Source organism: Rhinatrema bivittatum, chromosome 14 (genome assembly GCF_901001135.1).
Source record: "Rhinatrema bivittatum chromosome 14, aRhiBiv1.1, whole genome shotgun sequence".
NCBI classification, from domain to species: Eukaryota; Metazoa; Chordata; class Amphibia; order Gymnophiona; family Rhinatrematidae; genus Rhinatrema; species Rhinatrema bivittatum.
Window position 1 is genome coordinate 18,860,470 of NC_042628.1, and position 144,179 is coordinate 19,004,648.

The 144,179-nt window shown below is 42.0% G+C and overlaps 4 protein-coding genes across 8 annotated transcripts; all 4 read left to right on the forward strand.

Annotated features, from left to right (window-relative positions):
- The first annotated feature begins 2,025 nt into the window (after window positions 1–2,025).
- Window positions 2,026–48,171, forward strand: TMC7 (transmembrane channel like 7). Of its 3 annotated transcripts, XR_003852643.1 has the most exons (17): window positions 2,028–2,221; window positions 9,734–9,965; window positions 10,652–10,800; window positions 13,369–13,536; window positions 14,120–14,202; window positions 14,788–14,933; window positions 15,996–16,143; window positions 19,687–19,860; window positions 22,191–22,348; window positions 24,454–24,571; window positions 25,660–25,757; window positions 26,490–26,673; window positions 29,391–29,521; window positions 30,181–30,336; window positions 41,466–41,544; window positions 41,835–42,170; window positions 47,478–48,171. XR_003852643.1 is itself a non-coding variant. In XM_029576886.1 (16 exons), exons 1-16 carry the CDS (start codon window positions 2,158–2,160, stop codon window positions 41,970–41,972), a joined length of 2,151 nt encoding a protein of 716 aa, XP_029432746.1. In that variant the 5' UTR covers window positions 2,026–2,157; the 3' UTR covers window positions 41,973–43,571. The 3 variants fall into 3 exon arrangements, 2 of the variants coding, with proteins under 2 accessions (XP_029432746.1, XP_029432745.1); XM_029576886.1 differs by lacking the exon at window positions 47,478–48,171 and having other exon boundaries at window positions 2,026–2,221; window positions 26,490–26,598; window positions 41,835–43,571; XM_029576885.1 differs by lacking the exon at window positions 47,478–48,171 and having other exon boundaries at window positions 41,835–43,571.
- A 2,678-nt stretch (window positions 48,172–50,849) lies between these two features.
- COQ7 (coenzyme Q7, hydroxylase) lies at window positions 50,850–63,990 on the forward strand. Of its 3 annotated transcripts, none has more exons than XM_029576893.1 (6): window positions 50,850–51,006; window positions 56,130–56,323; window positions 58,846–58,960; window positions 59,895–60,034; window positions 61,720–61,788; window positions 63,754–63,990. In XM_029576893.1, exons 1-6 carry the CDS (start codon window positions 50,931–50,933, stop codon window positions 63,829–63,831), a joined length of 672 nt encoding a protein of 223 aa, XP_029432753.1. In that variant the 5' UTR covers window positions 50,850–50,930; the 3' UTR covers window positions 63,832–63,990. The 3 variants fall into 3 exon arrangements, with proteins under 3 accessions (XP_029432753.1, XP_029432754.1, XP_029432755.1); XM_029576894.1 differs by lacking the exon at window positions 63,754–63,990 and adding an exon at window positions 61,918–62,064; XM_029576895.1 differs by lacking the exon at window positions 50,850–51,006 and adding an exon at window positions 51,036–52,690.
- A 39,967-nt stretch (window positions 63,991–103,957) lies between these two features.
- LOC115075923 (palmitoleoyl-protein carboxylesterase notum2-like) lies at window positions 103,958–113,816 on the forward strand. Its single transcript, XM_029576888.1, has 12 exons — window positions 103,958–104,062; window positions 104,523–104,850; window positions 104,924–104,976; window positions 105,058–105,153; window positions 105,256–105,316; window positions 105,804–105,862; window positions 105,953–106,052; window positions 107,298–107,492; window positions 109,325–109,431; window positions 109,535–109,682; window positions 111,105–111,152; window positions 112,464–113,816. The coding sequence occupies exons 2-12, from the start codon at window positions 104,543–104,545 to the stop codon at window positions 112,759–112,761; spliced, it is 1,473 nt and encodes a 490-aa protein (XP_029432748.1). The 5' UTR covers window positions 103,958–104,062; window positions 104,523–104,542; the 3' UTR covers window positions 112,762–113,816.
- A 16,411-nt stretch (window positions 113,817–130,227) lies between these two features.
- ITPRIPL2 (ITPRIP like 2) lies at window positions 130,228–137,692 on the forward strand. The gene has a single exon (XM_029576887.1). It carries the CDS (start codon window positions 130,448–130,450, stop codon window positions 131,978–131,980), a length of 1,533 nt encoding a protein of 510 aa, XP_029432747.1. The 5' UTR covers window positions 130,228–130,447; the 3' UTR covers window positions 131,981–137,692.
- Window positions 137,693–144,179: the final 6,487 nt, after the last annotated feature.

Below are 144,179 nucleotides of genomic sequence, written 5' to 3' on the forward strand. Positions count from 1 at the left end.
TCCCGAGCAAAATAGGTCCTCCGCCCGGGCTTAAAATGCTGATAGCTCGGGCGGAACGCGGCAGGGCAGCTGGAGTCAGCGGCACCGGCATGCTCTCCTCTTTCCGTCCCCCCTCCCGCGGCCCGGAAGAGGAACTGGTGAGCAGCGGATGCGTGCGCAGGAAGAAGAGACCATGCTAGTGCAGGAAGCATGGGCCAGAAGAAAAGAAGAGGCGCAGCCTGAGGAATGAGTTGTGAGGCTCAGAGAAAAACAAAGAACATCGTCCAACCCCGCGGCCGATGGGACTCCTTTCTCCGTGAGGGCTGAAAATGAAGTAGGTTGCTGCTGCCTTTAGGGTTAGAAGTGGAGGAGGCTGCTGCTGCTGCTAGTTTGGGGGAGAGTGAGTGAATGAGCAACAAGTGTGTTTGAGATCCTATTTGCATGTGTGAGTGAGAGCATTATGTGAATGATTGAAAGCCTGTACATGTGAAAGAGAGCATGTGTGTGATTGAGAGCTGGTTTAGGTGAGGGAGCATGTGACTATGTGATTGAGAGCCTGTGAATAAATTAGAGAAAGAGAGAGCATGTTTGTAAGCATGGGAATGATAGTCTGTGAGTGAGAGAAAAAGACAGAATGTATGTGTGTGATTGTAAATGTGTAATTAAGAGCCTAATATAAGTGAGAGAAAAAGCACGTGTATATGTGAGCGATTGAGAGCCAGTGTGTGTGTGTGTGAGAGAGAGAGAGGAGAAAGTTGCAAGCAAATCATCCCTCCTCCTGCTAATTCAAAACAATCTCAGGGCACCTGGATATCAAACGTTCCCAGGTATGCAGAGCTAAAAATTGTTTGTATCCTTATTATTTTTCATTATTGGGTCTTTGTGTCTGCTATTTTGAAATATTTTATTGGTATCTAGAAATTTTGTATATGAGTATTTAATTATTGGATATTCCATTCATCAGCTGTTTTGAAATAATATGTTCTTTTTGTTAGTATAGTTTTACTGCTACTGATTTTATATTTCTTGATTTGTTTTATAAGGATGGGTGATGTTTCTTTTTTTCCTTTGTTGCACTGCATACAGAGACTCTGGCTTGCTGCAGTTTCCAATTCAGTTTTTGTCTGCATGCTTCTAGTTATGTGTTTTGGTCTCTTTATTCTTTGTTAGGTGAGGGTCAGCACATGTGATTCAGGTGAGGTTTTCTGCTGGTGGGTAGCTTCTGTGTAGGGCTCCATAACAGCCTGACTTGGTCCGTTTTCCTAATAGGAGATATATTGGTGTCTTAAGGCCTGGTGTAATATTTTCAGTGTTGCCTTTTCTTAGGTAAGGTGGTTACTGTTAAGTGCTGGAAATTGGTGCTGTTTTGGTGTGGGATGTTTACTGTTTATGAAATTTCTGTTCAGACAGAATACGTATCTTTTTCTTGTATAATTCTTAACAATAAAAATAATACTGGACCTTTAGTTTTTATTTCCGTCGTAAACTGTAATGAACAGTGTGTCACACATGTGAGCGTGGTCTATCAGATGTGTCAGGATGGGAAAAAGGTTGAGAACCACTCACCTCATTGCCTTGAGCTATCCCTGAGTTCCCACTCAGGGATAGCTCAAGGCAAATTACCTCTCCTTCTGGAGCAAATAAATGCAATAGGGAAGTCAGAATTACAAGTCCCTGCATGCAGTGTGGTTAAAATACCAGGACTGTATCAACTTGTCCTGAAAATATGGAGCTAGTTGGCAACCTTATTTACCTACTGCCCCTATGCTATATATCACCTTGAACACTATAGTGGATAAAATCTGACATAAATTAAACATGTTATATTATGCTACCACCTGCCAAGCAGTCCGTTTTCAATTTAAATGCTAATTATTTGCAGAACCCATGGTTCAATGCAACGGGAAAGGCCCACTGGCCAGGCCCCGCCCCCAGCCCCCCGCGCGGCGGGCGCGGACCGTGCGGGGCGCGGCGGGCGCGGACCGTGCGGGGCACACCGGGCGCGCGCCTCGGAAGGTGGGCGGGGAGCGCGCGTGCCGGCCCAGCCGTTACCCCCCCCCCTGCCGGCCCTGTGACGTCAGAGCCGGAAGCTGGGACGCCGCCTCAGTGGCTCTCGCTTGGTTACCTGGGCGGGGGAAGCGGCTGCCAGAGGGAGAGGGCGCCGCTCGCTCTGCCATTATGTACCCCCGAAGCGGCTCCCAGCGCCCCAGGTTGCCCAGCCTGGACAGCGAGGAGGATAACGGTGAGGGGGGCCGAGCAGGTGTCTTCTCTCTGCCGGAGAGCTGAAGTCACCTGCGGGGGGGGGGGGGATGGTGCTGGTTTCTGGTTTCTGGCACAGCACGAAAATGTGCTTCCTCTTGCATATTGATGATGGGTAATGGTATCGGCGCATAATCTGGATAGTTCCTGTCATTAGTGAGTGCTACAGGCTTAAACGCTATTGGGTAGCTTTCTGGTTCATTCAAAAGGGAAACGATCTTTGTTGGAGCTTGGGGGAAAAAAAAGTAGCATGCGCCAATGTAGAAGGTAAGCAGAGACGACCTCTTAATATTTCTCTAGGATTATTAAAGTACCGCCTGCTGATAGGAAATATTGCCCTTTCTGAGTCCTCCTAAGGACAAATTACTAAGCCATTAAAAGGTAAACGCCCAGGTATATCTCACCGTCTACTTCCGTTCCAGATGTGTAACGTTTCTATAGGATGTTCCTCCGATGAAGATTAAATATACAGCCCTAGAAAGCAAATAAACCGTTCCTACTCCCTCTAGTCCCCACAGAATGTACCACCTTTTTTTTTTCAGTTGTTTCAGGCTGATTGACAGCTGTGGAATGATGTACAGTGTTTAATTTTGGTATACTTTATTATGCTGTAAGGATAACTAACACATAGGCAGGCAGTATAGATTCTTCACAGCTCTAAGTACCTCTGTACAATTTAACAGGCTAATATATATGTGGTGGGGGAAGGGGAGCCATATTAAGCCTAGCACTCAAAGGCAATGTACTGAGGGGATCGTAGAAAATAATCTCACCCCTTGAAATTTTATCAAACATTTACACAGATAATTCAGCATAATCAAAAAATGTAGCGAGGTGCGCTGGCTTAACTTGTGTTTTCTTACTGCTGGAACCGTGACTCCTGGTCAGGTGGAGTCACGTTTCTAGGGCTACTGTTAGTCTAAGTGAGAAGCTTGAATTTTGGTGCCAGAACTTGCTTTTGGGGATTTATGCACACACAAGATATAATTCCCCCCAAGTAGGGTGGGACAAACCGGTTTTTATTCAAATGCATTCCAGAGCTTATCATGATGTGAAAGTGCAGGGCATTACATTTCAGTCATCCTGGAGTCCAGGCACCCCCAGATTCACAGCAAATATTGTTATAATAGTGAAGTTGATGTGAATTGATTTGAAAGTATATAGATACTGAATATATTTAAACAATACTGTTAAATATACAGTGTTACACAGCAGCCCAAACAATTAGCACACACTGGAATGCACATTTTACTTACTCTAGCTTTTGCTAAGCAAGTATTAATTTACACATGGAATGTTATAATTGTTTTGAATTGCAGATGGCCATGAACACCATCCTGATTTTTATTTATTTACTTTTTGCTCAGGATGTATATTCAGTTTTTCAGATCTTCTCCATGTTTACATTATACACACAAAAAAGTGAAAACAAACGAGTTAAAAAACCAAACAATACTTTGCATACATAAAGTATGTTTAAGCCAATGCACCTCTCTGCATTGAGGGATAATAGCAAATGCATTGGCATGGGATTTCCATGCAAGGGTGCTAAGTAATAGGTACAGTTTTATGTGCACATTTTTTTGCACATAAAACTCCTTGTAGCAATGGGAGTACAGTTTGTGCATAACTGCAGGTTAAATTGTTGCTCTGCTGAGCTCACCTTATTACATCTGGCACAAAATGAGTGATGTGATCAGAAGATTATTTCAGGGGGAGGGAGGAGAAAATGAAGTAGAAATAATTATCAGTTGCATTGTTATATATGCTAGGGACGTATAGAACTGCAGAAGATGTATGTGGCATTCTGTTTTTCAAGGCCAAACATTTTAGACCTTGCCTAAGGTCACAGTTTCTTTAATTCTGTCCTAATGCTATGGACTGATGCAATACTGTGTGCTGCAGGCAGTGCACAGCTCAAGGTGTGACTGGATGAACGTTTTGGACATGTGTCCATAACGCCCCATGCAAAATGGAGATATGCACATCCAATTGCGTGGGTAGCTAATTGTACTCATTGCAAGTAAATTCATGTTTATGAGGCTATTAGCTACCACCACCCCCCCCCCCCCCACCCCAATGGAAAAAAAAATGTTTGCCTGACGTGCACATTTTCAGTCTCCAAAATTAACGCCTGTCTTGGAGCAGGCATTAATTTTTTAGGAGCCCAAAGAGTGTATAGAAAAATAGAAAATTCTGCTTTTCTATACTTCTCTGACTTAATATTATGGCTATATTAAGTCAGAGGAACTAAAAAAAACCAAAAAACTGTCCAAAAATTTTTTTTTAAGAACATAAGAAATTGCCATGCTGGATCAGACCAAGGGCCCATCAAGCCCAACATCCTGTTTTCAACAGAGGTCAATCCAGGTCACAAGAACCTGACAAGTACCCAAAACCTAAGTCTATTTCATGTTACCCTTACTAGTAATAGCAGTGGCTATTTTTTAAGTCAACTTCATTAATAGCAGGTAATGGACTTCTCCTCCAAGAACTTAGTCTCCTTTTTTAAACACAGCTACACTAAGGGGTAGATTTTATAAATCTACGCCCACGCGTACTTTTGTTCGCACACCAGGTGCGAACAAAAGTACGCGGGATTTTATAAGATACGCGCGTAGCCGCGCGTATCTTATAAAATCTGGGGTTGGCGAGTGCAAGGGGGTGCACCTTGTGCGCGCCGAGCCCTGCTCGTTCCCTCCCCCCGGCCCTATCTAAACCCCCCCCCACCTGTGTTTTAAAAGTTACGCTGCCAGAGGGCTGCTGGCACGTGATTCCCCTGCCAGAGACCCGTTTGGAGGCCTTGGCCACACCCCCGACATGCCCCTGGAACGCCCTGAATGACACGTCTGCCCCAACACGCCCCCCGGCACACCCCCGGACATTCCCCCTAGCGAAGCTCCAGGGCTTACGCGCGTCCCGGGGCTTGTGCGTGCCACCGAGCCTATGCAAAATAGGCTTGGCGCGTGCAGGGGTTTTTTAAAAGGGTTACGCGCATAACTTATGTGCGTAAACCTTTTAAAATCCGGCCGTAACTGCACTAACCACATCCTCTGGCAACAAATTCCAGAGTTTAATTGTGCGTTGAGTAAAAAAGAACTTTCTTCGATTAATTTTAAATGTGCCCCATGCTAACTTCATGGAGTGCCCCCTAGTCTTTCTATTATCTGAAAGAGTAAATAACCGATTCACATCTACCCATTCTAGACCTCTCATGATTTTAAACACCTCTATCATATCCCCCCTCAGCCGTCTCTTCTCCAAGCTGAACAGCCTTAACCTCTTCAGCCTTTCCTCATAGGGAGCTGTTCCATTTCCCTTATCATTTTGGTTGCCCTTCTCTGTACCTTCTCCATCGCAACTATACCTTTTTTGAGATGCGGTGACCAGAACTGTACACAGTATTCAAGGTGCAGTCTCACCATGGAGCGATACAGAGGCATTATGACATTTTCCGTTTTATTCACCATTCCCTTTCTAATAATTCCCAACATTCTATTTGCTTTTTTGACTGCCGCAGCACACTGAACCGACAATTTCAATGTGTTATCCACTATGAAGCCTAGATCTCTTTTCCTGGGTTGTAGCACCTAATATGGAACCCAACATCGTGTAATTATAGCATGGTTTATTTTTCCCTATATGCATCACCTTGCATTTATCCACATTAAATTTCATCTGCCATTTGGATGCCCAATTTTCCAGTCTCACAAGGTCTTCCTGCAATTTATCACAATCTGCTTGTGATCTAACTACTCTGAACAATTTTGTATCATCTGCAAATTTGATTCCCTCACTCGTCGTATTTCTTTCCAGATCATTTATAAATATATTGAAAAGTAAGGGTCCCAATACAGATCCCTGAGGCACTCCACTGCCCATTCTCTTCCACTGAGAAAAATTTTAAAGCATGCCATGGTTAGGATAGGAAAAGGGACGCTCAGTTAACAAGCATCCATTTTCCTAATTTGTGACTGTGTAGATGGTTAGGAAAACATACTTTGTAAATCTGAGTGCCCATTTTTCATGTGCCTATATTGCATTGGCCTGTTAGAGATTTAGGACAGTTTCATTTGCTGTTGCTGACAGCCTGTTTGTACAAACATGTCTGACTGCATAAAACAGTACAAGTTGTAGCATGTCTCTTTGTAATTGTCGATCTATAGTATTCATTTGGGTTGTACTGGTTTTCAGAGATGTGACATTTACTATGCAACTGTTAGCAGCTATGCTTTTTTAGTGGGCATTTATTTTTTTACAGCAACTAAAAAAATTCATATTAATACATAGTCCTGTATGCATTTCATTTTCTCTCTGGCTTTGAGAAAAAAAGATAAAGGACACAGTACTCTACAGTACTGTAAGGAGTTGAAGAATAATAAGTGTGTAGTCAACTCCAGTACCCAAAATGATTGGGGTTAATTCATAATTTTGGACATATCAAATTGAGAGAGTTGTTTTTCCTTTACTGCCTGAGGGAGAAATGCAGCTAGAACTGCATATTCTATATGGGACTCTTACAGTGAGGTTTTTAATTGACATTTGTAGGTGGCGTACGCATGGAAAGATTCACCCTTTTGTTCACTTTTCCTACTTCCCCTGTTAGGTTAACACCTTCAAGAAAATTATCTTATGTAAACATTTCTTCTCTCTGACATCATGAACACCTGGATCCTCAGCCTGAGGAACTTTTAACTCTTGCTCCTTGTCACGCATATGCTTCAGTGCCTGCTGACATTACTACTTGGGTCGTCTTTCATGCTTCCTCTCTCTCTCTCTCTCTCACAGACATACAGAGTCTAAATAAAGCAATAGTTTCAACCAACTGGATTCCTTAATGTCACTTCAACATTTCTTTCTTTCTTGTTGTTTTTTATTCTTTCAGGGTTTTTCTGTCTGTGACGATTCTTTGGCCAAGAGTCACAGATCATGATTTCTTTTGGAACCTGGTGTCCAGTAAGCATTTATATTGTGTAGTGGTTGAGACTCCCTTCCTTTTGGGGGCTGGTCACTGCTTCCTCTCTACCACTACTAGCAGCTGCTGGGTCTGGGGAATAAAGCCCAACTTTCCAACACCACAGTGCTCCTGCTGAGCCATCAGATTATCCTAATTGGGGGGGGGGGGGGGGGTTTGTTTCAAAACTTGTTTGGGGGAAATTCTACAACCAGAGGTCCATGAACAGCCCAACTTTTTTATTGTTATAGATGATAATTCTGTTCCCTGGATTGGATATTACCATAGGACTTGTTTTCATATGAAAAAGAAAGCTTGATAGATGACCATTCTGCATTCTTTGTCATTGCATGTCTGCAACTATAGGAAAATCCTTCTACAGGGTGACATATGTTACTCTGTAGCAGCAAAAGTGACATAAAGGCACCTTTTATGGCCTAACTGATTTATTGAGACTTGAGTTTTTGAGGGTGAGTCCACTTTATCAGAAAACTCTTGTTTATCATTTGGGCAACAATAACTGCATTGTGCTTCACTTCTTTGTTTGCAGCAGTTGTAAGTCTTAGTTCTGAAATGGTCTTGCACAGTTTGTTCTCTTAATAATGAAGGCATTGGACTTTCCGTGACATTTAGGTCTTGGTAATATGACAGTGCTGCAAAATACAGACTTAGGCCCTTTGTCTTTGGAACAGTTTGGCGCTTGTGTTTTGACTGTGGGCCATGTTGCATGTATTGGAGTGCTCCTTAGGCTGATATGTTTTCCATCAGAAAACAAGTTTTCTTTATTTATCGTTGTGCACCTTTCCTAAGCTTAATAAATAATGTTGTTAAATTGTGAGATTATAAAGAAGTCTATGGTAAAACTTCAGGGACCCTTTTTATAGTATGTTTTTCTGTCCTACCCTGTGTATGGGGGGAGGTGGGAGCCTTAGTGATTAGTATTTTCCTTTGTAGGTATTCCATGTTCAATTTTGTAAATGTTTTCTCCCTGACTGTCACCCTGTATAGCACAAGATTTATTTTATTTTTATTTATGTGCTTTTATATACAGTTGTGTGGAGCTGGCCTTCACAATGGTTTACAGTTGAAACAATGATACATATAACTTTATGTAGGTGAAGCAATAATACATATAGTGTTTAACAGATAAGATATAACGTTTAACATAAAATTTAATGTTTAACATAAAGAATTTAGTGAAAAAATATAGGGGTACATTTTAAAACATAGTACGCAGGCTTTTATAAGAAACGCGCGTATCTTATAAAATCTGGGGTCGGCGCACGCAAGGGGGTGCACATTTGTGCAACTTGCGCGCGCCGAGCCCTGATCATGCTGCCTGTTCCCTCCGCCTTCCCCTATCTAACCCCCCCAACCTTTGTCGCACAAGTTACGCCTGCTCGAAGCAGGCTTAACTTTGCGCGTGCTGGGCTGGCTACCGCGCGCCATGTTCCGGTCCGAGGGCTGGTCCGGAGGCCGAAACCACGCCCGCAGTACCGCCCCCGGATGACGCACCAACTGCATCATGCCCCCGATGACACACCGACCGCATCACGACCCCCGACACGCCCACCCCAAGAAAGCCCCGGGACTTACGCGCGTCCCGGGGCTTTGCACGCACCGGAAGCCTGTGCAATATAGGCTCGGCGCACGCAGGGGCGTTTTTAAAAGGGTTACGCGCGTACCCCTTTTAAAATCCGGCCCATAACGATTAACAAAGGGGTGGCATAGAAGAATAAATGATTACAGATTATGGTCTTTGTAATGGGTTGCGTATGAGAAGTAAGGGAGATTAGAGGGTTGAGGTGGTGGTAAGTTCGATAGTTGGTAGTTGATCGAATAATGTTCGTTGGTTTTCTATTAGCAGTGTAGTTTTGGTGTGGTTCTGTTATTGGTGGTTGTGTGTGAGTTGGGCGCAGACTGTGCTCATTTTTTGCTTATTCAATGCCCTCTCTGTAGGCTTGTTGCAATAGCCATGTTTTGAGGAGTTTTCTGAAGACTTTTGTATCGCTCTGTAGTCATACGTTTTCTGGGAGTTTATTCCAGAGGGTTGGGCCTGCCACTGAGAGTGCTCTTTCACGAATTATGGTGAGTTCGGCTGCTGTAACTGGGGGAATTTCTAGTAGTGCTTTGTTTGCTGATCTAGTGTTTCGTCGTGGTATGTGTGTGTGTATTACGTCGTTTAGATTGATTGAACCATTGTTCCTCTGAGGCAGCTATCATATATATTCATTCTAGAACCCAAGGATTTTGTCAAGTGTTAAACACAGCGCTGTCCATGCAGTGGAATTTTATTTGGAGTCACACGTTATTTTGAGTGCAGGCAGTTCTCATATGCTACTATAGTTCTATCTATCTAATCTAACCATTCTAGCTGCGCCTGACAAAACATCTGGTTTTCAGAAAGTTAAGGGTTTACTGTCATCTGGAAAGCAACCATGAAAATTAATTTTTGAAGTATAGCTTTTCAAAACTTATTTCTTTGTCATGGTGACGATTCTACCACAGTACAGCTTTATCTTTTTGTGTGTTTATGTTAAGATGTTTTTCTTCCGGAGGGAATCGGCCCACAGCCACAGACAAGTTCCTTCTTGAATGAACTGCCCAGTTATCGGACCATTCTGAGGAGGAAAAGCTCAGTTGGAGGAATCGGAGCAAGACGCCAAAGGAACCATGACAGCAAACAAAATTTCCTGGATGAAAAGAACAGTGACTTTACTTCTCGACCACTGAAAGAATATGCAATCAGCATTCAACAGAAAAGAAAAATAAGGTGTGCTCATTAGATTCACAGCCCAAGAAATTGTCAAAATTAGCTTTGAATACTCGAGTTCTTTCTCATCCCAAACTGAAGGTTTCAAAAGTTTTTTTTAAGTTTTAATATCTTTTATTTAAAAGAGAGAAAAGAATATTTGTGTACTAAATCATATCAAAGTTAAATTTTGCATTGGATGTTTTGTAAGGTTATAAACTTTTATGTGCTAAGAGTATTTTTATTTATGCATACTTTCTTTGTGCCTGGTTGCTTACCTTGGAAGTATCTTCTTGCTTGCTGTGTGGGATTTCAGCTCAATCGGAACCTGCCTCAGCTCAAGCTACGGTGCCATGAGCCCTCATTATAGTGACCACAGTGAGAGTGAGGAAATAAAAAGGGGAGCGTGGGAGGCTGTGATCCTGGGTATCTGCAAATGAAGTCTCATGGTGCTGTGGCCTAGTTGGGTCTGGTTCAGATAGGGGGAAGCCCCTTTGGGTTTCCAGTTCATTCACTTCCTCCCAATAAAGAAGAAAAAACTGAAGTACACTCCCTAAATATTCATGAGAAATGTCACTATATCCTTTTTCTTCATCAGGTACGAGGAAAACACAATAGCTGTGTAAAAAATGTGCATACTAACAACTTTAAATCATACTTTTGTGGGGTGTTTTTTTTTAATAATAATAATTTATGTGTCAAACTAGGGACATTCAGAAAGCCCAAGCAAAACCTACAACAAAATGGGATCATTGGAAAGACAGCAGATGGAAGTCATGGAAAAAAATAACAGATGAAACTAAGGAGGTGTTATTCGGCATGCAGCTTTGGAGACAAGATATCCGCAGTATAGAGGGTAGGAAAAGCTAGAAGGCTGCAATAGATGCAGAAAATAAGGTTTCTTTTGTTTTGAAATGGCCTGGCCACAAATGACATTTTAGATGCAATTATGAGTTTGTTTCTTATGCCTAATGAATATTCTTTTCACTGACGTTTTACACTAGTTTTCAACTGTGATCACTGGTTATTTAAAATTATATGATTATACTGATTTTTTTTTTTGTTTGTTTTACATTTTGTCTTGAAATGCTAGAGCAAGGCACATTCTTTGTTTACAACAAAGTCCCTGGGCCATTTGCTGACAGGTGACTCTTCCCAGAACTTATAGAAGATGGATAATTGCAGGCAGAATGCTGAATTTCACTATTTGTTGCTTGGTTGTCAGGGATCTGAAATTGAGTCCTGGAGAACCAAAATAAGCAAATTAAATAGATTATTGGGGTAAATGTATGCCAGAATATTTTGTGAATAGTCTGGAAACCAGACCTGTTGAGGACACTCACACCGAGCTTGGAAACCACAGATTGGGGTCATCAGCTTCCTACTGCTGGCGTTCTGACTAACATTGCACTATCCCTGCTTATAAGTATTTCATGTTTAAATGCTAAGTTTCAATTGCATTCTTCTGGGGTTTTTTTTCACTCTTGTATAGTTTTATAGATGAAAAGCTTATATTGAACCCTATGAAGTTAATGACTTTCCAGCAGTGTTCATAGAAACATAACAACCATCCTAATGACTATCCCTTCTTTTGCCTTTCTTCCAATACTCTACACAGCTTTAACTGTGTAGAGTATTGGAAACCTAATGAATTTTTTGCATAGTAGAAATGTTATTACTGTTTTTAATTACAAGTTTTCATACTAAGGTATCTGTGAATTTAAGTACATAAGAATTGCCATTTCCAACAATAGCCAATATAACCTGGCAAGATCCCAAATAGACTGCATGCCTAGGAGTAAGCAGTGGCTTTTCCAATTTTACCTGGTTAATAACAGTTTATGGACTTATCAAAACTTTATTTAAACCCAGCTACATTAACTGCCTTTACCACATTCTTTGGTTACGAAGTCCAGAGCTTAATTGTATGTGGAGTGAAAAAGCATTTTCTCCAATTGTTTTAAATGTGCTACTTAGAAACTTCATGGAGTGTACTTTTTGAAAGAGTAAACAAGTGAAAGAGTAAACAAGTGATTTGTATTTACTATTCATGGCACTCATGACTTTATAGTATTTTCCCCATAGACACAAATTGGGAAAAACCCTTTAGTACATCTGGCTCTAAAACTTCTTTAAACCATTCCCTACATTGAATTGCAGCACTAGTTTATTGTGTCTATTTTGATTTTTTGCAAGAGTTTACCTTCACTTTGCTTAGTTGATGTTGAACACAGAATGAACAGAAAAGCAGAGTTCAAGAAAATACCTCTATTTATTCCCCCCCCCCCTGTCAGTTTCCTCCTTCTCCTCCTAGTTCAGTTAGAACATAGTTGCAATGATGATAATGTAGTATAATCACTTTTCGTACAGTTAGGGTAGCTGAATTGCTTCTGTTGATGATTATTCTCTCTCACTCTGTCCCTTTGCTGCTTGCTTCCTCTGCCTCCAGTTAATTATACTCTTTCCATCTGTATATCTGAAACCGTATTTTGAGAAACTCATGCGATTTTTCCAAAGCACAGTCCAGGCTTTCTCTTACAAATTTTGCTCCCTTACCTCAGATCCTGCATATCTGATGTTTTGTTTCTTATGTTCTCTTATTTGCTACAATCTTGTGATGTATGAGAACCCTGAGTCCATAAGGCCTAGCTTCTGATTACATCCTTGGCCAGAGAAATCAGACTCAGGCTAATCAGTTCCATTACAGCTCCATGAGCCTTCATTTGCAACTATCTTGGGTTTTTTTTCTCCTATTTTTATATCCCTATCCCAACTTTGCCCTACCAATTGCAGAGAGAGTCCTCAGCTAGTGCCACATGCTGCAGCTATCTCTGGAGCTTGGCTAATGTAGACCCTAAGTTTTCCTTCTGGGTGTTGCTGTTGAGAGTTGGTAAGACTCTGGTGCTATGCATGCAGCATCTCCAGCCCTGGCTGGCCCTGGCAATAGAACCTGGTCCGGAAATCAAACAGTTCTTTGACACAGCAATGCACTGAGCCACTGGGCCAGCTGTATATATAACTCTTTTTAATGCTGACCTTGGCTGGGAAGTTGCAAGGAATAGACGGGATGCATAGCTCGGACTAGAAACAGCTAGGGTATTTAATGATGTTCATGATAGATGCAAGCATATTAATCTCATTTTATGAAATATGAAATCCATGCTTTTATTATTTTAATACACACAAACACTGAGTAGAATTTTTTTGCTCTGGCTTTAATTTTTAAGTAAGCCATATACTGTAAAGAATTCATGATATTTTGGATAAACAATTGAATTGGTTTAGACTCTTACTACTTTATAATGTGGGTAAAACAATGCATATTGGCTTAAAAGGCAAAAAAAAATCCTCAAAAAAAATTAAGCTGATATTTATTCAGCATTTGAAACAGATTTTCTTATATATATATATTTTTTTTTGGCAGGCAAGTTTGGCAGTGGAGTCCAGTCCTATTTCTCATTTCTGCGTTTCCTAGTTCTACTCAACTTTGTAATGTTTGTTATGATGTTTGTTTTTGTTACACTACCTATTGCCATTTCAAGATACAATATTTTCAACAGCTCTCATGTTGTCTCCTTTGCATATGATACAGGTAAAAAACATTTTTTTTTAATTAATTTGTAAATTGTTACGTATTTAACCTATTTTTTTAATGTTGTAAAAAAGTGCTATAATTAGTCTAAACGTTACTATCCCGATGGGCTGAGATGATTTTCTAATTCTAAATACAAAATCTTGGGTCAGCCTTGCAGTGCTGCCATGTGGGCGACCAGAGCTTGATTCTTGTGCTCAGCTTTCATCGTGCCAGCAGAGAGCGAGAGAGCAATTCGGCCATTGCACAACAGCAACACCTTTCAGTCACATTCCATGCACTCTTGTACTGGTTTCATAAAAGCCATGAGTTTTGGCTTTTAGGAAACCAGTACAGAAGACTGTCACTACAATGGCTGGGCTAAGAGGGAGGACCAAACATTGAGGCCTAATTGGGGGGAGCCCCCTAGCCTGGGGCACCTCTGCTTTGTATTTTCATACGCAACCCCTATGCCCACGCCCCCACCAAAAATATTTTTGAAGAGGAAAAAGATGTTCATGAAAATGACCTCTAATAGCACTATGGTTAACTGAAAACCTTTGACTGTATATGCTAGGAAAATATATAATTTCTTTTTCCACAGTGCCTGAATGCACATTGTACAGAGTTGCCAAGCAAGGGCTTCTATACTTCCATAAGTACCTCATTGATCTTCTCTCAGGCACTGTAAGTACAGTCTTCACAATTATTTTTAGTTACTTTTGATACAGTTGACTATGAAATTTTAACTCAGAGACTGATTTGAACTCTTACACTTTCCCAGGTCACTCAAACTTATTTGTTTGAACAGGCGTTCAGGGAACTGTTATAATGGCAATAGAATTTGGGTAGATGAGTTGAGGAAGCAGAATGTTTAATTTTGTTTAACTTATTGATGTGTTTTATATAGGTCTTCTTTTTTTTTTTTTAATATATATTATAGATGTTTTTCTATCTGCCTAGAAAAGTAGATAGAGAAGGTCATATATTTTTAAAATAGTGTGTGGCTTTAATATTCCTGGGCAATGTGAATGACTATCTGAGCATGAATCAAATTCTGGGAAATAAAGTATATGCCCCAGATACACTGGATTTTGTTCAAATAATTCCATGCCTTTTACATTACAGCATTTTTGAAAGCTAAGTTCCTTTTTCAGTTATAGTACAACTAAAGCTAGTCAAGTGAATGTATACTGAAATGAGTGGTGTGGGGGTTTTTTTGGTTTTTTTTTAAAGATATTTTGACTGTTTTTCTGTGTTATCTTGTTGCAGGGCTTCCTTGAACTGACCTATTTATTTTATGGATATTATACAGTAGAAGAAATACATTTCAAAACTCATACATACAGTGTACCTCTTGCATATTTGTTAGTCACAATAGCCTACATTCTATTAAGTCTTCTATGGATAGTGAAAAGGTAAGGTCTGATCCTTCTTATTCAAAGACGTTTTACTTGTTTGCATATATAGACTACATTGAACTGCAGTGCAAATTTCTGCATGTGACACAGCTCTTCAAGACTTCCAGAAAATTCCTTTTCTATAGCTCATAAAATATTCTGTGACCTCTGCATGCTGTCTCTTATGTAATGTCCTTAGTCACCTTTTTACCAAGAGAGAACTAAATTGATGTACCTAGCTAACTGGAGCTAAGTACCCTTTCTCTGTTTCTGTTTTATGCATGTTTTTGTTTTATGCTATAGAAGAGAACACTTGGAAATGCAGATTAATAACTCAAATCATCCTGCATAGTTTTTATTTATTTTTTAAATTTTAATTTAACCCTTTGTTGCAATGTGGACTTGTTGCCACTGTAGAGACACTTCTACTACTACTACTAATTTTCTATGCTGTTAAACTCTATGCTGCTTTTTCGTAAAAAAATAATAATAGTGATCCAATGTTTCTTCTTAAATTTATGAGCTCTGTATTTGCCCTACTTCAGCCTGCCAAGTGGCAAGGCATGCATCATTACTGTGGTATTGACTTTGGCCTAGACCTTGTAAGGCCAGAGATGTGAAATGGACATCAGAAGGATGAGCTGCTTTTGGATTTAATGAACAAAGATTAAAGGGGACATCCCACACTCAATATTTGTCAGTCTGTTATCTATGGGTACTTGCCAGGTTCTTGTGGCCTGGTTTGGCCTCTGTTGGAAACAGGATGCTGGACTTGATGGACCCGTGATCTGACCCACCATGGCAATTTCTTATGTTCTTATGTATGTTTGATTTTTGCTGATTGTGCAGAAGCTAGAACAATGGATACTTCCAGCAGCTGAAAAGTTGTTGGGGTTTTTTTTTTTTTTTGGTCTAAAATATTTTATGCAACTGGGAGGATATTTTCACTTGGCCTTGCAGTTGGACAAGTTATATTTTGAGCATGGAATCTTTATTTTTTCCAGTGGTTGCATCAGCAATGACAATAGTATATTTGCATTTATATCCAACTATATTGTATTGTCACTTTTCTGTCCATAGATCTGTAGAAGGCTTTAAGCAAAGCTTGGTAAGCAGTGAAGATCGGTTCCAGAGTTACTGTAACAAAATATTTGCAGGCTGGGACTTCTGCATCACAGATCAGAATGCAGCGGAATTAAAACATAGTAGTTTACTTTATGAATTAAAAGTGAGTACTTGCTGGTTTTGTGTTTTTTTTTGCTGTTGATGCTTAACATTCTTTTCCCAGGGTTTTCCCATATTTTATATTTAAAGTAGCATTTCAAAGCATGGCATATACATTTCATACCAGAATACATGTGCCCAAAAAGTTTTATTTACAGCTTATTTGCAAGCCTTGTTCTTCTACCTAGGGTCCCTGATGATCTGCAGTGCCTCTGGTCTAGCAGTGAGAGAACAAATAGTGCATAATACACACTAACCCTGGAAAGTTAGAGGAGAACTATTTTTCAGGATTTTATTTTAGTATTAGAGAATGGCTAATGCCACTTGTAACTCCCTACAGACATATGAAAGCTTTTCATTTATTCCAGTTTCATTACCATTTATTGCTCTGTATTCAGAAGTATACATTCTACTTGCCTTTTATGCACCAATCATTACAAATCTTTAACAAAGCTAATTTTAGAAATTTGAAAAGCCTTTAAGTTACAACATACTGTACAACAATCTGTTGCAGCAGGAAGTTAAGACTTACCATAGTCATAGGTTTGTATAAGAATTTTTTGTACTCTCTCTTTTACACTTTGAAGGGCAGAGAAGTAAATAGGTAGCCAAGAGAGGGCAAATTGCTTTTGAATGCTATAACCTAGTGACCTCTGCTGTGCCACACTTGGCAGATGCAGTGACATGTAAAGGTACAGTTGATATAAATACAATATTTGATACCCCGAGCAGACAAAGAGAAAAGCATATTGAGGGTTTGTTGCCCAGTTTTTACTAAGAATAAGTTCTTTACTTATATTACTTTCATACTCTGATCCTCCTGCAGAGACTGTCCTGTGTTCTCTGAATGCCTTCCACTACTGCACAGATATTTCATCTCTTCTGCCATATGCCTGACTTCTGTGGAGGGTGGGATTTTTTTTTTTTTTTGGAGGAGGAGGGGAGGGGAATTGGCATGACAGTTTTTTTTTTCTTGCTCCTCTGGGTATTAAGCTCAAAGCAGAACTGGCATCCATTGGGCTACACCACCATGAGCTTTTATTCATGCCTAGCCATAGTCTTGCCCACTATTTTTTTTTTTTTTTTTTACTTTTCTCTCAACAAAGCCCAACTATGGCAGCTTTCCTTGGCCAGCGTTCACATGCTGCAGCTTCCTCAAGAACCCAGTTGTGTCTGTGTCAATAGATGTCACTCTTATGCAAAGGCAGATATTCCCTTTACCTAGGGCTGTGAACGCTGCCTCTGCAGAGCCCCTAGCCCAGGGAGGGAAAATCTAGTCAGGGTTTCAAAGGTTCTCCCAACAATGTTCAGTCTGTAGATTGTGTCCGTATACTAAAGTTCAGTGATAATTGTGGGTCTTAAGTGCCATATTACATTTGACCTATGGTAAATGTTTATTGTATTTTCTTTACTTGATATTGTTTTTAATCCATGTTTCAAGTCCTTTTTGTATACCACCTTTTCCACCAAAACATGGGACTCATGGTTTACAGAAACTCACAGTTCTGAGATTTTTATTTTAATAAATTAATTAGATCTACATACTAAAATGTAGATGAACAAGAAAGATAGACTATGTGTAAAAACAATTTGTAGCTACCACAGGTCAAAGTTAAGCAGGTAGAAACATGCATTATTTAGTTTCTGTAGTAATTCTCAACTGCTGATCTTATTACTTGCAAAGAAAATGCAGGAAGATACTGAGAGATTCTTTTCCCTCTTTTGAAGTAGCTGGTTATGCCATTGAGTAATGTGTTTGACTGTTTTTATTTTAATTTTGTTTTAAAGATAACTTATTCTGCAATTTTGCCCTTGGATTCAAAGATAACCGATCATACAGTTGTTAGTTTTGAATGTGTGACTCTGATAATGTTGTGCATGCTCCTGAAGTCTTCTCTCTTACCCTTTTATATTATGCATGAATGCAATTTAGAAGAAATAGAACAGAATACTTAAGTGGTTTATAGGATTCCAATGGTTCTTAGTAATTGAATTTGTAGCATGCTTCCTGTTGTTCTTTCAGGGTAGTCTGGCAAGGTCTAGCTGTTCTTTATCCAGGCAGCAGAGATAAGACACATTTTGATTCTTTGAACCATATAAAGGCTACAAATTGTGACTTTTTTTTTTTTTTTTTTTTAATATTCCTCTACCTTCTAATAGTCCTCTGCCTTCTAGGATGATTGGCTGAGAGAGTAAATGCCTTGTTCCCTGATGAGGGTGAGCAAAGAGTGCTGGATTAGTGTAATTTCTGCCCTTACATGACTTTGTCTTTGCTTTAGAAAAGAAATGGCAGAGATGGGTAAAGAAAGCACATTCAGGCTGATACAGAAAAACGTGTGGGAGAGCTGGCGAGTGCCTGCTCTTCCGGCGCGCGCACAGGCCACTCTCCTGGGCGCGCGATTCAGGAGGGTGGCCTATGCAAATTAGGGCCTGCGGTAAAAGGAGCGGCGGCTGTCAGCGGGTTTGACAGCCAACGCTCAATTTTGCCAGCGTCTGTTCTCAAACCCACTGATAGCCACGGGTTTGGAAAATGGACGCCAGCCCGGGCCACGGGCCGATTTTTAATTTTTTTTAAAATTTTTACTTTTTTTTTTTTACTTTTGGGGCCTCCGACTTAATATCGCTATGATATTAAGTCGGAGGGTGTACAGAAAAGCAGTTTTTTCTGCTTTTCTATACACTTCCCTGGTGCCGGCAGAAATTAACGCCAGCCTTTGGGTAGGCGTTAATTTCTGAAAGTAAAATGTGCGGCTTGGCTGCACACTTTACTTTCTGTATCGAGCTGGAATAATTAATAGGGCCATCAACATGCATTTGCATGTTCGGGCGCTATTAGTTTCGGGCGGGGGGGGGGGGGGGCGCGTTTTCGACGCGCTATTACCCCTTACTGTATAAGGAGTAAAGCTAGCGCGTCAAAAACGCGCGTCCAAACCTGGGCTAACAATGCGCTTCACACGCATGTTATAAAATCGGGGCCAATTTAGGATCAGCCTGGGAGGGGGAACTTCCCTACCCCCTAATCTATCCTTCCTACCTTTTCCCGCCCCTTAGTCCTATCCTAACCCCCCCCCCCCCCAAAAGTTGTCTCACCTTTTGCACTTGCTCGAAGCAGGCGCAGGTTGTGCGCGCCGGCAGCCTGCCAGCATGTGATCCTCCAACACAGCGGCAAATGGCCTCTGTGCCAGGAGCCTCTAGCCCCATCCCCTCCCTGCCCCTTTCTCGAAGCTCGGGACTTACATGCGCGTGTGGCTGGGCCTTTTAAAATAGGCCCGGCACACGTAAGGCCCGTGGGTTTACACGTGTAGGGCCTTTGAAATCCGGTCCTAAATTTCAAAATAGGAAATGCTGAATGTTTATTGCATGTTTCAATTTTAGCACATGCAAAATGGAAAAATGAAAGAAGAAATAAACAATCTTCTCCTTGTACATCCCTAATAAATAATTATAACAACCAAAGTATAGACACTGTCATTCTAACTTCAAAATAAAAGAAGAAAGCAAACAAAAATGCCCCCAAATCAAAAATGTGGTTTGGTTTTCTTTGCAGACAGACTTGGAAGAAGAAAGAATACGACAGAAAATAGCTGAAAGGACAAGAGCTGAACTATTTCGCATCTATTTGTTAAGGATATTTTTAAATGTCATTGTTCTTGCAGTTTTAGCAACCTGCTTTTATTGTATTTATAAAGCAAGTGCTTTCTCTCAAGAGTACCAGAAAATTGTAAGTATTTCCTGAAGTAGATAAAACCAAAATCTTTACCTGTTGCTGATGCTTAATATTTTCATTTTCATTTTTAATTTATGATTTATTACCCACTTTTTATGATAGATTCACCCAAGTTGTGGTATACAACAAATTAAACTGGCAATTAGCCAACAGGAATGTAATATTAAGATGGTCCATGCATTTGATAAGAAATACAAATACACAATCAGTGGCAGAAAATTATACTGGCAGTAAGCATATAATAGTATAACAATTAGATGGCCCATGACACTTTGGCCTTATAGGTGATATTAATGATATAAATAACATAAATGCAGAGTAGAAGTGTGTAGGCCTTTTACCTCCTCCCTGAAATAGACATAGCCCAACAAAGCTTTTTTTGGGAGAGAGTTCCAGAGGATGGGGGCTGCTCCTGTGACACTGTTGGACTACATTTCTTTCAATGAGGGCATACTCAAAGATGCTCCTTTTGGAGAACTGTAGAGGCCTCAAAGGTGCATAAAAAGATATTCTGTCCTTCAGGTAACTTCATTCATTTCCTCTTATAGCCTTGAAAATCAAAATTGAGGTTTTAAATGTGAGCTTTGAGTACTGGTAGCCAGTGTAATGTGATCCTGATGCTTGCAAACCTCTAGTGTTAGCTGAAACTGGCTTAAACCCTTTGTCAGCCTGTTATATAATGCATTAAAGTCATCCAGCTGTAAGATTATCACAGCATGGACCACTGTTATCAAGTTTGTCTTCTCAATGAACAGGCAGAATCTGTCGTTACCACAAATGGTAGAAGTAGCTTTTGAAAGTTGCCTGAATTTGAGGATGCATACCTATTGCCAAATTCAGCAGGATCCCAAGGCTCCTAACCTGTAATTTTTAGCAGGAGTTCACAGTTCCTTCCTGAATGGGATTTTAAAATTGGGAACCTGACCACTTGCATTTTGAACTCACAGAAACTGTTTTACTTAGGTTCATATTACTTTTGCCCATTCTTAAATAGCTATGAGACATGCAGTCAGCTTTCTCATAGCTGCTGGCCGGTCCAGTGCCATGAGCAGAAGAGGCTGTACGTCGTCTACATAAATATAGAATTTTACCTCAAAAGACCAAATTGGCTGAGCTTGTGGCTTCTGATAAATGTTGAATAGCTACATATGGGACCCTACAGGATGAAGATGATACCAACAAACTGTATAGGTATAGACTGTTGCCTGTCTGATAAAAAGGATCTGAATCATGCTAATGCTTTGCAACTCAAACCTGCCTCTGCCAGTCTAGATAGCACAACAGCGTGATCCATACTATTGCATGCTGCTGAAATATCCAGTAGAACCAGCAGCAAAGCAAATCTCCTGTCATGGTTCCTGTGGAGATCATCCAGCAGTGAGATGAGAACTCTCTGTTCCATATCGAGGTCTGAAACCAGACTGACACATATCGAGACAGTTTCTTCCAGCCATGCATTGAATTGAGTATATTTTCCAGTTCTACAAGTTTCCCCAAAAATGGGATATTAGATTCTGTATGAGAAGGAAGAGTTCACAATCTCCATGGCTTGTTCTATGAGGCCCCTAACTAACAGGCAAGGATCAAGGGTGCAGTACTTTGGCTGCAAGCCATCTGTGATCTTTCCAAGACCCTCTTTTGTGGATGGACTAAATGAATCCAAACAGCACAGTACTGGTCAGCTAGTGGAGGGCTCGTAAGGTTTAATTTTGACAGCAAAAAGGCAAAATCATTTAAGGGTCAGTTTTGAGTGAATAGTCTGATTCTGTTGTGGAGGAGGATGTAGTTAGTAGGCCATTGACTATTTTAAATAACCTCTTGGTTGATTTTGAGGCCTGTTCAATATATTGTGAATAAAATAGTGTGGTTGCTGTGCTCATCCATTTGAATAAATGGAAATAAAGATTAACAAGCAACTTATTATATCTTGATACCTTTTTATTGAACTAACCTAATACATTTCTTAATTAGCTTTTAGGAGCTGTACTCCATTAGGTGAAAATAAAATGAGCATGTCTGAATGAAAGATAAAGGTTATGTTGTTTCTTGCTCTGATATGTTCATTTTGTTTCGACTTGATGAAGAGTACATTGCTCTTGAAAGCTAATCAAGAAATGTATTAGTCCAATAAAAAGGTATCACCTTTATTTCTGTGCAGTGCATTGTTATAGCTCAGTGATAGGTCGCCATGTGTGATCTATACTTTAGCCTGTTCTCCTCCAGGCAAGCTTAATGCTATCTGCTTTACAATTGTTGCCTGAGGCACTGGACTCCATATTAATTCCTCTAAATAGATCAATATATCTTGTTTTTGTTCAACCCAGGGACTCTCTCAGGAAACTACCATGGTAAATCTTTTGGTGGAATACTTGCCCTCTATAGTGATCACCATTGCCAATTTCATAACACCTAATATTTTTCAAGTCATAGTCGGTTTTGAGGAATATACACCTGCCTTTGAAATAAGATTTACACTTATGAGGTCAGTCTATTCATCCCCTTGCATGGTTTTGCTTTTGGGGGTTTTTTTTTGTTTACAAACTGCTGCTGTTTTTGAGATATTAAAAAAAAAAGAGGCTAAAAGGACTGACATGCCAATGTAGAGAAGTCAATTTCAATGTTTTTTTTTTCTATTGTGTATAAACTATGCAAATAATCAATTAATGTAGATGTGATTTCATGAAACTGTTTTAAATCTCATACATCGTGTGCTCATACATTTTGACAAATATCACACTAGACATGTGGCATTACACATTGCATTAAAGGCCAGATCTTTTAAATCCTAGTGCATCAATTTTTGTCCATTACCCAGAATATATTAAGGAAAGTGCGCCTTTTTTTTTTTTTTTGTGTGTGTGTAAGTATAATATATATATTATAATTATGACTTCCATGCCTAATGAACTGGGCCATCCATCTTTTCAATTGACTCATCAGGCATGAAAGAAGAATCCACTATAGATATGTTATACAGTTTTTATATGTGTTTGTTTGAACATACACGTCATAGTTGTAAGGGGAGACATCAAAGTTTCTCTTGCTATATGCATCAGCATCTTCAGATACCGGATTCATGATGCCAGAAAGAGTAGGAGTGTGTAGTGTTCCCTGACATTCCCCAGTCAAAGGTGTCTTGTAAGGGAGTGCGTGTTTAACAAACGTCACAAGCCCACTTATAACATCCAGCCTTCCATCCTAGTAAGATGGTTAAGGCTCAGGGTTGGAGCCCTTAGGCCTTCCAAGAGAGAGAGAGAGAGAGTTTCTTGTGGTCCAAGGAAGATCTTGAGATTGAAAGAATTAAAGGAAGTGAAGAATAGTGAAATTTTATTTATAATTACAAAAACATTTAAAATAAAACCAAAACAAATACAATAAGCATTTAAAATAGAACAATACCAAAAATCATAAGTTTAAGAAACACAGACACTTAACATTTCCTAATTGGATATTTAGAGGCGTTGGTCCCATACTCCTTGCATGTCATTGAAAATTTGCCTTAAGGTTTACAGAGTTGATTTCTGGAGAGTGTTCCAGCTCATCTTACTGGACTAAGAGATCTGCACACCAAAAATAACTTTCCCTGGGCTTTCCCATCCCCTCCAAGTACCTCATAGGTAGTGGGTGGTGGAAGAAGAAATTCCTAGTATAGTGAAGATTTGCAGTGACTATGACTTCTGAACTGTTCTGTTTTAGACTTAGCACTCACTTGTTTTCTGTATAGATTGTATTATTCCTCTTTGCACGTCTGTAATTTTAATCACCTGCATCAGTTATTCCAGGAAAGAATCTATTTTTGAATCATACCAGACTGTGTGGCAGTGTGTTATTTTAGTGGGAAATGTCAGAAGACCTTCAAGCAACCTAAGGGCCTTGAATGATTAACTGTCCCCCCATCAGGAAAGAACACTGAGGAGCAAGGGTTTTTTTTCCTGAATATGTTCCAGACTTTAGTAGCCGTGAGACAGGGGTTGCATAGTATATATTCTGGGTAGTGGACAAAAATCATTTATGCACTATAATTGGGAAGATCTGACTTTTCACGCAGTGTGTAATGCCAGACGTGGTGTCTAGTATGATTTGACCAAACGTATGAGCGTATCTGATATATATGAGACTTAAAATAGTTTTGTGAGTTCATCTCTACATTCATATTATGTTTGGTTTATGCACAGTGGAAGACTTTCTGGTGATTTACTCCTTTTGCATTAATGAAAACTTATAGAAAATGCATATTTGTGGATATGTTAAATTTATTTTAAAACTGACCATAATATTGTAATATTTTAAATTGTTCCTTGAAAAACAAATACTAGTTTGACTGTGGTGAAAATGTGAGACAATCTGCAGGGAGCAAGGAAGCAGAATTTAGAAGCAGTATGACTGCCATAGTTAGTTTTTGTGTTTTGAGTGGTTTATTCCCATTTTTATTTTTTTTTATTATTGACTTTCATGTTTTAGCTGAGGGTAGTTGTGAGGAAAAACAGAAACATAGTCCATTAGCTTTGGAAATGGGGTTAAATAATGCTGTGCCCTGTGCTACACCAGTTTGTGTGTATATACCGTGAGACATCTCTTCTCTCACAGATGTGTCTTTGTGCGTCTGGCCAGCATTGGGGTTCTCTTGATTACGCTGTGGACTCGGATAACCTCCTGCAGTACTGAGAATTGCAGTCCCTGTGGCTACAACCATGAACGCTATCCTGTAAGAACATCTCATTTCTACCAGAGATTTGTTTTGCCTTTAGCAATTTGAATGAAATAATTTTTGGGATAAGTGCAATGCAAATATGTTAGCTAACTCTGTTTATGCTCTCTATCCCTCGACTTTTTGAAATAACAAAACAAAAATGTAGTAAAAAACCTTGCTTCCTAGCATAAATCCCTCTACCCCTTGCCTAGTGCATACATTGTTGGTTTTTTTTCTTCTTTTCCATTTTATATGCTCATGAGCATATCTGCTGAGTATTGACCTAACAATTGTATGCAGAAGTATGTATAAATAGTTCTTTGGCTATAATCTGTGTTTTTATACAACAGCGGAAGGTACTTGTGTGATTCTCTTCTGGGTGCCAATATAGAATTGTGCCTTTCTGCAAATCAGTTTCCAAAGTATTCTATACAATTTAGAAAAACAAGTGGGAAGGGGAAGACTCAGGGCTAGCACTTTTTTTTTTTTTTTAAAGGGAAATACTTTAATATTAAACACTGCTAGTTGCAAGGCTTTTTCTGTGGACAAGCAGGTCAAGGATCAGCCACACAAGTGGGCAATGTCATGTAATGGTGCCAATAAGGGAAAAGCTGAAGAGCTCAAAGACCAAGAAGGAGTTTCTGAGCATGCGTTGACCTTCCCATGCAGCTGCTGTGACGCAGGTTATTATTATTTATTTTTTTTTGATAGCACAAAAATATTTTTTCACTCTTTTTTTTTAAAAGCCACTCACCAAAAGTTTTTCCATAGGGTTTTTTTCCTCATTTTAATTTTATTTTCTGTAGACAGCAGAACAAATTAGCCACACAATCCCACCCTCTTCCTCTTTAGATTTGAAGGTCAGCTTTCTATGAAGACTGTGGAGTGCGTGGCAGCAATTGTGCAGGAAGGTCTGCACATGCTCAGAAAAACTGTCTTGAGCTTAGAGTGCTGTCCTATCTTGGCCCAATTGCATGCCATCACTTATTTGTGCTGCTGTCTACAGAGAACACACCTGTTACAGGTGAGCAACTTTTACTGTATTTGAATTGAGTGATTATTCTGATGGCTTTGTGATCTTATTGTGGTCTTTTTATTTGTAGTGCTGGGAGTCACGAGTTGGCCAAGAAATGTATAAATTAATGATATTTGACTTCATCATCGTTTGTGCTGTCACAGTTTTTGTGGAATTTCCTAGAAAGTATGTATCTTTTTGTTTGACATTGTTCTAAGCATCTTCTTCAGATGCTCTCTTTTTTTTTTCAAATTTGTCTTCTGTAAAAATGTGAATGTTTCCTCCCCTCCCTTTTCCAAAGAATGTAGGAAACCAATAATAACATCTCAAATAGTGGTGCAGGTAACAACATGTAAGCTTAGCAGCTTTCCCTATTACAGCCAATGTGATTAAATATTCATAGTCTTAAGAATCCCTGACCACATCCCAGCATTGCTGCTCAGGGCCCAGATGTAGGGAAGCCTGAGAAAACAGAGGAAATGGCGCTGTGTCGCTGGTTATTGCCATGGCAAGTGGAAGGTCTTCAGAGCTTCACAAGAAAAAAAAGCCAAATCAGAAAAAATGTTAAGCCTCAATTATGCTGTTAAACCTTCCCTGTTTGTTTGTGTAGACATGTCTGATCAGTGAAAAGTTTTGGATCCTGTGTCTGTTCATCCTTCTGCATACATGTATCAGGATCTCTTACTGACGTTCCAGTTCTACCAAATTTCATTCAAATGATCCACAAAGAGTGCCCCTGATAGATGTATTGGAAGAGCATGTTTCCACTCTGGCCTGAATTTGCAGGAGCAGAAACATACCATGCTACAAATGTGCATTTTTCCAGCTACTTGTGACTTTAGATATTGTTCTTCAAACAATGTTAGCAGACTTTTCATTTGAATCTAAAATATTTTGCTTTTTTCCCCCTATTGCCAGGATGTTAGTTACGTACTGCTCTTATAAGCTAATACAGTTGTGGGGACAACAAACATTTGAGATTCCTCAAAATGTTCTGGGAATTGTTTATGGACAGACAATCTGCTGGGTAGGGACTTTTTATTCTCCACTTCTTCCTGCGATAGCAACTGTGAAATATGTTATCATCTTTTACATCAAAAAGGTAAGAATGAATAAGGACATGGGGCACCACTTAATGTCTTTGAAATTTCTGTAAAACATTTAGAGGATAAAATCAAGAGGTGTTTTTTTTTGGGGGGGGTTGGGGGGGGGGTTAAGACTTTGCATCAGTAACCTATAGTAGTGGTTCCCAACCTGTCACCCCCAGACCTTTAGGGCTCTGCCAGACCATAACAGCTGCTTAGAAAAAGTAAGCTCTGTATTAAGATTGCCCAAGGAGAGAAGTTCAGGGAATCCCCTCACATCAAAAGCCCAGACCATCCCATGGCAGTGGCAAAAGCAAAGGCCTACTAGGCTGCCACGGACCGGGAGCCTGTGTTTGAGGGAGACTGGGAGAAGGGAGCCTGTAGGGTTGAGAGCATGTATATGTGTGAGAGTTTTTGTATAAGTGAGCCTTTGGGAGTGAGAGCCTGTATGTAGTGAGAGCATGTGTGAGAGAGAGAGAGGGAATGTGTGTGAGGGAGTTTTTGTGTTACAGAATGTGTGTATATGACAGAGTGGGTAAGGGTTTGTATGCCCCTACCCCATCAATCCAAGATCTCAGGGTGACTGGAAATCAAAAGTTCCCAGGTATGGGGAGAAGTGCATTTTTTTTGTCCCTATTGGTTTTAATTATTGTCATTTGATGTGACTGCTGTTTTAAAATATTTTATTGATGTTTGGTAAATTTTTAAACATTCTTATGATTTTTTAATTATTGGATGTTCTATTCATCAGCTGTTTTGAAATATTTGTTCTTTTTTATTAGTGTGGTTTTCTATTATGATTTGTTTTCTATTTCTTGAATGTATTGCCTGATGTTTTATGAGGAATGTTTGTTTTTCCATTGTTGAACTGCACACAGAGTCTTGCTTCTTGCGGTTTCCAGTTCAATTTTTGTTTGCATGTGTGTATATTTATTTTGTCTCTGTATTCTGTATTTGGTGACGGTCTGTCTGTGATCTGCATGTGTAACTGAGGTGTGATATTCTGCTAGTGTGTAGTTTCTGTATAAGGATCTACGGCAGCCTGACTTCTGTTTTCTTAATAGGAGGTATATTGGTGTGTTAGGGCCCGGTGTAATATTTGCAGTGTTGCTTTTTCATAGGTAGGATTTTTATTGTTAGGGCGTTATGGTATAGCAGGTTGTCTGTAGATTCTGAGTACATTTTTTTTGCAGGATTTCTTATTATACAGTGTTCCTGGTAGTGGAGGGAGTTTGTGTTTACTATTACTGAGGCGACAGCAGAATTTGAATATTTTTCTATGGTGAGTGGTAAGGGGACATTTCCTTATTCTGCTCTGCAGAATTTCATAGAACATGAGGTGCAAGTTTTATATTGGGATTATGCCCTATCCTGTGTAGACCTTGGACTTCATTCCCATATAGAATAGTTTTTATTGATTGATCTTGAATAATTGTAGTGGTAGTTTTACTAGATGATTGAAACTGCCAGCACCTTGCGACAATGATGCAAAATGTTGGTTGTGGTGCCTCCTGCTTTATGAGTGGGGTTGACCAGTCTCTGCATGTATGGAATTTGGTAAGAGGCAAGTGTGGAGAAAGCCATTGGACCCCTGCTAAGATTACACTAACAGGTGATTTTCTTTAAAAAACAAACAACAAAAAACCCCCAACCAAAACAAAACTGTGTGTGGTTGTGATGGGGTTTGGGAGGGGAATGTGTAGACCATATCTCTCTGCATCTCTCCCTTTTAGCGATGTGGGCCTTTTTCAAGCATCCCTCCTTCCCTCTTCCTCACTAGTCTGCCATTTTCTCTTAGGGCCGCAGTCCATCCCAAACAGTCTCCCTCTACCAAAACTGGTTTATCCCTGCACATCTCTTTCTCCCTCGACCAGTCCAGCCCCACCGGTTGCGCACCATCTCCCTCCTTCCACTAGTTCATCCCCGCCTGCCTGTCTCCCTCTCCTTCTCCACCAGTTTTTTCCCCCAAGTTGCCCCACTTCCAGAGAGATTCAGCTGCGTGGCTGCACACATTCTTGCAGCTTTGATGAGATTTACAATTGTATGAATTCCTTTTATACCAGTAAGCATTATTTAATAAGTTTTATATATTATGACTGAGTCTGGTGTGCATATATTTTCTTCATTATTACATTAATAGCTTTTCTATATATGGTACATAACTGCAGGTAAAAATTAGAGAAGCATATGAGGAAGGGCAACTATAGCTTTCAACCCTTGGCCCAAAGGATTATAACTGCAGTGGCTGAGCTAGATAAGAGCAAGGGAAGGAGGTTTAAAAATTGGAAACTGGGCATCATATCCTTCAGGCATTTTCAAATGAAGGCTCATGGTGCTGAAGCCGCTGTAGAGACCAGTTGCAGCTGAACTGGAAGTCCAAAAAGGGGTAGAAAGAAGCTGGGCCAAATTTAAAACAAAACAAAAAAAAAAGTAGAAGCTGAAACTGTACAATATTCATGTGAAAATAATTCTAGTGGAGAGCAGTAACATTCACATGAATATAGAGGGCTTCCCAAACTTGACTTTCAGGATATCCACAATTAATATGCATCACATAAATCAACACATACTGATTTCCAGTGGATGCAAACTTCTCATGCAAAATTAAAACATTTTGAAACAAAAAAGTGACTTCCAGAAATTGGTTTGAATCTTTACATTTTATGACTCTGAACACAGCCTAATTGATAAAGGAAACAGTCTGATTTATCTTTTTCTTCTTTATTCTTTACAGATGTGTCTGATGCAGAACTGTAGACCTTCCCAAAAACCTTTCCGAGCCTCGAGTTCCAACTTTTTCTTTCTGCTGGTGCTGTTGATTGGGCTGATTCTGGCCTGTGGTCCTGTGGCAATTGGCATCGCACAGTAAGCCACCATTGCAGCATCTATCAAATTTTATGAGCATATTTATTAGGAGGCTGTTCATGAGTGGGGGAAGGGGAGGATTTCAGTGTAGCAAGTATCTCAATAGTTGGGTTATAAACACAGCAGCACTACCCCTCCTACTGGTGACAAAAAGGGTGTAAGAGTGAAAATGTGAATTATTTTCATTTTAAAAGATGATCTTGAATAGTGAATTTAAGTGTAAATAGTTACCCCATTTCTATATTAGTTGCAAGTTCTTGTATACATAGTTATTGTTCCCTGTAAAGGCATTGCCGGAAAGTTGAGTTACTTGTAAACCGATACGATGTGCAAACGGTTGTCTGTATATAAAAAGTTCTAAATAAATAAATAAATAAAATAAATAAGTGGTGCTCTGTTCTCTGCAGGGGCACATTGCCTTCCAATGTGCTCATTTGCTTCGCTAGAAGTAGCGGTAATGCTGCATTTGTACATGATTAAAATGAGTAACTTATCTATAATTTTTTTTGTTGAAAATGGAAGGATTTAAAGAATATACCTTGATTAATTTTTTGTATTATTAGTGTTCTTTATAGTACTTGTGCAGAGAAGAAATCATAGCTGTTGTGTGTGATGTTTGTTGCATTCACATGTATAGCGTAACTATATTTGTCTTACAGCATTCGTGCCTCTAAAGCATGTGGCCCGTTTGTTACTTTTAACACCTCATGGGAGATTATTCCATATACAGTGAACAGTTTTCCAGTTGGTATCCGGAACGTTTTGTATGGTATAACATCAGAAGCTTTTGCAGTTCCCTTTTTTGTGCTCATCTGGTGAGTGTTGATTTTGTGCGTGGCTTTCTACATTTTACATTTAGGTCTAAAGTTTGCTGCTTTATGATGAACTATATTATCTAGCTCAATAAATAACATACTTTAGTGTACAAGGTGGTGAGAAGCCTCAGGGATTTGTACTTTTATTTATTTTAAAAGACTTGTTATCCGCGCCCTCCAAAGTTCAGGGTGGGTTTCAATTAATGACATTCACAATAAAATCAGAGAATACATATAAAAAGAAACAAAATATCACACTAGACATGTCAGATCTTTCTAATCATAGTGCATCAATTTTTGTCCACTACCCAGAATATACTAAGGAAAGTGTGCTTTTTGTATGTGTGTGTATTTATATACATACTTTATAATATGACTTCCATGCCTAATGAGATGGGTCATCCATCTTTTCAATTGACTCATCAGGCATGAAAAAAGTATCCACTATAGACATGTTATAGTTTTTGTGTGTAAACACCCTTCATAGTTATAAGGAGAGACATCAAGGTGTCTCTTACTATGTGCATCAGCATCTTCAGATACTGGATTTATGATGTTAAACATACACTCCCTTTCAAGTCAAAGATGTCTTGTAAGGCGGTGCATGTTTAACAAAAGTCACAAGCCTACTTTGTCTTGTGTTATAACATCCAGCCTATACGTGGTCTAGGCCATTGAGATTGAACTAATCAAAGCCTGTAGAGCTGAGATAACGACAATAGACTGGAAAGAGCTAGTTAGGCCTGAGAAAAATTAGGATTTGCTGATATCTGTATATGCCTGGTTGAATAGTCTGTATTTCAATGCTTTCTTAGCATTGGGTAAAGAAGTGATCTGTGGTGGGATGGAGTTCCAAAAAGGACCTGCAATAGAGATTCTCCGATCACGGGTTACTGCCAATTTAGGGAGTCTGGGAGAGGGCACTTCAAGCAGGTATTGGTTTGTTGATCTTAAGGTTCATGAGGGAACATAGAAATGAAGAACTGAGTGTAACCAGGGACTGCTGGTATTGTGGATATTATTTTATATATTATCTGCCATTGGACTGGTAGCCAGTGCAGGAAGTACAAGATTGGAGTGATATGGTCACGTGGCTTTGTGTTTGTGGGCAGTCGAGCTGTGGAATTTTGAACCAGCTGAAGGGACCTAATTGTGATCTGTGGGAGGCCAACATATAAGGAGTTACAGTAGTTAATTACAGTTAGGACTAAAGATTGGAGAACAGTCCTAAAGTCATCGAATTCAATTAAAGATTTGAAAAGTCTAAGAAGACTGAGTTTATTGTAAGATGTTTGTAAGACTGACTTGACATGCGATGTCATGTCAAGCTTGGTGTCAAAAATGACTCCAAGGTTCTGGGCAGTATGTGAAATTTGAAGTGTGGTATTACCAAAGGAAAATGTATTGGACATATCAGGAAAGGCAGGATTACCTAGAATTATTCTGTCTTTGATAGATTCAGGTAAAGTTTATTTTGAGATAACCAAGAATTAATATATTTTCCCTGTTTTATTGTAACTGCTATTTCTTCTTATATCACATGTTAATGTTCTAAGTTTTTCTCCTCTTGTCACACCCTGTTAATTGTAAACCGACATGATGCGACTCCCATCGCGAATGCCGGTATATAAAAAATTAAAATAAATAAATAAATAAATATAGGATAAACAGAACATAATGAATTGAATGGTGGATTTCCAATTCTGCTGAATCGGGAAATAAAAGTGAATATCATCGGCGTAAAGACCTGAAGTGGAAAGAAGCGTGTAAATGGATGCAAGATATATATTAAACAATGCAGCAGAGAGTGCATTGGAGCAGAGAATGCATTTCTGACAAATGGTTGGCATAGTCATTGCAGGCATTCTTAGAGAAGCAGTTGTTGCTTGAGATCGAGGACGATGGGTCTTTGATTAGGTGTTTAACTACATCAAAGAGTAATTTAGAGTTAAAAATCACTCCATGAATCTGTTTAGCATAGTGTTCTTTCTTCACTTTATTGATAGAAGCCTGGTATTGAGAGAGTAGTGATCTGTATTTTCTAAGTGATTCTGCGGTCTGGTTTTTCCGCCAAGGTTTCTCAGATTTTCTCAGTACTTGGTACAATGAAGTTTTAAGATGCGAAAAACAAGGTTTCTTTTGTTTCAAGGAGCATTGATATGGCTAGATTAATTTTGTTTGGATTGGGCATAGGTTGTCTGCTATTTCATTAACTATGATATCCCATAGGTCAAATGATGCAGAGACATTAAGAAAGTTGGTCGATTAGTTTTATCTTTTATAGTGTCAGCAAGTAGCTCTGTCTCTGTCTTTTTTTCTGAAGGTGAATGTCTGGTTGATGTTTGGGTTTGTATTGTGTTGAGGATGGTTATATCTGCTTTTAGTAATTGGTAGTCAGACCAAAGCAGAATTGTTTTGAGGTATTTATCATGAAATTGTTGTGGTTGGCAAATATGAGATGGAGTATGCCCAGCTTTGTGTTGGATCAGATACAAATAGTGACCATCCCATTGCTTCCATAGTTTCTAAGAAGGTTTCACATGCAGAGAATTTTGGATGTTCTATCAACAAGTAGATTAAAGCCACCTACTATAAGGGTTGATTCAGGTGAAGGGAATGCTTCAATAAGAGGTGAACAGTCTTTTTGAAGTATTCCAGGTGGACAATAGACGATACAGATGTTTAACTGTGGTGACTCAAGTATTGCCACTTCATAAGGAGGGTTAACCTCCAACTTGTATGGCATAAGTTTGAGCTCTTTTTTTGTAATAATTAGTAATCCCCCGTCTCTATGTTTAGTCCTGGGGAAATGAAAAATGTCAAAAATAGAATGTTCGATTTGATTTAAGAGAACATTTATCATTTTTGTTCAGCCAGGTTTCTGTGATGCAAAAAAGGCTGGGTTTAGTTCCTTAAGTAGATTGTTTTAGAGGGATTTTTTTTTTTTTTACATAGACTGTATTTAGAAGAAGCAGTGAGAGCATTAGGTAGGGATTAGCTGATGAGGAGTTAGATGAGGTTAGCGCTTATATACTGTTTGGATTTATAGAATTGCTTAAGGTTTCTATGTGAGTCATGTTCTACCATAGTTGTGAGGTGTTCTTGCACCATTTTTCTTGTATTGTCAGGGCAAAGGAGCAGAAAAGAGAGGTATCTGCAGGCTTCACATCAGGTGCACACAAAGGGGCATGCTCCTTTGTCGCGCTCCTTCGTGAGCACACCTCTCGGCACAAGCACCTCTGGCGTTCGCGCCGAGCTGTTGAGCTGTGCCGGGCTGCAATGGGTGGTCTCAGGGGCAGGCAGAGGGTGGGAACAGTCCCGCAGGTGCCAGTGAGTGACTTCGTCCTTCCGGTAGGGGGAGGGGCACACCTCTGGTGTTTGGCCAGCCTCCTCCTACCGCCTCCTACTTGCTCCTGCCAGTCTTGGAGCTGCCCTCTGCTCCCACCAGTCACGTCTGGCAGGCTGCGAGCATGCTATGCTCACTGCGGTCTCTCCTCCAGTGTCTCTCTTCTTGTGTTCACGCCACGCTGTTGAGCGAGAAATTTCACAGTGTTAAATAGAGTATCTGTGGATTGCTATTAAAAGCTCAGATACGTTTTGAATAGTAATCTTTCTTTGCTGAATTGACAGCTGTTCTGTATTGGGTGAGCTTGTGAGTAAAGAGTTCTTGATTCCTGGAGGTTCTACATTTCCTCCAAATTGTTTCAGATCTGCGCAGTTCTTTTCTTTCTTTTGCTTTTTACATATCCTAGGCTGTCTTGTCTTTGTCCCTCAAACCATATTGATTCAGAAGGAAGCTGCACTTCTTGCAGGTAACATAGTAAATGATGGCAGATAAACACCAATTGGCCCATCCAGTCTGCCCAGTTGAGATTTTTCTTTTCTGGTTGGCTACCACTTTGGATAGAGGACTATATAACTAATCATACTTAACCTAACACCAGCTCCCTCCCATGTCTTTTACCTGACCTCCTACCTCTCCCTACCCCTGTATTCCATTATTCAATCTCTAGTCTCCACCACCTCTGCTGGGAAACTTTCAGTCCTTGTCATTTTCCTATTTTGATTCTTACAATACCAATACATAATACAATTCACCGGTCTCCTTCCATGGCCTTCCACCAGGTTTTGCAATAATCTACACAGTTACCAACATTTATGAGGCTGTTATCCAGATCATCTGGCTTCCCCATACTCATTGATGATTGGGTTTTAATCATATTTGCTATGTGCAGATTACACCAGAAGAATCTTCTTGGAATCCCAATGTGGCAGTAGCACTGCTATTAGGGTGCTAACTCCCTTTTCATTGGCTCAATGTGCAAGAATAATCTAGAAATGATTAGGTACATGAACTTTTGAGTCCAGGGAGCTCTTTTCAAACTGAAGGAGGAACCTATGTGGTCTTAAAACTTCATATACTTGCATAATCTTTGGTTCATTCTTCATTGGTCTAATAAAGAACCCAGCTTCTTTTCAGATACCCCTTATAGCTGGCATCCATTCTAGTGCCTTATATCTTTTAGAGATAACTAGTAAGTACTCTAAAAACAGTGGAACTAATAGACATTGCTTTAATGCACATCACCCCTGTAATATGCTTGGTCTTCATTAGCCTGAAGCCTCTGTGTGTTGCATGAAGCCTAATACATTTTTTTTTTTTGATTTATCAGTTTCCTCCTGCTCCTTTGGGCTTCTAGCTCAGTTAGAACCAGGGTGGGAATCTGGGCCACGAGCTTTCATTTGCAAGTACCTGGGATTTTTTTCCCCCTATTTTCCATCTCCTCCCAACTTGCTTTAGTCCAGTCATTGTAGTAACAGTCCTTGGCCAGGATGGCTACTTCCCTGAAATAAGGGGCCCTATATCAAGACACTAGATGTCACCATTGTACTATGACTGCCTCCCCACCAGGATTATGAACTGAAGCATCTCCAGTCCCAGTCACTTCAGCAAGCAGAAGACCTGAGCTGCCACTGACCGACCTAACTTTTTAAAACTTGAAGCAATGTGCTGAACAGCTTGCTTTCCTGGAGAGATCTGTTTACTGAATGTCTAGACTCCATTTTGAAAAGAATATTGAAAATTGTTATAAAATGAAAACTGTACGTTTATTTCAAGTTGTGAACCAAAATTCAATGGACTTTATTTTCGAAAGGTTTCTGCTCATTATCAGTCTGTGGAAGAACTCTTCAATATAAAATCCAATTCTATTTAATTCCCTACACTTTTAAACTAACTGCTACCACATATGGGATTGAAGTCCACCTCCAGTCCAAGTCAGAGGGGCAGAAAGCAAGAACAAGCTTCAGAAATATGATCATAAGTCTGTAGTATGAGAGGAAACGGTTGGTACGTCCGCCGTCCGGGAGGCGGGTAGTGGTTGAGTAAATGGGTCCCATAGAGCTGCAAATCGAAGCTGTTGTTTGCGGGACGTCGTCACTAGTGATTTCTTTTCCAGTAGATACAAAGTAAGCATAGCCTCAGTCCATTCACGGATAGTAGGCGCAGAATCAGATAGCCAATGACGTAGGATGAGGCGTAAGGCAAGCAGTCGACTTTTATGAAGCAGAAGGGAAGACATGCTAAGAGTAGATCCTTTTCCACTCTTGATGCCCAGCAAACAAAACTGGGCAGTCCATTCATGGTGCAACATGGTCTCACTGGAATAGTGTTGGAAAACCTGGAGCCAAAAAGCCTGAATACATGTACAGTCCCACAGGCAATGTAATAAAGTAGCATTAGGGAAAAAGCATTTAATACAATCACCACAACTAGCTATGCCTGCTAGAAATGCTTTACGAGGCCAAAACACCAGCTTATGGAGAACCTTCCAGTGTGTTTCCCTAAGAGGTATACTAATGGCTGCTTTATGGGTTGCTTGCCCGCTCATTCGTAAGGCTTTCACCGAAATGTCACATGCCAGATCCAAGGACCACACACTGGCACAGGTGCGATGTAAGTGGTAATGAGAGGTATCATGCAAAAATTTATAGTACATAGATAATCTCACCGATTTCAGTGAACTAACATGTAACAGTCTCTGGAAAGGACCGTTGGTCATCCCCCATTTACAACCCGCTATACAGGTCTGGATATAGCTACGAATCTGTAAATAAGTAAGAAAGTCTGAAGGGAGAAAATTAAGGTTTTGGCAGCAGTAATCAAAAGATCGAGGCATGTGGGACTGCAAATCAACAAAAGGTAAAATGTTATCAATACCCCTCTCTTGTATTCTCTGCAACAAACGGTTAGGCATCCCAGCAGGAAGCATCGGGTTATGTAGTAACGGAAGACAATAAGACACCTTCCAATCCAAATGTAGAAATACCCGGATATACTTCCAGCAATTACGCATACCGCTAGCCAGTAAGCTATTAGTGATGTAAAGCGGCAGCATTCCAGCAGGGGAATGCAGTACAAATGTCAAATGATATGGAGAGAAGGCTGCCCTTTCAAGTTGCAGGACCTCAGACTCACCCCCATATCCCAACCATTCTCGCAAGGTAGATAACAAACAGGCAATATTATAAAATCGCAGATTAGCAACTCCCAAGCCACCTGCCGATTTGGGTACCATTAATTTGGGAAAGGACATCCTAGCTCTCCTAGGACTCCAAAAAAAGGTACCCAGGATCCGATGCAGTACCCGTACATCCTTAGGTTTCAAATAAAAGGGAGTCATTTGCAAAACATAAAGCAATTTGGGAAGCAAAATCATATTAACTAAAGCTATGCGGCCTGAAATAGATAAAGGTAAGGATATCCAACTATTGACTTTCTGTTGAAATAATTTAATTAAGGGGGTAATATTGTGAAAATACCAGCTCTGGGGGTTCACATGAATTCGAATCCCAAGGTACTTGATCGTATCCGTTGCCCATAACAACGGAAAATCCGGCCAAAGAGCCCGAAGAGATCCCGTAATATCTAGAGCTTCGGATTTAGTGAGATTCAACTTTAGTCCTGAAAAGGTGCCAAAGGTCTGAATAAGCCTCAAAAGCTCTGGTAGGGAGCGACGAGCATGAGAAATGGTCATCAGCATGTCATCTGCAAAGAGCATCATTTTTTGCTCAATGCCCCTGGAAGTAATGCCAGAAATTAAAGGGGATTGCTTAATTTTTTGGGTTAACGGCTCCAATGAAAGAATATACAGAAGGGGAGATAGGGGGCAACCCTGTCTAGTTCCCCTGCCCAACGTAAATAAAGGAGAAGTGGAACCATTTATACAAATAAACGCTTTGGGATCTCCATATAGTATCTTAATGGCTGAAAGGAAGGGTCCATTGAAACCAAAATAGTTCAGGGCATCAAACAAATAGGCCCATGCTACTCTATCGAACGCTTTTTCAGCGTCGAAGCTTACTAGCAGGGGATCGGTGGTGTTATCCCGATGACATGTTTCCAGGGCCACCAGCAAACGTCGAATATTGGCAACCGGCTTTCTACCATAAACGAAACCAGTCTGTTCCTGGGATATGAGATGAGGGAGAATTAACTTTAAACGATTAGCTAAAATTTTTGCATAAATCTTGACATCCTGATTTAGGAGTGAAATTGGGCGATAGGAACCTGGTTGTGCTGGGTCTTTCCCAGGTTTTGGTAGGATAGTAATGGCCGCTACTTTCATCGTGTCCGGCAAAACGGCACTAGTGATCATGTGATTGAAAAGCATAGTTAAGGGTAGGGTCACATTTTCTTTCAGCAACTTATAAAACAAGGATGTCATTCCATCTGGCCCTGGAGATTTGTGTAATTTAAGGTCCGAAATTACATTGGAAATTTCAATAGCAGAAATGGGCCTATTTAATCCCTCACGCTGCGAGTCATTCAATGAGGGAAGTTGCAAGTTCTGAAAAAAAGCCTGTTGATTAGTCTCATGTGGTGGTTCAGAGGCATATAGAGTTTCATAAAACTGTTGGAATACCATCCCTATCTCAGAGGTGGACACAGCCCTGGAGCCATCAGCTTTATTAATATGAGAGATAAATTTAGTCGGATTAGCCGATTTAGAAAGCCGAGCTAAAAGCTTGCCCGGCTTGTCACCATGAAGAAAAAGCTTATGCCGATAGGAAAACATACTCCCAGTGGCTTTACGGTGGAGGAGATCGTTCAACAAAACCTGAGTCTGTTGGAACCTGTCCTTCCACAGGGTGGAGTTCTGTCTGTTCCACTGGGCCTTATAATATTTCAATTTACGTTCCAGATCCAATATTTGAGCACTCTGCTGTTTCTTTTTTCGGATTGTGTATTGAAGGATATCTCCCCTTATGACCGCTTTGGCAGTTTCCCAGTATAAGACTGGCGTGTCTGCATGTTGGCCATTGAACTCCTCATACTGTGACCACCTCTGCTCTAAATATTTCCCAAATTCAGTATCAGTAGCTAGCCACTCCGGCATCCGCCATTGAAACAATGAAGGAAGCCTAGCTGCCTCCCCAATGACACAAGAAACAGAACAGTGATCGGAGATGACCAGGGCACCAATGTCTGCCCGCTCCACTTCTGTAAAAAGAGATTCAGAGATTAATATATAATCGATTCTGGATTTAGCTGGGTGAGCCCTAGCATAATGAGAGTAGTCTCTCTCCAACGGGTGTAACACCCTCCAGACATCAATAAGTTGCAGGGCATGACAAAGGAAGGCAATACCTTTCCCCTTTCCCAATGAAGGAGTACGAACTGTAGAACATTTGTCCAGAACATTATCAGCTAGGCAGTTAAAGTCTCCAGCCAAAATGACTGAATCAGTTCCCACCGCCGAAATCTGGGACACCAATTTGGAAAAGAAGGAGTGGGAATAATGGTTAGGGCCATATATGGAGGCCAGCACAATAGGTTTACCATACAGTTGGCCCTTAATAATAATGCTCCTGCCTTCGGTATCAGACCACTGAGAGTGCACTTGAAAAGGAGTGGAACCTTGAATCAAAATAGCCACACCATTACGTTTACTGGTGCCAGAGGAAAAGAAAACCTGTGAGTACCCCTTTTTGTTTTTCAGCTTAAGATGTTCCTTGTCACGCATATGTGTTTCTTGGAGAAACACAATGTCCCCTTTGGATCTGCGACAATGAGCCAGAACCTTCTCCCGCTTGATAGGAGTCCCCAACCCCGCCACATTCCAACTCATATAATTAACTTTAGGAATCATGGTAATTAACAATAACAAGAATCATGACCAGTACAAGCAAGGCATACAATACAGACTTTGATACAGGCAGAACCCTTCGGTTCACCCCCAATCCAACAAGATGCCCAATACCTCCAATGATAAGATTGTTACATGCTAGGTGTCGTCCCCCCCCCCCCTCCCCACCCCTCACCCCCATCACACAACCCCAAACCCCATACATCCATTCTTCTAACAAATCTCTCAATAACGAGAGCTGGAGCCAAATTCTGTGGTCAGGAGCTAGTCCCCAGTAGATCAGTACAAAAAATGTAACATCAAGTGCCCGGTAGAAAAGCACCGAGGAGCACCAAGTAAAGTACAAGAAGCTAAAGATGTAGATCTGAACACGTCGAGATCCCTTATTACTGCAAACACCTTCCGCAGTAGCTGCGAACGCTCAGAGTAGGCCCCTCAGCCATCCGCCGCATTTTCAAATGTTTGCTGCATATATTTCAGGGCTTCAGGAGCCGAATCAAAAGCCTGCGATTGCCCCTCATGCCACACGCGCAACTTAGCAGGAAATTGGAGTGCGAATCGCACCTGTTTATTGGCGAGCTGGGAACACACTGATCCAAATTCCTTCCTTTTGGCCGCCACTCGGGCAGAAAAATCCTGAAAGATACGAACCTGCTCATTTTTATATTTAAGAGCCGGGACCTTCCGGGAGGCACTCCAAATCCGTTGCCGGTCCGCATAATCAAGAATACGAGCAATAACCACACGAGCCCGCTGGTTTGGCCCCGCACGATTTCCCAGTCGATGTGCGCGCTCGATTTTTAAGGCGCCAAGTTGCTCCGGAATGCCCAAGGCCGATGGCAGCCATTGAAACAATTGCTCACTAAGTTCATTGTCCGGGATGGATTCAGGTAGGCCAACGAAACGCAAGTTGTTGCGCCGTGATCTATTCTCCAGATCGTCGATACGATCATCTTGCGCTTGAATCAGTTTTTCCATTTTGCGAAGTTTGCCCTCATTCGCTAAGGCCTCATCTTCTGCCGCTGAGACTCGGAGTTCCAAGGCATCAATCCGCGGAGGAAGCTCTGCAAACGCCGCTTGCATCGAGGTGAGCTGTTCCACATTTTAAACAGGAGTTCAACCAAAGATCTGGACACTAAATGCTACCTTAATAGTCTTCTACCTTAATAGTCTTCTACCTTGAAAGTGTCAACGCCCCAGATTTAATAGCTGATATAGTTCCAAACTTTAATCAGTCAATAGGTACTAAGTATACCATAAACAGGATTCTTTACAGGGCATCATACCTTTTTTAATGTATGACCTTAAAAATTAGTAAGAGGATATTTTACACTAGCTTTCAAGACCACTTGGATTCCTTCTTCATATGCAACTACAAAGCTAAAAGAAGCAATCACATATACCTTGTTGCAGAGCTGAGATTCCCACTGTAAGGATCTGAAGGTGTCAAGTGGTGATTGTATTGGCATTAATTAGGAGAAATTATTTAATTTTTAATTAATTTCTATGCCTCAATGCCATCAGCACAAAGTAGCATTATATAAAACAAATAGTGTAAAATATCTGCACTACAAAGTATCCTGAAACATACTAGTTTTAGTACTACTACTCTGCAGTTCAGAATATAGTACAGTCAGTTATTTGAGATGGAGGAGGATGGGTCTTTGGTTAGGTTTTTTACAGTTTCAAAGATAGTTTTGAATGAAATATTAAATGTGAATCTGTTTTGCATAGTGCTTCTTTTTGCATAGTTGTTGCAGTACAGTGTCCCCTTTCTTCTTTCTGCTTGTTTTTATGATTTCTCTTTTATGGTCACTGATGCTAAAAGCTATTTGTAGTGTGGTGTGACAGTTTCAATATTTGTTTTCTTCTTACAAACAATAAGATCCTTCAGTTTTCTGCCACCAAAATCATTTGAGTCATTTTAAGAGAGATTGTTGTCATTGTGTGAGTACTTAACAGCTGTTTTTCTTCTTGTAGCCTCATTATGTTCTATTTCATTGCTTTGGCTGGTGCGCATAAACGAGTTGTAATACAACTCCGAGAACAATTGGCTGTGGTAAGCTTTGAACCTTGCTTTTTTTTTTTTCTTCTTGTTGAAATTGTATTTTCCCTGTTTTGTGGCGTATTAGTAATCAAATGTGTGTATTGAGCACTCTTAGCTAAAAAAGCCTGAATAGCATTTTGATATGCAGATGTTGATAATGTTTAGAATCATGCTTGAATCCTAAATTTGCTTTAATTGTGTAATAATGTAGTGCAGTTGAAAAGCTGTGTAAAACATTTTAGTCCAAGCATTGAACATTATGAGGTGTGCAAAAGATGCTGATGTTAAATCTTTCATTTTAGGAGGGCAGAGACAAACTCTTCCTAATCAGAAAACTATCAGAAGCTCAGACTTCCATGCCAAAAGTCCCCTCAAATCCATCAAAGAGCCAATTGTTTCAACCACAATCACAGAGGCTGCAGGCAGATGTTCATGTGTAACAGCTGGACAGATGATGGAACCTTCTTAAGGGCTAGCAGTGGAATAGAGACTGCTATTGAAATCAGCTGATCTTGTTCTGAAATGAAACGCATAGACTTTATACTGTTTGAAGTCATGCTCTAGAATCTTAATTGGTTAATATTTTTTGGAATTACAAAGTCCAGAAAACTGCTGAAAAAAAGACTGCATGACACCAGGTATTTTTTAGTATAACATTTTATCCTTTTAAAGTATTTTGAATTTTGCAGTTCCTTTTGAAGTTCAAAATGCACTTTCTTAAATTCATATTCTTTCTGCTATTACTTTGGAAAGCAAAGGCAATACTTTTTGGAATGCATGATGCATAACAGATTTATTAAACTATTTCTATGAAATGTAATTGTACAAAAATATCAAATGGAGAGAAATTTATATGAAACATCTTTGCCAGAGAACAAAGCATTTGCTGTCCATTTCTCCTCTCTTTTGAGTTGGCTGTTGATGTAAAACTTTTCTTGCTCTATTTAAGAAAATGTACTTTTATCAGGGTAATCCAAAAAGGCTGAAAAAATTACAGTTCATTTACAGGCATTTGCACATGAGAGCAGAGAGATAAATGGAGAAACCTAAGTCTTTTTGTAAAATGAAACATCACAGTAATTGGAATGGGCTAAAGAAAAAAGAGGCCATCCCATCTGCTCTGTATTAACCTTTCTACATTGATAAGTGAAACTTGAGAAGGGCATACGGTTTGTCTATACAAATCCCATTAGTAAAAAAGATTTAGTTCTATTTGTACAAGTGTACAGTACCTCCGTTACATGCAACGTAGAGAGTATTACTCTTGTCTACTGTGAAACAAACTAATGTTGAGTGACTCTGATGAGTGAAAATGAGAACCCTTTTTTAAATAGATGGCTTATTCCTCCTGTTTTGACCATTGTCATAATGTTTACATGTCTCCAATGAGGTTGGTCTGCAAAGTGTTAAGCCTCTATTCCAACACTCCCATATTGGGCAGGTTCTCAGTTTCTGCCAAAAGGCTAAGAAGTAGTTATCCTAAGCTTGGGGCTTAGATATACTACATCTTAAACAAAAGGACATGAAATTCTCCATTTCTTACAGTATGTGGGAAAACTGATAGACTCCGAGAGGGTTTAGCAGTGATGATTTTGTGATCATTATATATCAGCTGGAACAATATCGCACATGTAAATTATTTTTTTATAATGTTCTGCTAAAATTTGTGGAACTGATTTTCTTCACTGACATGAACATAGTTATAGAGTGTTTTTGTTTGCTTTTTTAAAAGTTTTAAGACAAGATTCTATCATCTATAAGGGGAGAATGTTACACAATATTTATATAAATGGGGCGAAGCAGAAAGTAAATAGTATATTGATTTAGCATTAAAGTGGAAAGGGCAGTAGATATGGGACTGTTGGAAGAGAACTGCAGTCTTTTTAAATAGAATGTGTTTACTTGTTTATGGCAGAAAACTTCAATTTCTCTTTTTAGACCATTCTCATTTGGGACTTACAAACAAACTGGTTCATGCACACACTGCTTATGTGTCCTATTTTAAAGAGATTTTTGTCTGGCTAGATGGCAGATGCTCAGATTTCAGGGAGCATTCTGCTAGTATAACAAAAGAAGTAGCGAGATAAAATACATAGAATTGAAGAGGCTCTCCATGAAAATTCTGAGTTTTCTGTGGTCAGTCCTGAATCTTACATTTGGTTGCTTTTACTAAAGTGACTATATTCTTTTTACAAAAATGTATGCATTTTTTTTTTAATGTGGTTTGAAGCCATTGTTTGTAATTTTTTTTATGTTTGGTGCTTGTGGTACAAAATGTATTTCTCTTAATTACCAGGCGGCGGTGGCGGGTGGACGCGCGTTAGTTCGAGGCGGGTGGTCGCGTGTTAAATCTAGGCCGGGTCGCTCAAGGCAATCTAGGCCGGGTCGCTCAAGGCAGTCACATGCCGTGACGTCACGGCATGTGACTGCCTTGAGCATCGAATCGCAGGGGTCGCATCATTCATCCAGGCGGAGGAGCCGGCTGCTTTCGCCGCTACTGCCTTGAGCGCCGAAAGCAGCCGGCAGCGGCAGCTGAAAGCAGCCGGCTCCTCCGCCTGGATGAATGAATTCATTCACTGCCGGTGGGGGCTGCCCCAGCCCCCACCGGCAGTGAATGAATGCGACCCCTGCGATTCGATGCTCAAGGCAGTCACATGCCGTGACGTCACGGCATGTGACTGCCTTGAGCGACCCGGCCTAGATTGCCTTGAGCGACCCGGCCTAGATTTAACACGCGACCACCCGCCTCGAACTAACGCGCGTCCACCCGCCACCGCCGCCTGGAACAAGTCTGTTTCCAAAGAGCATTTGCATTTATTTGAATACTGTGTTCTGTAGGTAGGACATGTTGGACAAAGGAACTGATAACTATGGGGGAGATAGTCCATGTATATTTGTAGGATATGTACTTTGTAGCAGAGTAAGCTAGCATGCATCTGCTATGTGTGCAAGTGGCTGCATTGAGGTTAACAGATATTTTGGAAATCGAATGTACGCATGGTGTTTCCTTCCCCTACTTAAAGTAACCTCCCAGTGTGCTTATTTAAACTGCCTACACATAGGTAGTGGCTTTTAGATCAACTTTTAGATGAGAAGTTTTCAGCTAGGCTAAGTAAATTGCCTTGAAAATTGTCCTAAGTGTACCAGGGTAATACCATTAGTTATCAGTCATTCTTGCTAAAATAGAAGAATCCTTGTGGGTAATGTTGCCTTCCCCGTTGCTGTCAATGCTAAATGTTCTAGCTTGAGGGCAGTTTTCATACTCCCTCCAGGCCCTTCCTACCTGTGAGCCTGCCTGTTAGCGGGGGGGGCGTTTTCCTTTTCTAAATTTAGCAATGAGCTGGCATCGCAGGGATTCTTTACTGCAGAAATTTCAAAACTAAATTTCCATATGTGCTTGAGGGGGCTGGCCCTTTCCTTGTTTATGGCACCACCCTTTTTCTTCCTGGAGCAAAGTGCACATGAGCTGAGGACTGTGCGCAGGGAGGGGCAGTTTTTACAGGGCCATTTGCCTATGGAAATCCCTTTGGAAACTGTTCCCTTTTATGTAGAAATGACTTTTTAATGATACTCTTCCTGCTCAGGGTAGAGAAATTTTCAGTCCTGTTTGCAAGACTAAGTAGCTGAACGAAATAGTTTATATAATGAGAAGTGGTGTCACATCCAGTTTAACATATTACTTTATACCAGCTTGAAATACTCTTAGTTATAGGAGTTTAGTGAAAAAGATGGCATGATTTTAAAAATATTTCATGACACAGAACTTTGACAGGGGTAGCATCTGTATAAATGCATCACGATATGCGCCTTACCATCCAAAGGCTATTAGATAAACCGATAAATACATTGGTGGACACAGAATGGGCCAGCAGGTTTACACCTTATTTGTTTGCACTTGGTCTTTTTGTAAAGATACAGTTGCATCTTGCCTGCATGTCCTACAGGACTGACTCACTGGGAAATGTTGCATGAAGAAAAAGAGAATAGAGAGCTGACCCAATGCCTTTGTGGCAGTGCTGAATCCTGCCATGTGGAGGACTTGGATTTAATTCCCGAGTCAGACCTTCTGCTCCATTGGTTGGCCAGGGCTGGGGATGCTGTGGAGTTGGCATTCATAGTCCCTGGGGTGAGGGACTCCCAACCATTCTACAATGGTTCTCATCTTGTAGTCAAGGTCCACAATTGCGAGGTTCCAGAGCTAGTGCAGGTGCTTGGTCCCTAGCCAAGGACTGTTGCTTCAATGACTGGGTTAAGTGTGTATGGAAGGGGGGGGGGGGTATAGGACTGAACACTAAGGAACATATTGTCGAATGCATTATTAACCATAATTTTTCATTGTATTTTAATATCTTCAAGACCTGTGCAAATAACTTTGTTTTTCTTTTTTAACCACATGTATTAAAATCACACAGACCATCAGTAGTGGCATCACTGATGTGAAGATGGACATTGTCTATATTAACAGTATGGGAATTGCTAATGCATTCAGCATCTCTGGGATAGAAGGGAAATATATGTAAATTAACTGTATGGGTATGGTCAATCCTGCTAAGATCCATTAATGCTATAAACCTTTAAATACGTGACAAATTACAATTGACACACGGGCTGAACAGATTGAGTCAAAGACAATAATATGCAAGTTATCACTAAAATGATATGTTAGAATATCGAGGTCTTTTAGAAAAAAATGTCTGTCCTGTTTAACCAGCCAGGATGATTTTTCCTTCAAAGCATGCATGGCTGCTACTTGAAGTAAAACTGAAAATGTGCCATGAGTAAGGGAACGAGGAGACACCAAAATGTTTTCTGATTAGTGACCCCCCACTTTAGAGGAAATCATGGTTCTCATTCAGCTAGTAATCAAGAAAACAGCCTATGAAGAATGAACTGATGCTTTCTTGCTATACTTTCTCTCCTCATCACTCCCCCCCCCCCCGGTCACTGTGTTCTCGAAGCAGTGACTAAATGGTGGAGACGGACTGATGAGAAACACTCCACATCGAAGCCGACAGCAGATAGACATCACAAGGAATGTCTAATCTGCTTCTTTTCACTTCCAGTTGCAATGTTTTTCAGTTTCCAGTTATGTTAAATTTATTTGATTTTTTTTTTTTTACAGCCAGATTACTAGAAAAGTTATTCCCTCTATTTCTTCTGTTTACTGCTGGACATTGGGGACCACTTCTCTTATAAACTGCAACGATACTATAGTAAATAGTAAGACAAAACTAAATAGACTCCATTTTGAGGGTTATAAAAATGTGAACAAAATACAATTCTGGAGATTTTGAAGAAACAAAAGGAAATGTATGGTAGCATTTTTTTTTTTTAATACTAAGACAACAGGATTTTGTCTAACTGGGATTTAAGATTGGGTTAATGGTTTTAAGTGTTGCTGTAATTGGGTTTTTTTTTTAATGTGATGTAGTAAAAACACTACTTTTGTTTATAAGCTATCTTAGGTAACTATAGGTCACTTAATTTTATCCCTATAACTGCTGCCATATTACAAAAATTCTTGTCTTGTTTGTAATTCAGTATTTGAGTCCTAACAGTTTCACTGTAAAATGACTTTTTTGTAACAACAAAGCAAATGTCTTATATTGGTTTTTCAAGTATTGCTCATGTTAAAATGCTGTCTGTTGCTCATATTGGAAATTCTGTGTTTTTTGTTTTGGTATTTTTAATATTTGTAAGGCTGTACCACATTTTAAGTTGGCCTTATTGCTGCCAAATGTTCTATTTTAAAATTAAAAGCTTCATATTTTGTGCTTTTATTTTTTGGTGCATTTTTCTTTAAAAAGTTATCTACAACTTGTTGATTGACCCTTAATTCTTTGAAAAATCAAATGTTAGCTTAGTTGCTCCTTGTATTCTTTGTTTTTGTTTTATTTTCATTGAGGCTAGGCTTGATTTTTCAATCATAATTTATGTATTCTCAGATACTGGGATCCAACTAGGCGGACTTGTGTTTTTATAAAAGGGCAGGAGCTGAAGTCCTTTCTTTTTGGGATTGTTAAAATTCAATTGTGATGCAAAAATTGTCCAGAATCTAATATGTATCTAGACTTTTTGGACTGTAATGAAAAAATAGGCCTCTCCACTCTTGTATTAAAAATTATTTTTTTTAATGCTTGTACTGGATGAAAGAACGTGTGCTGCTAAATGGACTTCAGGGATCTACTACTAGAATGTTATCAAGTCTTTAACAGCAAGCTAACTCCAAAACTTGAACAAATCTATCAGATTTAATTTCTTAGAACAAAAGCTGAGAATGCTTCTTGCTGAGGCCAATTATAGTATTGAAGCCAGGAGACTCACTGCTTTCTCAAAATTGCAGGCTTAACTAGGACTGGCTTTATATCTTATGTGCCCCTTGGCAATCCATTTTATTTTATTTTAAAAGCTAAAATGATTTTCATTGTATTTGTTACTGAGCATGTATTTTGATTTCTTGACAAAAACAAGCAGGAGAAATTCAACTTGATCTGTCTAAAGAAATGCCTTTAATCAGTTCCCGGAGTAAACTGTAATCAGACAGTTCATGTACATGAGCAGTGAATGGGCAAGTATCCAAGATGTCCTTGCCTGTATACTATATGCACGGAATTGTTGTTTTACCAATAAATATTTTTGAGGACCTTAAGCTCTTCTGTGTTTACATCCCTCACGGCTTTGCTAGACCAACTTCCTTCTTGTTTTTTGGGCCTGTTTACTATATATGCAACATGCACAGATTAAAAAAAAAAAAAGTTCCATGTGAGAGCAGAGCTTGAAATCTCTAGACAGCTTTGAGTTCCTGAGTTCTCAACCCAAGAATTAGTATGGGCGATTTATTTATTTGCAATTTCTAGCCTGCAGGCTTCAGTATTTACAGCCTAATAATGACTCCCAAAATTAACATGCTATTTTATCCTGTGATAAATTATCCCGTCACATTAACACGGGCTAATTAGCACATGATAAAATAGCACAGGATACGTCATCAAGGCCAAGGTTGGAGGCTGCAGCTTTTCACTCTCTTAAAATATGATTCAGTAAGAAACTGGTTGTACTTGTGAAAGCCTCCAGTGTCCTGAATAATGGGACAGCTGCACATTATTAGGAGAGCAATTTGGATTTGGGTTTTCTTTTAAGTAATGTAGAGCTTGTGGTTTTGCTAGGTCTCATTAAAAGAGGTGATGCTTAGGGATAACATTCCCCAGGTTTAAAGATCTTCCCCAAATCACAGTAACAATCAGAACACCATCAGAGCCGACATTCCCTTTTCCCTTCATTTCTATCTTACTGGCTCTAAAAAGGAGAGCCCATGGGAATGGAGCTTTAAGAGGGTCCAAGAACTCAGATCCAAATCCCCTGTCAGCGTTTGTGATTCTTCAGCCTAGTGCCTGTCTTTTTTGCTATTTCAGTCTAAGGAGCCAAGGCTCGTGAGGCTAAGAAGGTGGGCACTGTCTGAACTGTTCCACCTATATGATCTCACACCTTGGGGAAGAAAGACTGTCCTGCTAGCCAGGGTTCCTAACCCGAACAGACAAAATTATTTTATGGTCCTACTGGAGCATAGCCTGGTCATGAAGGGGGGGGGGGGTTACATATATAATACCAGACACCAGACTCTTTAAAAAGGCCCTGAAACCAGGGCTGTTCAAACAGGATTTTGAAGGAGGACTTGGTACTTAGAGGAATATCATTAGTGTTTTACTGTTACCTTTTTCTGAAACTTTTTTTTTAAGATGCCATTGTTTCTCTTTGCAGCTGCAGTATTGCTTTTATGTGAGTCATTGATATGTAAAGTATGACTGTTTGATTGTTTTTATTGTAAATCAGTGGATTGTCCCAAGTGCTATAAAAATGTTTTAAAATAAAGGTGGGGGGGTGCAATAGTGTGCACATAGCTTCAGATTGACTGTTGCTTCTGTAAGTCCTCTAAATCTATCTAAAAAAAACATTCCCCCTGAATCCTTTTTCTTAGTAGTGCCATACACTGTAACTGAAAAGACAGTTGCTTGCTCTATACTGTAGATGCTGGTATTGAATAAAGCAAGCACCATCCGCTTTGGGTCTAAGGCGGAGGAAAGCAGTATCCAGGTACAGATAACCCTCCCTTTCCTTGAGTTGAGGAAAGAAAAATCTACCTCACCCTGCAGCCATTAAATTCCCAAATGCTTACCTATCCACCTTGCCCCTTTTGTCTCTATTAAATAGACATTACAAGATTGATTTATCCACGGCTTAATTCGTAGACAGAAAGGAAGAGGAACTGGGGAAGGGGTGAGATGGGTGGATCCAGGGCTAAGTGTGACTTGCGTAAGGGGACAGCATTAGAGAGGTTGCTCGCTCTCTCCCCCTCTTCCACACCTATCCAACTCTGCCCTTGCCTTAGGATAAACAGCTCTAAGGCTGTGTTCTCTGGCTCCTCCAAGGGCTAGAGCGTCATAAGTGATCCATATAACTTCTGCATCTGTTCGATCAGGGGTGCCAGAACTGATCCACACTGCCCACTAAATTCTGCTTTTCTTGAGACCCAGAAAAAAAGTGGCAGAACAACATTCTGGGTTGTTCTGCCAGAGCTTAAGCCCTCTCGAACTGACACAAAAGTGGTTAAATAGACAAGTTTGAAAATTAAACAGTAGTGCCATCCATAAGAGCATGACTGAAGCTTTGATACTTAGATTTACTGCTCATAACTTTCAAATTTGTGCAAATTAAATTTTGAGCTTTTTTTTTTTGTACCTGTTCTTTGCTCTGCACTGTATAAACTCACTATATTACCCCTTCCCCTTCTGTTCCCTCTAATACGGGAGGGAAGGGAGTAGAGTAGCCATTCTCTTCTCGCCTGCTTTAACCCCCCCCCATTTCTTGCGTGCAGGGTCCCTGCCGAAAAAGGGCTGGAGCAGAAAGCCCCTGCTGCTCTGCCTCTTGAGCCTGAAACAAAATGCAGGAACTGCGTGCCATTCCTTCCCCTCCAAATTAAGCCCTGGATTTATCCAGCTTTGGGCCTTTGAAAAACGTGCAGCGACTCAATCTTTGCCTCTGGCTTAGTGGTGAAAAACCAAAAAGTCCATCCTTCTTTAAATAAAGCCGCGCTTGAGAATGGGGGCGTATACCGAGACAGCAGCGCTGCAAGCCCCTTCTGCCTGAGCCTATAACGCACACCATCCGCGCGCCGCAGGAAGGTGAATGAAAGCCGCTTTAGAGCTGGGGTGTGCAGATTTACGGACGTTATCGCCATGTTTATGGGCACACTCCCCGCCCATAAGCGACTCGTTTTTCATGTCAGTTTCCGGAAAAAAAAAAAAAGGGGGCGGGCGGGAGAGCCGCCCCCGCTGACGTCACAAACGCGCGACGAGCTCCGGACAGCCCGGGAAGGTCGGTGAGGCCTCGGGCACCGCAGCATGGCGCGAGCGGCACTGGCGGCTCTCAGGAGGGCGTCGTGCGCGTGCTCCCGGCGGTGCCTGATAGGAGCGCCAGGTAAGGGGACGGAGGTGGGACCCATCGGCTTCTCCCTGTCGCCGAGGGAAAGGAGCAGGCTTGGCTTCCTGTACCGGTTACCACCGAGAGTCCTGCGCCCATGGGCATGGAATGAAAGGGACTGTAGATGTAATAAGCCCTCGCTGTCGGGACTGGGCTTTATTTATATCTTTTGAGAAATTTGACATTCTTCCCTGGACACAATGTGATAGAAATGAAATTATATATATATATATTTTACTTTATTTTTATTAAGACATATAAACTTTTTAACAAAGCATCCACTTTCCAACAGCAACTTGTACATTACGATATTAAGAAAAAAGAAACAAAAAAAATACTATTGTAACTGAACCAGTTAGACCCCAAGCATGGTCAGCCCAATAATGGAGAAATTACAAGAAAACAAAATATGTAGAAAAGGCTTAGCTTAATACAAAAAAAAAAAAAGGCTCACCTCTATACAATATGAATGATTCAGATCTTACAGATACAGGTAATATCTTTTTAGAATCTAGAAAAGCTTTAAGTTGCTCTGGTATAAAAAAAATACAAAGTTATCATTATTGAACTTAACTATTCATTTGCATGGGTATCTCAGAAAGAAGGAAGCTCCTATAGCATGGGTATCCTGGCTTTAACCTCTTCTTCTTTCTTGGATTGACTTTGCCAAATCCGGAAATATCCACACTTTCTGGCCCATGAATAAACGGTAGATTTCTTAAAGTAACTTTTCATAATGGAGCTTAAATCATTTTCAGAAAAAAAAAATTAGAAGTGTAGCTCTTTCTGATATTTCATAATTTAAATGGCTCTAAACAATTGGTCAAGTTAGCCATATCCACAGCAGGAGTTTGAGCTTGAGTAGATGAACAGGATGGTAGAAAAGAACAGGATGGTAGAAAATATACTTTACCCAGCAGGGAAGCTGAATCTGAAGTAAACTCCCAAGACTTCAAGGAAATATATTTTCAGTGTCAGAAGAGGAAATTCTCCCACTACCCTTGGAAAATTTAGTAGACATAGATTTTAAATGTCTCAACCTGTTTTTTTCAATAAATTCCACCTTTCTGTTTAAAGAACCGCAGTCCTGAATTATCAAAGCCTGAGCTCCTTTTACAATATGAATTTCTTCTTGGAGTTCTTTAAATTTTGTAGAAATTTCCTGCTGTTGAGAAATATTATTTCTATAGAGATTATCCATTTGTTGAGACGTGGAATTTAATTTTTGAAGTGCAGTCTGAAAACGTTTTACCAAGATCCCATAAAGATTCTAACGTTAGCAGCGCTGGCTTCTCTGTTGGGGGAAACAAAGTCCATCAGAAGGCAAAACCTCAGCAGCAGACTCCTGCCTTCCGCCTATCCCACAAGGAGTCTGACCGGATTGGAGCAAATTAATTCCACCTTCTGGACTCAACGGGAGCTCTTGCACTGGAGCATCCAAAGCTGCGGCTCCCTCTGCCTCAGCAGAGTGGGCAACCACCTCGGGGGGGCCCCTCAGTGAAGGCAGCGGCAAGGTTTCGCATGCAGCTGGCGGCAAACGATCATCCAGGGGACTAAGCAACACTTCCTCCGAAGCCGGGGCGAGCCCCCCCCCCCCCCACTCACCGCCACAATCGGATCCAAAGACCCAAAGGGGCGGAGCCATCGCCAGACATTGTTGGATCTTTCTGCCCGGTTGAAGGTAAGGGTTCCGAGGGAAAGGATCGCACCTTCCCCTCCCTTTTCGACAGCATGAGAGGAAACAAAACGCAGGCAATTAGAATGAAGAGACCGAGCAGAGCAGTGTTGGGGTTAAGCCGCCATCTTGGTTCTCCCCCCCCCCCCCCTCTCCCGCAAATAATAATTTATAATTATCCAAGTCTGAAGCGATAAATAAGCCAGTGATGTTTGTCTGGAATAGATCTAATAACATTTTATTGTGAATAGCAAACATACACTTGCATTTTCAGAGCAATTCAAATTTTATATGGTATCTTCAATGTCTGAAAGAATCTGTATAGTGGGAATGTTTTCTGGTAGGTGGACGAGAATACCTTTGTCCAGAAAGCAGCAGCAGCCAAGAAAGCAAATGGAATGCTAGTAATTATTATTAAAGGAATGGAGAATAAAACAGAGAATATCATAATGTCTCTGTATCGCTCCATGGTGTGACCTCATCTTGAGTATCCTGTGCAGTTCTGGTCGCCACATCTCAAAAAGTATACAGCAGAATTAGAAAAGATACAGGGAAGGGTGACCAAAATGATAAAGGGGATGGAACGATTCTCCTGTGAAGAAAGACTAACGAGGTTAGGACTCTTCAACTTGGAGAAGAGACAGCTGAGGGGGAGATATGTTAGAGGTTTATAAAATAATGAGTGGTGTGGAATAAGTATACAATTGGTTGATTTACTTTTTCATAGAGTTCAAAGACCAGGGGGCACACAATGAAGTTACTGGGTAATACATTTAAAACTAATAAGATAAAATATTTTTTAAATCAATGCATAATTAAGCTCTGGAATTCATTGCCAGATGATGTGGTGAAAGCTATTAGTGTAGCTGTGTTTGAAAGGTTTTGGACACATTCCTGGAGGAAACGTCCATAAACCATTGTGAAGGTGGAGTTACACAAATCCACTTCTTATCCCTGGGAGAAGCAGCATGGAATCTGTCTACCCCTTGGTATCCTGCCAGCTATTTGGATTGACCACTGTTGGAAACAGGATACTGGGCTTATTGGACCTTTCTTCTGACCCAGTATGGCAAGTCTTATGTACTTAAGATGATTTACAGACAGCATAGAACAAAATGGACAAATGTAGGTTCTGTAGCATAGAGCGAGAAATGGTTACACATCGTGTGGCTGGGCACAACATGCTAATATAAGGTCTGTATACAGGAAAGCACAATAAAGCAGCATGGCTTATGCACCGGAAAAAAATGTCTAACCATTTATTTATTTATTTAAGACTTTTATATACCGATGTTCCTGTACTAGTACATATCACGTCGGTTTACATAGAACCAAAGTTGGAAATTACATCAAACAAGAGGGTACAGATAACAGGGCTAACTTCATATGAACTTATAGATACCCATCATTGTACCAGACTGAGCTCACAACTCCGACAGAATTATAGTGAATGAAGATGGTGTGATCACCAGGGACATTCCCATTTCAACCAATAAAAAGCTCGATGTTAGAAAACTGGGTGTTGTAGTAAAGGAGAAAAACACAAGAATGGCGTTGCTAACAGAAGTGTCGTTTCCAAGCGACTATTCGGTACAACATGTGGAAAAAGAGAAGAGGCTCAAATACCAAGAGATGCTATCGGAGACCTGGAAAATGTGGTAGAAAGACGCAGAAATTGTCCCAATTGTATTGAATGCCACTTGCCTGACTAGAAAGAACTTCCAAGGTCACCTTGATGTTTTGCCTGTACATATGAATGCCAGAAGGAAGCTGTCTTTGGCATAGTGCAAGTAGTGAGAAGCGCACTAGCAATACATTTGGGGCTTGTGAATTGCTGTGATCGTTGCAGCAGTTGATTTTTTAAATAGAATAAATAAATACCCAGTATACCCTGATTTACAAGTGAGATTCATGGTACTATTATTATAATAATATTAAGGTATGCGCAAAATAAATCCATTTGGAGACATTACCCAGAGAAAATAAGATAGTGACATTGGGGTACATTTTCAAAACGTTATGCCTGCAAATAGCCTCTACTCGCGTATTCTGTATTTTATAAAAGTCCAAAATATGCGCATATTTTCACTTTTACGTGCACATATAAGGGGGCGGTCAAGGGCATTCCGGGCTCAGGGCCAATACTTATGCGTGCAAATTGCTATTTTAAAATCCATGCACGAGGATTTGCCAAATTATGTAATTTTAGACCTGCTAATTATCTGGCGTAAGTGATATTAAACGTGTTTATTGCATAGTACTGACTGGGTGTGAGGTTTGGGGGGGGTGGGTTTCAGGCTGGGTTTCAATGATCCAGAGAAGAGCTGGTGGAGTAACTGGTAAAACTGGTAACTTCCTTGCTGCACACACATTTTAAAGTACGCCGGTTTATGCAAGTAAGTCCTATTTTATTTTCCCCTGTAAAATATGCGCGCGCATGTTTTTAAAATGGGTAGGAAAAGCATGCATATTCAGCGCATTAATATGCGACCTTTGCGCATAAGACGACATACGTGCGCATATGTTGCAGGGTAGAGATATGCGTATCTTATAAAACACGCGTATGCCGTATGGCCGGATTTATAAAATACTTAGCACAGTTCTGCTTGCAGTCGTAAACAGGTGTATATGCCGCCGCGCACATTTGTTTGAAAATTATCCTTACTGACTTTGGGGTGAATTTTAAAAGCCCGGTGTGCGCAGAAATCGGGTTGGCGCATGCTGCCCGGATTTTAAAAGGCACCCGTGTACGCGCATATCTCCCGGTACGCAGACAGTTTTTTGTTTTTTTTTACGAAAAAGAGGCAGGATGTGGGCTTTCCAGAACCTATGAATGAAACCAGCGCGTAAATACTTAAACACACAAGTCCACGCCCGGGTCCCCTACTACGTAACGTTACGTCTGCTATGGATGGCGTGTTAGTCCTAAAACAAACAAATCTAGGCCAGTCGGTGGGGTTTTAAGGATCGGGCCTAGCGATAAAAAGGAGGCTAATTAACTGAAGAGGGGGTGGCGGGGTTAGGAAGTCCTGTCCTTTACCTGGGCGAGCTGAGAACGAAAACTGGAAATTGTGTCATTGCACGTTTACTAAAATCCCCCCCTCCACTTGCGTGATAGAGGGGGCGTTTGCATGCGCGCGTCCATATAAAACTGCGCGTTCAGCCTCTTTTATACCATGTGCACATATGCGTGCGTACTTTATAATATGGCCGCGTCCTTTGGCACGAGCTGACTTAAGTGAGTAGGTGAGCGCCCGCGCGCTGGTGTCATAGTTACCGTCCTCGTGTGCGTCTTTCATGGTGGACTATTTCTACCTCATGTTTCGTATTCACGTTGTTGTGTATTTTGCCACGTTACCCTGGTCATTCCATTCTTTGTTGAAGTAATGTGCCTTTTAATATTGCTTTAAATTGCAATGCCGTTTCACGTCTTTTTGTTTGATAGGATTTGGATGTTGCGCACCAGCAGACAGGACATCTGTCAGGTCCTTCAGTATAGGAATGACCTTGGACAATGTGGACAAAGCTGTTGTACATCCCATAATCAGAGTAGATCATGCAGGGGAGTATGGGGCAGATCGCATTTATGCAGGGCAAATGGCTGTCCTGGGCAGAACAACAGTGGGACTAGTCATTCAGGTAGGTATTTATGAGTTGAGTTACTGTTAATAATCAACTTTTTTTTTCTTTCTCTGAAAATTAATTAATGGAAACGGCAACACAACAGGGAGCTCATAAAACCAAATTACTGCACGCCATGCAGATGTTAGGATCTTTTCATGCACAGATGGTCCATAAGCTTAATGGACATCCGGGAATACTTTATTGTACTTCTACAATGTCCTAAATAGCCTTACTAATGGTTAGGGTCTTCACACGTATGCGAATTCACCTATGTTGTGTCAGCTCAGATCTGTGCACATTTAGTCAACTGGTTATTATCAGGCATTGCTCCCTCTTTCCCTCCTAAAATTATAAGTGGTACGTGCTTGAGCATAATTATTTTATGCTGTACTACAAAATCCATCTTATGCTAACATTTTGCGTTCTGCAATGTTTAGGATAAATAATGTTGGATCGTTCTTAGATTTTTACATAATCTGTCAAAGGATTAACTGCTTTCAGTGCCTATGGGTTGCAGAACCCTTTCAGGATCTCACCTGATCAGACTGCTTGTTGTTTTACTGGTAAATGACCTTAACAAGAGCTCCTCAGTATTATGAACATTGACAGGTCTTAATGGATTATAATAGTGATTATGGGAGCAGCAACAATTTTGCAAAGCTGTTCCAGCACAGGAAGAACAAGAAAATAAATTTTCTCTCTCGAAAGTAAAATATGCTTGAGAGAAACATTTTTTTTTCCCCTTAAGCAACTTTAGTGTTTAGCTTTCTACCAAGCACTTTTCACATAGGAGATTGAAAAACCACTGATAGAGGACTTCTATCCAGTCCTCAGGATCTGCTCAGGTAGTCTGGTTTTCAGGATTCCACAATGAATATGTATGAGATATAGTTGCATACAGTGGAGACAGTGCATGCAATATATTTATCATGCATATTCATTGTGGATAGCTTGAGAACCAGACCAGCCGAGTGGGTCATGAGGACCAGGTTGAAAAACATCGATCTTAAAGGTACGGCACTTGGCAGCTTCCTTCTTTCCACTGCATAAGCCAATGGGCCTCAGCCTGTTTCTGGAAGTATGAGTGTGCTCTATGCCCATTTGCTGTTTGATCTCTCTGCTGCAGCTTCCAACAAGGTTGCCAGTTAGTGCCAGTTGTGTTGATAGTTTATCGTCCTTTGTATTGAAAATATTGATTTTTCCCATTTTCTTGTAGTTTTAAGACAAAGAACCTTCTCATCCATTGTGCCTGTATGACGTATTTTGGCCAGTTACTATATGCCTGTATTGATCTATTTACTTTCACTTGCATTGTTGCTGCTGTTTTAAAATGATGATGATGGTTTACGCAAAAATAGTCCTCGAGGGTTTTTATGAATAGGACACTAAGGCAGGACGTAGTTTTGCCATTTATGCTGCTCTGATACATAGATTTATCTTAACTGATAACAGTAAAGGCCTTTCTGATACCGGTATCATACATGAACAGGGTACTTTGGAAAGATGTGTTGCAAAATGGGGATCTTTGTCTGTTGAGAGATATTATTTTACACTGATACCTTTTTTGTTTCCCTTGCAATGCTTGAACTGATAAGTAGGCAGCATCTAACTCCTGCTGTACTATGCAGTTTCTGGCAGCAAGGACTAAACAGGTTAATCTTCTGTATGGCCCAAAGTGAGGCTTGGAATGCAGAGTCCCTCAGTCTCCCGAAGAAGGTGAAGTGTTACAACATTCCATATTGCTATTGGTCAGGAAGCAAGTATCTTGGCCTGTCATTGGTTGTAGAATACCAGCTCTAGAGGGAACCAGCCCAGAATTCACTAGTTCTCAGTTGTAGTATAGAGGAACCAGACGTGTGCCAAGATCCTGCCCCAGGCACTAGTGGCTATGTATAGTGATATTTGTCTACATAGTGCTAATCATATGAAACCTTGTTATTTTACCTGTTGACTGTTTGAAAATTACATCCTTTTTTTTTTTTTCCAGTTCACTGTTTTTACGTTTTTAAAATTTATTTTTTTAGTTTTATTAGCTTTTTCCCTGTGACAGATTGTAGATTCTAGTATTTTTTTGTATTCGTCTGTACATGCATTTCTAGAAAAGTTAAGACACCCCCTTCCCCCTCCTCCAGGGTTTGTGTCCCTAGAACCCACCGGAGGATAGCTTGCAGGGCTAGGTACTTGCCTAGAGGAAAGCCGGGTTCCGTTCGGTAGATGGGAGGTTGCCAGTTTAGAGGTACTTGTGCAGGCGGGGCTGGGCAGTGCTTGGCAGGACTCTTGTACCCACAAGATTAGCACTGAGTGGGTGTTTAGGGGTAGCGCTAAACTGTTAATGTGGCAATAAGATTTTAAAATTCCTGTATTTGTTGCCATGTGTTTTCATGGCTCTGCTGATTGACTTAACTTAAATAATCTTGGAAGCCCACAGCAAAAGAGCAAATTCCTGGGTATGCAGAATTTGGAGCTTTATACGATGGGTTGGTTTTTTTTGCATGTGTGTGGTGTGAGGTTTCTCAGCCAATTTATTTCTATTGCAGAAAATGTGGGATCAAGAAAAAGAACACTTGAAAACATTCAATGAATTAATGATTGCTCATAGAGTTCGACCTACCATTTTGCTGCCTTTTTGGAATGTAGTAGGCTTTGCTTTAGGTGAGTGGATGTTGTAGTTCTCATTAAGGGCTTGATTCTCCCAAATTTGGGAATATGAACAGTCAAGATATTTGCCAATGTAGGTGAATATAATTAAAGCCCATCTCGTTTATTAAAAATGTAGTTGAAAGGCCATGCATTTTGGTAAAAACACTACAAATCTCCCCACACACACACTTAATGTTTGGACTTTTAGATAGGACCCCACGCTGCACATAATATATTATCAGTTTCATTATAATATGCATGAATTATAGTATCCCTCTCTGATATGCAGAGTTGCTCTTTTGATGTTACCAGCTTTTGTGATTGGGCATACTGAGAATGGTGTGCCCCTTAACTTCTCCGGTATTTATCAGTACAGGAGATGTTGCTGCGACAACATGGGTTTGCATTCATGTAGAAAGTGTGTATAATGCAAGGGTGAGGTGTGAGAGAGATGGGGAGTAAGAACATAGAGCAGGATAAGAGAGATCCTGTGCATGTTTATGATAATTTTAAAAGATGAGGGCCGCTGGCCCTTTCCAAGCAACTTTTTTCCTGTGAAATTTTAGCCATTGTTTAAAATATTTTGTCCAGTTTTATCTGATAAACAGAGGGCTTCTGTTCCAGCTAGATTTCCTATTTTTATCCCCAGCCTAAGCATTTTTTCAAGTGCCAAAATTGCTCGGATGGTAAGTAATTGGAGGTGCACAACTGATGGTGGTTCTTCCTGCCCACTCGGAATATCTTTTCTGTGGTGGTTGTGAAATCCTTTTTCTTTCTATTGCCAGATATGTTTTTATGGCAACTGCTATTTGGTGAATCCATTAGCTTTTCTCCTTCCAGAGGTGAAAATGGTTTTGGGTACACTGAGACCTAACTCGTTAGTAAAAGATGTGTAGGTTAGCCCATATACAATATTCCTTGTATTCTTTTTTTATGAAAATTACAGGCGCTGGTACAGCTTTGCTAGGAAAAGAAGGTGCAATGGCCTGCACTGTGGCGGTGGAAGAGAGCATTTCAGAGCATTATAACAATCAGATTAGAACGCTCATGGAGCTGGACCCTGAGAAATATAAAGAATTATTACAGGTACTGTAAAGCGTATGTGCTATCCATACAATTTTGCAAGATCAAATTATTTGTTCTTACTAATTTTTGTTTTGTATATTAGATATTTATTTTATTTATTTATTTATTTAACAGTTTTTTTTATACCGACCTTCATAGTAATAACCATATCGGATCGGTTTACATTTAACAGGGAATAACTGGAGTAACAATTCAAGTAAACGAGAGCTAAACAATAGGTGGGAATAAGTCAAAGTTACAATCAACAGGGAAAGAGAACTTGGAAGCTTGCGACAAGCTGGAAGGAAGATAAAGGCAGGAGAAATATAAAGTGTTACCGTAGAGTGTACGGTTAAAAGCTTAATAGGTGCTTTAACCTGGAAGAGTCAGATATATTTATTTATACCCCAATATGCACATTGGGGCTTTTTTTTTTGTTGAGTATTCTGACTTTATCAGAGTTTAACCTCTATGGAACCGATAACAACAAAGCTTTTTCTATTCTAACTCCTGGCTTGTGGAAAACATTATCCAGTGAGGCCCATGCATGTAAAGATCAAGTGTACTTTAGAGAGAGAGGAGAGTTAAGATGTGGCTTTTAATGACAGCCAGTCAGTTTAAGGCTCACGTTCAGGGGCCATCAACTATTTATGCAGATCTGCAGGGAATAGTCGGCAGATGGTAGCTGACACAAAGAATGATAGTGCTGGGTGCAAAGGGAATCTTCTCCCCAGTTATGCTCTTATCTTTGGATAGGGTTTTGGGGTTCTTTTTTTCAGGGATCCGATAAGCCCAGTCTCCTGTCTCTAATAGTAGCCATTCTGGGTCACTTGGGACTACCCTGTAAATACCAACGGGGAGATCCATTCCCTGCTGCTTACTCCTCCCAGAAGTAAGAGGTGGCAAGCCCCAGGTCTCCCTGGCTGCTAATTGTCAGTGGTCCTGTCTTCCAGAAACTTGTCCGAAACTTTTTTTTTTTTTTTTTTAAATCCAGCTATACTGCTGGCCTTGACCACATCCTCTGGTCTCACGCATTCACATTCTCATGATCAAAAGGTCATATGTGTTTATTTGACATTTTATTGTAACATTAACAAACAGTGCCCTAGGCCATGTCCAACAAAATAAATTACCACAAATAATGTATATAAAAATATGATCAAAAACATCATATGGTCTGACTCTGCATGGCTCTTATGATCTTGTATATGTATTCTCATGACCAATAGGGCCATCCTTGAAGGTAGTAAAATACGTTCTGCAGAGCTGGTTATTATAAATACATTACACACGTACATAGAGCTTTGCTTTGCATGATAAATAATTAGGACTTTCTAAGCAGTATGATTGACTATGGCAATAAAGGAGTCTGCTTTTATGTAAAGCCACAGTCCCTCCTGCTTAAGGAATATACATTTCTAGGAGGTGGAGAGGCATAGAGGCTGAAAATATTTTAGGACAGACATTTATTTATTTAAGTGAATCGGGAAAGCTGGAAAAAAAACAAAGCTTTAGTTCCTGAATTATGTGGACTCCCAAATAAAGGTGACAGAGTAGCCATGGCATGTGCCCTGGTCCTTCTTACTCCTCTGGAGTTTATTGTGCTTCTGACCTAAGATTGGGTACTGCTTCTGTTTTCTATTCTTAATTTTGAATTATGACAACGTGCTTATAATTAGAATTGTTTTACATTTTTTCCTTTTAAGATAATAAAGAAGTTCCGGGATGATGAACTAGAACATCATGACACAGGACTTGAATTCGACGCTGAACTGGTACGTAGATAACTTTGTGGAAGGTTGTATTGTACTGTGCGATGATGTAGCATTATAGGTGGTTGTCCTAAAATAAACCATAAATCAGTGAGTATTGAATTGAAATCTTCTCTCATTTTATGTCCCTAGAAAATGGCCTTATAGAAGGAGTCCACTGTGGGCCATTCCTGTGGCCCAGGCTGTAGCTCTCTGTGCTACTGCACAGGAGACTCGAGCTTGGCTTTGTTGTTGGAGAGTGCGAGAGAGGGTCGGGGGTGGCGTGGAGGTGAAGTGCTGCTACTGCGGTGACCTCTGCTGGCCACAGAGAGGCGCTGCGGGTAAGTGTTTTGTAGGAGATTCCCCACCAGTTTTTGAGATTTGGCAGTGGTACCTTTGTCACCTCGATGTACTGCATGGGACGAGGGGAGGGGAAGGGCGAAGGGGCAGGAAGTGATAGAAGAAATATATGGCGTACTCGCCATACCCTAGAGCCGTTGCTACCAGTAAAAACATACTTGGCCTTTGGATTTGGCTGAGGCCCGGCATTGGGTTTAAGTTCAGTGATATACCTCAGGGACCTTGGTCCTAAAGTTTTACACCTGGTTATATGGTGTATCGTAATCCTTTTTTTTTTGCTTTCAATGTTATAAATATTTAGTTAAAAGAAAGAAATCAGGTCTGCATGGGTTCAGTGCCAGAACCGCAGTTTGTCCTCCTGGCTTAGCGGATAAGGATATGTCTTGTCTTTGGGAGGCCGATGTAACTGCTGCTGGCTTAGTTTAACAAATCATGGTCCGTCCCCCCGGCTCCCACCCAGAGTGGGTTTGCTGTCGTCTGTTTTATAAAGCCATCCTGAGGACCTGTGGCAGTGGAAGGAGCTATGCGAGTGCAAATTCTCTCTCAGGAACAGACACTCTGCCGAAAAGAATATCTCGTTTCAACAAAAATAGCATTATGAAGGGATGGAATAAAATGCAATTCTTATATCCTCCCCTGTTCAAGAAACAATTCTTCTGTGTGTTTAAATGGCAATTTAAGATAGTGTGCTAAGGCAATTACTACATTGTATCCCTTCATAGTATTTTTACTAGGACTGTAGTTATCTAACTTCATTAAGCTCCTCCCCCCCCCCCCCCCCAACCCTTGCTCTTAAACAGTGTGGGACCCGTTTTATTCTTGTTTAAAATTCACATAAAGCATCTTTGGTCCGGAACAGGATAGCGCTGGTCAGGCGTTTTTGATTTGAGAACGTGTGACGCATGTGATTTAGATGCTTCTCCCCCCAGATGGACCCAGAAGCCTGGGTCCTGGGGGGGGAAGGCTAGATGGGACCGACGTCTGCCCAGGCTAATTGGAGGTGTCCTGTAGGTGCAATAAGAATTGGAGTCCGAATCCCCGCATAGTAAACGCAGACACAGCTTTTGTAGTTTGAAGTTGGCCAGCGTATTTTTAGCAGAGCCTCATCTCAGCTGCTAGATACTTTATCGACCCTCCTAACTCAAGACCGTGTTGCTGGGAGCATTTCCCCTCATTCCTCTGGGGTTGTAGGCCGAGCAGTCCCAGAGAATGTGGTGCGGACGCCAACCGTATCTGTAATGCAGTCGAGTGCTCACAGTGGTAAGCCAGAATCAGGTCTGAAAAAAAGGGACATGATGATTTCCCCGGAGTGCAGAGTTTCTTTGCTCTCTGCCCAGAGAATAGTCCTGCAGGGAACGCTGCCGGTGGGCAGAGCTCAGTATGGTCACTTTCACTTTCTGCAGCCCAGTGTTTGCTTAGCCTGAGGCTCAAGAGAGAGATGGCGTATTCAGTAAAACTCTCATGCCACAGGATTTTAACTCGCCTTTGTGCTCAGCTTGCTCGTTGAGTAGCAAAGGTAGAATGCTAGTGCAATAGTTCATTTTTAAATAAATGCATTTGATAGCATTTGGTACTGTAAAAGCTGCATCTCATGCATTGCTATGGTTTTGTTTTGTTTTTTCATTGCAGGCACCAGCTTATTCTCTGTTGAAGAATGTTATACAGATTGGATGCAGAGCTGCAGTCTTCCTATCTCAGCGCATTTAAAAAAAATGTTTTTGAATTTGGCAATTGCAGAAGTGAGAGTGAAAGATCATTCTTCATACAGCTTTGCTATTTTTGGCCCTTGTTAAATTTTGTGAATTTGACATTTTATTATATATATTATCCACCGAGTGCCAGGAATAAACTTTATTCTGAATCCTTTTGAGCTTTCTTTGAGCTGCTATATTCGCAAAAGCCCACAGGGTGACAGCAAAGGCCCAGCTTGCAGCGTCCGTCTCTTGTGCATTTTTTTCTCCCTAAAACTTTTAAGATGATGTCAGGCCTGGGCAGTGAGTATTGGTTGTTCAGCCTCTTCTGTCCAGTTCTCTAGCAGCCCAAGTACGCAGTTACAAGTGTTTTTTTGCATTTGAATTTGTTGTGATCCAACATCTGACAAATTTCACAGCACAACAACTGCAAATGCAGAAGCACATGCAACTGCCCCTTTGGCTTGCTAGAGACATTTCTGAGAGGCACAGCTGGGCAGCACTAAAAGGATTTATAGGCAGGGGCATGATGAAATAATGCAGACTTGATGAAATTCAAAATTCACTGCTCCTGCACAATTTCAGACTGCAATTTTCCTGTACCAGCTGAATCCATGTGGGGGCGGCAGCAGCTTTGTGGTATGTCAGTATTTGCGGTGTAGTCAGTAGTTTCTCTCCAGCCTTTTTATGGATGTTCATGATGATGTCATGGGGAAAGCCTATATGCTTTTATAATGAAGACCATTGACCAGTTTAGCAGCCACCCTCTGGACCAACGCCATCCTGTTTATATCCCTTTGAAGGTGCTGTCTCCAGAGCTGTACACAGTATTCAAAATCAGTTCTCACCTGGGGCAATCTAATCTCCTCTTTTTTTTTTCTTTTTTTTTCTGCTGACCATTCCTCTCCCTATGCACTCAAGCATCTTTCTGGCTTTCACCATTGCCTTAACCACCAGATATGATTGCTCCCTAATCTCACTCTTGTTTTGTGATTAAAAGAACTTCACCCCCCTATACTGTGCCACTCCTTTGTGTTTTTGTAGCTCAAATGTGTGACTCTGCATTTTTTAGCGTTAAACTTGAGCTGCCAGACATTAGACCATTCCTTAAGTTTTGCTAGATCCCTCATGTTTGTCACATCTTCCTGGCTGTCTACCCAGTTGCAAATTTTGGTAGCATTTACAAACAGACAAACCCTTCCCAATAATCTTTCTGCAATATTACTTTAAAAAAATGTTCCCTGTATGTACTCGGATCAGTCCAGACCGTGGGTTGAGCCTCCTGTCCAGCAGATGGAGACAGACCAAAACTGAAAGGGTATCCTATATCAGGACAGAGCCTACCCTGCAGCCCTTCAGTATTTGTCCGTCTCCAGCAGATGGATCAGCTCATCCTGCGGTTCCCTGATCTTGGCTAGTCAGCCCCTTTTTCCTGTTGGGTACTTTTGTCTGTAAAAGGTCAAGCAAGTAGTAATTTATTTCCAGTGTTAAAAAAAAAAAAAAGATTTAATTTGTTTGTGTCGGACTCTGCCTGTCTTTTCTTTCATCAGGAGACAGTTCTGGCTCTTGCGGGACATAGGGGGGCTTGGCCCCTTGTGTATTGCATAGCCTAAGCCCTATTTTGCTTCCCCGGTGATTATTGGGGGGTGAAACGTGGTCCAGTCCCTCCCCCCCCCCCCTCCTTCCCTGGCTGCCTTGGGGGCTCAGAGCTCCCCTTTTTCTTCCCCTGCGCTGGGAAGGTTTTCACTGTCCATCTCGGTTGAAAAAAAAAAGGGGGGAAAATATCTAAAAAAATAAATCCACAAGCCGGCAGCCAGGGTGTTTGGTGCAGAGCAGCGTGCCTCTGCCTCCGCTCCTGCCGGCAGCTAATTTTTTTTCAAATCAGCTGATTTTTGCTGAAGATCGCGGTTCCTCTTCAGTGAGTAGGCCGCGTCCACATTCCTGCACAGCTTGTGGTGAGCCCTCGATGCGCCTATTGCACGAGGGGCTCTGTTCTGTGTGTCTGCTGGGTGAGGAGGGTCCCTCCTTGGCAGCGCTTGCAAATTCAGCCCAGAGTCGCATTCCTCACCGCATGGCAAGGCCGTTCCCGGGTCGGCAAACCGTGGGAACAGCGGCCATTTTGGGTGTTACAGCAGCTCCCAATTCGGGGCTGCTCGGCACTGAGGAATCAAATTTTGCTGAGTTTTGTCCCCGAATTCCCCTCCCCCCCCCCCCCCTGTTTTTCCTCTCAATTTGTGCTCATGCACAAATCTTACTTGGCCAGCTTGCTGGAGAAGAAACCTTCCCCAGAACCCCTGCCGGCAAAACTCCCACGGTCAACTCTACTGCCCGCTCCTCTGACTCCGGAGCCGCAGAGGTCAGTGCGGGTGGTCCCGGGGGTACCTCCCATTCCTGATCCTCCTCCGCCTCTGGTCACGCTGGATCCGGATCCAAGTATGGATTTGGCGGGGGCGCTTCCCCCCCCCCCCCCGGAGGGGATGACCCCCGGGTCCTCCGTATGTTTCAGAGGGAGGAATTGGAACCCCTCATTCCCTTTGTACTCCAGGAGCTAGGGATTGAGGGGCCCCCTGCGGATACTCTGACTGCTTCGCTGCCCAAGCATATGGACCCGGTCCTGGCGGGACTCAGGGCTCCGGCATGTGCTTTTCCTTTCCATCCTATGCATAAGTTGCTGCACCTACGGGAATTGGAAGTTCCCGAAGCGGGGCTCCGTGTGGGGAGGGCTACGAACAAGCTCTACCCCCTCCTGGCGGACTGCTTGGACATGCTGAGAATTCCCACAGTAGATTCTTCCGTCTTTGCGATCACCAAGCACACCACTATTCCAGTAGTGGGGATGACGGCCCTGAAGGATGTACAGGATCGTAAGCTCGAATTCCATCTAAAATGAATCTTCAAGGTTCTGGCCCTGGGTGTTCGGGCGACTATCTGCAGCAGTCTCATGCAGCGGGCAGGTCTTAGGTGGGTTCAATAATTGCTTGGCACCCAGGACCTCCCGTCTGCAGAGGTGGAGCAGGCTGAATGGTTGGAAGGCGTCATCGCGTATGGAGCAGATGCGCTGTACGACCTCCTCTGCGTCCAGGCGAAAGCAATGGTTTCGGCGGTATCCGCCCAAAGGCTCCTCTGGTTGCGCAATTGGTTGGTGGACCCGTCATCCAAGGCGCGGTTGGGCACGTTGCCTTTCAAGGGTAAGTTGCTCTTTGGAGAGGATCTTGAGCAGCTTATTAACTCCTTGGGGTAAACAAGGTTCATAGGCTGCCTGAGGACCGTCCGAAACAATCTCGGTCATTTGTGCATTCCCGTCCTCGTTTCCGGGGTCAACTGAGATATACGCCTCGCGGGCGTGGTGGCTCCTCTACAGGTTATTCTTCCCAGTCTCAATCTTGGGCACAGGCCTTTTGTGGGCACAGGCCCTTCCGCGAGGGGGCTTCTCAGCACCCCACCCCAAAGCCCGCCCCACAATGAAATTCAATCGACCCATTCCTCGGTCCCCTTTCTGGGTGGTCATCTCTCCCTGTTTCTCGAGGAGTGGGTCAAAATCTCATTGGACCAGTGGATTCTCGAGATTGTCCGAGACGGTTACGCTTTAGAATTTGCTCGAGATCTACCGGACCTCTTCGTAGACTCTCCTTGTGGTCGTCTGAAGCGGAAGGTGGTGGACCAAACACTCACCAGGCTCCTGAGTCTAGGCGCCATTGTCCTAATTCCGAAGGAGGAACTCTGCGCAGGCCAGTATTCCATCTACTTTGTGGTGCCAAAGAAAGACGGTGCTTTTCTTCCGATCTTGGACCTCAAGAGGGTCAACCGGGCCCTCAAGATCCCGCATTTTCGCATGGAGACCCTGAGAGCGGTCATCGCAGTGGTTCATCCCGGTGAATACCTTGCCTCTCTCCATCTGACAGAGGCCTCCTTACACATTCCGATTCACCACGATCACCAGAAGTATTTTTGCTTCCACATCCTGAACCAGGATTTTCAGTTCTGGATGTTACCCTTCGGTCTGGCCGCCGCGCACCTTCCAACGTCATGGTGGTGGTGGTGGTGGCGGCGGCTGCCCTCCACCGAGAAGGAGTCCTGGTCCACCCCTATCTCGGTGACTGGCTCGTGCGGGCCAAGTTGGAGATTCGCAGCCGGTAGATCGGGTGACTTACAACACCAATGAAAACAATTGGTTACACAATTTCTTCATGAATAACAGGAAAACATCCATATAAATCAATTAGCCTTGCTGAATAATATTCATTAGGCAGGTTTTTAAAGCTTTCTGGAATTTTAATAAATCCACCTCCTCTCCATCTGTTTCTTCTGCCTGCAGTGCAGGTCTGTATATATTATGCCAGTACAAGTTCCATGCTCTCTTTCCAGATTAATTCTCAGTGCTTCCTCCTTACCGCATAATCCTTACAGTTCCGTTGCTTTAATATAAGAACATAAGAAATTGCCATGCTGGGTCAGACCAAGGGTCCATCAAGCCCAGCATCCTGTTTCCAACAGAGGCCAAAACCAGGCCACAAGAACCTGGCAATTACCCAAACACTAAGAAGAACCCATGCTACTGATGCAATTAATAGCAGTGGCTATTCCCTAATTATAATTGATTAATAGCCATTAATGGACTTCTCCTCCAAGAACTTATCCAAACCTTTTTTTGAACCCAGCTACACTAACTGCACTAACCACATCATCTGGCAACAAATTCCAGAGTTTTATTGTGCGTTTATATATTATTTTTTATATATAGTGCCGCCACTCGTCCCTGAAGGCTATTAAATCTACACACTCACAGGTTACAAGAGTGTGGAAGATTGAAGGCTACAGCAAATGCATATGAAATCATGGTTAATGCTTAAGTTTCTAATCAGGGAACATCTTTCCTTACTCCTTTTAAGTAAATGGCTCACAAATCACAGTTACGTCTGGGTAATTCTCTTCCAGTGGAAGATTGTTTTTCTAAAGAATAGATTTTCCCCATCAAATTAATCCAAGCCTTATAGGAGTCTTATCTGGGCTACTGCAATGTCCAGCCACTGTACAATCAGCTTTTGAACTTGGAATATTATTAACTTTAATGATGGTAGGACCACCTCTTCCCCATCCTCCCTCTACCTCCATTACTCTGCATTCATTTTTGCACACCTATGAATTTCACAGAATTGGTAGAGGTTTACCTTTGCACATGTATATTCTATTGCAAACTAATTATATGGAATTATTTCCGCATTAATCTTAGTTGGGATATATTTGTGATCAGTTACAAGTTCAGGGGAACTTTTTTCCCCCCATTAACTGAAGTTTATAATATGGACATTATATGTTACCTGGTGAGGGGTTATTGCTGAATGAGGAGAACTCACATTGTAAGATTAGGAACAGATTATATCTTGTCCGTGAGATGAAAGCTTTGGCATGTGTAAAGAATTTTAGACAATATCTCATGAAGACAGACTGAATGCCATGGCCATGATAAATGCCCGAAAAAACTGGCTCCCAAATGTATAATTGGTAGCTTTGCATGACTTCATTGCATGGTTGGAAATGGGTTACGTTGTGATGGGTTTGGCTCAGGCCAGTTGTATTAGATCAGAAGCAAAGGAGGGGATGATGAGAGAGAGACAAAAATCACAGAACAATGCAAAGGTAAACTGAATAAAAAGCCAGAGAATATTTACTAGGGAAAAAGAACAGGGCGTGCAAGCTTTTTTTCATACAATGGAAAGCATAATGCATATGCATTGGGATGAATTCTGATATAACTATGCAATGACGAGAGAAACCAGAATCGGCCAGACCAATGGCCAATTAGTACTTTCTAAGTAAATATGGACCTGATCAGTAGTTATATAAAGCTGCATATAGAATTGGAGGGATATGAGCAATAGCAGAAGCCATCTCTTTTCAGTTAATGATGGAGGAGGATGTCAGGCATAAGATGCTGGAAATCCTCCAGTTCGTGGTGGTCCCGGCACACAAGATCTTTAAGGAGTTGCTGCTGAGGATCTGGGAGCACCCCCTCATAGTACCTCCTGTCAAAAGGAAGGTGATGGGGTTTACCTTGTCCAACAGGCTACCGAGAAGCATCAACTGTCACATCAATCGGTAATGGTTGAATCCACTCTCAAGAATACCAAGTGCTCTAAGACCCACACCTTGGCACCCCCAGGCAAGGATCATAGAGCAATGGACACTCTTGGGAGGAAAGTGTTCCAAGGGCATTGCTCATTGCCCACATTGCCTCTTACTAGCTCTACATGAGTCAAAACTCTCGCAACATCTGGAAGCAGGTGCAAGAGGTGGTCGAGTGACTACCTCAACAGCAGTGAGACCCCTACTTATTGCTGTTGCAACAGGGCCTGGAGTGTGGGAAAACATGAGGTTCATTCAACCTTCGATGTTTTCGAGAAGGCAGCGAGAGTCTGCAGCGGAAATTGGCACACGCAGAATGGCATGGCTGTGGGCCTCGGATCTCTGACGGGAGGTTCAGGAAAGTCTCTGACCTGCTGTGCACAGGAGAGAATCTCTTCAGAGGTGAGGGACGTAGTGGCCCAATTGCAGGATCCCCATGAGACTCTCGAATGGCTCTCTGCCAGCACTTCAGACATGCCCTCCTCAGCCAGGAGGTCCACGAGGCAGGGTCAGAGAAGTCTTTCTACTGCCAGAAGAAGTGTTCTCTGGCCCCTTGCTCCCATTCACAGAGGGTGAGCTCATGGGCCATCCCAGCCAGCAGAGCTCCCAAGCTCTAGCCAGTTCCTCAGCCAAATCCTTGGATGGCATTTTGACTGGATGCTAGGAAGCATAAGCCAGCCACCTATAACTTAGATGCTGGGGGGGCAGGCTATGGTTCTTTGCAGATCAGTGGCCCAGTATAACCTTGACCAGTGGGTCTTGTCCATCATCCATCAAGGGTACCAATTAAACCTATTGGTAGTCCTGCCAAATTTCTCTCCCCCCCCCCCTCCCCCCCAGTGCCCATTTTGGGAGCCAATAATGCATCAGGAAGTACTACTTAGGGAGTTCTTCGCCCTCTTAACAGCCAGAGCAGTCAAATCTGTCCCATCAGGGCAAAGAGGGCAGGGATTCTACTCCTGGTACTTCCTGATTCCAAAGTGAATGGAGGGACTCTGTCACATCCTAGACCTTGGCGTCCATAGCGATGGTGATTCAACAGAGCCACCAGGTTTCAGCTCGGCGCAATGTTGAAAATATTGGGCCACGTGGCTGCAACTATCCATGTTACTTCCTTGGCACGTTTACACATGTGAAGAGCCCAATGGACCCCGAGGTTGCAGTGCTGTCAGGCCACACAGAGCCTCTGGGCTCATATCCGAATCACTTCGCCTCTCCAGGACTCTTTGTCCTGATGGTGAGCTCTCTCAAATTTGGAACGGGGAATAACTTTCCAAAATCTCCCTACCCAAATTGTCCTAATCACGGATGCATCCATCTTGGGGTGGGGAACTCATGTAGAAGTTTATGGTCTGCCCAGGAAGCATGGTGTCAGATCAATTTCCTGGAGCTCCGGGCGATCAGGTACGCGCTATGGGCTTTCAGAGATCGGCTGTCCAGCAAAATTGTCCTGCTACTAACAGATAATCCAGTTGCTATGTGGTATGTCAACAAGCAGGGAGGCACAGGGTCGTACCTTCTGTGCCGGGAAGCGGTCCTTATCTGGTCCTGGGCCCTGTCCTATGGGATGGTACTCAGGGCCATATATCTGGCCGGAATGGAAAGTGTGATAGCGAACAGACTGAGTCATGCCTTCAGACCCCATGAATGGTTCCTGGATCGGGGGTAGCGAACCGGATCTTCCACTTCTGGGGAGGCCCGGATGTGGACTTGTTCACATTCCTCTGCAACAGGAAAGTGACTCAGTTCTGCTGCCTGTACAGGTCAGAGGGCAAAACCAGCCTCGGATGCCTTTGCCCGACATTGGGGTAGGGGTCTTCTGTATGTGTATCCTCTGATTCCTCTAGTCACAAAGACTCTCTTGAAGCTTTGCGAGGACCGAGGGACTATGATCCTCATAGCCCCTCATTGGCCGAGACAGATTTGGTTTCCACTCCTTTTGGGAGTTGTCAATCCAGAAACTGAATCAGTCTGGAGATTTCCCCATATCTCATCACGCAAGATTAGGGCAGGCCCTGTCAGTCACAGCCTGGATATTGAGAAGTTAATCCTGCAGCCACTTGATCTTTCTGAAGATGTATCTCGGGTCCTGGTGGCTTCCAGAAAGCCTTCCACTAGAAAGTCCTATGGACTGAAGTGGAGGAGGTTTTCTGTGTGGTGTGAGCAGAAGGCCCTAGATCCATTCTCTTGCATAAATTGTGTTTTACGTTAAATCTAGCTCAGAAAAGCCAGCATACAAATTCATAGACTTAATGGGGGTCCAATTAATCTTAGCTAGAAGGCTACCTACTCAGATTCTTTGAAACTAATAATTTCCACTTGTACCCTTCAGTTGACTTCTTTGTTTCTATGAAAATAGTCATTTGGAAAAAGTGCAAGGAAAGCCAGTGATCAACTGGTATCCATGGCAATGCACCACCAATGAAATTGGCCAGCCTAGATGGGCCTTATGGACCCTTTCTGCCATCAAATTCTATGTTAGCTTCTGTTATCAACATAACAAGTAACGTTTTTAATGATAGAAAAACAGAGAAAATTACTCAAGGTATGGTTTATGTTGCATGAACAAACAGCACAGAGAATGCCAGTGCCCAAGCAGACAGACAAATACAGATCCTGGCTGAGACATGAAAGCAAGAAAATAAAGAGTACAGAACTTTGGAGCAGTAAACGCTGCCCTTCACAGTAGTGAAACTGTTTGGGAAAAATATTCCTTTTTTTTTGTAAAGTTGCTAATGAAAGTTGGATTACCATAAATCAACAAATAAAGACATTTTGAGTGTGTCGGCAAATACTTACACAAAATCAAAGACAAATAGACAATGGCTTTGTGCAAAGCTCTCCTGCTTGTAGTATCCTCTTGGAGAAGGTCCAGGCTCCTGTTTTTAGTGAACTATATTATAGTGAACTTAACAAACAGATTTCATTTTCTTTACACAGAAGGACATTTATAATCCTGAAAAGTCAGCAAACTGGAATTGGAGCTATTCAAGCCGTTTCTTTGGCTTTTCATGATTAATTGAAAATGAGTGGCTCATTTCGCTGTTGCACTCAAATCTTCTGGGCATGGAAGAGTAGGAAATGGATCCAGAATGTGTCCAATCAATGCCATACCTGTTTTTGGTATCCTAATATTAATGTACAGATATGAGCAACTCATTGTTACATTGTTCAACATTCCTTGGTTACTTATTGAATATATTGCATCACATAGTAACCTAGTAAATGATGGCAAATAAAGACCGAGATAGCCCATCCAGTCTGCCCAGTTCTCATTCACTTTGTATAGATGTGCATTTTAATTCTAGGTAAGTGCAGAGGCAAAATATTTGTCTTGGTTCGTTTATTCATTTCGTAGATTGCCTCCATTTGTTTCAAACAAAAAAAACATTTTCATTTATTTATTCCATTTGTTTTTTTCATTTCCCGTCAAAGACAATGGAGAAAGCAATGCAGCCTATTTTGAGAGACCAAAACAGGTTTTCTAATCAATTCTAATGAAACTGATCAGTAGACATCTGCAGAAGGGGAAAGAGAACTCCAAGGCACCATACTCAAGTGGCAACAAAAGAGGCAGCAGTTGTCTAAGACATAAAGATACCAGCAGTGGCAGAGGTTTTCCAAGGCAGGGTGTGAGAAGCCATGCAGCAGCATGAATGGGAAGAAGAGACCAAGGCTTCAAAAAAAAGAGTACCAATGATAGTGGTGTCATGAATCCCTAAAGCCGGTATTAGAGGGACAAAATGGCATGAACATCCTAAGGCACCATGAAGGGGGAATGAAGCAGCAAAGGTGGCAGGAAAAGCTCCAAGGCACTGAGAGAGGGAACACAGTTAGAGGAGCAAAGCAGCCTCCCACAATGGCAAGAACACCCCAAGGTGTAGAGTCTGGGGTATGCCAGCAAGACTAAGTGAAAGAGATACCCCCCCCCCCCAGGTATAGTATAAGGAATATAGCAGTCAGGCAGAATAGCACAAGACCTCCAAGGTGTACAGTCTAGGGTATAACAGTAAAGCTGAATGGCAGCAAGTCTCGTCCGTCCGTCCCCCAGGTGCTTTTCTTATTGCTTATTCAGTATTTGGAGGTTCTCAGACAATCACCAACCACTCTTCCCACCCTTAACCACTCTCCTCTTCAATGGGGCCAATTCCTCCCCAACAACACTGTTCCAACACCCCACTTGATCTTCCATCAGTAAATCACAAAACATATCCTGTAAGAAGTCCAGCCCCTCTGAAAACTTAATGTAAGTCTATGGCCACAAAATCTAACCAACTTAGAGGGACTGTTAGATGGAGGTAAAACTCTCAGCCATCCCATAACAGCATACTAAAAGAAATAATAAAATGATTAGACCAATGGTCTTGTTGTATCCCCATATCCATAAAACTTGGGGAGTACTTTTGAAAGTTCAACATTTTTGTATAAATACAAGCCCCTTCCTAACCCTGATCCTAGGAACACCTTGCCTCACTTTGTGAGCAGTGACACTATGTGCAAACGTTTGCGGGCACATAAGGACGACCATTTCCACAAAGACCATTTCTGCAAGTAGAACATAGGAAATGGCTTTCAAAATCACCCTCATTCTGTCACACCATGTAAACACATTCATGTTTATTTCATGTATTCATGTTTTTCCACTGAATATTCATAGTTGCCCCCTTACCAACCAAGAGATTCTGTGGAATCCAGCCATATACGTTCCAAGAATATCTCCATGGAAATAAGTCACAGACACAGTGTTGAGTTCTTGTTTGTTAATGTTAAGAGGCAGGCAGAAATATTGCAAGAAACCCTGAGACTTCTCTTGTTTCTTCCAGCCTTCACCCTACTACCTCCACTCCTAACATGGTCACTCAGATAAAATCCTTGGCCAAGCTGATTGGATCGTGGCTCACTTTAGATTCCAGTTAAAAGCATGATCTATAACCAACTGGAACATGCTATTATGGCTGGGCTGGAACTCTGTTCCTTCCAGTGGGATGTTTTCAGTGTACAAAATTCTTACTAACATACAGCTAGACATCTTGATAAACCTATTGGGTGTTCATATCTTCCTGTCAAAAATGGTAATCAATGGGCTTCAGATATGGAGCTACTTAATAACAATTAGGGCTGTCACCCCTAGTTCAGTGCATCCTTAAAGCATGACTGGAAGGGTATAACAGTGAATGGACAACTGTACTGCCCTATTTCTTATATACTTTCTCCAAGCATTCACTGCTTGCTGCTATTGGAGACAGGATACAGGCCTAGAGCAATGTTTAAGTCTGACTCAGTTTGGCCATCCTTATAGCTCAAGCAAATTCTGATTTTCTGCCTAGTTTGGAAGCCCAGGAGTCCCAAACTATCATCATTTCCAGCAGGTTTCAATTCTTTAGAGTGAATTCAGTGTCGAAGGATGATCTGCATCCACAGGCAAGCTCCATCACTGTTTTTAATTGATTCAAATAATCTAAAAATGGGTGTTCTCAAAATAACAGCAGAAAGGTTAGAGAAGTGTGTCATGGTTTCATGCTGCACCATAGCATGCTAGAAATGAAAGAACAGAATCTAGATTTGGGCAGATTAATAGAGTGATGACAGCTTTACTGCAGTGACTACATTCACAAGCAGTTAGTATGTCAGCCTTTAACACTGCTTATGTAAAGCAGTTTTTTTGACACTGTGTTTTAAGTTATTTAGCTGTTCCACAAAGTGAAAACAGTTTAAGGACTGTACAACATAACAGCTGTGTGGGTTTAGTTCTTAATATGCCTGATCATTTTACCAGTTGCCTAAAGACTTATTGATCGTGCTGTCATAAGCATAAGACTAAAATGTACTCATGATATCACTTTGAAAAATAGGACATAATAAAAACCAAATAACCCATCCAATCTGCCCATTCACTCCTCCTGCTGAGCTTTACAGTCTCTTCCTCTCCCTCAGAGATCCTCTGTGCTGGTCCCATGGTTTCTTGAATCCCAAAACAGTCTCTATCTCCGTCACCTCAACTAGGAGGCCGTCCCATGCATCTCCCACTCTTGCAGTAGAGAGATATTTCCTTAGATCACTCATGATATTCCCTCCTTTCACCCTCATCCCATGGCCCCTTGTTCCAGAGCCTCCTTTCCACTGAAAGCATAGGAACCAGCCTTGTGGGCGCACTTGGTGCTTGAGCACCCTCAATATTGAAGAAATTCTTTCACTGTGTCTAGGAAAGGGTAACTTGTTTTAGCACCCCCAATCATTTTGAAAAGTTGTCTCCCATGGTGGAAAGAGACCTAACCTCCTTGAAGGAATTTAAATGTCTCTATCATATGTCTCCTATCCCTCCTTTCCTTCCGAGTATATATGCTTAAGTATGTCATCATATGAGGACTCTTGACCATTTTAGTAGCTGCCCTCTGGACATAAGAACATAAGAACATAAGAAAATGCCATACTGGGTCAGACCAAGGGTCCATCAAGCCCAGCATCCTGTTTCCAACAGTGGCCAATCCAGGCCATAAGAACCTGGCAAGTACCCAAAAACTAAGTCTATTCCATGTAACCATTGCTAATGGCAGTGGCTATTCTCTAAGTGAACTTAATAGCAGGTAATGGACTTCTCCTCCAAGAACTTATCCAATCCTTTTTTAAACACAGCTATACTAACTGCATGAACCACATTCTCTGGCAACAAATTCCAGAGTTTAATTGTGCGTTGAGTAAAAAAGAACTTTCTCCGATTAGTTTTAAATGTGCCCCATGCTAACTTCATGGAGTGCCCCCTAGTCTTTCTACTATCCGAAAGAGTAAATAACCGATTCACATCTACCCGTTCTAGACCTCTCATGATTTGAAACACCTCTATCATATCCCCCCTCAGTCGTCTCTTCTCCAAGCTGAAAAGTCCTAACCTCTTTAGTCTTTCCTCATAGGGAGTTGTTCCATTCCCCTTATCATTTTGGTAGCCCTTCTCTGTACCTTCTCCATCGCAATTATATCTTTTTTGAGATGCGGCGACCAGAATTGTACACAGTATTCAAGGTGCGGTCTCACCATGGAGCGATACAGAGGCATTATGACATTTTCCGTTTTATTCATCATTCCTTTTCTAATAATTCCCAACATTCTGTTTGCTTTTTTGACTGCCGCAGCACACTGCACCGACGATTTCAATGTGTTATCCACTATGACACCTAGATCTCTTTCTTGGGTTGTAGCACCTAATATGGAACCCAACATTGTGTAATTATAGCATGGGTTATTTTTCCCTATATGCATCACCTTGCACTTATCCACATTAAATTTCATCTGCCATTTGGATGGTTTATATCCTTTTGAAGGTGCAGCTTCCAGAATGGTACATAGTACTCAAATGGGGTCTCACCGGAGACTTATACAAGGCCAATATCACCTTCTTTTTTCCTGTGGACTGTCCCTTTTCGTAGTGCACGCAAGCATACTTCTGGCTTTTTCATCACTTTGTCTACCTGTTTGGCCACCTTAAGATCATAAGATATTATCACCTCCGAATCCTGTGTTTTGTGCACAAATGAATTTCAAGCCCTAGACTGTATCACTTACTTAGGATTGTACAACTAACATGCATGACCTTTCATTTTTTTAGCATTAAATCTTAGCTACCAAAGTGAAGAAAATTCCTCAAGCTTCATTAGATCCCTCTGCATGTTTTGAACATCTTCAAGGGTGTTTACTTTTTTGCAGATTTCTGCAAAAAGAAAAATCTTACCTGATAGCTCTTCTACAATATTGCTTACAAAAATGCTGAACAGAACTGAACTGAGGACCACTAGCTACAGTATATCACTGGAGTGAACTCTATTTATCATTATCCTTTGTCATCTTCCATGCAACCAGTTTCTAACCCAGTCAGTCACTTTAGAGCTCACATAGAGGGTGCTCAGTTTGTTTATAAGTTGCCTATGCAGAACCGGATCAAAGGCTTGCTCAAATCCAAGTACACTACATCTAACGCTCTCCCCCTATCTAACTCTCTAATTACCCAGTCAAAGAAATTAATTAGATTTGCTGACAAGACCTACCTCTAGTAAAACCATGTTGCCTTGGATCCTGTAATCTATTGGATTCTAGAATCTGCACTATCCTCTATTTTAACAGTGATTGCATTAATTTACCCATGACAGAGGTCAAATTAACTGTTCTGTAGTTCCCAGCCTCTTCTATGTCTTTATGACTGCCACTGTATCCAAGCCAGGCTATTCCATGACTGCCTCCTTATCTGAGGTTTTATTTTCCATACTATGAGCAATAGTGTATACATACAGTGCTGTGAAAAAAATTTAACCCAATTGTAATAATGACATTATATGTTTAACTGAAATTAGTCTTTTTCTTATGCAATAAAAAGGATATAAATTAAATAAGCTGTGTTTCATGAGATATAATTACAAAGTAGGAATAATACCCCTAGTTTCTTAGCACAGTTAATTGGCTAATTAGAATCAGTTGCTTAAAATAACTCACCTTCAGAATAAATCTGGATGACTGAGTTTGGGCATCCTGTCTCATGTAAAGGTCCAAAAGGTTTTGAGTCTGGTCTTCATTGTAAAAGGTAGTGGAAATTCATCATGTCATGATCAAAAGAAATTTCACAGTACCTACAGAAAAAAAAGTAGTTGATCCTCATCTGCCTGAGCAGAATTACAAGATCATTTCTAAACATTTAGGGCTCCATCCATCTACTGTCAGACAGATAATCTAAATATGGAAAAAGCTGAAGACTACAGTGACTTTATCCAGGACCAGTCTTTCTGCCTAGATCACCCCAAGAGCAAACCATAAAATCTTCCACAAAGTTACAAAGAACTCCACACTAAGCTCTAAAGATCTGCTGGCCTCTCTTGTGCCTGATGTGAGAGTTCATGCGTCAACCATCAGGAAAAGATTGATTAGGAATGGTGTTCATGGAAGATGGCTAGGAAGGAACCACTGCTCTGTAAAAAGCATATTGCTGCCTTCTCAGGTTCTCCAAAGAGCACCTGACGCACAAGACATCTGGAATAATGTTTCTGGAGAGATGAGTCAAAAATTGAACTTTTCAGTCATAATAACAAACGCTTTGTTTGGCAAAAACCAAACACTGCCTTCTAAACCTTACCCTGTCTGTGAAGCATCGTGGTAGAGGTATCCTGGTCTTTGGTTGCTTTGCAGCATCAGGACATGGACAACTTGCCTTAATTGATATAACGATGACTTCTGCTTTATATCAGGAAATTATAGAAGAAAATGTCAGGCCATCTGTCCATGAGCTGAAGCTGAGCCAAAATTTGGCCATGCAGCAAGTTAACGACCCTAAAGATTCAAGTAAACCTACTATATTTTATTTACTTTTATTTATTTGCTTTTGTATCCCGACATTCGTTGGGGTTCATCACATCGGTTTACTATAGAATGGCTGAAAAAGAAGAGATTTTGTGCTTTGCTTTAGCCAAATCATAGTCCTGACGTAAACCCTGTTGAAATGTTGCGGCCAGATCAGAAGCAAGTTGTTCATGCAAAGAAGCCCTCAAATGTCAGGAAACAGTTCTGCATGGAAGAATAGGCCAGAGACTGATGAAGTGACAGGGAATGTTTAGTTGAAGCTATGGCAGCTCAAGGAGGTGCCATCAGCTACTGAATGAAGGGTTCACATAGTTTTTCACACAAGGGGTACTTATTGTTGAATCTTTTTGTTAAACAAATAATCAAAATATATCCTTTTGTATCTGATGGTATCCATATTCAGTAGGGTTATCTTCCTCTCTTAGGTTTCTGATTAGGATCTTGCTAAGGCCTGTTGCTGAGATGGCTGGGGCTGAGGCAAATGGGGGAATGATATAAAAATGGGGGGGGGGGGGGGGGGGAGAGAAACGAATTGGGAATGAAGGCTCATGGTGCCCTGTTTCAATTATTTTATTTTTTTATGTTTAAAAGATTTCTAGCCTGCATCCTGCAAATAGTTCAGGGCGGGTTACAGACTGCACAGTTATGAATACACGCAAACCAGCGGTGTGACAAAGTCCTATGGCTAGAAAAGCTACTAAAGAGCCATCATAGCTACGGCGGCCTCAACAGACTGAAGAGAGGAGGAAAAAGTGCAACTCCTGCCAAGCTTTTGTTGCATTTTAGTTTAAATTGTAAACTCCGCTGGCCATTTCCAGTGAAGGTTGGGTATTAGGGGTTGTATTGAATTTTGCATTGTTTTTATGAATTGTATTTAAGCCATATTTAGGAATGGCGTTTTAGTATTTTGTATATTATAGTTATAAATTGTACTTTAATATGCTGTAAGCTGCTTGAAGTGGTGCTTTGGGACCAAGGATGCAGGATATAAGTGTGAAAAAAAGATAATCATTTTTTCAGTATAAATTGTGCTATAATTCACGATTTTTTCTCAGCGCTGTACCTTTCCAAATGTTGATTTTTTTTTCATTTATCTACCAGTGTTTTCGTATCAGAGGACTTTGTCCACCCGTCCCCAGGGATCTTAGTTTAAAGCCCTCCTCAGTAACAATGTTAGCCTATATAAAGAGACAGGTTGACCTACTGTCCTACACAATACTCCTCTCAAATTCAGTTTAAATACAATTTTCCAAGCCACATTTTTGGCAGAGTAAGGATTTCCTCTACCATTGCAGTAATTTGCCCTATAAATACTTAATAAAGGGGTTTTGCAAAAGAAAAGTACAAGTTTTGCTAGTGTTATGTTTGCATATCTCATGTTGGTGGTATCATGACATGACCATGCATGTTAAAATACATTTTACAGGTTACAAAAATGCAAAACATGGGCTGGTAATGCTTGTAAATTTGTTATTTATTTTTGTTTCCAATTAGTTTGCAATGTCTGTGGCAAAGCCAACCACCAGTAACAGTGTGGCTTGGAAGTTAGAATTTGTGTAATAGTCTTATGAGCTCAGCGTAAATGCCATCAGCTGCATTCTGTCAAGCAGTCATAAATATTACTAAGAATCAATGGTTCTAAGGCAGTCACCCAGATACCACTGACTGCTGACACCTTCTGCACTTAGCCACATCATTTCAATGATTTTCAAAGAGCTTCTTCCAACAAGGCAAGGAAATGGATGTTTTCCTGCTTATTTTTTATTTTTGCCCTTGACCTGGTATGTCTAGTGCATTACAGTTTATCACTGCCCCTGCTGTTCTTTCATTGAAATATTTAAGCAACAACAGTGGAGATGGGACGGTGCCCACATATGGGTCTTTGAGTTTAACTAACACCTGATGCTTAAAAGATGACCTCATTGCATCATTCTGCATTCCTTTTTACTGCTTGCCTAATTTGGTTGAGTCTTTTTGGGTTTTGACTCCGCGGTACGTCCAAAGGGCAGGCTCAGTCATCACCTTTCAACATGGCCTTCCTGTTAACCCAACTAAATGTTTTATACACGCTGCGTGAGGATTAATGATAGTGCAGTAGCTTTTGTGAACTTGAAGATTTAAGTTGCCAGCTTTGCTCCTGCAGTAAATATTTTATCGTGCGCTGGCACACAGTTCCTATGCCTAATGAATCATCACCAAAGCTGGTCTGACTGCTTGTGAACATTATTAAAATCTTTTTGTGGAGTGTTTTGTTTTCACTGTGCTATTTGTATGGTATCAATGATTGAACCTAAACAATTAAAGCCGCATGCTTTACTGTTTACACTTACAGGCACCCATCCCTAAGCCTGCATACTGAAAGTGCCTTCCATTCATAGTTGTAAAGTAGAGGCAGTCCAGAGAAGAGCTACCAAAATGATGCAGCATTGTACCCAAAACCCTAAGAAAAGAACCATATGGACCTAAATATATGTACCTTAGAAAAGAATAGAAAGAGAGATGAGATGTGAGAGGGACATTTAAATAATTTGAAGGCTTAACTAATGCATAAAAGGCAAACATTTTTCAGTGGAAAGGAAGTTTTAGAAAAAGTATCGTGATACATATGGTTCAAAGAGTGTAGAAGCAAAAGTATTTATTTAAAAACATTTATAAACCACTTGATCTAAAATTCACGGTGGTGAACAATAAAACATATGTGGTAGTAAAATCACAAATAAAACCACAATAAAAGCATAAAGGGTGGTGGATACATGGGACAGCCTCACAGAGGGAATGGTGAAGGCCAGCAGAGTAACAGAATTTGAGAAAGCCTGGCAAGGCTCAGAGGATCCCTAGTTGTGATCAACTGTAGTCTACTATGGCATTGCTAATGGAAGTAAATTGGACCAATTAGATGGGCCTTGCTGAACTCATTAGCCATCATATCCTATGTTTCTACTGTGTATGCCGCTACACCCCTGGTTCCAGCTCCTATACAAATACTGGATCCAAGCATGTCTTGTGTATTGGGGAGAATCAAAGTGTAACAGCACTTTCATTGTCTGGACTCCAGGAAGATTTACTGTCTCATAAAATCATAGTTCTCTGGTGTCGGTGCAAATACTTGTTGCTTTCAGAAGGCTTGAGACAGCAAAGACAGCAAACCGCTTTTGACAAATGAAAACAGAGGCTATGCTCTCCTGAAGCCAGTGCCTCAGAGCTGAGGTCATTGGCATGCTCTTTTGTTTCATTACATCACTGCAAATCACTTCGCCCTGAAGGTGTCACTGCATTCATCGCTCAGTTGTTCACCCTCTGTGGACAGCCCTGATGTATGTCTAGCAAAGGTTACATTCTGTTATTAAAATCCTGCCCATGTTTTGAAAGGTATCAGACAGTGGTGACTGCCCTCATGCCTTACTACAGGCAACAATTCCTACAAATAAATGTCTAGCTCTCCAGGACTCTATTTACTAGGAATTTTGCCAAAATTATAAACTGGGAGATCACCACTGGGGAATGAGCCCCAAATATGTACTCTCAGAGCCTGATTCACTAAGGCTTTTCTCCTATTCTGGGTCTATGGAGAGAGAAAAAAAAAGCTCAGTGAATCAGGCCATTAGCAGCCAAGAAAGAGTTTGAATGTGTTGGCATCAAATATATCCATCAAGGTAGCTTGTTTGGTCATTGATTTGTGGCCTCTCATGTCTGTTTTCCTTGATCTTTGGGAAAACCACAGGACAGGCTACCTGGATCATTCATAGATGTCATGCGCAGTCTTTCCTGCTAAACTTGATGGTGAGGTGGGAGATGGTGAGGTGGGAGATGCACACAAAGTCACCATTGTGCAGCCTGGCAGGACTTAGAAGATCACAGGCAAGAAGGAAAGGTTTGAATTACTGCTGTGGTTTTCACTTTTTAAAGTATCCTTGCCATGTACTCATAAGAAAAGCTTTACGGATACGTGGATAGAAGCTGGAGACTTGTGGGAAAAACATTTCACCAAAAGCAGGTGATATCAACACTGGAATGTTCTCACCTTCTGACTTATTGTATTTGCTCCTCACTCATGGATGCAGATTAGCAATGAAGCCATTTATTTGCTTTACATTCTTTTTCATGAAGTTTACAAAAATATGCCATCAATTTCATAATTTTTTTTTTTTTTTTTTTTTGCTTTTTAATCAGATTGTGACTGCAAAGTTTTGGGGCAGGTGCTGTCTCTAAAAGAACTAAAAGCATCAAATCCTCATGAAATTCTACCAGAAACCACTGAATTTGTGTGCGTCCTGTTCTTGGTCTATTGTCACTCCTTCCCTATGCCACTAATATTCAGAAAGATGCGCTGCCACTAGGGCATGATGGCCTGTAACTGCGTTGAAGTAAGGGATTCTGGCTGTCCTCTGTCAATATGTAACAGTGCATTTGAATCCTATTGATGTGGGAATATTCAAGGAGAAACAATTCAGTTCATTACCCTGCCTGAAACTGATCTTACATTAAAGAAAGGACTTGCCTGTTGTGTAGATGATGAAATCATAGTTTGCATTGGTTTCCAGCCCATTAAATAATGATGTTGTGGGTGTGCAATAACTTTTTTTTTGGGGGGGGGGGGAGGGAGGAGAAGCAAAAAATGGAATTGCATCTCACTTTCAAAAATTAGAGTATAGTTTATGTGTGGTGATGTGTAAGAGCAATATAATAATCTCCCCCCCCCCCCCCCCCCCCAAAAGAAAAATCTCCCTTCTATCCTCCTGCTTGAATGGTAACCAGAATATAAAATGCTTACTATAAATTCTGTACAATAAACCTATCAATTAAGCCTGATACTTCACTTTGAATACATATCAGGGTAGATTTTAAAACCCCTGCACGCATAAATCCTCCCGGATTTACACGCGCAGGGTACGCATGCGCTGGTGCGCCTATTTTGCATAGGCCGCCGGTGCGCACAAAGCCCCGGGATGTGCGTAAGTCCCGGGGCTTCGTAAAAGGGGCGGGAAGGGGCGTGCCCGAGGGGGCGTATTCGGGGGCAGGGGGTGGTCTGGGGCGGGTCTGGGGGTGTGGCAACAGTTCAGGGCGGGCTGGGAGGGCGGTCCCGAGTCCCCCGGCACTGCGGCCTGTGCCGAGGGATGCCGGGGCAGTGCGTGCAAGTTACGCCTGCTTCAAGCAGGCGTAACTTGCCCAACAAAGGTAGGGGGGGATTTAGGTAGGGCTGGGGGGTGGGGTAGATAGGGGAAGGGAGGGGAAGGAAGGGGAAGGTGGGGGGACTCGGAGGAAATGGAGGCAGGCTGCGCGGCTTGGCGCATGCAGGCTGCCGATTTTGCACAGCCTTGTGCGAGCCGACCCCAGATTTTATAAGATACGCGTGGCTATGCACGTATCTTATAAAATCTGGTGTACTTTTCTTTGCGCGCACGTATGTTTTGAAGATCTACCTCATCCAGCGCAGCTCACTGCTTCAATGGCAGGGGGAATGAAGAAAAGAGGATTTATATCCAGACAACAACCAACAAGGACTGAATTGCACAGGCTGGGTAGACAAATAAGCGTGGGAGTAGCTTGCTTATTGCGGCGGTTACTACCCCTAACCAATTAAGCTTGATACTTCACTTTTATACAGCTCCAGCACTGCTCTCTACATCAATGGTGGGGGTGGAAGGAAATTAGAACCAAAAAGTAACCAATAAGGGCCCTAAACTCAGCAGTCAGAGTAACAGATAAGTATGAGAAAAATAAGTGTGAAAGCTTGCTGGGCAGACTGGATGGGCCGTTTGGTCTTTTTCTGCCTTCATTTCTATGTTTCTATGATAACACCTGTAATCAAAGGCAATATAAATAATTGTGTTTTTTATGTGTGACTATGACATATACTTGTATGTGTAAACAAGAATGCTATAAGCTGAGAAGCTTCTTATCTGACATACTTCACTGATAAGGTGTAATCCAGTGAAAAAACATGGTTGCTAAATTGATTTATACACACACACACTATTTCATTTTCCTTGCTTACCCTAGCTATAAGTAGTCTCAGGCTTATGACAACACCATGCAGGTATTGCGCCTCACCCAACCTTCAGTTCAGGCAGATGCCTGAAACATGTGCTTCTCTGTTGCAGATGCTTCACAATATTTATTGAGGGGGCTGCAGCCAGCAAGCTCATATCATCAGCCTTTTAGTCTGTCAGCATGGCTTTACCAGTGACCTTGATCATCCACATGAATTACTGCATAATCTGTGGAAGAATTCCAGCTGAAACAGGTGAAGCATGCTTTGTTTTTAAGTGTGCAAGCCTTCTAACAATTAATTATTGCCCCCAACAGGGGCAGGTGGTCTTGGTGCTGTAAGTAAATATCCTGGATTCTTAGCCATGAAAATACTTTCCCAGGAGTTTCTTACATAATAGATTTTTAAAGCAGCTGGAAAACCGTTTCATAGTATTTTCTTGCCTAACCAACAGAACATTTTTTCCCAAGCCAACTGGGTCAGACCTTTTTCATCAGTGGTATCATTTCAACTCCATATCAGCCTCCTGTAAAGGATTCATTCTTTCACTCAGCCTGTCTGGGTCAGGATTGTTCGGATTTTGTGATACACACTAAGAACCAGCACTATGATTTGTTTGGTGACAGTTACTCTGTGGAGGGTAATGGTGATTGTATGGGTAGAGCTTGGATATCATAAATTGAGTTAACTGGAGATGGTAAGGAAGGAACTGGGATGTGAAGCAAAATTGGTTCTGGACTATGTACAATAATATATATATATATACAAACAATGGCAAAGAATATCAAAACTATTCAAAAAATAATTTAAAAAATAAAATTACCACAATAACACACATATATTTATCAATTGCCCTAGTTAATCATTCTTCATTCACACCGCTTCTAAACTCTCTGTAGTGTTATGCATTTATAACATGTATAGATATTGACATAAAACATTGTCAAAATACATACAAAGTGCTTGTAATGAAACAATGACACTTGCAATAGAGCTGGACTTCAAGAAAGATACTTTGTGAATTACAAATGAGTCACATGGAAGATACCTTCATTAAAAAGGGGATACAGCAGAATCTCAGTCCACAAGTAAGGATACTTTGTAATTGTTTCACAGGAGTGTTCCAATGATGTTTCTGTAGTCTCTGTTCTACTTCTGCTTTATCCTGTATTCTCTCTGTCCTCACAAAGTCCTCTGTTTTGCGGTCCAGGCTTCCTCAGGGGAAAATATTCATAACCATTCTTGCGCTGATACCATGGACTGTATTTAGTGAAGAGGACTCAATCGCTTATGGTTGATTCTACTTTATATGTCTGCCAATTCAGTGTCTTAAGACTTCAACTGTTGTTAATTAACAGCTTGCTAAATACAGCATAATCATCTCTGAATTTCCAAAGTCTTCTTAGTGTGTTGGAAACCTTTTCAAGTCTCTTTGCTGGAACTGTACCTGAAGCAGACTTCAATACCTCTTTGCAGTACAGACGCTGTGATGTTAGTGACACATTGGGCTCCATATTTCAAATCATTTAAAACATTAGTGGTCTTACTTACCCTATTTTAGGGTTCTCAGACGAATGTACCATTTTAGGTACCAACCTATCATTTTTATTTTATTTAAAGCCTAGATCCAATATGCTCACACACACATGCATGCCCTCTCACAAACACACTCATAGCCACGTGCTCCCTCTCACACACATGCTCATACACATGACACACACACACACACACGCATGCATACCCACTCTCTCACATGCACATGCTCTCTCTTAGATTCAGATCACACACATGAGCCTCACCCTTTCCTCTTCCACTGGCTCCCCAGCAGCTCTAAGTCCGCTTCTTGGCTTCCACTGGGTCAGGATTTGCAAGATGACCTCTTCCTCACTTTGGCTGCTGGAGGGATGGGATCTGCCAGTGGCTCCATGACTCCCATTGATCTCTGGCCGCTGGCAGGATGGGCTCTGCTGGCAGCCCTGCAGACTCTCTTCTTCTTCTGCCACCAGTGGGTTGGTCTCTGACACCAGCTTTTCCTCTTCTTTGGCTGCTGGTGGGATGGGCTCCACTGGTGGCCCTGCAGCCTTCAGCTACTGTCAGGATGGGCTTTGCTGGCATCCCCGTGGCCTCTCTACTTCTTTGGCTGTTGACAGATTGGGCTCAGTTATGGGCTCACAGTCTTTCCTCTTCTTTGGCCACCAGTGAGATGGGCTCCGCTAGTGGCCCTGTGTCCTCTCTCCTTCTTCAGCCAGTGGTGGGTTGGGCTCTGTGGAAGGTCCCGCGGCCTCTGTTGTTCCTCAGCTGGTGGTGGGATGGACTATGCCGGTAGCCCTACAGCTTTTTCTGTTCTTCATCTGCCAGCAGGATGGGCTTAGTCAGAGATCTTGTAGCTTTCAGCTCCCGGCAGGTTGGGCTTTAATGATGGCCCTGCAGCCTTTACTCTTCATCAGCCGCTGGTAGCCCATGACCATCTACTTATGCTTGGGTCACTGTGTGCACGGCTTGCACAGTGAGTTCCACTGGCCCTGATTGCTGTTTTTTCCAAGGCTAGACTATTGTAATGCACTACTACTGGGGCTTCCAGCAAACACTTTACGATCATTGCACTACAGAATGCTGTTACATGCCTTTTAACTGGCATATCAGTAAAAGCACATATTACCCCAATCTTGTTTTCTCTCCTCTAGCTTCTGATCGAGTGGAAAGTTAAATATAAAGGGGTAGATTTTAAGAGGCGCGCGAACAGCCTACTTTTGCTTGCGCATCAGACTCAAGCAAAAGTACGCTGGATTTTAGTAGATACGCGCGGAGGCGCGCGTATCCACATAGGGGTAGATTTTCAGAGCCCTGCTCGCCTAAATCCGCCCAAAACCGGGCGGATTTACGCGAGCAGGGCCCTGCGCGCCGGTGAGCCTATTTTACATAGGCTCACCGGCGCGCGCACAACCCCGGGACTCGCGTAAGTCCCGGGGTTTTCGGAGTGGGCGTGTCGGGAGGCGTGTCGGGGGGCGGGGCCGAATTGCGCGGCGTTTCGGGGGCGTGCCGGCAGCGTTTTGGGGGCGGGTACGGGGGCGTGGCTACGCCCCGGGGCGGGCCGGGGGCGTGGCCTCGCCCTCCGTACCCGCCCCCAGGTCGCGGCCCGGCGCGCAGGGGTCCCGCTCGCGCGCGGGGATTTACGCCTCCCTCTGGGAGGCGTAAATCCCCCGACAAAGGTAGGATCGGGGTTTAGACAGGGCCGGGCGGGTGGGTTAGGTAGGGGAAGGGAGGGGAAGGTGAGGGGAGGGCAAAGGAAAGTTCCCTTCTAGGCCGCTCCGATTTCGGAGCGGCCTAGGAGGGAACGGGGGTAGGCTGCGCGGCTCGGCGCGCGCAGGCTATACGAAATCGATAGCCTTGCGCGCGCCGATCCAGGATTTTAGCCGATACGCGCGACTATGCGCGTATCTACTAAAATCCAGCGTACTTTTGTTTGCGCCTGGAGCGCAAACAAAAGTAGGCTGTTCGCGCTCGTTTGAAAATCTACCCCTAAAATCCTGGATCCAAGGCCGCTCCGAAATCGGAGCGGCCTCGGAGGGAACTTTCCTTTGCCCTCCCCTCACCTTACCCTCCCTTCCCCTACCTAACCCACCCACCCGGCCCTGTCTACACCCCCCCCTTACCTTTGTCGGGGGATTTACGCCTCCCGGAGGGAGACGTAAATCCCCGCGCGCCAGCGGGCCTGCTGCGCGCCGGGCCGCGACCTGGGGGCGGGTACGGAGGGCGCGGCCACGCCCCGTACCCACCCCCAAAACGCTGCCGACACGCCCCCGGAATGCCGCGACGACCGGGCCCGCCCCCCGACACGCCCCCGACACGCCCCCCTCCGAGAACCCCGGGACTTACGCGAGTCCCGGGGCTCTGCGCGCGCCGGGAGGCCTATGTAAAATAGGCTTCCCGGCGCGCAGGGCCCTGCTCGCGTAAATCCGCCCGGTTTTGGGCGGATTTACGCGAGCAGGGCTCTGAAAATCCGCCCCAAAGTGCTGATTCAAAAATGAGTAAATAATGTCTCTTTGCCATGGATTGCTTTGATCCCACATATTTACAAACCATCAGGGCATTGAGATTGGCACATAAGGGATTTCTCAGTCTCAGCACTCAGATTTGCAAAATTAGAAGAGACCAGGGAACAAGAATTTTCAGTAGCTGGTTCACTTTTATGGAATGCAGTGCTGGAACAATTGCATTTAATGATGGACATTAATGCAATCAGGGAAACCCTTAAAACCTGGCTATTTAGTTTAGCATTTGAGTGAGATGGCTGATTTTAGTTTTTCCAGGAGGATGTCAAGTTAAGTAATGCTCTTGGGTATTTCATCATATATCGGGTTCTGTGGATTAATTGTCTAATTTACGTTTTAATTGAATTTATGTTTTGTTTAATGTATTGACTAATTTTGATTGCCTAACTGGTATTTAAATTTTAATGTATGTTTTAATTTGTTTGATTTTATATGTTGTGCTATATAGAGTTACACAATTGCTTGTGGCATATGTTTTATTTTTTATGAGTAGCATACAAAGGATAAACCCTCTGTTTGAAGTTATGGAGACAAGTCATAATAGACACTACTGGCATAATTGTAATTGCCTTCCTTGACTTCTGCTTAACATCAGTCACTGGATTATACTCGGTCTCTATTTTTTCAAAAGTTTTTTACTTATGCATATAAAATCCACCTATCTGAATTCAAATCTTTATATCATCCAAGATATCCACTCAAACCCCAATAACATTTATCTTATAGAATCCAAATATTTCTCTCTCTCTCTCATCGTGACATATTAATAAAAAGTTGAGTAACAAGTAAGTAAAGAATTGCCCTCAGGTAATAAAAAGGTCCATCTAGTTAACTAAAGCATTGTGTGCAAAGATGATATGAACCAATCAGGCCAGTAACAACATTTACAGGGATATGGACAGGTAACCCAAATAGTAGGTCCAGATATATCGTTTATTTTAATTTAATTATTTATTTTTATTTTATTTTCAGATATATATCATTTAACATGGGGAAAACCTAGCATGCAGGTCTGATGATGGGAGTCTTACCCGCAAAATTTAGAAAAGGGGCCCCAAGTTTGTGGTACATTGTGATATTTATCCTGGAGATAAAAAGTGTAAATCTCCATTGAAAAAAAACCCCAAACAAAAAACTTCCAAACAGCGGTTTGTATCCAAAGTGTCTAAGGTAGAATAGATGCAGACTTCCATTTTTGAGAAATGTTTTATCTTGCAGCCACCAGCAGATGAATCACTAATGGGATACCCCCAGAGTGAGAGGAGGTGATATCTGGAACAGAAAAGCCTAGTAAAATTATGGCTGGGTCAAATGGAAGGGAGACTTTAGTGACGTCATATATCTACGATATGACCTCTTTCCAGTTAATCGTTATCCAAGAACAATTCCACCACATGTGAATTGAGGAACCCTGCCTTACCACAGCCCCTCCGTGTCACAGTTTCATTTTATGTAAGAGAGTGGGAGGGTATGATACATAATGAATTACCCTTAAAGAGCCGCCTGATTCCATTGCTCTTCTGTTTTGTCCTCTTCAAGCACTACCTGGTAAATTTTTTTACCTAAATTCTTAGTTTAACCTTCCCAAGGAATAACTCCTCGAAAGGCAGACTGGAGGGTCCCCTGTACCTGCAGATAACTAAAAAGCCTGGACCAGAAAGCCCTCTAATTTCTCTTCCAGTTGCTGGTGAGAAAGAAATTTCCCCCTGTTAATAATAATTAACCTGGGTGATATATTCCTCACTTATAGAGCCAAGAGAAATTGGTTCTATTCATGTGTCGAGGGAAATAGCTGTTACCCCATGAGAGCGTTAACAAAGATAAACGGGTAGGTATTCTTCCACATGAGAGTAAAGAGTTCCAAGACTTCAAAATCCCAGAGAGGAAGGGATGATCATCCCTAACAGAACTTGAAAGGAGGTATTGACAGAGGGTTCAGCTCGCTCAAGATAAGCTCAGTGCTTTTCATCCAGGGCTTTCCGTAACATTAAAACACTTTTTAGATGAATTACTCAACGGTGAGCTCCAAAGTCGGGAAGACCAAGGCCTCCCTTTTCTTGAAGCCACTTCATAACTTTACGCACTGTTCTAGCTCTTTTTTTTCCTTCCAAACAAAGGCAGATATATGTGAATTGAGATCAGATATAAAGGTGGGGGTCAACTTGATGGACAACATCTCAAATAAGAAAAGTAACCAGGGTAAAGTGTTCATCTTTATCATTGAGATTCTACCAAACCAAGATATCAAGAAAGGCAGCCATCTATTAAGATCTTGTTTAATGATATTCAACAAAGGTAGATAGTTCAATGAAGACAGTTGATTTAAATTGGCAGATAGCTGCACTCCAAGTATTTCAGTGAAGTGTGCGCCCACTGAAAAGAAAAATTATCATAGATCAGGGAATGGTACATCCGAGACACACCTAAGTCTAACAATTCTGACTTATTTTACATTAATTTTATAATCAGATAACTGGCTGAAGTCCTCAATCAGATCAGAAAGATTTTAGTGACCCAAGATGTTCTCTGATGAAAAGGAGACTATCATTGGCAAAAAGAGTTCACTTGTGCATTTCTCCCTCTGCTCTTACCATTCCATGGATGTAAGGATGTGATCTAACTGTACAGGCTAAAGGCTCCAAGAAGATAACAGAGAGCAAGGGAGAAAGGGGACAACACTGTCTAGTCCCTCTTTCAGGGCAAAATGGAGCTGAATAGATGTCATTGATTCTTAATTGAGATCTAGGATATGTATATAAGCTAGCTATCGATTGCAAGATATTAGGGGCAAAGTTCATCCTAGAGAGAGCCGCAAACAGGCAAGGACATTCCACCCTATCAAAAGCTGTCTCTGCATTCAATGAGAGCAGCACTGATTTAGGATTATGGACACCTGCTTCGCAGATCAAATTAATAGCCCATCTAATGTTGTCGGCACCCTGATGGCCAAGCACAAATCCTATTTCATCCCTATGAATCAGTATGGGAAGAAATCTCCCAATGCGCACAGCAAGAATCAGCAAAAATCTTTACATCATAGTTAAGTAGGGAGGTTGGATGGTAAGAACTAATTCTTTTCTGTTCTTCCCTCCTTCAGGGATCACCGAAACTGAAGCTAGTAACCAGAGAGGCTGGAAGGGGTTCTTCCTTCAAAACATTGTTAAAGAGAGCAGTGAGCTTAAGGATAAGAATTGGGGCAAAAGTCTTATAATAGTTTAAGATAAACTGTAAGCAAATTTTTAACAATTTTTTTTAGTTTCTCCGTTTTTCAGAGTGATTTGCACACAGGGTCAGATTTAAGAATTTGGCACCCATAGGTAGGACTGGAGGGTGGAGGCAGGGATCCCTCGCTCAGAACTCAGATAGCAGGGGATTCATCCCTGGAGACTGGAAAACAGGGATGGGAGTATTGGGCCAGAGTGCCATGGTGCTGTCTCTTGTTATTTAATTTTTAATCAGTCAATGACACTTAAATTCTGCAATTTTCAATAAACAGCAATGCACAGCCCTGAAGTAAGTGGGAGAAGGCTCCTCTTTATCCTTCAAAATTTTGCACTCTAGGCAGTTGGCTATGCCTAAATCTGGGCCTGTTTGCATATAAAACCAGTCTTTTAATATTCAGATGTGCAGCATATATTCTAAAAATGCTGTGGCCAACATTTCACATGGTGGATCAAAAATCCCAATGCATGACTTCTGTGCACAGCGCACCCCTTTCTAACTACCTCACAGTCTCCAGAATGATTATCACAGCATCTTAAGATTGCAAAAATTATAGGGAATTATAAAGAACACTTCTTGTGAAATCCAAAAAATGTTTGAAGAGAGATCTGCTTGTTATATATCTCCTGTGAAGATCAAAGATGCTTGTAAGGAAAACCACCACTCACTGGGTGGTCTGCGCTATATGAACCCAGTCCCAACACAGCTGTGTTTTGGCACATTAACAGCGCCAGCCTCAGGGAACAAACTCCAATTTCATACAAAATTTATACAACCAGGTCGAGCGTACCCATCTCCCTCGCCATTCTGAGGATCATAAAATTGTCCACCAGAAGACACTTTCATAGCCGGTCCATTGAAAGAATCCGAGGATGTATGAAGCCAAGGCATTCATTGGATGAGAGCATCACATGATCATTTCAGGGGTCAATGAACTTAGAAACCCCCTCAAGGCACCTAATAATAGAAACAAGTCTGAGGTAAATAAAATCTTTCCATATCTGGAGAGGGATATCTGAAACTTATATTGGGACGTTTCATAATTTTTTTGAGGTATAAAAGCTATAATAATTTCTGAGCATATTGCCCGACTCGGTTTCACTATTCAAACCTTTCAAATATAACCATAACCAAGGTAAAGATCCAGCATTGTTCCTCCATGGCCAGATTAGATTTCCTAACACCACCATCCCATGATTTGAGCACAGAATCAATGGCAAACAACATCAATTGTCGTGAAGTGTAGTGATGTATGCAACATTGAACCATAAGAACCTCCATCTTCCCAGTCCTGATACAGCTCCGATGTTCAATAACTCTGGTCTTTACACAATGTTTAGTTTTCCCTACATAATGTCACCCCACAGGGACGGCTCAGAACATGGGGATTGTATAATTGGGCAATTGGAAAGCTCTTCCTGTACCTGGGTGTAGAAATTGTTGTAATTCTAAAGCATATGTGCATACAGAATAATGGCTAGATTTAACATACCCCTTAATGAGTGCATCTGAAGGTAAATTCATAGGGACAGTATATGGTTTCATATCAGCTATTGCAACCCCCTCGCTCATGTTTTACCTCAAAAACCTATATGTGGGGGAAATTTTGAAGCTGGATGGATCCCCAAAACAGATCAATATTTAAAAAAACAGGTTTCAAACTTGAGAAAGGAGAATAGGGAAGAACACAAGTTATGCCATCCTGCTGGCATACCTGAACAGGTTTGTGTTGTAACAGAGAGACAATCAGCGTATGATGCTATTTTAATCGCTCACTGTATGCAATATCAAGAATAGTCTTTCTCCAAATATTTCTCCATCATAGTTACAGCCTTACACCTGTATTCAACTGTGATGGAAGAAATCTTCCATTGTAAACATTGACTGGTGGATATATTGGGGTAGATTTTAAAAGGTGTGTGCGGCTACCCAGCATGCACACATGTATGCAGGCACGCGCATGTTATAAAATTGGGGGTCGGCGCACGCAAGGTGCACAATTGTGCACCTTGCGTGCGCCGAGCCACTCTGCCTCTCTGCCTTCCCCCGTTCCCTCCTCCCCAGCCTGATCTTCCCACCCCCTTCCCCTAACCTTCCCCCTCCCCAGCCCTACTCTAACCCCCCCTGACCTATGTCTTACCTTTTGTGCTGGCAGCCTGCCGGCACGCGATCCTCAGACACAGCGGCAAATAGCTGCTATGTTGGAGGCCTCTGGCCCCACCCCACCCTGCCCCCGGACCGCCCCGTTTTGCAAGCCCCGGGACTTACACCCGTCCCGAGGCTTTACGTGAGTCGCCGGGCCTTTTTAAAATAGGTCAGGTGTGTGTAGGGCTTTTAAAATCTGGCCCATTATCCTTAAAATCACCAAGCTGACAACTGGTAAATGTAAATGACTCTTCTGGTCTGTTGGTTTCTGGAATAATATAGTGAAAATCACATCCCCCCCCCCCCCCCCCCCCCCCCAAGATTTGCAGTTATAAGGATATCCAAAAAAGATACAGAATGCCTGTCAAATAGCAAGGAAAACTTGAGGTCTGAGTCACAAGAATTAAGTCAGGTATGAAACTCCACCAGCTTGTGTTCTGACCGAGACCAAATGATGAATATATCATCGATATATCATTTCCATAATAATATATGGGAAGTATACACCTAGTCAGGAAGCCTTTTCTCCTCTGACAGTTCATTTTTAAACTGTTCATCTAATATTATTCATGTTTGTGCCATGCTTTTCTTGTACCCTTCAACACTTAGAACTCCAAGTCCTTTCAGTTCAGTTAAAATCTCAGAACCACTGGTGGGATCCTGAGACCATGAGCCTTCCTTCACAACTACCTGGGGATTTTGCCCTCTTTTATATCCACCACCCACTATACCTAGTCTGTCATCTCAGTGATGATTCTTCAGCCAGGGGCCATGAGCCCCAAATCTGGTTTCACCTTTGAGCAATGACCATGACTCCTTCCCCCTTACAGGGCTGCAAACTCTGACCCTGAAACATCCCCAGCCCAAGTTGTCCCCAGGAGTAGAAGACCCAATTGAGGGATTGAACCTGGGGTCCTTCCACTGCGCCGGCCACCGGTTAAGCATTCATATTCGAAACCTACAGCACATAATGCTTGATTTTAAATCCCTATTTTTACCCCATCTACTTCATTGCAGTCTGTTAAGTGCACTCAGCACCAGAAAGCTGTTGGGTGGCCTATATGAAATGATTTGGTAGTCTCAGTCCAGTTTCTGCTGATGACAGTCCACATCATGACAACCACCATCACAACTTGCAATTGCCTACTAGCAACCTCAGCAAGGTCCTTCCAAAGCAGAGGCACCGTGATAGAGTAATGTGGGGGAAGCTAGCTCTGACTCTAGACCGTGGTTAAATGAAGGACTTTGGTTCCAGTGCTGCCAATCCAGCAATGGAACACTAAAAAAAAATTTAAAATTAAAATTAAAAAAACAAGGGCTTTGCCTTTACAATAATCAAATCAAATTTACATTCAAGGGATATGTGGGTTCTGCTTACCTTAGGACAAGAATGGCGAGCTCCAGACCTTGTTTACAGAATACTTAATATAAACTACTTCACAGAACAAAGGCATGTAAATATATTTTATGTATATTCATTTTGTAAATCCCAAAATCTAGACCTGTTGAGGACCAGATTTTTCCATCCCTGCCCTATGAAATTCTCATCACTGATACAACGGTTCACTTTGGAGTGCTGTGTAACCAATGAAAATGCAGAATCCCTGTTCCAAAATTCTAATCGCATTCTTTTAAGACAATATGTTGCAATAATGGTGGGGACAATAATCAAACTACTTGCATTGGTAAGGTTACTTTTTATGCATGTTTATGCATAAGTTTGCCCATGGAAAAATTGCCCACAGAAAATTGTGTCTGCTTTCTCTGCAGGTAACTTTTCAGTTGAAATTAATGTGCATAGTTTTGATTATACAACACTGTGCATGTCGTTGTGTAGCCTGACTTCTCCACAGTATGCAGATAAAAGTATACATTCAAAGAGCTCCTTTCCACTGGTAAAACGCTGTATATTATCTGTGAAAATGCCTTTGATTATTGATCTCCCCAAGCTTACATTTTAAGACTGATAATCAACATTCAGATTGGATTACTGGTGCTATATCATACAGGTTAATCCTAGTCAGGAAGAAACCCTTTAGCTGTCTGGAGTCACTGAAGCCTAGTATTAGACTGACTTGTTTCAGGTATTCTATAAAAATTTGTGAATTCATTCTTTTGGCTAAATTTAAGCAATGGAATGAAGAAGTTATAGCAATTGTATTTTTCATGTCTTAGATATGTGAAGTGTGAGCTAACCGGATTATTGAGCAGCATTAGCAAGACAAATGGACATGTTGCATGCAAGCTCACTGTAATTCCAAAACTTTAAAAAATCTGATTTATCAGAATCCCAGTGTCTTCAGGTTTCACTGGATCAGTTGCATCCTGCTACATAAACATGGATTGCAAAAAACAGTGGCGCCTGGTGTGAAGTCTGAATTTATTTGGCAGCACTTCAAACATAGCGTAATGTAGGTTTGAAATATTGTAGTTCTCTGTCTAATCTTTGACCTCAGAAAGGATGATAAGTTATTGATCTATAGCATCTGAAGACTCTAAAACTCCAAGTACTTGTTCAAGGTGTTTATTGCTGGGTTGCTGAACGTGGGCAGAGCTGATATGTGGCATGAGGACACATGGGTATTGGGGATGGAAAATCTTTGGGTGGTTTTGAGTTTAGCCAAGCCAACCTTTGGATGGTTTTGGGTTTAGCCAGACCTTCAGAAATGTTTACATTTTCTGACTGTTACATAAAACATTTTGGTTTTTTAAAAAAGACTTTTAATCTTGGACTAATTCTTGAATAAATATTATTCAGAAAAGCAATGGACACTACTGCATGCTAAACAAGATAACCAACAACCTGCCTCCTTCTATACCTCAAATTCATAAACAGATCAATGCGGTTTACATATAACACAGAACAATTCACATGCACATAATACAAAATGAGCTAAACATATTAACATTACTTAAACAATAATTAGTCTAAAATTACAAAAGAATAAATATTCCATAAAAGTTCTAAAAACCCCAACTTTATAGTAAAAGCAAAAAGAGCTTCAAGCCCTTACCAAAATTATAACTAATTAGTATAATTTAACTGTTAATATTAGAGATCAAACACATACATGATCAGCCAAGCCTTCACTCCCTTATGAAATTTTAGCTAATGTATTTATTTTTTCAATTCTAATGGAAGAGAACTCCAAAGCAACTGAACACAGAAAGACGCACACCCTCAAATCTAATCACATTTGGGGGAGGCAAAGCAAGAAGTTCCAATGAACAGGCTTATCTAAACCACAAAATTCGTCAAGTAGGGCTCCTCAGACATTTACAAGCAATGATAATAATCTTAAACTTAATGCAAAAGAAGATTGGAGACCAGTGCAAGGTAACAAGTAGAGAACTGACTAAATCAGTCTTTCTTGTACCAAACAAAAGTCTAGCAGCCATATTCTGCAAGACTTGTAAAAGCCCGATTAGAAGAAGCCCTACACCCTTGATAAAGGGCATTAAAACAGTGTACACACAATCAGAGCATGAACAAATCTTTTCTATCTAACACATTTCTTAACTGGCTCAATAAGAATGAAATATGAACAGTAGATGAAACCTGGTCTACCAGATAACTTTGAATCCAGTTTTACCCCCAAAATCGATATTGATTATTTTGGTATAATATCTGTCCCCGCAATTGATGGGTATTTCATCAAAGGACAGTCATTTCTAGCAATCCAACAAAGACATACAGCTATAGCAACTTAAGTAATTATTTGCTGCAGGAAAAAAAAAGTTCTGCAAAGCATGCAAGGTCCACTCTTTGCAGCTGAAAAATTGTTTTTAACTAATGCAAAATATTCTTTCCAGCGGAAAGAATATTTTGTCACAGGGGCCGACCAATGGCACCGTTAGCCCCTGTGACATAGTAAGGGCAAAGGCTATCAGCGTCATTTTGAATACCGGCAGCCGACAGCCCGAGTACAGGAGATCGCTCCTGGACCCCCGCTGGACCACCAGGGACTTTTGGCAAGTCTTGGGAGGGTCAGAAGGGTGAAGGTTTATTCATTAGTGATACGTTGTATTCGTGGGGGTTCGCCATACATTTCATGACCCCCACGAATACAATGAATATGGCAAATACATTGTGGATTTCCAATACATTGCAAACGAATGCACACCCCTACTCCCCACATCTACTCAGCATCCATTCTCTTCTCTTATGTAGTGCCAAACCTTAAAAGTGGGAAGACAGCACCTGGAGGTTTCCAGGGATCCCCCCACACACTATATTTTGGCACCCTAGGCAACTGGCTAATTCACCTAATGGAAGAACCGGCCCTTTTGGGGAGAGCTCTCCTATTGACTAATGCCCCTTAGTTTTGTCCACATCAATTACCAGAGAAAATGGAAACCAACAAAACTTGCATGGCAAAGTGTTTTATTTGTTGGCATGGAGCACATGAAGTTCTACATTTGGCAAAGGAGATTCTCTTCTACTGAACATATAAACAGCAGGATGAAGAAACCAATGAAGAAAATGTTGCCACTATAGTTAAGGAGTAACATAAGAACAAAAGACTTGCCATACCGGATCAGAGCAAAGGTCCATGAAGCCCAGTATCCTGTTTCCAAGCGTGGCCAATCCAGGTCACAAGTACCTAGCAGGATCCCAAAGGGATAGATAGATAGATACCCTGCTGCTTATCCCAGGGTTAAGAAGTGGATTTCTCCAAGTCCACCTTAATGATGGTTTATGGACTTTTCCTCCAGGATCATATTCAGTTTTTAAATGCAGCTACACTAATATCCATTGGAATTTGTTGCCACATCCTCTGGCAATGAATTCCAGAGCTTAATTATGCATTGAGTAAAAAAATATTTTCTCTTATTAGTTTTAAATGTATCACCTAGTAACTTCATTGTGTGTACCCTGGTCTTTGTAATTTTTGAAAGAGTAAACAACCGATTAGCGTTTACTTGTTCCACTCCACTCACTCTTTTATAGATCTCTATCATATCTCCCCTCAGCCGTCTCTTCTCCAAGCTGAAGAGCCCTAACCTCTTTAGCCTTTCCTTATAGGGGACTTGTTCCATCCCCTTTAACATTTTGGCCGCCCTTCTCTGTACCTTTTCTAATTCTGCTATATATTTTTTGAGATGTAGTGATCAGACCTGCACACAATATTCATGAAATTCTTGCAAGCTCTTCAAATTAGTTTATGGGGTTTTTTTTCCCTATATTTCAATGGAATATGCGTAATTATTGAAGACACAATCTTGTTTTATTTTACTGCAAAGGACAGAAGTTGCAAGGTAGGTCTTTAACTGGACCAGCAATGAGTGGTGTTTACAGAATGCTGCTGGAAATACTACAGAACGTGTAAAGAGGAAACCAGCACACGACAGAAAATTGTGCTAGATTCACAAATCACAGTCAGCAGCCATACAGCCAACTGATCAGTAAGGAAAGCAGGAGTTAAAGTAAGCCATGCAGAAAGCAGAGATAGCTGCATTAAGGCAAGAGGTTTATTTTCTTGTATAATGCTAAACACAGAAATGAATTTAAACTTTAAAAGCCTGGGCCATTCTAAAGATGACATCTCTTCACCCTAACCTGTGCACATGGCCTTACACTAATGCACTTAGATCCATCCTTCACACACAGTCTAGGGAAAACACAAGGGATACTGAAGCATAACGGTCACTGAAGACTACCATTGAGGTGACCTGGTGGTGCCCGTCCTGCTAGACTGATGACTACCTCTGAAGCTGGAGTAAAGACAGGGTTATGAAATTGTGATCCATTAATCTTCTACTGCAAGGGTGCTCAAACCAGTCCTCACCCTACCCCCATCCCCCCGCCAGTCATGTTTTCAGGATATCCCTAATGAATTTTCATGAAAAATGTTTGCATACATAGGAGGTAGTGCATACAAATAAATCTCATGCATATTCATTAGAGATATTCTGAAAAACTGACTGGCTGGAGGGGGGGGGCTAAGGATCGGTTTGAGCACCCCTATTCTAAAGTATTGGGGATGCTTACACACACTGGCTATAGAAAACCTACACCCCCTACCGAAATGTTCACCTTTTGTTGCCTTACAGTCTGGAAAACCAGTGTTTATTCCATGTATCCATCCATCCTACCCCACAACTGCCAAGTGGAAAAATATTTCCCAGAATTCCTTAGAAAATGAAGCAGAAATAAGAGCATGAAATAGCTTGATTGGAAAAGTGTCCACCCATCATGTTCTTCTGTAGCAATTTTAAATACTTAAAACTCTATGGTAACCAATCGCCAGTAAAAGTACACATCAAGTGAATTGGCCCCACCTGTGTTAAATTGTATTGGTTCACATGATGATAGGACAAATTCAGTAATGCCTATTGGTTATATCTTCTGGGTAGTGTATTTCAAAGCAAAGACCCACCCGTAAGCACCAAGGAACTGTCAAAAGAAATCCAGGAAAAAGGTGTGGCAAGGCACAGATCGGGAGATGGTTATAAAAGAATTGCAAAGTCCTTCACTATGAAGATGATTATTAAGAAATGAATGGGTTATGGTGCTATCAAGATCTTGCCTAGATCAGATCATCCCTCCAAAATGGATGGCTGAACAAGAAGCAGACTGAACAGTGGGGCAACCAAGAGGCGAATGTCAACTCTGAAAGAGCTACAGGTTTCCATGGCCAAGACTAGTCAAAATGTGCACATGACAACAATAGCCCAAGCTCTGCAATAACACTTCACAAATCTGGCCTGTATGGTAGGATGGCAAAAAGAAAGCCAATACTTAAGAAAGCCCACCTTAAATCTCATTTGATGTATACAATATAACATTCAGGAGATACTGTAGCCATGTGGTCATGTGGCAAAATGTTTTGTGGGTCTGACAAAACCAAAATAGACATTTTTGTCTTGAATGCAAAGCATTACATTTGGCCCAAACTCAACACAGCACATCGTCCAAAGAACACCATTCCAGCTGTGAAACATGGTGGTGGCAACATCATGTTTGGGGATGTTTTTCATCGGCAGAGACTGGGGCACTTGTCAGGATAGAAGGGGCAATGAATGGCGAAAAAGTGCAGAAACATCCTTGAGGAAAACCTGTTGCCCTCTGCCAGGAAGCTGAAACCAGGATGGTAGTTCATCCTTTAGCATGACAATGACCCGTAGCACACCTGAAAGCTATAGTGGAGTGACCAAGGAACAGAAAGGTAAATGGCCCAAGGACAGCCTCAGCCTCGATTCAATTGAAAATCTGTGGCCTGACCTGAAGATTGCTGTCCATCAATGCTCCCCAAGGAACTTGACAGAGTTTGAACAGTTTTGTAAAGAATGAGCTAATATTGGAAAATCAAGGTGGGGAAGGGAGACCTAGCCCAACAGACTCACAGCTGTAATTATTGCCAAAGATGCTTTCACCAAGGGCTGACTCTAGAGGGTGGAGATTTATCCAAGGGAATGGGGACTTATCCAGTTGTTGAATTTCAGTTTTGTTGTTTGGATACCTATATGCTTTGTCCCCCAATAAAACATTTTTGGCCTGAAAGGTTAGGAGTATGGAGTATTGATGAGTGCAAAATAACCTCCTCATTTAAACACCTGCAGGCTTGATGCACTGATACAACAAATGTGAACAGTGTTCAAGGGGAGGAAGATATTTGATAGCCATCATGTGTGTGTGGGTGTCTCTGTGTGTGTTTTACTTAAAAAACAAATCATCCTGCCATATTGTTTTTATCATTTGGATGTTAAACACTATAGATGCCTGCTACACTATTTCACAAAGGCAGGAAAAGAACTATTTTTTTCTGTTTTTTTAATAAGAGTAAAAATAGTTTTGTCTAAATGGTTAAAGGTTTATTTAAAATCATCCTTTTCAAGGAAAAGAAAACTAAAGAAGTTATGTATACAACCAGTGCATGCAAAGTGTTAATTTGTATTGACCATTTTGAAAACTCACCAGACTGAACCAAGCCACCAGAATGCACCAAGCTCAGTTAGGTTTAAATGCTGTAAAGATGTAAAATTATACCCACTCAGAACTGCTTTTCAATCCTTTTTTTTTTTTTTTGGACGGTGCACATAGGCATCTTGGCTTCCTGCACAACAGGTCCCCTATCCTAAATGCGGATGACCTGCATTTCATTGATGGGAAAGGGTCAGCAACATGCACTCATGATCCCCTTTACAGATCGATGCCTCACCCTGTAGCTATCCGAAAAATATGCTCACCCGGTTGAAACGTCAGTATTTTCTTTCACAAGGTTGAGCTCCTAGACAGTGCTGGTTATTTCACGAATGCTCCCATGGGAGTAGGTTGAACCACCCAGGAAAGAGGTAACAGCACTCAAACCCTCTTTGGTTTCTGCCCAGTAGCTATGCTGATTAACTAGGCAAGTTCTAGATATTAATTTGTCATTAGCTCACCTTTTCTTTTGTTGCATAAAATTAGCAGAGCTGTAGCTTTTGTTTACAAATAAAGTCAATGGCCTGACTTTTAATGTTTGCAGTTTTACAGCTCTTCTATTTGCTCCGCTGTTTAGGGATTCAACGAACTGGATTATGCGCCTATTAAAGAAATAAATAAATTCTACGGTGTAAGTATTTCCCCGGGGTACAGATTTACCTTTCATTCTATTACAATGGAGCCAGTCAAGGTACAAGTGGTAAATGTAATGGTAAGAGGATTCAGAGGCATTTAAAAGCCTCGATCTTAACGCCGATAAACCAAACATAACAACATTAAACATTGTACAAAGGGTACAGACCGAAACAGAAAAGCTGTTTGATGGCACAGAAAACCTAATATTTTTCAATAGATTTCAATGCGGCACCAACTATGATCGCTACAGGTATTTTTTCACTTCCAAAATCCTCCGAAGAGCAAAAACCGATGACGTCTTTAATAAGGAGGCTATTATCATCAGTTTGACTTTTTAGAAACAGAAGGAAACTTGCATGCAAGTCCTTTTGTTTGCCTTCCAAAACACCCCAAACTGTTCAGGTCACGGGCCCCCTTGACCGGAATCGGCGGCGCGAATTGCACTCGGGGAAGATTGATGACCTCCGAACATACAGAAGCGGCAAACATCTCAAGTATGCAGGTTTTCAGATCAAAGTGTTGCAAAGCAAGGCTTGAAACTTTTTTTTTTTTTTTTTTTCAGCACAGGGTGTGGTATCTTTTCCCCCAGCCCCTGTCATCTGCTCGACCTTGGCGGTCGTTCAACAAAAAAAAAAAAAAAAAAAAGAAGAAGAAGAAATGTGTTCCATGTGAGGATAATATAAAGTCCAGCAGAAGCGCTGCAGCTGGCTTCCTAGCCAGGGCTGCTCTCGGACCTGGGCACGCGGGACACCTTCCTGCTGTCACTGAGCGCGCGCACTCTCCCAGCCCAGGAGCTTCAAGGTGGGGACGCTGACTCCAGGTAGGGTAGATGGACTCCACCGAGCAAGCTGGGGAAGGCGGTTCATACTCCGTCTAGATCCAGAGATCCTCGTGCAAAAAAAAATAATTAAATAAATAAAAATGGTGTTAAATCCCAGTGAGTTCCGAGGAGATGACAGAAGACCCGAGTCCATCTTGGACGTGGATCTCTGCAAACTCTTTTGCGCTCTTGCAGCTATTTGTGACTTGGCATTAACTAACGAAATAGGCCTTTACAGGTCTATTGCATGTTCTCTCTCCTGCTTCATTATTGATTTATATTATGCATTTAGTTGAGTTATTTTATGTACTCCTGAAATCCGTTATTTATGTAAAGCCTGTTGCTGTTTTTATTGTTTATTGTAAACCGAGGTGATGTATCTTTTTACGTGCCGCGGTATATAAAAATCACTAACTAAATAAATAAATAAATTTCAAGACTCGTTTCTTTCTTCTTCCAGGGGAGCACAGACTCGTGGCAATGAAGATCTGGGAGGCCCTGGCGCTGCTGCTCTTCTTGAAAGAAGCGGCATCCCAAAACAAGCGGAACCCCAAACCTAACGTCAGGACTCCGACCAGAAAAGGCCCGAGCCCCGGGGCAGAAGCAGGCCAGGGCCTGAGCCAGGAGGACCTCCCTGTGGTGGCTCCCCCCCGGCAGGAAGACGCCTTGCTCTCTCACTTGAGAAGCCCATGGCAAGCTCCTCACTCGGGCCCCAAGTCGGCAGACGACCTGAAGCTTTTCTTTCTGAAGAACACCTCGGTGACCTGCAACGATGGCACCACAGCCGGGTAAGGACCCCAGAAAAGCGCTGCTGTGCTAGGGCTGAATACATCCCTTACTTTCCCTATTTCCCGTTCACAGGTATTACTTGAGAGAAGCCAAAGGAAACCGGCTCTGGATTATCTTCCTAGAAGGTAGGGAGAGTGTGAGTGACGATTTCAGGCAGGCATATCCCGCGCCCAGCCTTTTAAACCGGGGCTCTTTCTTCCACCCAGGGGGCTGGTGCTGCTATAACAGAGAGACCTGCGATGCGAGGTATAAGAACATCCGTCGCTTAATGAGTTCCTCCGAATGGCCACAGACAAAGAGAGGTATCAGCGACTCTCACCTCCGACTCTTCAGCACCAGTGTTAGGAAGCCTTCTGCTCTTGCCTTTATTAATTGTGCTCCTTTTTTTGTGCCGGGCCCGATAGGTACTGGGATTTTATCAGCCCAGCTTGATGAGAACCCCCACTGGTGGAACGCCAATGCAGTGTAAGCAACTTTGCTCTTCCTACAACCAGTGCAGCAGTTGCCTCCGGGGTAAACGTCTATGTGCTGTGTATATTAAGCTCAGAAAGAGACATGTTTAGAGCCAACCTGCTGCACTGCATGGTGCTCTCTGACACACACTTACCGGGAACCCAAGTATGCACATTCCCGCTTGTGTTGTTTCAGTGGCATTTTGTGATAGTAAGTACAAAATATCTTAGCAGCAGTGAAAGAGAGACCTGTATCAGACCCTGCATAACAAACGGACTGGGAGCCAACGAATGTGTTTATTATAAAAAGGATGTTATAGCCTAGAGAATTCAGCTGCTGTAACAAATATTAGGCCAGGTTTGCACTGCTAAACAAGACTTCCATGCATTACAGCCAACATCGGATATAGAGGGTTTGGTTATAAAGATGGACCACTGGGTTACCTTCTCTTTCTAAGCTGTTTTTAATTGTTTGTCTGCTGTCTCTTGGATTTGTTCAGGTTCGTACCTTACTGCTCCAGCGACGTCTGGAGCGGCACGCTGCCAAAGTCTCGCCATGGTATGCAGCCTTCATGCACCTCCATCCTTTGCATTCCTCTGTAGGCTTCCGATAAGTGAAATTTTATCCTTTTCTCTCTTTTATTTGCAGAATATGCCTTCATGGGGTCTATGATTATCCAGGAGGTGATCAGGGACTTGGTTCCAAAAGGAATCAAACAGGCCAAGGTAGTCATGCTGGCAGGGACAAGGTAAGATTCAAGCAGAAGGCACATCAACACAGGGCTGGGGCTTCCATTAGGCAAGCTAGGGGGGGGGGGGGGGTCGCCTAGCACACCAACATTTTGGTGAAAGCAAAATCCTACCAGCACGAGTCACAGAGCCAATTCCATCCAAGAAGGGAGCACCATGCTGGAGCCACTGCCACATGTAGGAGGGAGTGCTATGCTGGAGCTGCTGCAATAGATAAGGTGGGGAGGGAGGTGCATGACCAAAGGTTGCCTAGGGTACCAAATACTCTTGCATCAGCCCTGCATCATCAACATACTAGCCCTCATAAAGATGAACGAGTCAATAGCCCATTCTCTGAGCCTTCTTGACTGCAGAAACAGTGCTGCAAAGTAACAGAGCAGTTGTTGGCGATATCTGGTATGATTTGCATCAAGAAATTTTGGCCAAAGGCCCACAGGGCAAATGTGACCATTTTGCCCCAAGTTACAGAAGACAACATTCTCTCTACTGTTCCATGACAGGCCCTGCCAGCAGAACAGACTCATCTAGTAAGTTACAAAGCACCTATGGATCTTACATTTGCAAAAGTGTTCTTAATCTTTCAATGAACAATATATAAATATTTGTTTGCTTGTGTCTGTAACTTCTCTTCAGTTCATTGGGCTAATCTGTTACTCACTTGTTCACGACCACAACTATGCAAAGACCAGGCAGTCCATAAAGTCAAGCAAAGGGGCTAGAATTCAACAGCCATCCCACTGTGATTTATAGAGCTGACGTCACCTAAACCTCCCCTCAGAAGCAGTTTTTATCCCCTGCTCAGTGGCAACAAAGCTGGAGCAATCAGTTTTATAACGTCTTATTCTCTTCGGCAAATAGAGGTCTGGGAAAGGAGAAGCTTACGATTTGTAGTCACCTCAGGTAGACGTTTTATAAACTAACAGATATTCCTGCTTCATTCGTTTTTTCACGCCAGGCACTTTTCTGTAATGTGAAATTATTGAAAATAATACGCAATTCATAAAACCTTCTCCCTGATCTTACATCAATGCCCTCCCAGTCTCTGTAAGGAGTGGGGTTTAAACAGCAACCTGTCTCTATAGATCTCACTATAGCCCTGATATTCTTTTTTTTTTTCTTCAGAAAACTTAATTATAATTAAGTGGCATGTTTTCTCTGTGTGATATTATAAAGGCTCCTGAAGGGCCTCGTTAGTCCTAGTTCTACTCTATCAGGCTCAGGGCTGTTGTTTTTCTGTCTTCCAGTGCCGGAGGAACCGGTGTGCTCTTAAACATTGAAAGGGTGGCAGCCCTCCTCCTGGAAGAGCTGGAGGCTGAGGCAGTTCAGGTCCGAGGACTGGTTGACTCTGGCTGGTTTTTGGACATTAAACCTCCAAGGCAGTCAGACTGCGTAGACTCAGCCTTCTGCGCCCCAACCGATGCAATCAAGAAGGGGCTCAGGTACTTATGGTTTGCTTGAATACATGAATTCATTTCTTATGGAAGGGCATCCCAAACCTATCCTAGTCACCCACATCCATTCAGATTTTCATTTGCTTAAATGGAGCCTTTAATGCATGCAAATTTAACTCATGCATATTCACTGTGGATAACCTAAAAACCCAACTGGCTGTGGGGTCAGTGGGACAAGTTTGGGAAGCCTTCCTTTACTGAGTTCTGCTGACGTAGCATCAACTTGCAACATCATCCTTTAGCATGAAGCATTTACACTCTGACATTTATTTCCATGTCCTGAAGCAGGGTCTTCTTGTGATGGAAGAGGGCACGCATTAGGTTTGGCAAACAAAAAGAGAATAGGAGTAGTCAAATACAATTCTGGAGAGCAGGGATTCTCAACTTGGGACACACCCAGACAGACTAGTTTTCGTGATATGTACAATGCATATGCATGAGAGATATTTACATACAGTGAAGGCAGCACTTACCAATAGATCTCATGCATATTTATTTATTTATTTATTTGCTTTTATATACCGACATTCAATCGAAATATCACATCGGTTTACATATAACTGAACAAATAAGGCAGGGTCTGCTTATTTTACATTGTAACGTGGTAACTTGTATAATAGTTAAAGAGATACATTTATATTATAACATTACAACACTGTAACTTGAGAAGATAAGTTCTAGATAACGATCTATATAGAGTCTTAGAGTGGTTAACTGGAGGTATTGCCTTTGAGAGATAGCATTTAATATGTGGCTAGGGAGAGGGAGGAGAGGAGGGGGGCGGGGTGGATATCCTGAAAATCCCGACTGGCTAGGTGTGTCCCAATGACAGGATAGAGAACCACCGTTATAGAGGGAGAGTTGAGCACAGTGCAACTTGATATATAGCATACCAAAGCAAAACGTAAAACTCAGAGGATATAAAGTAAGTATGGCACCTACTAGTTTTTAAATAGGTATTGTTCTGAAAATGTTAAACAAGACCATCTTTTGTCCATGGATTAAGTTTCTTGTAACTTCAGGATCAGAAAGAAATATGCAGAAAACACTGGTGCAAAGTTGAGCTGTGGGACATTTGACCCAAATGTATGAAATTTTACAACCAGGCGAATGTCCTGCACCACTTTTTGCTTCATACTAAAGGGTGTTTGCATGTAGGATTTCTTTTTCCTGTCAAATTTTGCAGGAAATTAAATCCTTAGGCAAAAGATGCATTATGTCAAAACTATGCAAATGGAGACGGGAAAGATTTTTGACATGTTTTTAAAAGCTTTTTGATCCTAAAACTTCAATCTAACCTTAAGGTCTTCGCTTAGCATTAAATGTTAAGGTATACAAAAATGAAAAGCAATACACCAAGTATACGTTAATGAAAAAAATATCCTCTAAGCTGGTCAAGCCTGATTTTTTTTTTTTCATCCTGAGAAACGATGCTGGGGTTTTGCAGAATTGAGGCCTTAATTAATAGCGCCCACGGTGCTGGGCAAATGGTCTCTGTCACCTTTTCAATATTTCTTTACAATTTAAAAATCTCTGCAGGACTTAAGATTTGGGTTTTCTTACTCCTGTTTGTTTGGAAGCTGATCTGCAAAGCAGATGTGATATCCCAGCAAGCCTCTTGCATTCTCAAAAGCAATCTGTCAGTCAGGAAAAAGAATACACCTGGTTTCATCTGGAAATCACACTACATCTGGTTCTGCTTTGCCTATTCGGATTTCAAACCTTGAATGAAAATGGAGCTTTGCTTTAGCATTTTTTTTCTATTATTATTATTATTATTATTATTAATAAATGCCTTGCTGCTGGTCTTCTCTCCCCAGATTGTGGAATGGGTCTGGAATACTTCCCGAAAAATGTAAACAGCAATTCAAGAGAGGCGATGAATGGAACTGTTTGTTTGGCCACAAACTCTACTCATCCTTGAGGAGTAAGTCAATCCTTGTTTATAATAAGAACCCAACAGTGCTTTGAAGCCTTTTCTAAGTATAGATTTTTTCCCTCTCTGAGGCTAAGTTTTTGAATCTCTGCAGCCCCAGTTTTTGTGGTCCAGTGGCTCTATGATGAGGAACAGCTGAGAATCGAGAATATTCAGCTTGGCATCCAGTCCCTGATGGAAAACCAGTGGAACTACGTGAGGAACCTGGGCCGAGAAATGAAAAGCTCGTTGCGTGACGTTGCGTGAGTAAAAATTGTTAAGTATTTGGATTGGACGCTGTGGAGTGGAAGTGCCTTCTCCTAGTCACAAGCAAAATTAAAGTCTTCTGGGAAGAGGAGATAAAAATAGATGCATGACCCGTGTTGCGCTAAGGTTGGAGAATCATTAGGATCCCTTTTTCATCAGTGATCTTATTTTAACCAAAATCATGGTCAATCCTGAATAAACTGTGAACCAGGAAAAAAAAGACAAGTGGATGCTTAGTTTTCTTCCTTTCCTCTTCTCTTCGTCATCATGCCCCTCAAACTCTTTCTATATAGTAAGAGACAGCATTGTTTATCATATAGATTTAGGAGGTACTGGGTCCAGATGGATTTGATGAAGTTCTTAGGAACTAAGCAATTTTGTCATCTGTGGATCTCAGCAGTAATGCTTAATGGGCAGAGTCCTATTTCATGGTGTTAAGAGTTTCCAGACAAACATTCTCTGTTCAAGACCCTCACCAGGGACAGCCTTGCTCCCACATCCATGGAATGCCACTTACTAATTGATTTACTGGCTTTTATGAAGAAGATATGTTAGAGCTGGTAGTGTGGCATAGTGTTTAAGGAACAGTTGAAAACCTGAAAGCTTCAGATCCTATATTCATTCACTACTGTGTGACCCTCCAACACAGGGCGTAGCCATGAGTGGGCTTTGGAGCTCAAACCCCTCCATCCGTAGCAGCAGTATCGTGCTCCATCTGAGTCTCAGCCTTTAAAGGGGCAGCGGTTAGAGCAATTGGAGGCATTGCAATCCCTGCCAGTCCATGAGCTCCTTCGCCATTAAAAAGGCTAACTTGAACAGGGGAACACCTTGGGCTAGTCATGCAAACATCTGAGGCCATCAAACTCTTTGTTTATTATTGGCAGCTGATTGTTTATTCTCCCCCCCTCCTCTCAGCCCCTTAAAAGTTAAGGAATGCCTGGCCTGGGTGGAAGCCTATTCACAGTAATTGTTCTTCAGCAGCCTGAGAGATTATCACTTATATAATGTAACTGCCTTAACTACTACAGAGGGAGAGTGAAAACAAACAGAGCCAGGGCAGGGACAAAATGAAGAGAGAGGAGATATCCGGAATGTTGCCAGAAATTAAAAAGGTTTTCTAGCCACTGCCATGAAGACCCATGTAAAGTGTGGGAAGGGATGGGAAGCAGGGCAGGGGGGCTGGTCACAGTGCCCACTCAGGTTAACCCTGCCTCCCCCCCCCCCCCCACTCCCCACCAGCAAAAATTCAGTTCAGGTTAAGCCCTTGCTCCAACTCAACGTGTAAACTCTTAGAAGCAAGGAACATTGTGACCACAGATCATGTACAGTTATTTGCGAGTGACCAGTGCTCTATAAATAAATACATTGGGATTTGTGGAAAATCAAATGTTGCTGGTAAATCGTTTTTTGTCTTTCAGGGCTGTGTTTGCTCCGGCATGTCTGTCTCACACTCTGATTACAAAAAGGTGAGGAAAAGTAGCTTGCGGGGTTTCTGTGCACCGGATGCTGCAGATGATTGACCGAAGGCCCTGTTCATCTTTTCATTATTAGGTCATGTGCTCAGTCCTGGGTAGGGATGTGTCCTACCAAATACTGGCTGTAAAAAAAAAACAAAAAACAACACATCTGCCTGCTCTTGCTGCCTTCTAGGAAAGGCCCTTCTGAAGAGATCGAGCATTTTTCTTGGGAGATTAATTGCGAGATGCGCAAGGGATGGGATAGTGAGGTTCCTGGCATCAGAGGAACTGCCCTAGGGCCAGACCTCTTAGACTCCGGTCCTCAAGAGCTGCAAACAGGTCTGCTTTTCAGGGTGGCCAAACGAGCCTGATCGAACACATGCAGTTGTATTTGATGAGTATTCCTTGTGCATATCTTCAATAGGGGTGTGGACATTTTTTTTTTTTCATTTTCTTTTGTAAAAAAAAAACAAAAGAAAAATATCAGACCTATTCCGCCGCCCCCCCCCCCCCCCCCCCCTTCTGGGCTCTCCTTCCGATTTCGCCACCCCTTTTACTAAGTTGATGTTCTCCATGAGGCAGGTGATACCAGATTGCTCCTGCCCTGCCACTATTGGAATTAAAAACAGCACTGAGGGACAGAGGCCAGTGCCATTTTTAAATCTTTCTGTACAAAGCTGAAGACTTGAAAACATTTGGACTTTATTATACTTTCAAAATGGTTTCACCCATTCCATCCCTAGCAGTAAGCTCTTTTGAAGGGCCCCTTTGAATTTATTGCACATGTAACATTCAAGATTTCACGTATTTTCTAACATTTTGGTTTGCCTTAAGAATTACCCTGGCTATGGGGGTCATTTTTGAAAGCTTTCGCACGCGTAAAGTCCCTTTTCGCGTACAATAGCTAAATCGGGGCAGAGGGGAGGAGTCAGAGCGGCCTCGGGGCAGACTCCGCGACAACTTCGCTGACGGCGAAAGGTAAGATTCCTTATCGCCGCCAGTTTCGCGCCGAGTAACTACACCTTTTATGGTGTAGCTTTCGGTGCGAAAGCCGCCCCACGATTCGCCACCCCGCCCCCCGTTACCGCTGGATTTTCTAAGGTCTACGACCTTAGAAAATCCAGCTCTATGTTTCTTAACTCTGCTCCCTAACCACTGTAAGCTACTGTACCAAATGTTATTTAGTTTTATCTTGGAACTGAGTCTATGATTACTATGTTGTTGTAAGAACATGCTATCTGTGATACACTTTTCTCTCTCTACACACACATACACATTGTATCTGCGTGTAGATATATAACTTACATCTTCTTTTCTCAGCAACTGGATGGATTTCCAGGTAAAGAGCATCTCCTTGCCAAGAGCTTTACAGTGTTGGGAGAAGAGCCTCCAAGAAAGCACCAAAAATCCCAAGAACCCCCTTCGCGGCTGCCCCTTTCATCTGATCGACAGCTGCCCCTGGCCTCACTGCAACCCCACCTGCCCAGCTCTGCACGACCACACCACAGGCCAGGAGGTGAACGTGATGCAGACGTTGCTCAGGATGGGCATCGACGTTCAGAAAAAGGCCCAGGGTCCCGGGCAACTGATGGGGGGGATGTCCAGGAACGGCGGCTAGTCCCTCGATTCTGGCCTCCGTCAGCGCTGGCCTCAGCTCTTCCCCGTTAGGTGAAACGACGGCTTCGTTATAAGGTGGCAGCATTCGCATGTAACACGTGTTCTGGCGATCGCATGGCTTCAGTTACTGACTGTATTTGCACCTTACGAGTTATGCCGCTGCCCCACAAGAGGGGGGATTTCACAACCTCATGCATACGTCCACAAACTTTGAGTGGAAGGTGATGAGTTTCACAGTACTGAGGCCTTCCAAACCCAGGAGGGGACTGGAAGGCCATCCTGCTCCTTCCTCTATCAGATCTTGCTTTAAAAGCAAGCATTTGCTGTGTTCTCAAGGGGTACTAGAAAGTGCAGCTCTGCTTCCTCTATCAATAGCCACGTCTGAAAGGGAACACAATCTGACAAAGGGGAAAACCCCGCTGTGTTCTGAACCATTCAGGTGAAATTCTCTGGCGACCAGATTTTATCGTGTGGCCTTAATTTAAGAAAGAATGTATGCCACACACAGGGCGGAAAAAAATTGATCAAACTTTATATTTCTGCTTTGCCATCAGTATTACTAACACGGCTGCATTACACACTGATGCATTATTTATGATTCACATAATTATTTATTGCAAAACAAAATTTGGTCAGATTGCATCATGGGTGTGGCAGAGGGGTTTTGTGCTAGACCAGAGATCTCCTGGTTGTCCTTAGAAATCAAAAGTTTTAAGGTGGCTTTGGCAACCTCCTCCTCATCTACTTTCTCCAAGTGCCCATGACTCCCTGGTCCATTTATTATTTTTACTAACTTAGGGGGTTATTTTCCAAGCTACGTTATGGGCTTTTTGCATGTGTTAAGCACCATAATGCATGGTACGATGCTAATTTAGAAAAGGGGTGGAGTTTGGGGCAGGATTTCTGGCCAAGTGGGCTGGCTTTGCAACTAGTGAAGCCATATCGCACAGTTTTAATGCGGCTAATAACTACACCTCTTGTGTGATGTTTTTACTCATAGCACTATTAGTGTTGAGAGAGAGAGAGAGAGAGAGAGAGAGAGAGAGAGAGAGAGAGAGAGAGAGAGAGAGACTGAGACTGAGACTAGCTATAAGGCCCTCATACTAGGTAGGTATTTATACCTCTATATGAGGCCCACCTACTTACTCGAAGTGAGGTTTAGGTATTAGTGTAGAGGTTAGGGGCCACTTTGACATTCAGAGTGAGATGTACGAACAGAACAGTACACTCTTGTGATGATTTGATGTCCTTCGGAGTGAGGAAACTCACCCAAAGATGAGATTTGTACATTGGTCTCTCAACCTAGCTTGATGGACTCTCTACCTGGGTAACATCAAGCTAGGTTGAGAGACCAATGTACAAATCTCATCTTTGGGTGAGTTTCCTCACTCCGAAGGACATCAAATCATCACAAGAGTGCACTGTTCTGTTTGTACGTCTCACTCTGAATGTCAAAGTGGCCGCTAACCCCTACACTATTACCTAAACCTCACCTCGAGTTACTAAGTGGGCCTCATATAGAGGTATAAATACCTACCTAGTATGAGGGCCTTATAGCTAGGTGATCTCTTGCCCTCTCTCTCCCACTGGTTATAGGTAGGAATTACAGCAGTTGTGCCACTTACCGCAAACTGTGAAAAGTTATCACACTCTACGCTATTACCATAAGATACACCCCTCTTCCTATCACATGTGATAATTTGATGAATCTAGGCCTTAGATTGGTTGCATTAGGATTTTGCCACAGTTGTAAAGAGCAAGATTGCTCTCAGATGAAAAAAAAAGTTTCTTATGAAGAATATAATCTACCATTATATTGAAATTATTTGAAGGTATATAAATATTTAGAGGTCAAATATTTCTGTATATGCAAAGTTATTATGAATATTTTAAATTAGCATTAATAAAAATATGTTCTTGTGTATTATGTTATTATTTTGGTCTCTTTGTAGAAAATTTGGCTTACACCAGAATTCTCAACAAAGAAATTTGTGAAATTCTTTCAGCTAATTGTTTTTTCTTGTAATAGTCAATGAGATATTAATTAGCAGAAAAACAACTACACCCTATGGAAAATGCCTTTCTTTACATTTAAAGAAAATGATGGGAAAAGAGAAAAGTTAAACTTTTTAACTATGAAAACATGGTTTTAGTTCAGAGGTAGGCAACCATTTTTCTGATATTTTAATAAAAAAAACCAAAAAACAAGCTCCCCACCCCAAAAAATATCTCTTTAATATTGATGTTTTATTATAGTCCCAAACATTTAAAAATTCTTACATATCCAGATGTTACTTACCATAATTGCAAACAATTTGTTCCTTTTACAGTCCCTAACTTAGACCCTCTTCCAGGGCTAAAGTTTTAACATCTGGATGTTGTAGGAATTTTAATTATACAGATGTGTAGGATATGACAGCATATACATACAGCAAGCTCCATCTAGTTTGCCCATTTCCCTTTCCTGCTACAATACTGCAGACCTTACCTCATCTTCCATTTTATCCTCACTTCTATATCACTAAGGATCCTTTGTGCTTGTCCCAGACTGTCTTGAATTCTTGTTACTGTTTTAGCCCCTACTACCTCATTGGGAGGTTGTTCCATATGTTTACTAATCATTCTCTGAAAATTTTTTTTGCCTGTGTTACTCCTGAATCTACCTTCTTTTCAGCCTGACAACATGATCCCTTGTTCTAGAACAGAGATCCCCAAAATTTGGTCCTAAAGGACTGCAAACTGGTTGGATTTTAGGATTTTCCCATTGAATATGTATGAGATCTATTTGTGTACAATGGGGTCAATGCATGCACATAGATCTCATGCGTATTCACTGGGAAAATCCTGAAAACTCTGCCAGGTTGTAGCCCTTGAGGACGAAGTTTGGGTCCCCAGTTCTATAACATCCTTTCCACTGAAAAATGCTTTCTTTAGGGGCATTATTTCTAAATTTGAGATCCCTGAATGTCTCTATCTCCCACCCCCCACGTATTCTCTATGGCATTCCTTGTATTCTTCCCACAGTCTTCTCACACTGCTTGGCTAATTTCAGGTCCCCACATGCGATCAACCTCATATTCTCTCTCCATTTAGTGGCATCAGTTGCTCACTTCTCATCATGAACTGCATGACTTCAAAATTTGTTTGCATTAAATCTTAGTTCCAAACACTTGATCTGTCCTCATCTTTCCACTCTCTTCTCCTTGTTACAGATCTTAGTATAAGCTGCAAAGTGACACACCTTCTTTTCTAGCCCCTCTGCAATATTGCTTATGAAAACATGGGGTAGAATTGGTCCCAGCACAACTCTAAAATTAAAAAAAAAGACTTGAGGGCCAGAAATGACCCAGCAAGTTCCTTTCTCTGGTTCGTGCCTTGGTTCCCTGCCCGTCTCACCTTACCTGAGAACAAATGATTATGTGGCAGCATCATGGCAACACTCTTTCAACATCACTGCCTGGTAGCCTTAAATTCTCAGGTGGGAAAGGGCTTTCCTCAGCTGTCCCTAGGTATGGGCCATTGAGGCCTGGACCTAGGGCCCCACATTTAGTAAGGGGTCCCCCCAAACAGATTACCCTCCTCACTTTGGTGCTGCTATTGCCACTGTCAGCCCCACTGCCCTGCATCAGCTGTATGGCTTTCAGTGAGTACCAGCCGACTGGTGCCCAAACTCCTGAGTAGTCCTTGCAAGACACTGAAAACAACACAGATGTTCGGGCATGCTCTCTGGGAGCTCTGTGATGCCGAGGATGGAAGCAAGCCTTCAATTGTTCTTTGGGGGGCCTGCTGCAGCAGCAGCAAGATGTGTGTGTGTGGGGGGGGGGGGGGGGCATGAGAGACGATAACCTGGGAATCATTGGAAAGTGGAGACAGGAGAGGCCATGAACCAGGCCAATGGAGAGAAGGCCCCTTGTGGGGAGGACAGAATAGGGACCATGGGACTGAGCAAGAATCAGGCAGAGAGGCTCTAGTTTGAGAGGAGAAAGTTGGAATTCTGGGATTGGGATGGGGAGAGGAGAAGATCATGAGCTGACTGATGGGGGAAGAGACAGCCCCAGGGAGGGCACAGTGGGGGATTTGCATTTGTGCTGGAGAACAGCAACTTGTGGATTGGATGGGGCAAACTGGGACTGGGGGGAGAGTGGGAGAGAGGCACTGGGTGTGGAAGGGAGAGTGGGGACACAGGAAACAGGGCTGGTGGGAAGTGAGTGGGGATCAGATGTAATCTTGGTGGAGTATGACAGCAAGGACTGGGGGATTGAGTAGGGTTTGTGGGAATTTGGTCGAACTCAGTATCAGAAGAGGATTCCTTCCCTTCGCCTCCTTGGTTGGGCCTACTTCAAGTAAATTATTTTCCAATTTGGCCCACCATTCCAACGAGTTTAACATCCATGGACTACAGGTACAGCACTGAACTGTCAAACTCAAAAAACATTCCCATTTTCCTAATTTCTAGTCCTCTGTATCTGTCCCTCTCATGGTATGAAAGTGAATATGGAACTTCTGCTCAGTTACTCCAAGGGCCTCTACAGATATAAGCTATAAGCCTCTTAATGTCACTTCTACTGAATTGCATGAGATGATGTTTTTCTGTAGCAGATTCTCAAGCTTGGAATTATCTCCCTGATGAATTCAGACTAGAAAAGTGTATGAAGTCCTTGTGCAAACATCTGAAGGCAGTTTTATTCACAAGTGTATTTGGATTGGAGAAGTAGAGACTCTAGATTCTGGTAGATGCACATATCAATCCATGTTCAAGCAAGGCAGGGCTAGAGGATTGGAGTGAGGAAGACGTAGAGTTTTTGGGTTTTGTTTTTTTTTTTTATCAGTGTATGATTTATGCTTGACTGTCGTATTTTGTTATTGTGTGGTGTTCTCATGAAGATAAACTGAGTGTTTTTAGGTGTACGCCGCCTATTTAAAAGTTTTTATATTCCGCTTATATTGGGCACCCCATACTAAGTGGAGTACATCAGCAACGTAAGAAATATTTAAAAGAAAAGGCAAACTAGACGAACAACACAAATAAAACTGATTTTCAGCCTTCCTCAAGACCGCAGGTCTGATTTACGGAAGTAGGTTTTTTTGCCTTTTATTTCCACGTATCCAAGTGGACCACCGTGGCAGCCGCAGTATCTTGTGCTCACATGCTTATCAGAGTTTGCATGATGACCCGGGAAAGCTGCACAATGAAGTCACACCTTAGTCTCTCTAGGGACTAATTTACAGCAGTCTCTAGGGATCACTGATTTTTACAGGCTTCATGCTTTTTGGTTAGCTAGTATCCAATGCAGAAATGTATTTACCCTGGCAACCCCTGCACCACATGTTTCATAATTCTCTGTTGCTTTTCAGACACAAAGTACTTTTTTTTTTTTAAGGAAATACATGCTCAGTTTATTATTTCATAAATGGCTTGGAAAACCAGGATATGTGTGGCATACCTGTTGTACAAATGACCCATTCCAGGAAGTTTTTTCATCCTTAAACTTATTTCTCTTGCATTTTGTATAGGATTCATGGAAATATTACAGTAAAAAAAAAGGATTTCTCTTTATCGTTTTACAGATTTAATTTATTTTTGTAAAGCTTTGCAACACTGTTAAAGCATTACAAAAAAAAGAATAATTTGTATTAAACTAAATAAATGTATTTTAAAGTCAGGCTCTTTTATTTTGTTTCCATTTCACTCAATGCCTGGAAGTGTGGCAGAAAAGAGCATTGTATATCAGCTGCTCTTAATTCCAAGCTCTGCTTCCTAGGCAGCTATCACTAAGTTTCTATTCTTTCCATCTGGTTACACAGCAAAATAAAACCTTTAAGAATGCCTTTTTCATATTTCCTCTTTGTTAACTATAACTTAGGCTGCAGATGGAGAATTTAAATTGCCTTTTGTGTTAGCGAGGTCTTTTTAATTTTCACCCAGAACTAACAGAGCCTAGTTTCTCAGATGTGCATGTTTGTGCATGCACAGTTTGCACATATATGTGGGTCTGAATTAAAAAAACAACAACAACAAAAAACCATCCTTGTCAGAATCCTCATGTCCCCTTTATGTCCTGAAAATATTGTATGGATGGAACAGGAACCAGAAAAAATGATTAGGGAGACACACAGACACCTCTGTTATCTTCTATCTAGAATAGCCTCAAGCCCATAGAAAATTTACCCAGCTTTTTATTTATTTTATTTATTATTTATTTAAAGTCTCTTTTATACCGACGTCCGTTCACACATCGCATCGGTTTACAATTAAACAGGAACAGTTGGGCAGAGCCCTTACATATAACATAGAAATACAAGTTAACTTTTGGGCAGGGCCCTTACATGTAACTGAGAGCAATGAGGCTAAAACAGGGATACGGGAAAGAACTGACTATGCCGGGCAAAGTCCATAAAATCAATAAATAGATATAGCAAATCACTATATACGTACAATCAAACTATATACATAGCTAACAACATTAATAGCAGAGTCAAAGTACGAAATCGATAGGCGTAAGGCGACTTCTGAGAAATAGATTCTTAGGCATATAGGCGATTCTTAGTCAAGCAGTGGGGAGTTATGTAATGGAAGGTGACATGGGGTAAGCTTGCTGGAAGAGCCATGTTTTCAGTTTTTTTTTTTAAAGCGGGTGTGTATGTTTCCAGGCGTATATCGGGAGGCAGGGAGTTCCATAAAGAGGGGCCGGTGATAGAGAAAGCTCTGCTTATGGTGGATGATAATTTGAAAGATTTGATAGGTTGGGCACGTAGGGTTCCTTGGAGGGCTGTACGTGTGGGTCTATTCGAGGTACGGGGGATGAGAGGGGGGTTGATCCAATTAAGGTTAGAATTCGACAGACTTTTGTGGATGATGGAAAGGGTTTTATAAAGAATTCGGGAGTGTATAGGGAGCCAATGAAGTTCGATAAGTGTGGGGGTGATGTGGTCTCTTTTTTTTGAATTTGATAGTATCCTGGCGGCGGCGTTTAGTAATAGTTGTAAGGGTTTGGTATGTGTTGCGGGAATGCCAAGGAAGAGTGCATTACAGTAGTCTACCTTAGATAAAATGATAGACTGGAGTACAGTGCGGAAATCAGAGAAGTGTAGCAGTGGTCTGAGTTTTTTTATGGTTTGGAGCTTAAAATAGCAGTCCTTGATGATAGATTTAATGAAGGGTTTGAAAGTAAGATGATTGTCAATAAGAACACCAAGGTTGCGAACGTGTGATGGGAAAGATGTGGAAGAGTAAGCGGGTGGGATGTCTGGGAGCGGGGGCCCATTTGATATGATTAAAAGTTCAGTCTTACTGGGATTTAGAGCTAGTTGCATGTCATTTAGGAGTTTGTTGATGGAGGAGAGACAGGATTCCCAGTTTAGAAGAGCAGTATGGAGAGAGTCAGAGAATGGGAATATGAGTTGCACATCGTCCGCATAAATGAAATGCTTGATGTGAAGGTTAGTGAGGAGGGTGGTGAGGGGAAGCATGTATATATTAAAGAGGGTGGAGGAAAGGGCGGAACCTTGGGGAACACCTTGGGGGAGACTAATGGGGTCAGATTCATTGTTATCAACTAATACTGTAAAAAGGCGATCCTGGAGATACGATTGTATCCAGGAGAGGGCATTGCCAGTGATCCCGATACTCCTGAGGATGTTGAGGAGGACATCGTGATTGACTGTGTCGAATGCCGCCGAGATGTCAAGCATGGCAATCAGATAAGAGGAACCTGAGTCGGTTCCTCTAATGAGGGTATCATGGAGGGAGAGCAGCAGGGTTTCAGTACTTAAGTGCTTCCTGAAACCGTGTTGTGTAGATGGGAGAATATTGTTTTGTTCCAGGTGGTCAGAGAGGCGTGAGTTGACAATTTTTTCAAGAACTTTAGCTAGTAGCGGTAGGTTAGAGACTGGTCTGTAATTAGCTAAAGTGTCGGGGTCCAGATTGGGTTTTTTGAGTAGCGGTTTCACTACTGCTTGTTTAAGAACATTAGGGACTGTGCCGTGCTCTAGTGAACAGTTAAGAATATTTGAAAGTGGTTTGGCGATTACCTCGGGGATAGCTAGCAGGAGTTTAGTGGGGATGGTTTCGGAGGGATGAGATGATGGTTTCAATTTTTTAAGGATGTTTTGTACTTCCAGGGAGGAGGAGGAGTCAAAGGATGAGAGGGAGACTGGAGAGTTGCTAGTGGGCAGACAGATATTGATGTTATTGCGTGAGAATTGTGCAGTGATGGAGGAGACCTTGTTTTTAAAAAATTGTGCTAATTCATTGCAACGATTTTTAGAGGAATTAGCTGGTAGTTGTGTGTGGGCGGGAGAGGTGAGGTCAGCAACTAAGGTGAAAAGGGTCTTGGGGTTATATTGCATACCATGTATTTTTTTAGCATAGTAATTACGTTTAGACTGGAGGATGGAATTTCTATATTCATGCATTCGTTGGTAGTATAATGTCTTTGTTGCAGGGGATTGGTATTTGCGCCAGGACCTTTCAGCTGTTCTTAGTTGGATTTTAAGATTCCTAAGATCAGGCGTGTACCAGGGTTTTCTGTTTCTACGGTTCATGTTGATAGTTTTCGTTGTTAAAGGGCAATGTTTGTCAGCAATGTTGAGGGCGAGATTGAGCCAGGTAGAGAAGGCATTATCTGGGGATGAGAGGTCAATTTGGCTGTCTATGTCTATGTCAGAGCATGCTTGTGAGATGGTATCTATATTGCAGGGTTTGCGAAATTTGAAAGAAGTGGGCTGATGGGGCATGGTGGGGGACATTTGCGGGAGTGAGAGTTTAGTCTGAATCAGGGAGTGGTCAGACCAGGGTACTGTTATGCATGATGGGGGATTTTTTAATTTTCTTTTTTTTAAATTTTCTTTTTTTAAATTTTCTTTTTTTTAAATTTTCTTTTGACCACAACCAAACTGGTAATATGGTGGCAAATTGCATCATTTCCAACTGAGCAGCAGACTGCATCTCCTTTTTTTTACATCCAGGCATCTCCATAATGTTATGGGACCTGTTGGCACCAAACCTCCGTGGTGGAGGAAGCAGATTGGGTAAGAAACATCGCTGTTCTCCTGCTAGCTGGAGGGAGGGGGAAAAGAATCACTCAAGGCTGGGAGAGGAAGGGGTATGTGAAAGAGAGACAGGAATGCAGAAGTGGGAGAGGGAGTGTGTATGTGTGAGAGAGAGGATCCTGCATAGGGGGGAAGGAAAGGGTCAATAGGTGACAGGAATGAGAGAATATGTTAATGACTTCTCTACAATAGGCAGGACTCATTTGAAACATAAGTTTGTCTTGACTGGACTGTAAGCTCCATGCAGCAGGGACTGTCCCTCGTGTGCATTTGTACAGTGCTGTGTATGCTTGGTAGCGCTGAAGAAATGATAAATCATAGTACAGCTTGCAAGCCTTCTTTTTCTTCAGAAAGGCTATAAAAGAGCAATTGGAACATAAGAACATAAGAAAATGCCATGCTGGGTCAGACCAAGGATCCATCGAACCCAGCATCCTGTTTCCAACAGAGGCCAAACCAGGCCACAAGAACCTGGCAAATACCCAAACACCAAGAAGATCCCATGCTACTGATGCAATTAATAGCAGTGGCTATTCCTTAAGTAAACTTTATTAATAGCAGTTAATGGAGTTCTCCTCCAAGATCTTATCCAAACCTTTTTTGAACCCAGCTTTAGCTTAATGAGATATGTACCCTGCAAAATTGCAGGTTGATATAACATCACTGCAGTTGTATTACAAATTGTTTATTTTTCTTTCCATTGTTATTTATAAATTTGGCAGTAGAAGCATTACTTTGTATTAAAGTGTGAGGGTTTCAATTGTAGGAGAACTGCGTAAAGAAAGTACTTTGTTTACTACTATGTGGCAAGATTGATATTTTATTCCTGCTGCAAATAATATGCAACCCTTCACAAACTGAACTTTCAGAAAATTCCACCAGAGGGTGCTCTTAGTTTAAGATTTGAAATTTGTATTTTCATTGTAAGAAAAGCACTTATGATTGTTTACAAGGGGAAGAAATTGGCTTTATAGTTAATACTATAAATTTAACATGTATATGCAAAATATACATTTAATAACTTACAAAATAAACACTCATACAGTGTATTCTAAACATTCTGAGCTGGTAGAAGCCCGGTGGTCAACAGCTAGGTACTGGTGACCCTGGGCAAGTCACTTCATCCTCCATTGCCTCAGGTACAAATTTGGGGGATCATTTATTATGCCATGATATTTTACTGTTGGAGAAGCAAAATATTGTGGGGGGTGTTCCCGTGATATTTGAATCCCAGCTGCCAGGACTTTGACCAAGCTTTCTTAGATCACTTTTCATTCTCTCTATTCCTTCAGGCATGTCCATTCTGTTGTAGATCTTAGTATCATCCACAAATAGACAAACTTTACCTTCTATCCCTTCTGCAATGTTGCTCATAAAAATATTGAACAGAACTGGTCCCAACACCGATCCCTGTAGCACTCCACTTAACATGGTTCTCTGTTCAGAGTAGTTTCCATTTCCATTACACGCTGTCTTCTGTTGGTCAACCACAGTTCAGCCACTCTGCTGGCTGAACTGTGTTCTGCCAGCAGAGTGCAAACAAGCTTGCAAAGAGAACCGGGAAGTAAAAATGAAGACTAAGAACATAAGAAATTGCCATGCTGGGTCAGACCAAAGGTCCATCAAGCCCAGCATCCTGTTTCCAACAGAGGCCAAACCAGGCCACAAGAACCTGGCAATTACCAAAACACTAAGAAGATCCCATGCTACTGATGCAATTAATAGCAGTGGCTATTCCCTAAGTAAACTTGATTAATAGCCATTAATGGACTTCTCCTCCAAGAACGTATCCAAAACTTTTTTAAATCCAGTTACACTAACTGCACTAACCACATCCTCTGGCAACAAATTCCAGAGCTTTATTGTGTGTTGAGTGAAAAAGAATTTTCTCCGATTAGTCTTAAATGTGCTACTTGCTTACTTCATGGAATGCCCCCTAGTCCTTCTATTATTTGAAAGTGTAAATAACCGATTCACATCTACTCATTCAAGACCTCTCATGATCTTAAAAACCTCTATCATATCTCCCCTCTGCCGTCTCTTCTCCAAGCTGAACAGCCCTATCCTCTTCAGCCTTTCCTCATAGGGGAGCTGTTCCACCACCTTTATCATTTTGGTTGCCCTTCTCCATCGCAACTATATCTTTTTTGAGATGCGGCGACCAGAATTGTACACAGAATTCAAGGTGCGGTCTCACCATGGCGCGATATAGAGGCATTATGATATTTTCCGTTTTATTAACCATTCCCGTCCCTTCCGTTTTATTAACCATTCCCTAACCATAATTCCTAGCTGAAAAAATGTGATTTACTGACCAGATCCAGGGGCTCAACCATATCTCACTGTGGAGCAGCACCAGACTGGAGCTCAGGTTTACTATGGAGATGATGCATTTGAGCTCTGGGGGTGAAGTGGTAGGACAGTTGCTGTTGGTGCAGGGGCCAACCCTGCTGACTTCTGGAGGGACTCAGATTCTGAGGAGAGTTCCTCTTTAGCTCTTGACTGGCAAAAAAAAAAAAAGCAGCATATACTCATGCAGTGGTTTAGCAATAAAATTCTAGCTAATTACATAGTTATTTTAGAAATCTCTCTGTATAACTTTGTTTTGTTTTTTTTATAAGTATCGGTGTCCATTTGAGGAGGATACTACAGCAAGCCCTTTGTGCTGATTACATTAAAATTATTCCTATCTCTTGACTGCTTCTCATTCCTGTTTACAGACATACAGTCTGGGGCCACTTTTCCCAACCACTTCCATTTTAATTTTCTGACCACAGATGGAAATATCTTCATTACAGATTTTCCAGCACGAGCAGGCTTTTCCCCCCTCTCTCTAGTAATCAAGTCAGGAAAAATAAATCATTCTCGGGCTTTCCTTTGTCAGCTTCTGCTTTCTGCGTGAATTTTTCCCCTCTGACAAAAGGAGTCACTTTAATCAGGACCAGAGGACGTGTGAAAGCAGCAGCCATCTCCTGCAGCGAGATCAGCCCCCTTTTTCAGGCCCTCTGCCATGTCTTTCCCCTTATCAAAATATTCCATTTCAAGGGTCTCAGAAGCAGATGCTCGAGCCTGGATAGTTTTTCCCGTCTTTGCAGCAACACAGATTGATTATGTCTCGTTAACATTTTATAGAATCTGTTGTCCATGGAGATATCTTTAACTGAATGTGTGATAGAGCAGGGAAAGGTGATGACCAGAGTTGGAGCAGTGCAGGCAGACCTGTTTATAAGACTGATAGCTGAAAGATATCCTTAGTTTGAGCAGTGTACGCAGGGGCAACTAGGCAGAATGGGTGGGACAAATAGTCCTTATCTGCTGGCATCTAAAGTAATAACTATAATACTACGAATAAGGACACTAGTAATGTTACATATATGATAAAAGAGATTTACCAGAGAAATGAGACAAAATATAATTGTATTAAAGAGAAAAATGGGATATTTTGTTTTATATGACTTTACATGGAATTCCCTGAGCAATTCACCAGGCATTAAAAAAAGGGTTCCAGATTATTTGAGCTTACTTTGCACTGCAATTCTATAGTTTTTGTCTCCTTTTAATAACATCAAATGGAAGAAGGGTAAAAAAATAAAAAAGGTATAAACACTTTAAAAAATCCCAACAACTGAACACGGTGCACAATTTCCTGCTGTTTTTAAATGTTACTGCAATGAGCACCTTGCAGCACTGGACTTACTTATATATACCAATTACAGTGCTTTAAATTGAAAGAATTAGTTGATAACAGGATAATGTCCTTCCTGGACACAGATGCACTTTTAATTTGGATAAGAGACATATTTTTGACAATTTCTTTCTATGTGTGGATGAATGGCAGACTTGATGGCTGGTACAAGGTTACAAAGCCTTTCACTTTGAAGTCATCTGTTCAGTTCTGACACAGGTCAATGGTGGCCAATAGTCATTACCATGCTGGTGTCAATCATGTTCCCAGGATTGACATCAGCATTGGTGCCACTGTTAATAAAGCAGAGGGCCAGAGATTGCACAAGCCATGGAGACTGAAACACCCTCTCTTCCAAAGAAAGGGTAAGGCACAGAAGCAAGGGGGCAGTGTCTCCAAAATGGGTTTGTTTTTTGCATCCTTTGACAGGGATGAACCACATTCGTAAACCAGAGTATGTCGGGAACAATCTCAATCTCTCTTATTTACTGCTAATGTCCTTCTTAATACTTGCATTTCACCAGAGTGCCTTCTTCATTGGGTGTGGTCCATATTGACAACACATTCAAGGCATATGTAGTAAATTCTTCTTAATCAGGTCGCTAGCATCCAATATGGTTGGGACTAATTCTGTGGCTTTCTGCCACATTTTCTTGATCCCCGATTGCATCTCTGGGTCCTTAAGGATCTTTAATTTCTCCATGTGGTCCATAAAATAGGTGCCGGGTACTGATACCTCTATCAGCAATGCCATTTATGTGTTTTCCTCCTTTATCACGACATCTGGTTTTCTAGCATCGATCTTATCATCACTTGAAATGAGAATGTCCCAGGTGATCACAACTTCTTCGATCTTTTCAATTCTGTTAGGGCACAGATGATCTGTTAGGGCACAGATGTTCCCAATGTTTTTCTAGTACATTGATATTCTAAAGTTAACACGGTTTCCAATGGATGAACCATGCCGCTTTGTTGTGCCTTCTGACATCAACACCTTACATCCACTGATGTCCATTTTACCATTTTTTTCTCTACTGGCAGTGACTCGTCTTATCTGTACTCCACTATCTGGTGCTGCAATTATCAATCTCTTATCTGTTCACCTCTCCTTAGCCACTGCTGGGCCAAATTTTGATCTGTGTGGGATTAATAAAACAACTTTTTACTTTCCACTGTTCTCGTGCTTCTGCTCATTAGCTTTCCTTGTTTGCTAGTCAGATTTTTTCTTTTGAAGAGTTTTTCCTTTTGTTTTTTCAAATTCTGTTGCTTCTTGTGTGCTGGTGGATCTTCATTCATTACTTCTTTTTGCCGGAATGACTGTCCAAGCTTAAGGAGCGAGGCTGATGCTGCTTGTTCGCTTTCATACTGTGCTGTGCAGAAGTACAGTACAGTTTCCAGTACTGTCACTTTGACACCTTTCATGAGCACCAAATTCACTAGAAAACTTTCTCTCTGCACCACATTGCTCCCCAGATCATTCTTAATTTTAACTAGGGAATGGCCAATTGAAGTCTATAAACTCAGTGGGGCTGATATTAAAAAAACAAAAAAGCTGAGCACCTAAATTAGGCACCTATTTTCAGACAAATTTAGGGGCCAAAGGAGGTCATTTTCAAAACAATTTACTTGCATAAATGGGCTTTTGAAAATTGCTATATGTTTTCGGCTTAAAAATTCACATAAATGTAGGAATCTTAGGGTGCTAAAGTTAGGCCTGCTATTCATTTTCTCAGATTTTGGATCCTAAGTTAGGAATGCTAAATTCCTAACTTTGTCTCCCCACCCTGACTCCACCCCTGTAGCCACCCACTTTTTAGGCTCCTAAATGTAGGGGCTTAGTGAAACTAGGAACTTAAATGTAGGGACTTTACTCAAAGTAAGCTCTAGCTTACAATAAAACACTAGAAAATATTTCTTCATAACAGGGGGAGGGGTGGGAGCAAGTACAGTGACAGCACTCAAGAAGCCCTGGGACTTCCTCAGCTGCGAGGATGCAAAGGTAAAGCCAGAGATCAAGTTAAGTGCTGTGGCACTGCCCCAGGAATGAAAAATGGGCCAACATAGGGGCCTAGCTCCAAATGTCAGGAGCTTAAATCCTTTGAAAATTGGCCCCAGTGTGTTTACAGGTCCATGAAAAAGCAACTGAAGAAATGTTGGACCTTGTAAATCAAGAAGCAGCATTGGAAAGGGATGTGCATTCAGCTCTGCAACTCTTTTCATGTTTCAGAATCGCTACAATAAAGTGGAGGTGACATGGCCATTTTATGGATTAAAAACAAAAAACCATTTACATATAGTTTTCCAAGACAGCTCTCTGCCCCATTTGCCCATCACAAGATACTGCAGTGTGCATAAATTGTATTGTTTTTTTCTTGGCAAATTTTATAAAAGTGTTTTATGTAATTTACAGTTGTTTTATGTATTTTGTTTTAAGAATTTATTATATTCCTCAAATTGCACACTCCGATAAAAAGCTAGGTTATAAGCTGAAATAAACAGATAAAATGATATGCCCGCTAACGAAAGCCTTATGGGGGAAAGTGGGAAGCGAGGCTTTGCACGAGAGGATGCAAAGAATTCTGGTTCGTTTATCTTGCTCAGTTTTTTTGGTCTAATAAAGATTAGTGACAAATCAGTTGATGTGCTCTCTTCAGTGCCTAACAAAAGGTCACAGATCATATTACCCACCTGGAATTGGAATATCTGTGTCGTTTCTCTTTATTTGCTGTATTTTGGAAACTAATTTAAGGAATGGAAGGTAAATCAGGATATAGGAACTTGCCTTTTAATAATAAGAAACAACTCTATTCAATGGAGTAGAGAGATGCACTAAGATCTGTACAGAGGATAAGTTAAGGAAATCAGATGTGCAAATCTTTAAAAGCTTGCAAGCTAGTTGTTTTTTTTTAAGTCGCAGGAAATTTTCAGATTTGTCACAGTAGTTTGACAATTTTTTTTTTTTTAACAGAAAAAAAAAAGGCAGTGGTATGATGACAATGGTCTTCCAAGATTCATTGGGATCCTGCGTGGAGTGGCAGGTACATCCCCAACAGCAATATTATGGCCAAATCAGGCACTGGAGTAACCTGCATGGAGGAACCAAATGTCAGTGAGCTTGGGGAAGGAAAATATTTTGGACAATGGCTATGCTAATTTAGGCAGCTGTGCGGATTATTAGAAAATCTGGTAATAGGACACAGAAGGGAAATGAGTGTTGGATTTAGTTTTGGTCATGTAATATCCTAATGCCGCTGGACTGATCCGTGGTGCGACTGCACCTTGAATATTGTGTGCAGTTCTAGTTGCCCCCATCTTAAAAGAGACATAACAAGACATAGAAAAAGGTACAGAGAAAGGCAGCAAAAACAATGAAGGGGATGAAATAGCTCCCTTAAGAAGAAAGGCTCTTCAACTTGGAAAAGAAGCGACTGAGAGAGGATACGACAGAAGTTTTAAAAAATCATGAATGTGGTGGAATAAGTAAATCGGGAATAGTTATTTACCTATTTGAATAATATGAAAACAAGGGGACACGCCATTACATTAACACCAGCAGATTTAAAAAAAAAAATCATAGAAAGTGCTTTTTCACTCAGCGCACTATCAATCTGTGGAATCTGCTGCCAGAGGATGTGGCCAAGATGACCAGCATAGCAGGGTTTGGACAAGTTCCAGGAGGAAAATTCCATACCCATTACTAGCTGGGTAGACAGGCTTGGCAAAGCCATAACTTTATTCCTGGGAGTGAGGGAAAAGATAATAGATCTACTATTTTTGGGTTTTGCCAGGTACTTGTGACCCAAAATGGCCACTGTTGGAGACAGGGTGCTGACCTCAATGATCCCTGGTCTGACCTTATGTTCCGCTATACTGGAAGGCCATTTCAGGCCTTGTCATCTTCTTCCTGTAGGGATTGTTGCATTTGGGAATTTTGTGCAAACACAACATTTTCACAGTATTCATCTCATCTGTTTTCAATTACTAATCAGGTAAGCACAGTGCTGCTAGTGCTAGAGGTACACGATGCACACTTCCTCTTGATAGCCAGGGTTTATTATTTTAAGTTTGAAAGTATAATTTTGCATTTATAAAGAAGGAGGGCAGGTACGCATTGGGGGGGGGGGGGGGGGGGGGGAAGCTGGTGCGTTTGTTTTCAGGTATTAAATATTTCACAAGGAAGAAACTTTGGCCAATCACAGATGAGGTGAAGTGAGGAAAACCAAGTGGGTGGATGAAAAGGCCTCAAGTTTTGGCTGAAAAATGTTATTGTATGCACTACAATCTGACCCATTGTTCTAGGATACCTTAAAAGCCAGGATAACTATAAACAAAAAATGCAAAGCAGGTGTCCGCACTCAGATGACACCGACCTTCAAGGCTTATCATTTGATGCCACCCTAGCCAATGGATGGCATCACAGCCTGCTAATCAGCAATCCCAGAACCTATTTATTCAGTACATTATTACACCAGGGCCAGGGTGTATTCTACTGTCAGCTGACATGTCACCTGGGAGTAGAGGAAAGCTGTCGCCTTGGCAATTTTATTACATTTAAAGAAACAGTTTGTAAAACTGAAAATGCAACATTTAAGTTTGGAGAGAGGATAACTGTGGGGATTTTTTTTTTTTAATATCCTAGTCAAAGTGAAGATGGAAACTATTGGCTATGTTGGAGGCTTGGCTGTTTGCAGGCAAGCCTGCCTGTACGTACCCTGTGGGGGGGGGGCTCTGCCTCTTTAAGAGCCCGGCTGGCTGCTCCTGCCTCTTCCCTCCGGGACCTGCAGCCCGCGCGGCTCCGGTCTCAGCCTCTGGCATTTCCTCTGAGCTCACAGAGCGAGTGACGCGGCCTCCTCCGCTCTCCCCCCCCCCGCCTCGCCTGCTCGGAAGAGGAAGTTTCAAACTCAGCAAGTAACGGTCAGGGCGAGCCGGCGGGAGGCCGGGGCATGGCAGCATGTCCGGCTACTCGCTGAACCTGCGCGTCTTCTGGCCCCTGGTGACCTGCCTGTGCACGGCGCTCTGGTGCCTCTACCACGCCCTGGGCGGAGAGCGGGAGCCCGCCGACGTGGGCTCGGGCACGGCTCGGCTCTGCCAGCTCTCGCTGCTGCTCCTCCTGCTCGGCTACTTTCTCGTCAAGCACAGGGTTGGCGGCGGCAGCGGCTCGCGACTCCAAGCGCCGGCGCCGGCCCCGGCCCCCCTCGCTGCCTGTAGCCCGGCGGCGCGCGCAGAGCAGGAGCGCGAGCGCGGGGCCCTGCGGGCGTGCCTGCTGCGGGCGTTCTACGCGCAGCGCGTGCGCCTCTCCCCGCACGTGCTGGGCCACAGCAAGGCGCACGTCAGCAAGATCGTCGGCGAGCTGGTGCAGGCGGGCAAAGCCAAGGCGCAGGGCGGCAGCCTGGCCTTCCGCGGGGACTTCGTGCAGGTCGGCAGCGCCTACGAGCAGCACAAGGTGGGCAGCCCCGACTGCTTCGACATCCTGGTGCCCCTCAAGCTGCCGCCCCGCCTCAGAGCGGAGCCCGTCTTCGCCGGAGCCCAGGCCGGGCCCCGGCTCCGCGGGGGCGGCGTCGGCGTCGTCCTCCTGTGCGGGCTGCAGGCCCCCCGCCGATCGGAGTGGGCGAAGGACCTCAAGAGCTTCGGCGAAGGCTTCTGCGTGGACGTGCACGGGGAGCGCCGCCTCTCCTCCGCCCTGGTGCTCCGCTGGTTCCACGGGAAGGTGCAGCGCTGCCTGAGCGTCCTCCGCTACCAGTTCGAGGAGCGGTGCCACGTCGCGCTGGCCGTGTGCGGCGACAAGCTGCTCCTCAAGATCCTGCCCCGGTCCGACTACGTCTGCTGCCACATCTCCATGGCCGTCCGCCTCTGCCCCGCCGTCCACGTGGGGGACTCGACCTTCCTCGTCGCCCAGCCCGGGCCCAAGAGCCGGCTGGAGCCGGGCGCCAAGCCGGAAGCCGCCTGGGAGCTCAACTGCTCCAAGCACGAGCAGAAGCTGCTGGCCTGGTTCATGGAGCAAACCCCGGCCGGCTCCTGCCACCTGAAGTGCCTGCAGCTGGTCAAGGCCCTGCGCGACCTGCGCTGCAAGACCCTGGCGCCTCGCTTCTCGGCGCAGTGGAGCGCCGTCCTCTCCTCCTACACCCTGAAGACGGCCCTCTTCCACCTGCTCCTGCGGGGCCCCCGGGAAGGCTGGCAGGACCGGTCCCTGCTGGAGCGGCTGGAGGAGTTCTTCCTCTACTTGAGGGAGTGCCTGGGCAAGCGGACGCTCCTGCACTTCTTGTTGGGAAACGGCGGGGTCCCGGACGCCGTGCCGGTGCCGAAGGTGCTGAAGGATGCCCCGGCGCTGAACCTGCTGGCGGGCTTCGAGGCGCGCACGCTGGATCTTGTGGCCGGCCAGCTGCTGAACACCTGGAATCAGATCCCGCAGTTGTTAACGGTGAACGGCAACCCGAGGTACTTGGTGAAGAGCACCTCGCCCTGCAAGCACCCCGCTTTCTGCTAGGAGCTGCTGCTGCTTTCCTCCTGCCTCTGCATTTCTTAGCGGTCACCGTGTAACATGGACACATGGTGTAGGGTGCATTTGTGACTTTGTTGTTTTTTTTTTTTCCACCTTCCAGTTCACATCTGCAACTTTCCACCCGTTGTCATCAAGCAATGGGCTAGGGCCTGATGACTGCAACTATTCCAAAGATGGCACCAAGAAAAATATAATCAAAATGTTTAGTTTGGGTTCTGCCATCTAAATTGGCAGCCAGACAAAAAAAAAAAAAATTGTCCAGCTGGAACATGTGGCATACCCCATGAAGTCAATAAAGGATCAATGCTAATTTATTATGTTTTAACTGTATATGGATTTCCAATGTTGGTGAACTGTACCATTTATATGTTAGCATTAATGAGTGCACCCACCTGGCTGTGGGCAACATTGCCCGAATAGGGCATGAGCAGGGAAGCGGCTTGGCTTTTCGTTATCTCTTTCCACTAAGCAGCATTTGAGAGGTTGAAAAGACGAGGGAATACGGTGCAGACATGGCCTGAAGATATAGAGTGGGCATCTGCATTCTGTCTTTGTGGTTTCATTTTAAGTAAGTGACGTGCAGTGTGTCGGAGGTTTTCGAAGTCCACGACTGCTCACTGGCATCCAGGCAAGTGATAATAAATGTACCATGGAGCTGGGCTGTCCGGCGCTCTTCCCCCAAAGGCAGTGTTGAGTTGGCTGCCAGCTCCATGACACACATTGACATGGTTCTTATCCAGTGGCTGGGTGCTAAAGATCAATCGGAAGGCTTTAGCTGCCTGACTTGTGCAAAGATAAACTGGGGCTGCTTTGCAAACCAAGACCTTTCCATTGTCTCAGGACAGTAGTCAAAAGTGTGCATGGTCTGTGGGGCAGAGCTCAGAGGTGTAGGTGAATAATAATCTTTATTCCTTTTCTTTGTTTCCTTTTCTGTACTTATTAGTAAGCATCAATATTGACTAGAGTCCTTAAAATATTACTTACCCTTTGATTGGCCCTTCCTGTTGTGCTAGTGCTTTTAACACCTCTTTATCCTATTATATTTTATTTCTTATAAGATCCTTGCAGGTTAGGATGGTCACAGGCCCTGTGCTTGGGAACACCCCCCCCCCCCTCCATCCACACTCCTCTGTGCTGTGTTCATCCTTTACAAGTATCTGTGTGATACTTGCACAGGGTTCTGAACAGGATTAGCACAGGTTTTTTTTAATTCATAAAGGTGGGTGTGAATAAGGGGGTTTTTCTGAAAGATTTACTAATATCTGCTCAGAGCTTGCCTAGAAATTTTTTATGCTGTCCCTGTACTAGGGTTTTAATTAGATTTTAAATTAGGATTTAGATGCTTAACTATTTTTTTTTGTTCTAATCCATGGCCCATCAAAATTTTCACTTACGTAATTGCCTTTATTAAAAAAAAAAAAAAAAACCCTCCTTAAAAATGACACTTTCAATTGTGCATTTAATTTTATAATCTACTACAGTTTATTAATATGTATCTCTTTAAAATGTTGTTCTTGCAAAACCTTTTCAGGACTTATTTAAAGCAGGATATCAGTACAGTCATCTCTTTAGCCAGCTATGCTGAAATGCCCAGTCACAGGTTTATAGTGCAACACTATAGTATACAGAGGTTTATCACGAGGCACTATATATATGTGCTGTAAAACTTCTGACTGCTCATTTCTTCTCTTCACCTTCTTGTTGGGCCCAGTGAAAAGGACCTGCTGTCTTTCCTTGCATGGTCTCAGCAGCAGATAGAAGTGATGGCAGATGGTGCTATACCTCCTAACCTGTGCATTTTTATGTAGGCAGCTTTAGCTTGACTGTATTAAATCACTGCCTTATTACCAAAGGTGTCAGATCGAGGAACCCTTGTAAATAGCACTAGATGAGGATAAAATAGGTACTATATTATATTTTTTGAACTTTTAATATAGCTGAAAAGCTTATGCAATATTTGGTGCAAATGAATAAAGTGCTTTAAATTATGTAATACCTTAAGAGAAATGTGTATAGATCTGTTGTGTAATGACAAATATTTTACATTTATAAAGAATGTCTCGTTTCATACTTGTTATAAAATGTAGAAGGCCATCAGAAGACTGATGAACAATTATGTGCCTTATCTTGAGAGACAAATAGCACTTTATTTTGATACATGAAAAGCACAGTCGTTGGTGCAGCACTTAAATCAGATCTGGACTGTAGTGTTTTTGATTTACGTTTGCTTTAAACTTTCTAAAGCATATCTCAAGAAATGGCCAGAGGAAGCAGGTTCAGATTCTAGTGAAGCCACAGTGATTGAGATGGGGCCATTTCTTGGCCATTGGCACCTTCAATCGAAGGAAATCTGGACCAGAATCAAAGTTGATGTTGTAGGTTTTTTGGGTGGCAGCCCTTGTTGCAGTGGGCTCTACCTCTGAATAATTGCCCACTCCAGGACCTAGATGGACTAGACAGGGCATTTAATTATCTTGCAGGGATAACTTTCTCTTGTAGAAAATTAAATTTTAGAAAACCTTAGGATTTTGAATTTAGTTTTATTATTATTATTATTATTATTTTATTTTATTTTTTTTGAAGCAGCCACATCAGCAGTGACATCCTGTGGCCTGGGCGTTTGCTGCCAAGAGAGGACCTGCTGAGTCTTGCAGATGCTCAGCTGAAGGAAATACATCTAATGCTGACAAGATTTTTTGAAAGGAGCAAAAGTAAAGCATTTTTAAAATCCCATCTGGTTAACTAAAAAAAAAAAAAAAAAAATGGAGGGTTTTTTTTTCTTTCCCCCTTCCCCTATAGAGAATTTCGAGTGATCTCCATTTGGAAAGAATGTACTCCTTGCTGAGAATGGCACATAGTGAATTCTTAAAATCTGATAATGCACATTTCATTATTTTTTTAACAACTTTTTTTTTCCTCCCTTTTGTTGGTACCAGCTGCAGGGGGGGGGGGGTTACCTGCACTGTGAGCTCGCAGGAGATCACTTAAGCATTCCGAAACTCGATTTCAAAATATCTTAGTGTCTGTAGAGTCCATTAATTTCTGATGTAAATATTCATGGGCCCACTATAGAATTTATTGAAAATAAGCAAGATAGGTATTATCATTTGAAACTCCCACAAAAAAGTTAGTTTTTTTTGTGATGGATGTCTGAGCCCAATGCAGTCTTTTTCATAAACCTTAAATTATTCCGATGTGGTTTGGCCCCACTAATTACACAGTCAAAAGATTTTACAATATGATACAAAATACTTTTTTCAAGATTTTTTTTTTTTTTTTAAAAGAGGTAGAAGACTCAAAACAAACAAACATGATTTTCAAACTCTTAGGCTGATGAAATAAGGTGTGCTCTGTAGTGGGCACTTTTCTGTGTGCAGAGCTTTACTCCTGATTTAATCTGGAGCTTAGTACATGAAAAATATGCTCACAAATGAGCTCTTCTTCATGCAAATCCCATGTTAATCAAGCATACCTCTCTCTAGTGCAGAGAGGTATGCTGGCTTAACTCAGTTTTTTTCAGTGCTGGAAATTTAACTCCTGGTCAGAGGTAGTGTAATGGGGTTAAACTTGAAGTTTATGTTGCGACTGGGCATTTAGGCACAGAGAACATACTTTGTGCACAAAAAGAGAGAGATCTCCTGATGTAGTAAGCTAATGGTAAGCTAATTCAGTAGGCGTTTAAAAAACAAAACTTGGTAACCAGAAAGTGTGCATAAAAATATGCACAAATCATTATTTATGCAAATAAGTCATAACTAATGAGCACAAAACACCTTTTATGTGCTGAACAGCTTTTTGTTTTTAGTGTGTGAAGTAAAGGTATGCTGAAGTTCAGTGCATTTTTTTTTTTTTAATAGGTGCAGCCAGTTGGATTGCCTGTCATTTCTTATTTGCAGGAAACTTTAATCATATTTGCCAGAATTATTTGCTCACACTCTTGATACCACAGTAGGATTCTTTTCCCAAATGTGGTGAATTTGTTGTGGGGTTAAAAGGTATCTGGCACGTGGTGGTCTAAAGCCCAGTGAACTTGCTGATGAAACATTTGCATGCTGTACAGACTATGTACTTAATTTTGGAGAGATACAAAAGCACAGGGGTACTTAGAAGATCATTAATACTTTACGGACTGTCCAGTATTTCAAAAGTTTGCATAGCAGTTAGTAATCATTGGTAACTTTTTTTTTTTTTTTTTGTTAGATTCTTTAAGGTGTTCCCCTGTGCTTTCCTGAGTCTCTGGGACTAACATATATTAGCAAAGGCATGTCACTTTACCTGAAGGTCCTAGGTTGTGATGTCGGTGACAGCACTTGATACCTGTCAGAGGGAACAGGGTAACTAGAGCCCGTGAGTGATGGCTCGTACATTTTGGAGTCTCGCTCACATTAATTTTTCTTTGTTCTATATACAGAAATGGAACACTAATGCTGGCACTCAAAAATTGTTGGTTTAGAAAAATTGTTGCTCACACAAAAAAACCCTTTGCATGCACCTAGTCACTCCTTGGGAACATGCATTGGGCCCCTCGTGTGAAGAAGGCTGTCCTGAGGCAGTGTATATTCAGGGGACTTGCAGGGAAGCTGCTACAAGAGTTAGACTGTTAACTCTAGGATGTAGGGCTATACCTGTTGGTGCTTAAATACTGAGCTCTAAATGGAGGGTCTGACTCTTCTTTTAAGCTCTGCTTACCTAGGTGCATTTTTTTTAATCATAATTTCACTGGCCCGTAGACCACTTGTTTATTGCCTTTGATGCATTTGGGAGGCACTAGTGATATTGTACATCTGTTGTACTATGTATTCTTGGGGTAAAGATTGTTTTACTTAAGAGCCTTTTCGGAGTTGTCAGCTGTTGTTAATGGTTATTTAAACTGAATTCTCTCTCACAGCAACCACCGTATGGTGCATATGCCAGGTTTTTGGTGCTACCTTACTTTCACATTGTGGGCTCTTAATTGGTTTATATTGATGTAAATGTAGAAACAAACATAGTACATTCAAAAGCACAAACTTTTTTTGACCAATTTCCCTTTACATCTGTGTTGTGTAACATGTTCCTTATAGACACCAGTTGTAAATGAAGAATATTTCCTCTGCCAGTCACAAAAGAAATTAATCCAGAGTTGCTAAAAGTGAGAGTACGTTTTACCTCATTAATTAAACCATTTTTAGTCGGACCATGTGTCTATTCTAAAAGTGGTGAGATGGAGACTAACAAAAGTGAAGATTAGACTGGATTATTGCTGTTTATAAGCTAAAATTGTATTTAATTTTAATTTTTTGATTTTATGTGAACAGCTGGATGGACTTTTCTCTTGTGAGACAGCAGAATTTTATTTTTTTTAATGAACATCTTGTATCTTGGATCATATTTATTTTCTGTCCAGTTCCGAAACAAGTGCGTGATATTATAAATATGGTACTGTAAGGCTCTTTCAGATACCAAAATTGTACACATTTTACTAATTAATGTTTAGACCAAAGATGTATCTGTATAGTTTAGAACTTCTTATTTTGAGAATAAGTGTATACGCTTCAGAGTCTAGCTTTTGTAATAATAGTTTCAGAATTACAGTTCATTGCTATTTAATATTCATGTTTGCACTGTTAATGTTTTGGGTACAGAGTTAAGGGTTGTAAAGTGATGTGTACGGTTCCACTGTACTAATAAACACACACACACACCCTGGCTACCACATTTATGGCTCGCGTCTCATTCTTAATGGTAAGAATATTGCATAAGATGGCAGATCAGAGCACGAGGCTCCTTGACTCCGCCCATTTTTCATTCCTGGGGCAGTGCCACAGCACTTAACTTGATCTCTGGTTTTACCTTTGCATCCTCGCAGCTGAGGAAGTCCCAGGGCTTCTTGAGTGCTGTCACTGTACTTGCTCCCACCTCTCCCCCTGTTATGAAGAAATATGTTCTAGGGTTTTTTTTATTGTGGCATCTGCCGCCGTGTGCTAGAGCTTACTTTCCACCAGAAAGGTGTTTGCTGCTTGTGCATTATTTAGACCTTTTGAGGTGATTTGAATGCTTCTATCAATCGCCCTTCTCTCCTCCTCTTGTCGCCATACTGATATCTCTGCACTATTTTAGTAGCCCATCCGTGGCCTCTGCACCTAATCAGTATGGTGGAGGGGGTGAGATGGCTGGAGCTGGGGCCAGGACCTGACGTGAACTCTCTCTCGCACACGTGCACACACACACGGCTGCCCTTGTGTCAGGGTAAGCAGCTCCAACGCTGTGATCTTCTCTGGTTCCTCCAAGGGCTAGAGAGCCATAAGTGATCCATGTAATTACTGTTTTTTCTCAGGGGAGGCAGAACTGATCCTCACTGCCCACTCTGTTCTGCTTTTCTTGGGTCTCAGAAAAAACGTGGCAGAAAAACATTCTGGGTTGTTCTGCCAGAGCTTAAGCCCTCACTAAATGACAGAAAAGGGGTTGGATAGACAAGTTTGAAAATTATGAGCAGTGGTGCCATTCCTCAAGATCAGGATTGAAGCCTTGGCACCTGGCTTTGCTGCTCACAACTCTCAAACTTGTGTGTTGGGGGGTGTTTTGTGCCCGTTCTTTGCTTTGCAGTGTCGGCTGTTCTCTCTTTTTTTTTTTTTCCTTTGCTTTTGCCCCTCTGCCTCATTCTGGAGCAATTGCTGCTTAATGGGTGGCTGTCTGCTAACGTGTTAATTAATGTCATTTGCAGCATGGTTTTAGTGATGTGGATGCTTTTTGTTCTAAGGCTTTCATTTTGAGATCCACAAGTCATCCCGATGTCACCACATGACTTTCAGCAGGGAATGACAGTGCTTGAGCGTTTGAGCCAGCTTGCGAGCTGTGACCTAGAATAATGCTGTAAAAGTAAATGAGTGTGAAGTTTCAGCTCTAAAGGTGAATCAACTTATAGCAGAGTTCTGTTTTGCAAAAAATACATTTCTTTGCACAGTTCAGCATTTTTAATTACATGGCAAGCTCCATCCGGAAACTTCATGCTTTTGAAACGGGGGAAGGCTGCATCCCACTACCCAAGACACGTTTCCTATTGCAAATGGTTTGCAGAAATAAAGCCGTGTCCTTGATCTGTGGTTTTGACAAGACGTTTGTGCTGAAAAGTTGCTGTACTTCTCACCTTCAGTACAGGGCTATTTTAAGCCAGCGCAAACTTTGCAAAAAACGATTTAATAATGTTTGTAGGGCTGTTTCGTTGCAAAGATTGGCTCGTTCTATTCCCCGTTTTCATGGATGATCTCATAGAAATGTCACTTCCCATCCAGCTGAGCATTTAGGCAACTGAGGAAATGAGTCATAGCTGGCTTGCTCTTGCACATGGGCCCAAGACCACTACAGCCTTCCGCTTTTCTGTTCCAGGTACCACCGATTACACCAGAGTTCACTGTGTGCATTGGAAGTGCCCTGCCCCCTCCAACTGAGACCATCCAGAGGAGGCTGAGTAACTGTTAATACTAAGCAGCTTTTCCTCCATGCTTTTTCTAGTGTGTGTGTGGCACAGAGTGCAGTAAGATATGTTTAAGAACTGAAGCTGGATTTGCATATTTAACTTAACCTGAAAAATCTGAATTGCAATAAACCAAAAACATGCTTATTTCTTCATTTGCCATTGAGAATGAACCATCAATACTTGTGAGGTCAATATTTTAGCCATTCAGTAATTTATGGTTTGCAAAAATAGGTGGGTTTTTTTTGTTGTTTTTTTAACCATTGTGAGCCTAAAACCATCTAGTAAGTGATTACTTTAGCAGCCAGTCTCTGAATCTGTGAAAGCTTTATTATTGGTATGTGTGATAAGGAAAATACCAACTGCCCTTGTCTGTGAATGATTTAGTGGAAGGCTGCGTCCCATATAGCTAGCAAAACCTGACTTTTAACCCGATGGGTGCTTTAAAAACCTCTCCTATTGTGCACTTGGAGACCAGAAAGATCATCGCTGCTGGTTCTTAAAAGCCACCTGATGCACCTACGTAACTAAATCTAGGGAAAATTAATGTTCTGCACATAACAAATGAACATAGTGGCAATTAAAGACAGCTGCTATCAGCTTCGTGCGGGGCTTCCATCTCCTCACCCAAGTCTTGGCAGAAAGCAGCATGATGGTGCCAGTTCGTACATGGGCTCCTGTTGAGCCATTTGTTATAGATTTCCAATGGAAGAAAACCTTTTGGGCATAATTAGTTCACCTTGGTTTTTGCCATAGCCTTTTCTTTCCTTAATCCATAAATAAACTTTCATTCAGCTGTATTTAAATTTAGACATAGCACAGATATATCTGTTTCAGATAGATTGGCAATTGTTTTGGTTCAGTTGCCCAAGTCCAGTGAGGGCTTTTAACCCTAACTTTCCATACACAGAAAATGGGGAAGTGCATGTAACCTCGCATGTCAAAATTAGTCTTGGTAACTCTGTGTGGTTTTGTTGCATCACTTGTGAATTAAAGCTGATGAACTTCCAGACTTTTTTTTTTTTTTTGCTGTAGGAAAACTGACCTTCAGGATCATTGTGGGTGTCTGCCCTTTGCCCCAGGCGTTCCTGTTATTAAAGGGCCTCATGTGAGGGGTGGAGCTCCGAGCTGCTGCAGGGCCTGTGTGCGCACCCTGGCTCTCGGACCCTGTTCTGATTTATCTTCCTCTTGCTTAAGGCATGGTGCTGCCTGAAGATCCCAGCTGCTGCTGTGTTGCTTTGAGCTCTGGGGCAGAAGCAGATGGCACCTTCCAAATTTGGCACTGTGTGGGAAAACTGAGCCCATGGTGAAGATAATAAAGAAGTGATGCAGTGGGTAAAGTACTTTGTACCACCAAATATCTGACTAAAGACAAGTTGAGTGTGGTGTTCACTGTAGGTGGAATTTGAATCTGCAAAAATATATTAGAAGGAAGCAGAGACTGAAATCCTGTGTATAAGAAAATCTACAGGTGTGCTATATTGATAAAACTCAGGCTGAGTACTTATTTTTTTTTTTTTAAGCTTACTTTCCAAAGGAAGAAAATGCTTATGCAATCAACTATGTCTGTCTGTGCCCCTCTGCACTGCTATTGACATGAAATTGGAGGATATGGTGAGGTTGGGTGAGTGTAAAGATTCTGCTAGGGGTTGGGTTTTTTTTGTTTTTGAGACACTCACATCTACATCCAAGAAAGTAGGCTGAATTAATTTTGGGTGGAACAGTGCCTTTGCAAATATTAAGCAGGGTTATACCACTTCACAAATTTAACCTCTAATCCTTCACTGTCCTTGCGTGGCTGAACTAAGCAAAGTAACTAGTTACAGCTGCCCTCCGAGCCACGTGTAGAAGCTGGCAGGGACTGGGGAAATGAAAACATTGAGGTTGTGCAGGTAACACTGGAAGATGGTTCTTCCCTAGAAACAGCTCTCGAAATCTTTGTTTATGTCAAAATTCATTGCCACATACTCAACCTCTAACTGCAGCCTGCACATGGCCAATGAATCTCTGGCATGGGGGAGAGAAACTGCTTTAAGTCTGATAAATCAGGGCTTCCAAACCTGTCCCGGTAACCCCTCACCCACTCAGATTTTGAGGATACGTGGAAAGAATAGGCATGAAATACACTGGCGAACAGGCATATGCAAATTGATTCATGCCTATTCATTGTGGATATCCTGAAAACCCAACTGACAAGGGCAGTGTTTCCCAACGCTCTCTTGGAAGCACACCTAACCAGTTAGTTTTCAGGATATCCACAATGAACATGCATGAGAACATTTGCATACATTGGAACCCCCTGGGCAGGCAAATCTCTCATGCATGTTCATTGTGGCAATCCTGAAAAACAACCTAGTTAGGTGCCCCTCCAGGAGAGCGTTGGGAAGCCCTGACATAAGGGCTTTCTGTGACTACAGCCTGGTAGGGAAATTTAGACACGTGAAGACACTTTCATTCTTCTTAAAGGCTCAAGGATGTGATTTTAATTTTGATTTTATACTGTTACTGTATGGAGTATTTTACCCTTTGTTAAGAATTTTTGTTGAAGCCCTGTTTAGGGGCTGATGTTGTCTTGCAATTAGTGTCTGCAAATGTTTCTTGTTTTTATGGTATATTTATATGGCTTTTATGTTATTTGTATGTATAGAGTTTGGGGTTTTTTTGAGCACTTTATATATGAATGATCTGACCTGTAAGTCTGCATGGTGTAGCATGTCCATGTGCTTTCATTGGCTGGAGTGCCCGAATTGACGGGCGCTCAAGCCAATGAAAGCACGCTTCGCTTCGCTCGCGCCGTGACTGGAGAGGGCACAGAATAGTGGTCTCTTACCTGACTTCACAATCTTCAGAAGAGGGCTGAGCCAGGAGAACCGGGACCTGCACGGGGGGGGGACCGCTGCAAGCTGCTTTCGCCACTGGCTGCCCCCTCCGGAGGACGGCAAAGAAGGGAAGGGGCTGAAAGCAACAAAAAGTACGTTTTCATGGGTTAAAGTTGGGATCCACTTCCTGGTGCCTGTCATTTCAGTATTGTTCCAGCAATCATGTAAATAAACAAGCGCTAAATTATTATAAGAACGCTTACAAGTTATCATGAGGACGGCTCCTTGCCTCCCTCATATACTCCCATGTATTTTATACTCTTATCTTCATTCCCCTTCTTACTTCCTACTCCAAGTTAACACATCCTTGTTATAATGTAACTTTATACTCCTTCAAACTGTCTCTTGTTATTGGTTGGTTATAGTTACTACTTGTTCGATGTAAACGCAGTTGATTTGATTTGTATCAAGAAAGTCGATATATAAAAGCCTTTAATAAATAAATAAAATTTCAAATGTCATTTGAAATGACAGGTACCAGCGCACCCAGGATACTGTATAGGCGCTGTATTAAGTGCCTATACAGTAAAATGGGTTGTGCGGGCATAATGCGTCACAGACGCTTCTTGGACGCGGCTTGCATTTGCAAGCTATTTAAATACAGTATCGAGCGGTAGGTGAGCAGGACTGTGTGTGTGTGTGTGCGGCAAACGCGGGTGCGCCCGGCACTAACGCAGCTCTTCTACCGCTCCTTGCTGTATCGGGAATTATGTGCTGTCACAGATTAGAATTTCATCCGCCAAAGAACTGGCTCTTGCGTTGTTCACAATAATTAACCATCACGAACCAAACGGAGTACCACATGAAAGCAGCGAATCTCAGCCGAGTAATTTACTTAGTCCCGGCGCGGGGCACGTGATCCCGCTGGGCCGTCCTTGATCACGTGGCGCGGTGGTAGCACCCCACCTCTGCATGAGCTGCCGCCGTGCACGTAAACGCCAGCCCCTGCCGTAATCCCAGAAAGCGCCAGACAGCCTCCGGCTTGCGGTACCTGGGCAAGCCCCAGCAAGCTCCTGCGAACCTGTTGTCAAGGGGAAGCGACAAAGGAGCTGGGCTCTGCCAAAGCCAGCCCTTAAGGCGAAGGGAGGAAAACCTTTGCAGGGAGAGCTCCTAACTCCGAAGACGGCGAGTCTCCCACACACACACACACACGTGCGTGCTAAGGCTATGGTGACACCTCTGCGGAGAAACACCTTTTCTGAAACTAGACCACGCCACCAAGGACCTTTCTGATCTGGATCATTAAAGAAAAAAAAACGTAAAACAAGCCTGGAACATAAGATTTTTGAAGTTAACATGATCGGATATTTTGGAACTGACAGGGGGACTCGCAGATTTAGGATTCTTGGCTCGAGAGCCAGAAGATTGTACTGCCCGTTCGCTTTTGATCAATCCCAGCCTCCCCTTCCCCTGCACACTGGAACAGATAGAGAGATTACGATTTGCTTTGGCTGATATGTAAGACTTAGGTTTAAAATTTCAGTTTTGGGAGCCAGCTCAGCAGTAGTGATGAGTGCTGCTATCAGGCAGAGGATCTGGGCTGGATTTTCAGGTCAGGCTTCTGTTCCTAAGGGCAACTGGTCAGGTTGCAGAGGCACAGAGACCCCCCCCCCCCATCCTTACCTCAAGAGTGACACCTCGTTCCTGGATTTCGGGTCCATTATTACAGGGTTCCAGAGGGAGCCCTGATGTTTGGCCCTTGGCTGAGCACTGCTGCAATAGCTAGGCTAAGTGAGTTGGAAAAGGAATATAAAACAGTGGTTCACCCACCCCTGCACCCTCTCGCCATGATTATGAATGAAGCAGAGCTGCCAAGTTCAGTTTAAGAGGGAGATTTTAGACCAGTCCTGGG

What these genes read in the sequence shown, in the direction of transcription:
- COQ7 (XM_029576893.1), top strand. Translation starts at nt 50,931, where the DNA reads ATGGCGCGAGCGGCACTGGCGGCTCTCAGGAGGGCGTCGTGCGCGTGC. An exon ending in CAGTGGGACTAGTCATTCAG is followed by an intron (nt 56,324 to 58,845) that starts GTAGGTATTTAT and finishes TTTCTATTGCAG; the next exon opens with AAAATGTGGGATCAAGAAAA. An exon ending in AATATAAAGAATTATTACAG is followed by an intron (nt 60,035 to 61,719) that starts GTACTGTAAAGC and finishes TTTCCTTTTAAG; the next exon opens with ATAATAAAGAAGTTCCGGGA.
- ITPRIPL2 (XM_029576887.1), top strand. Translation starts at nt 130,448, where the DNA reads ATGTCCGGCTACTCGCTGAACCTGCGCGTCTTCTGGCCCCTGGTGACC.
- TMC7 (XM_029576885.1), top strand. Translation starts at nt 2,158, where the DNA reads ATGTACCCCCGAAGCGGCTCCCAGCGCCCCAGGTTGCCCAGCCTGGAC. An exon ending in TTGATCTTCTCTCAGGCACT is followed by an intron (nt 14,203 to 14,787) that starts GTAAGTACAGTC and finishes ATCTTGTTGCAG; the next exon opens with GGCTTCCTTGAACTGACCTA. An exon ending in CTTCTATGGATAGTGAAAAG is followed by an intron (nt 14,934 to 15,995) that starts GTAAGGTCTGAT and finishes TTCTGTCCATAG; the next exon opens with ATCTGTAGAAGGCTTTAAGC.
- LOC115075923 (XM_029576888.1), top strand. Translation starts at nt 104,543, where the DNA reads ATGAAGATCTGGGAGGCCCTGGCGCTGCTGCTCTTCTTGAAAGAAGCG. An exon ending in TGGTGGAACGCCAATGCAGT is followed by an intron (nt 105,317 to 105,803) that starts GTAAGCAACTTT and finishes GGATTTGTTCAG; the next exon opens with GTTCGTACCTTACTGCTCCA. An exon ending in GCAATCAAGAAGGGGCTCAG is followed by an intron (nt 107,493 to 109,324) that starts GTACTTATGGTT and finishes TTCTCTCCCCAG; the next exon opens with ATTGTGGAATGGGTCTGGAA.